Here is a 144,179-nt window from a genome sequence, read left to right as displayed (position 1 = left end):
CAGTGACAATCTAAATAATAAATTTAACTGAAGTTACATTTAAATAAGATGCTGAGATTTTCGCATAGGTATTACATGCTAGTAGGTAAATGTATTGAAAATAACATAGAATTTAGCACAAAAATTTGATTATTTATAAGAGTACAAAAAAGTAGCAGATGGGAAGAATTCACCTACTATGTCACAAAGTGTATATGTGTACTAGATGTGCAGATGAAGAGATGGAAAGAACATATGATGAGGAAAAATAACTTTTTCAGGTAGTTAAGATACAAAAAACTGTAATGGGGAGACTGGAATTTGATGGTAGGAAATGAAAGAGTAGGGAACTTGGTAGGACAACATGGAATGAGGGGAAAGGAATGAAAAGGGAAGCAGGCTTACAGAATCTTGCACAGAGAACAATTTTTTGATAATTGTTACACTGTAACACTTTTGCTGATGTAGGCTTGTATACATGTCCTGTTATGCCTTTCCCCATGTGTTGTTGACATGAGTTTGCGTGCTGCTTGGATTTTTGACAGAGTTATGGATGTATAAAAGCATCTTGAGCTGTCTGCCTCTCACTGGTGCAGATGAGTTACATCCATATCTTGGTAAATAAGAGTTCAGGGTATTTATCATATAATGTGCCATGTGCATGCTGTCATTTACAAAAAACCTCGATATTTTGAATTGTTTGAGATACGGCAATTGTTATGACACACGATTCACAATGTGAAAGGATGTAAATGGGTGCATCATGCATGACCATCCATCGAATATAAAACCCAATAACTTGAGAATAAAATGAGATATCCTTCTTCCCTCAATTTTAAATAAAATTTCAATATCTTATATACATTACATTCACTACAATGTATGATCTAAAATCAAATACGAACAAAGTTCATGCAGTGCGTTTTTACCACTGCAAAATCTTTAAAATTTCATGCTGTGTTTTAGTTAATTTGATGCAACACAGGTAATGTGGCATATAAAGAGAAGAAATTCAGTTCTTTATTGATTGAAGGTATCAGAATGTAAGATGTCTAAAAGCCCAATTTTTGTCACATAATTGTTTTTGAAAATCAGATAAGAATTTCATATGGGCTAGAGCACTGTCTCAGCACAGGCACTAGCATTTGGCAAGCAGCATAGCTGTAACAAAAGCCACATTGGCATGGAATGCAAAGAGCATATCTGTAGTAGTGAAAGGGTTAAGAATCACAAAAGGTTTTATACATGGAAGAGACCTTGAGAAACAGGGAGGTTTCACATAAATTACATAATGCTAAGACACAGATTTAGAAATCAATTTTTAAACTACAAACCATTTCCAGAAGCAAATGTGGACTCTGATTATAATTTATAGGTTATGGACTGCAGAAAGGTAAGACTAAAAGGAAATGGGACCTCAGTAAGTTGAATGAACCAGAGGCTGAAAGTTTTAGAGGAAGCATTAGGCAATGTTTGACTGAAGTGGGGGAAAGGAATACAGAAGATGAATCAGTTGCTTTGAGAGGTGATACAGTGAAGGCAGCAGAGCATAAAATAGGTAGAAAGACAGGGCCTTATAGAAACCTTGGCTAATGCAGGAGATATCAAATTCAACTGATGAAAGAAGAAAAATAAAAATGCATCAAATGAGGCAGGGGAAAGGGAATACGGCTGGCAAAAAATGACTGACAAGTGCAAAAGTGCTAGAGGAGATATTTTAAAACTGTAGAAGTATACATAACAGTGAGAAAGATAGATGCTGCCTATAGGGTAACTACAAAGGGCTTTGAAGAAAACGGCTTACGTATGAGTTCTAAGAGCTGAAATGGCTAGCCACTATTCTGAAAAGGCTGAAAGGTGGCAGGTGCGGACTTTCCAATAAAAATAAAAAGGAATGGTGTGGGTGTGGTCCTCGACTACATACCCTCTGTTTTTGGCCGATTTCATTGTCTAGGGGCTGGCATATATAGTTACCGCATTACAAGCCAAATACTGCTAAGTCTACAATGTACAATATGAATATACACAAGAGTCGGATGGTCAAAGGTTCATATCACTCAGCAATTGCAAATGTAATGTAGAAATTTATAAATGAAAGATTGCAATTAAACAAAATCTGCAGCACTTCAATAATTTCAACATTTCGCAGTCCTGTCAGCAACTGTATAAATATTAATTTTAATGTCCAGTATGGACACACGGTAGTTACTTTTATTCTGAAGGAGGTTGGGTTATCCCGACTGAAACCTAGGTAAATCTAGGTAAACTTTGCAACTGAGGCTGTTGGTTTTTAAAATTAAAATTGCAGGTACTATCTTAACTTTTAAATGATGAGTACGATAGAAGAAGTACTTTTGAGAACGTGGTATATTTCTGCAAAACACTTGTTGGTGTCGATCGTCCAGCAATTAAATAAGATATAAGTTGAATAACAGGGAAACAATCGATTCCTACTGCACATAATTAGTTATGAACAACAACATAGCTCACGAGATATTCACTTCTAAATGCACACTACGCCTTCACTGTAGAAGCTACGGAAATCTCGCTAGTCGGCACTCCGAAGTATTTCTATCTTTCGCGACCACGCGCCAAACTGCTCCACTCCAAGTCTTTCCTGCGAATGTGCATCCGTCACACTGTCACGTCCAACACTCCCCGTGTCCTGTGCCATCCTGCCCAGAACTCTTCTCCCGCTTCCGTCCAGTCTCCTCATTCATAAGCAATGTGATTGGCTAGAGCACTCGTGCCATGTCTTCAAATCAACACACCCACACAAACGTAATGAAACACATTCGAAATACTGGATTTACATTTAAATAACTTGAAATTAAATAAATATTCCTACGGCTGGATGAGAATTATGCTCTAACACACATTATTAGATACTTAACCAAATTAAATAAACATATATCAAAGGTATAGAACGAAAGGTAGGCCACTAGCCTAATGTCTCTGTGCTTTCTAAAACACAGTAAATATTTACCCAATTTCTTCATGAATAATATGTATCAGATATAAACAAAGACACAGACGAATAAATATATTTATAAGCATGCTGCTACCGTTTTTTCGTGTCACTGTGGAGTACTTATGGCCTGACGCGATTAGTAGTAATCGGCCACTTTGGCCTCCAATAACTTGTCTACTATTGAAGTTACATGACTGTAATTCGTAGCAATTTAGGTTTACACTAATAGCTTTCTAAAGACACACCGATCGACGAAAGCGGATGAACCATTTAGATTATGGAAATTCGGTGCTGGGTGTTACTTGTAAAATTTAGTCAGATACGAAACTTTAAACTAATAAAGATATTGAAAATCTGATTACACCATCAGAATCATTGTGCAAATAATGGTAATGTACATGTTTCTTTTTGAGATATCATTATTCATTTGACTACTATTGATTTCTCTACGAACTGTGAAATGTCTGCCATGAAGGTTTCACAAAGTCCACCATCTTTGGCACTCCCGGCGTACAAGTCTCTTTCATCAACACAGCATCACCAAGGAATTCCCAGCCACAAGGTCCGGCTGTTGTGCAGCATCACGCAGTTGCTAAGCTAACATTTGACATCACGTGGTTTCTACCAGGCCGCGACCCGCTAAGAGGCCTCAGCTCGGCCATGCCAAGTCTGAACTTGGAATATTTTCAAGGCGCCATGACTCGCCCATTACCTCACAAAGAAATATATAGATGAGCCATATAATTGAAATGGACTTGGAGGTAATATTAATATATCAAATCAATTTGCATTTGCAATTAAGGACTACCATCAGGTGGGAAATCCAGGTTTGAGTCCCAGTCCAGCTCAAATTTTCCTTGGCATTCCATTCTACTTCTGATGGTAGTCCTTAACCACAATTGCAAATTCATTTTATGTGTTTTGTAAAGGCTGTGTCGTTGCAGAATAACATGGGCATTGCAGTATCGTAATATTAATATTACAGAAAGTGAAAAGGAAGTAGATGAAAATGAGAGAAGACGTAGGTTATTGTGGAAAGAATTTGACAGAGCACTGAAAGATGCATCAAAACAAGGCATTCCTTCAGAATAGTAGAGATCCTTCAGAGAACATATTATGACAAAATTATTCTACTTTGTCATATATGAGATGTGGATACCCTCATTTTTTAAGCAAAATGTAATAATCCCAATCTGAAGAAGGCAGGTGCTGACTGGTGTGAATATTGCAAAACAGTTAATGTAATAATAAAAATAAACAGTTATTGATGATATAAAGTAAATGAACAGATAAAAAAAATCTTCTTACCAAGAAGTGGCAGGGGAACACTCTCACAATAACAAATAAATAAAAAATAAAAAACAAAAGGATTTATCTTTCGCAAGCTTTTTGAGCCAGTGGCTCCTTCTTCTGGCAGAAGAGTTTAAGGGGAAGGAAAAGAAGGGGTGATGGAGACGGAAAAGATAAATCTTTTCGTGTGAGTGTTCCCTTGCCACTGCTTGGTGAGTAGACTTGTCTGTCCATGTACATTATAGTTAATGTAATAAGTGACGCTTGCAAAATATGAACACAAATTATTTACAGAGGGATGGAAAAGTGGTAAAGTGGAAACGTTGACTGAAATACTTTCTTAAAATAATATAGTAAGCCTACCGTACAGCAGGGGCGACAAACCTCTTAGCTTACCTGGGCCTCTGTGGAAGAAAAGTACTTCTGGGCTGCACATAATATACCCCCCCCCCCCTCCCCCCATAAACCATGGACCTTGCCGTTGGTGGGGAGGCTTGCGTGCCTCAGCGATACAGATGGCCGTACCGTAGGTGCAACCACAACGGAGGGGTATCTGTTGAGAGGCCAGACAAACGTGTGGTTCCTGAAGAGGAGCAGCAGCCTTTTCAGTAGTTGCAGGGGCAACAGCGTGGATGACTGACTGATCTAGCCTTGTAACATTAACCAAAACGGCCTTGCTGTGCTGGTACTGCGAACGGCTGAAAGCAAGGGGAAACTACAGCTGTAATTAAATGATGATGGCGTCCTCTTGGGTAAAATATTCCGGAGGTAAAATAGTCCCCCATTCTGATCTCCGGGCGGGGACTACTCAAGAGGACGTCGTTATCAGGAGAAAGAAAACTGACGTTCTACAGATCGGAGCGTGGAATGTCAGATCCCTTAATCGGGCAGGTAGGTTAGAAAATTTAAAAAGGGAAATGGATAGGTTAAAGTTAGATTTAGTGGGAATTAGTGAAGTTCGGTGGCAGGAGGAACAAGACTTTTGGTCAGGTGAATACAGGGTTATAAATACAAAATCAAATAGGGATAATGCAGGAGTAGGTTTAATAATGAATTAAAAAATGGGAGTGCGGGTAAGCTACTACAAACAGCATAGTGAACGCATTATTGTGGCCAAGATAGACACGAAGCCCATGCCTACTACAGTAGTACAAGTTTGTATGCCAACTAGCTCTGCAGATGATGAAGAAATTGATGAAATGTATGATGAGATAAAAGAAATTATTCAGGTAGTGAAGGGAGACGAAAATTTAATAGTCATGGGTGACTAGAATTCGTCAGTAGGAAAAGGGAGAGAAGGAATCATAGTAGGTGAATATGGATTGGGGGGAAGAAATGAAAGAGGAAGCCGTCTGGTAGAATTTTGCACAGAGCATAACTTAATCATAGCTAATACTTGGTTCAAGAATCATAAAAGAAGGTTGTATATATGGAAGAATCCTGGAGATACTAAAAGGTATCAGATAGATTATATAATGGTAAGACAGAGATTTAGGAATCAGGTTTTAAATTGTAAGACATTTCCAGGGGCAGATGTGGACTCTGACCACAGTCTATTGGTTATGAACTGTAGATTAAAACTGAAGAAACTACAAAAAGGTGCTAATTTAAGGAGATGGGAGCTGGATAAACTGAAAGAACCAGAGGTTGTAGAGAGCTTCAGGGAGACCATTATGGAACGATTGACAAGAATGGGGGAAAGAAATACAATAGAAGAAGAATGGGTAGCTCTGAGAGATGAAGTAGTGAAGGCAGCAGACGATCAAGTAGGTAAAAAGACGAGGGCTAATAGAAATCCTTGGGTAACAGAAGAAATACTGAATTTAACTGATGAAAGGTGAAAATATAAAAATGCAGTAAATGAAGCAGGCAAAAAGGAATACAAACGTCGCAAAAATGAGATCGACAGGAAGTGCAAAATGGCTAAGCAGGGATGGCTAGAGGACAAATGTAAGGAAGTAGAGGCTTATCTCACTAGGGGTAAGAGAGATAATGCCTACAGGAAAATTAAGCGACCTTTGGAGAGAAGAGAACCACTTGTATGAATATCAAGAGCTCAGGTGGAAACCCAGTTCTAAGCAAAGAAGGGAAGGCAGAAAGGTGGAAGGAGTATATAGAGGGTTTATACAAGGGCGATGTACTTGAGGACATTATTATGGAAATGGAAGAGGATGTAGATGAAGACGAAATGGGAGATAAGATACGGCGTGAAGAGTTTGACAGAGCACTGAAAGACCTGAGTAGAAACAAGGCGCCGGGAGTTGACAACATTCCATTAGAACTACTGACGGCCTTGGGAGAGCCAGTCATAAAAAAAACTCTACCATCTGGTGAGCAAGGTGTATGAGACAGGCGAAATACCCTCAGACTTCAAGAAGAATATCATAATTCTAATCCCAAAGAAAGCAGGTGTTGACAGATGTGAAAATTACCGAACTATCAGTTTAATAAGTCACAGCTGCAAAATACTAATGCGAATTCTTTACAGACGAACGGAAAAACTGGTAGAAGCGGACCTCGGGGAAGATCAGTTTGGATTCCGTAGAAAAGTTGGAACACGTGAGGCAATACTTACCTTACGACTTATCTTAGAAGAAAGATTAAGAAAAGGCAAACCTACGTTTCTAGCATTTGTAGACTTAGAGAAAGCTTTTGACAATGTTAACTGGAATACTCTCTTTCAAATTCTGAAGGTGGCAGGGGTAAAATACAGGGAGCGTAAGGCTATTTACAATTTGTACAGAAACCAGATGGCAGTTATAAGAGTCGAGGGACATGAAAGGGAAGCAGTGGTTGGGAAGGGAGTGAGACAGGGTTGTAGCCTCTCCCCGATGTTATTCAATCTGTATATTGAGCATGCAGTAAAGGAAACAAAAGAAAAATTCAGAGTAGGTATTAAAATTCATGGAGAAGAAATAAAAACTTTGAGGTTCGCTGATGACATTGTAATTCTGTCAGAGACAGCAAAGGACTTCGAAGAGCAGTTGAACGGAACGGACAGTGTCGTGAAAGGAGGATATAAGATGAACATCAACAAAAGCAAAACGAGGATAATGGAATGTAGTCAAATTAAATCGGGTGATGCTGAGGGAATTAGATTAGGAAATGAGACGCTTAAAGTAGTAAAGGAGTTTTGCTATTTGGGGAGCAAAATAACTGATGATGGTCGAAGTAGAGAGGATATAAAATGTAGACTGGAAATGGCAAGGAAAGCGTTTCTGAAGAAGAGAAATTTGTTAACATCGAGTATAGATTTAAGTGTCAGGAAGTCGTTTCTGAAAGTATTTGTATGTAGTGTAGCCATGTATGGAAGTGAAACATGGACGATAAATAGTTTGGACAAGAAGAGAATAGAAGCTTTCGAAATGTAGTGCTACAGAAGAATGCTGAAGATTAGATGGGTAGATCACATAACTAATGAGGAGGTATTGAATAGAATTGGGGAGAAGAGGAGTTTGTGTCACAACTCGACAAAAAGAAGGGACCGGTTGCTAGGACATGTTCTGAGGCATCAAGGGATCACAAATTTAGCATTGTAGGGCAGCGTGGAGGGTAAAAATCGTAGAGGGAGACCAAGAGATGAATACACTAAGCAGATTCAGAAGGATGTAGGTTGCAGTAAGTACTGGGAGATGAAGAAGCTTGCACAGGATAGAGTAGCATGGAGAGCTGCATCAAACCAGTCTCAGGACTGAAGACCACAACAACAAACAACACATAATATACATAACACCAACAAAATAAACTACTGAGCAAAGAGTGTGAGTGAGTGAGTTTCGAATTGAAGATATCTAACTTTACATTTATGGAATTAATTAATTTTTAATTTTTTTCCATTGTGTGATAAATGTTCACTTCTTGGGCCCCACTGACACTTGCTTTTGGCTCCATGTGGTGTGCAGATGGGACACCGCTGCTATACAGGGTGCAAAAGGTTATTACCATTTGGAGACTGTTGTTGAGACAAGCCGATAGCTGTCCACATTTTATTCAATTTGTACACTGAGCAAAGAAAATAAAGAAGACATTTAGTTAGTTAAAGTTGAGAGAGAAGGAACAAAAATTTTGAAGTTTTGCTGATGGCACTGTAATTGTCAGATATGGCAAAGGACTAGGAACATCAGTTGAATGGAATGGATAGTGCCTTGAAGAGATTATAAGACAAATATGAGCAAAAATAAAACAAGGACAGAGCTTTGCTGAATTAAATCAGGTGGTGCTGGGAAATTAGATCAGAAAACGACACTAAAACCAGTCGAGGAGATTTGCTTTTTGGGCAGCAAAATAACTGGTGACTACCGAAGTAGATGGAGAGCTGCATCAAACCAGTCTCAGGACTGATGACCACAACAACAACAACCGAAGTAGATGGTATAAAATCCAGACTGGCAATAGCAAGAAAGGCAATGCTGAAAAAAAAGAGGACTATGTTAACATCTAGTATAAATGTAAATGTTAGAAGTGTTGTTTGAAACTGTTTGGAGGGTAGCCTTGTTTGCACAGAATTGAAGTGCAGATGAGAAGCAATTCAGAATAAGAAGAGAACAGAAGCTTTTGAAAACTGATGTTGTAGGTGAATGCTGAATATTAAGTGGGTAGTTTGGGTAATGGAAGTGAAATTGAAAGAAAAGTAACTTTTGGCATGGCCTGACTAAAAGAAGGGATCTGTTCCTAGGACACATTCTAAGGCATTAAGGGATGTCAATTTGGTAATAGAGGGAAGTGTGGGGACTAAAAATTTTAAAGTGAGACAGAAAATTGATATCAGTTAGCAGGTTCAAGTGCATGTAGGTTTTAGTGCTTCTGCAGAGATGAAGAGCCACGCACAGAATATACTAACTTGGGGAGTTGGAGAAAAAAAAACCACTCCTCAGACTAAAGAAGAAGAAGGAGAAGGAGAAGGAGGAGAAGATGGAGATGGAGAAGGAGAGAAGGGGAGATGGAGATGTGACCTTCATGAACAATTACTCAGCTGTCTTTAGTTATTTAAAAATGTAAGAGGAGTAATAATACTCATTTGTGTGTGGGGGAGGGGGCTTTTAGTAATGTAATGTGAGTTTTGCACATGCATTTTTCTGATCTATGAATAATGATCACCACTAGAAAAAGTTTATTTTCATAATGAATTAGGTAATCTATTGTTTGGCTGTATGTTTCATTTATGCATATGTATCATGAGTTGTAATTCTGTCAGAGACAGCAAATGACTTAGAAGAGCAGCTGAACGGAATGGATAGTGTCTTGAAAGGAGAATATAAGATGAACATCAACAAAAGCAAAACGAGGATAATGGAATGTAGTCGAATTAAATCGGGTGATGCTGAGGGAATTAGATTAGGAAATGAGACACTTAAAGTGGTAAAGGAGTTTTGCTATTTGGGGAGCAAAATAACTGATGATGGTCAAAGTAGAGAGGATATAAAATGTAGACTGGCAATGGCAAGGAAAGCGTTTCTGAAGAAGAGAAATTTGTTAACATCGAGTATAGATTTAAGTGTCAGGAAGTCGTTTCTGAAAGTATTTGTATGGAGTGTAGCCATGTATGGAAGTGAAACGTGGATGATAACTAGTTTGGACAAGAAGAGAATAGAAGCTTTCGAAATGTGGTGCTACAGAAGAATGCTGAAGATTAGATGGGTAGATCACATAACTAATGAGGAGATATTGAATAGTATTGGGGAGAAGAGAAGTTTGTGGCACAACTTGACTAGAAGAAGGGCATGTTCTGAGGCATCAAGGGTTCACCAATTTAGTATTGGAGGGCAGCGTGGAGGGTAAAAATCGTAGAGGGAGACCAAGAGATGAATGCACTAAACAGATTCAGAAGGATGCGGGTTGCAGTAGGTACTGGGAGATGAAGAAACTTGCACAGGATAGAGTAGCATGGGGAGCTGTATCAAACCAGTCTCAGGACTGAAGACCACAACAACAACATGTAACATGAAACAAATGGACGTAGTGCATCTGCAAGCCAGAAAGATGATAAACATTATACCACGTTTGCAGTACTTGCTGTTCAGTCAGTTTATTCTGTATCAACGGCTCTGCCTTCGAGATATGGTGTGAGCCATAGTGGAAGAGCAGCCGTGACCATGCCTATGACATCATGGTGACAGGAGAAAACTTGTTATACATTCTCTTTCGCTTTGACCTTCACCCCTGCACCCAAATTTAACCATGTTGGATTTGTCAAATGCCTACTGTCCTTCTCCCCATACCTGCAATGGAATCACTTATTTGCCACCAATACCTCCAGCCAAAACCACCCTAATGACAACATTAAACCCTACCTTTCCATGTTCGTGCCACCATTCAATAGTGATCCTCCCCCCTCCCACCTAAACAGCCCCTGGTCACCTTCCACAAACTCCTTACCTCCAGTTTGGCCTCACCATCTTTCCTCAGGACCCTTCCTAAGAACAACAATCTTCCAGCAGAAGAAAGGTCAGCCATACACAGCCTCAAAAACACATGCTGACATAATCATCCTACCTCCAGACAATGGACTCATCACTGTTGGTATAAATTGCAGTGACTGCCTGGTAGAGGCCTCTGAAAATTGTCTGACTGCTCCACCTATAAACTCTGCCAGAATTATCCAATCCGTGCTTAAAGCCTCTCAGAATTATCCCATCACAGAAGTCCAATCCCTGCTTAAAGCCTCTCACCCGAATCCATTTCTCTTCTCATCCCTGAGTCACCCTACACATTCACCTGTACATACTCCCCAATATCCATGAACCTAGAAATTGTGGATGTCCATTGTAGGTGGTTATTGTGCCTCCACTGAAAGAATTTCAGTCCTTATTGATCAGTAACATAACAAAACTTGCCTCCCATCTCAAAGATACCAACCACTTCCTTCACTGACTATCCACCATCCCTACCCCTTTACTTTGTGGATCCCTACTCATTATTGTTGATGCCACTCCCATATACATCAACATCCCTCGTGCCCATGATCTTACCACTATTGAACACTATCTCTTCCAATGTCCTCTAGACTCCAAACCCAAAACCTCATCCATCAAACACTTTGCCAACTTGATGCTAACACACAACTACTTCTCCTTTGAAGGGAAAGTACACAAACAAATCCGCAGTGCAGCCATGGGCACCAGCATGACTCCCTCCTACGCCAGGCTATTTATAGGCCATCTAGGGGAAACCTTGCTAGCCTGACAAAACCCCAAACCTCTGGACTGGTTCACTTACAATATCTTCATAATCTGGACACAGGGTCAAGACACTCTATCTTCATTCTGTCACAATGTCAACAGCTACTCTGCCAAGTGCTGGTCTTCTTACAACCTAGCACACCATCTTTCTGGATGTTGACTTTATCCTATCTGTTGGCTCCACCCACATATCTGTCCTCATGGAAACCACCAACCACCAAAAGTGCCTGCATTTCGACAACTGCCATCCCTTCCACACCGAAAAATTCTTTCCAAACAATCTGGCCACCTGGGAATGTTGTATCTGCAGTGACAAGAACTCTCTTTCCCAGTATGCTAACAGTCTCACAAAGGCCTTCACAGACAGGTACTAGCCCCCAAGATCTAGTCTACAAACAGATTTCCTGTGCTGTATCGCCGCACACCACCAATCCTCCCACCATCCTGAAGAACCAGAGCTCAAAGGAGTGCCCCTTTCATCACTCAGTACCAACCAGAACTGGAAATCTGAACCACATCCCTTGACAGGGCTTTGATTATCTACCATAATGCACTGAAATGAGGGACATCCTATCCAAGACCCTTCCCTCACCTCCTAAAGTGCTGTTCTGTTGCCCACCCAACCTCTCCAACATCTTAGTCTATTCCGATGCCATTCCCAGTTGCAACACCTATCCGTAAGGATCATATCCCTATGGAAGACTACAGGTGCAAGACCTAGCCAATCCACCCACCCAGAACTTTCTAGTCCAATGATGTCACCAGCTTATCGTTCCCTCTGATGAGGCCAGGCCCCCTGTGAAAACAGCCATGTCAGATATGAGATCTGCTGCAACAATTGCACAACTTTTTATATTGGCATGATTACCAACCAGATGTCCACCAGGATGAATGGCAAACTGTGGCCAAGAGAAAAGTGGACCACCCTGTGGCACAACATGCAGCTGAATGTAACATTCTTGATTTCATGACTACTGCATAACGCGGGCCATCTGGAACCTTCCCTCTACCACCAGCTTTTCTGAACTTATCCGTACAACACATTCTCAACTCCCAAAATTATCTTAGCCTCTACCTACGGTAACCCACTGTCCACACACCCTCCACTGAACAGTTTCCATCCCCTCTCTCCCATCACCTACTCGCAGTTCACATCTCCTGACCCTCATTGTGTGCAGCTCTCTTCCATGGAACCCAGCAGTCTTTTCCCCATCTTTACTCCTCACCTTTCCCACCCCACCCCACACCCCCCTCTCCCTCAGCCTCCCAATGCTGACCCTGGCAGCCTTCTCCTGCTACCATCCAATCCTTGCATGCTCTGCCAGGCAATGCTGACACTACTCTCTCCCCACACATGCCTTGCTATCCCTCCCCCTTCCATTTACCTGCCCCACTCCAGATTACTGTCTTCACTCAACATGACAGTGTGGGATGGCTGGAGCTAGTGGTCATTTTTGAATGAGATCTGCTTGCTTGTGTGAATGTGCATATTTTCTTATTTGAAGTAGGCTTTGGCTGAAATCTCATAACAGTTTTTCCACAGTGCCTGTCTTCAATCCACACGTCACTTTACAGTGAGTAGCAATCTATCTGCTCCTCAATATTAAGTTTGTGATTTTCATGGTGAATGGAGTGTATATTCCTATGTACAGAATAAACATAATTGTGGTGTGAGTCAAACAATGAGAGCATGTCCAACACAGATGTCACTCGTTTATTTTCAAACCATGGACTGATTATTTTGAGCAATATGTGGCTACTTATAGATGGGCATAAGACCCAATTGTCATTCTTTAAATTGCATATTGCTTTGAAATATGGCTAGGTTGGAATTTATTATCTTTGATGATGTACCAGAAATAAAAGAATTTTGAATTACAAAAAATGTTGCTGGTTACAAATTTATAAAAATACATAGACACCGTTTTTCTTCTATGTCATGATTCTCTACATTTACATAAGTAGACACCATATTGCAAATCAAAGTGAATTACATGAAGTTATTAATTAGTGAATTAATTCATTAACTGTGTATGTCTTTTGTACAGAAAAATTAAAGTAACAAAAGTATGTGGTGAGTTCAGAATTTAACAGTAGATTTGAGAAAATTTACAGTAAAATAGGCGATAGTCAGAAACTTTGATGTTAATTATTGCGTAAGATAGTGAATTTTAGGTAATTTAAATATGTTACAGCAGAGTTGGAACACTTAACTTTCAAATGGTGTAGATCACTTTCCTCAAATCTGCTGATTAGCTCACAAAGTTATACATGTCTTTAGTTCAGTTAACTGTAACTTTTTAACAAATTATTTACGAATAAAGAGATTACTCACCAAAAGGCATAAGCGATGTGTCGTCAACACACACACAAAAGGTACAGAGCTTTGCTTTGCTAGCTTTCGGGATGAAATTCTCTCTCTCTCTCTCTCTCTCTCTCTCTCTCTCTCTCTCTCTCTCTCTCTCACACACACACACACACACACACACACACACACACACACACACACAGAGAGAGAGAGAGAGAGAGAGAGAGAGAGAGAGAGAGAGTGAGTCACCTTAAGTTTAGGCCAGGGAGGTTACGAAAGCGAAGACTGCATTGTAAGGATGGCTCCAAACTGCGCACCTCATAAAAGTTGATGGTGGTGAGGAGCATCCAGATGACACAGGTTGTGAAGCAGCCACTGAAATCTCACATGTGCTCTGCTGCATGTTGTGACAATGTGCAGTCCACCTTGTTTTTGGCGACAGTTTGACAGTAGCCATTCATTCTGGTTGACAATTGGTTTGTTGTCATACCAATGTAAAACACTCCACACTGGTTGCAGCAGAGCTGGTTTATAACTTGGCTGCTTTCACCGGTGGCATGGCCTCTGATGGTGTAGGATAAGCCTGTGATGGGACTGGAGTACAAGGTTTGTGCTGGGTGGGTGGAGAGGGCAGGTCATGCGTCTGGTTTTTCTGTAAGATCCCTGTGGCAGGGGATTCGGGCTGGGAGTGGCATAGGGATGGACTATGAAGTTGTGGAGGTTTGGTAGGTGGTGGAACACCACTTTGTGAAGGGATGGAAATATCTTGGGTAGGATGTCCCTCATTTCATGACATTATGATAATCAAAGCCCAGACGAAGAACATGGTTTAGCTGTTCCAGTCCCGGGTGGTATTGAGCGACAAGGGGGCCTTCTTTGTGGTTGGTTCTTGGGAGTGATGTGAGGATCAGGTGTGTGTGTGTGTGGGGGGGGGGGATATGGCACAGGATATCTGTTTGTGTATTAGGTCTGGGGGTATTGCCTGTCTGTGAAGGCCTTTGTGTGGCCTTTAGAATTCTGGGTAAGGGAGTTCTCATCACTGAAAATGCATCTGACACTGGTTACCAGGCTGCATCAGAGGGATTTTTTTGTGTGGAAGGGGCGGCAGCTGTCACAGTGCAGGTACTGTTGGTCTGATGTCGACTTAGGTGTGAATGGAGCCATCTGAGAGGAGGAGATCAACGTCTATAAAGGTGGTGCAATGAGAGGATGAGGGCCATGTGAAGTGGATGGGAGATAATGTGCTAAGATTGTGAAGAAATGAGGATAAGCTATCTAGGACTTGGGTCCAGATTATAAAGATGTCATTAATAAATGTGAACCAGTCGAGGGGTTTGGGAGTTCGAGAAGCTAGGAGTGTTTTCTCTAGGTGGTCCATGAATAGGTTGGCATAGGAGGGTGCCATGTGGGTTCCCATGGCTGTGCCACAAATTTGTTTGTATACCTTCCCTTCAAAGGTGAATTATGGGTTAGGATGTAGTTGGTTGGATGTATGAAGTGATGAGTTTGGAATCTGCAGGACGTTGGAAGAGGCCATTGGCATGAGGGCTGTTGGTGTATAAGGAGGTTGCATCTACAGTGATGAATAGGGACCCAGGAGGTAGGGGTGTGAGGATGGTGGAGAGCTGGTGCAGGAAGTAGTTGGTATCTCTAATGTGGGAGGCTAGGTTTTGGACAACTGGTTGCAGATGTTGTTCAACAAGGACCCAGATTCTTTCGGTGGAAGCACTGTAACCAGCCACAATGGGGCACCCAGGTTTGTTAGGTTTGTGGATTTGGGGGAACATGTAAGAGATGGTGTGCGGGCTGTTGTTGGGGTGAGCAGGGAGATGGATTCAGGGGAGAGGTTCTGTGAAGCACCTAAGGATTTCAGCGGGGATTGGAGGTTATGTTGGACTTCTGGAATGGGATCACTTTGGCAGAGCTTGCAGATGGAGGTTTCAGACAGCTGGCAGAGGCCCTCCACCAGGTAGACACTTCGGTTCATCACAACAATGATGCAACCTTTGTCTGCCTGGAGGATGATCAGGTTTGGATCCATTTTTAGGTTGTGTAGGGTAGTTCTTTCTTCTGCTGAAAGGTTGTTCTTAGGAAGGGACTTGGGAAAGGATGGTGAGGCCATGTTGGAAGTTAGAAATTCTTGGAAGATGATGATGAAGATGATGATGATGATGATGATGATGATTGGTTTGTGGGGCACTCAACTGCATGGTTACCAGTGCTCATACAAAGACCCAATTTTTACACAGTCCATTTTCTTTTCTCATTCCAATCTAGTCACTCTCACAAATGATGGTGATGATAATGATGATGAAATGATGAGGACAACACAAACACACAGTCCCCGGGCAGAGAAAATCCCCAACCTGGCCGGGAATAGAACCTGGGACCCCGTGATCCAGAGGCAGCAATGCTAGCCCCTAGACCAAGAGTTGTAGACTTCCTGGAAGATGACTAGGGGATGGTTATGCAGAAATGTGGGAAGGTCACAGTTGGATGGTTGCCTGCAGCTCATGGTCTAGTGGCTAGCATTGTTGCCTCTGGATCATGGGGTCCCGGGCTCAATTTCCGGCCAAGTTGGAGATTTTCTCTACCTGGGGACGGGGTGTTTGTGTTGTCCTCATCATTTCATGTAATCATCATCATCATCATTCATTACAGTGGCTAAGTTGGACTGTGTAAAAATTTGATTTTGTAAAAATTGGGACTTTGTACGGGTGTTGATAACCGCACAGTTGAGCACCCCACAAACCAATCATCATCATCACAGTTGGATGGTGGTACAAACTGGGACAGGCAGGGTTTGATTTTAGGTTTGGACTGGCTGTAGTTGGATGGGTTGGTGGCAAAGAAGTGTTTCCACTGTAGGGAGCGAGAGAAGGAGCGTAGATCTTTCACAAGTTCAACATAGTTAGACCTGGGAGTAGGACTGAATGTGACGCCTTTGGATAGGTCTGAAATTTCTGTGGGTCTGAGGATTTTGGTGGAGAGGTTAAAAACAGTGTTCTGGGATTGTTTCCATTCTGGATTTCGTGGAGTGCTGGTAGGAGGTTTTGGAGGATGTGATAGGTTGAAAAGGTCAGCTAGGCAGGGTCTGGTTGCTATGAGGGGTTTGATGAGGAGGAACACTGGAATTTGGGTTGGGTTGGATAGTGGTGCTCCGAGGCGGGAGCAGGATTTCAGCAGGCTGGAGTTTGGAAATCTTCTTCTAGGTGTTTGAGTGGCAGGATATCAGTTTGGGTGATGAGGTGTAGGTAGTGGCGATTGCGAACTAGCAGTACTTTTTTGGGTGCCTGTGCCATGGAGACATGTTTTTGTAGAACCAGGTTTGTGAGGGAAAGCAACTAGTGGAACCTGAAAAGATGAAGGTCATTGTGGAAGAAGGGTTGGCATCCAGAAATAGGAATATTTATGGTTAGGCTATTGTGGGGAATTCCATGGCTTAGGCAGCTTTTAAGGAACACCTGCAACCTTTAACCACCACTTCCAAAACAAACTTCCCTCCCCAGTGCCCCCCACCCACCAACACAATTTACCCCTGCTCTGTTTATCTGCAACACTTCAGAAAAGTTTCCCTATCCCTAGCCAAAACCATGTCCCTTATCCTGATCCTTAAATGCACTGGCATGACACCTGATGTGTTGGCAAATGTGCCAACACCTTGTAGATAGAGGAGGCCTAAATGCACGCTATCTAACGCAGACGGACGTGAATTCTGGAACAGGATAAGTATTGAATGCTAATAAGAAAAGTATGCAGCTCCTCGAATACTTAACTTTTATTTATCCTTGTTGTGAATACAGCATTCCGGATGAGACATTTCATACTATAACTATCAAACTATCACTTGCTATGTAAGGCTAATGGCGCCTTGCTAGGTCGTAGCCCTGGACTTAGCTGAAGGCTATTCTAACTGTCTCTCGGCAAATGAGAGAAAGGCTTCGTCAGTGTTGTCGCTAGCAAAGTCGTCGTACAACTGGGGCGAGTGCTATTCCGCATCTCGAGACCTGCCTTGTGGTGGCGCTCGGTCTGCGATCACACAGTGGCGACAAGCGGGTCCGACATGTACTAAATGGACCGCGGCCGATTTAAGCTACCACCTAGCAAGTGTGGTGTCTGGCGGTGACACCACATTCCTCCCCCACAAATCGGCGAACGGTCGTGTTATAAGGCTTCCGCCTGCCGTGGGGAGGACCCCATGTTGACGTATGCGATGAGGTGGGGAGCCTAACAACAGGCGAGGCTGTGCCACCCGCACCCGGCCATTCGGTCTGAGGGGAGCTAGGAAACGCCTGAAAACCTAGTCCAGGGTGCACGTCAACATGCAGTGTATGCGCCCGTAAAGAGACAGGAGGGGCCGAAGGGTCGACCTCCATTGCGTCGGGGTACCTGACGTGTGAAGACATCATGTGGTCCGGAGCGGGCAAGAGTTCCATGGCGGAGGACGGCTGGTCACGGGAAGCGATCGGCGGCGCGTGACCCAGGGAGGTGCTTGGCGGCTGCCACAAAGCGTCGAATGCGGGCGGCACCGACGGGAGAACAGGCGGCGGCGGCGGCTGCGGCGGCGCGTCGCCATGGGGCAAAATGGAAGGCATCGTCGGTAACACCTGGGGATGAGGCGAGCCAATAGATGGGTCCCCAGGGCGCTGACCGGACGGCACCGTCGCTGAAAGCAGACGGGGAGGGGCAGAACCCGTGCGACAACAGAGGCGCAGCTGATTGAGATGCCGACGCACCTCACCAGAGGCCCCCAAAACCAAATACATCGCCCGGCCGATGCAGCGAAGAATGCGCCCTGCAAGCCAACGCCGTGAACCTCGATAGTTGCGATAAAATACAACGTCGCCTGGAGCAAAAGCAGAAGTCTGCCGCTGCACTGGAACCTGATGCAGCGGATGCAGCAAAGACATCAAGGTTTGATGAGGACGACCGTGGAGCAACTCAGCCGGCGAGTGACCATCTCGGGGCTGAGAGCGATACGAGGACAAAAAGAGCAACAACGCGTCCTTCCAAGAATGCGCCTCTTTCAAATTCAACATCTGTGACTTGAAAGTCCGGACCAATCGTTCAGCGGCACCGTTTGACTGAGGCGAAAACGGCGCGGATGTCAGATGTTGAATACCATTGGCCTGGCAGAATGACTGAAATTCAGCGGACATGAATTGTGGGCCATTGTCGGAAACAATAGTCTGCGGAAGACCTTCAATGCAAAAGATAGCAGACAACGCTTGGATGGTGGCAGAGGACGTCGTGGAAGACATCCGGACAACAAAAGGAAAATTACTGAAGGCATCTACCAGAACCAACCATCGAGCATTCCAGAATGGACCAGCAAAATCGATGTGCAAGCGTTGCCAAGGGGAAGTGGCTTTTGGCCATGCAAAGACTTTCCGTGGCGGTGCGGATTGTTGTTCGGCACATGCCATGCAAGAAGAACACATATTCGTAATCGCAGCATCGATTCCGAACCAAGTACAGTGCTGACGAGCAAGTTGTTTCGTTTGCACTATACCCCAATGTCCTCAGTGAAGAAGCCGTAAAACAGAGGACTGTAACGAACGTGGGACCACAACTCTGGACTGATCATTATCAGAACGCAACAACAAAACACCACGCCGAACAAAAAGTCTCTCCTTGTGAGCAAAAAATCGGCGAACCAACGGATCCTCGATCCGAGACTTTGACAAAGGCCATTGCGTAGCAACAAAACGCAAAACGGTAGCAAGGACAGGGTCAGCAGCTGTGGCTGTAGCTACACGACGAAAATCAATCGGAAACGATTCGACCACGTCATCGGTTTCCGAATCAATGAACATGCAAGCAAGTTCGGAAGAATCGAATGCTTTATCCTCAGCAACAGGCAAACGGGACAACGCATCGGCGTTTCCGTGCTTAGCAGTGGACCGATACAAGATATCGTAGCGGTACTGCGAGAGGAAAATAGACCAGCGAATGAATTTCTGCGCTGTACATGGAGATACAGGCTTGTTCGGATGAAAAAGCGATGTCAAAGGCTTGTGGTCTGTGATGATGGTAAAGTGACGACTATACAAGAAATCATGGAACTTAGTAACACCAAAGACGAGAGCCAAAGCGTCTTTCTCTATCTGTGAGTAATTTCTTTGCGCAGACGAGAGCAATTTTGACGCAAAGGCAATAGGGCGATCATGCGAGCCAACTTTGTGCGCAAGCACAGCACCGATCCCGAAATCCGATGCATCTACCATCAACAAAAGGGGTTTCTGGGGATCGAATGGCGTAAGGCAAGTATTAGAAAACAACGCCGATTTCAACTGGCGAAAGGCGCGTTCGCATTCCGTCGTCCAGACGAACGGAACACCCTTACGGCGTAAGCTATGAAGCGGAGCTGAAATAGAAGAGGCATTGCGCACAGTCACTCACACCGTGTGATGCTAAATCGTGTAATGTTCTTGCGACCTCAACACGCAATGCGTGGGGAACCTTGCACGCTCTGAAAAATTTCGGTTGCGCGTTGACTTTCAGTTCCAAATGTGCTTCATAGTTCTGAGCGCAACCAAGGCCCGGTGCAAAATTGTCTGCAAATTCTTCACATAGCCGAGAAACACTGTCTGAAGGCACAGTCTGATTCACGGATAGGACCTGATTTACTATAGACATGTTAAACAACTGAAATAAATCTAAACCAAACAAGTTCACTGCAGTAGAAGAACGAAGAATGTAAAATGACACAAGTTTTGTTTGTCCGTTGTATGTTGCAAGAAGGCTGCACTGTCCTAACACAGGAATTTTCTGTCCTGAATATGTACTGAGCTGAACATTTGCGGCACGCAACGGAGGTTTGCCCAGTTGTTTGTACGTGTCGTGATTGAGCAATGAAACAGCAGCTCCGGTATCGAGCTGGAATGGAATGACCTTGCCATTAAAGTCCAAGTCTACAAAAAGTTTATTGTCCCGCTGACGACAAGAGCGACTGTCTCGTGCAATTTGAACTGATACAGGTACAGCAGCACTTGCTAAATGACGTGATTTCCGGCGACGTCGACGCACAGTATTTGTGGGACGAACACAGTCACTGTTAGAGAAAGTGGCACTGGGCGGAGTGGAATTAACTACATGAATGTCCATGGGCGAAGGTCCACGAGCCTGAGTGTCCTTGGTTCGAGTCCGGCACGAAGCAAAGGGCCTGGAACGATTAAGAGTGTCTGATCTGAGCTTTTACTGGCAAACACTTTGAACATGTCCTTTCTTATTACAGAAAAAGCAAATAGCTTGGCGTGACGGGCAATTTTCACGCGAATGTCTAGTAGCACACTGCGGGCATGATTTCACTGCATTTGTGTGCTGGCGCGGCACACCTGGTTTATAGCGTGGCAGCAGCTGTGCGGACGTGTGCGAGGGCAGTTTACCGGGCCGTGCTGCGCGCTGTTACACATGGCTGGCGAAGTTTCAAATGATTCCTGAGCAAAGTCAAGTGTGTCTTGTCTATCCAATATGTCTATCACTTGTTGAAGGGAGGGATTGACTAGTTTCAATATCTGTTCCTGTATACGAACATCAGAAACGTTCTGTGCAATTGCATCACGCACCATAGTATCTGAATAAGGAAGGCCACAGTCACATTCAAACGCACAATCCCTAGTAAGGCCTTGCAAAGTTGCAACCCACTCCCGATTAGTTTGACCGGCTGTACGTTTCGTACGAAAGAAAGTATACCTCTTTGCAACTACATTGACTGTTTCTTTGAAATAGGCATCCAATGCCGACAAAATTTCTTCGTAGGACAGAGTTGCTACGTCGCGTCGGGGAAACAATTTCACTATCACACGGTACGTTTGCACCCCTACACACACCAATAAATGAGGTTGCCGCTCGTTACCTTGAATTCTGTAGGCGGCAAGATGAAATCCAAACTGGCGTGACCATTCCGTCCATGTCTCTTCGTTTGGGTCAAAACTGCAAAACGGCGGTGCAACTGCACGTCGTGGCTGCGGTAGCGGTGAAGCGGCGGCTGCCGCATCGTGTTGCAGTGCACGTTGACCCTGGACGAGCTGTCCAAGGGCATCCAATAACGCCTGCGTCTGCTGATTCTGCAAGCGATAAAATTCGGACAGTACATCTGGAGATTGTGGTGAAGCCATGACACAAGTAAATGTAAGCAATCAGAAAGAACAAGACCCTTTCTGTTGCCTCGTCGCCAATGATGTGTTGGCAAATGTGCCAACACCTTGTAGATAGAGGAGGCCTAAATGCACGCTATCTAACGCAGACGGGCGTGAATTCTGGAACAGGATAAGTATTGAATGCTAATAAGAAAAGTATGCAGCTCCTCGAATACTTAACTTTTATTTATCCTTGTTGTGAATACAGCATTCCGGATGAGACATTTCATACTATAACTATCAAACTATCACTTGCTATGTAAGGCTAATGGCGCCTTGCTAGGTCGTAGCCCTGGACTTAGCTGAAGGCTATTCTAACTGTCTCTCGGCAAATGAGAGAAAGGCTTCGTCAGTGTAGTCGCTAGCAAAGTCGTCGTACAACTGGGGCGAGTGCTATTCCGTATCTCGAGACCTGCCTTGTGGTGGCGCTCGGTCTGCGATCACACAGTGGCGACACGCGGGTCCGACATGTACTAAATGGACCGCGGCCGATTTAAGCTACCACCTAGCAAGTGTGGTGTCTGGCGGTGACACCACAACACCTTCCTATGCCACCCTCTTATGCCATCCTCTTCATGAGCCACCTAGAAAAAACATTCCTAGCTTCCCAAAATACCAATCCCCTCATCTGGTTCAGTTTTATTGGTGACATCCTTATAATCTGGACCCAAGGCCAGGACACCTTATCCTCATACCCTCACAATCTCAACAACTTCTCTCCCATCCACTTCACCTGGTCCTCCTCCACCCATCATGCCACCTTCCTAGATGTTGATCTCCTTCTCTCAGATAGCTTCATCCACACCTCAGTCCTCATCAAACCCATCAATCACCAATAGTACCTGCACTTTGACAGCTGCCACCCCTTCCACACCAAAAAATCGCTCCCATACAGCCTGGCCACTGGTGGCAGATGCATCTGAAGTGATGAGAGTTCCCTTGCCCAGTATGCCAAAGGCCTTCACAGACAGGCAATACCCCTCTGACCTAATATACAAACAGATATCCTGTGCCATATCCCCCTCTCCCCCCCCCCCCTCCCCCCACAAACACACACTCGATCCTCACTTCACTCCCAAGAACCAACGACAAAGAAATGTCCCCCCTTGTCACCCAATACCACCCAGGACTGGAACAGCTGACCCATGTCCTTCATCAGGGCTCTATCATCATTCCCTGAAATTAGGGACATCTTACCCAAGATACTTCCATCCCCTCCCAAAGTGTTGTTCTGCCACCCACCTAACCTCCACAACTTCATAGTCCATCACTATGCCACTCCCAGCTGGAATCCCCTGCCACAGGGATCATGTCCTTGTGGAAGACCCTGATGCAAATTTGCCCTATCCACCCACCCAGCACCTCCTACTCCAGTCCCGTCACAGGCTCATCCTACCCCATCAGCTGTGAAAGCTGCCATGTTGTATACCAGCTCTGCTGCAACCAGTGTAGAGTGTTTTACATTTGTATGACAGCAAACCAGCTGTCAACCAGAATGAATGGCCACCATGAAACTGTTGCCAAAAAAAAGGTAGAGCACTCTATGACACAACATGCAGCAGAGCACAACTTGTGAGGTTTCAGTGGCTGCTTCACAACCCGTGTCATCTGGATCCTCCCCACCACCACCGTGTATGTGTACGTGTGTGTGTGTGTGTGTGTGTGTGTGTGTGTGTGTGACATTCTCAGCCCTCTGCCACTAGCTCCCTCCACCTGCACCCCCAGCTACTCCACGGACGGCTCCCCACTCTCCCCTGAGTTGCCCCCCTCCCCCAACCCCTTTCCTGCCTCCTGCCTCTCTCCATCCCTCACACCACACCACCCTGCATTCCAACGTCACCCCAGTACACTCACCATGGGCCGGGTAAGAGCTTGCAGACGAATGAGATTAAGGTAGGGAGACAGCCATGTGTATGTGAGTGTGAGTTTGTGTGCATGTTTCTCCTACAACTTGAGATAGGAATTTCATTCCAAAAGCTATCAAAGCAAAGCTCTGTACCTTTTGCTTGTGTATCTGTCGACAATGCAGCACTTCTGCCCTTTGGTGAGTTGTGTCTTTATTCCTAAATAATTCGTTGTTCTGAACAAGAACTTTCCATGCATTATTATAATTATAACTTTTAATTAACAGTGCCCTAAAGAAAATTAATTATAAAATAGAAATCAGAGTGCATGAAATAAACCCCTGTAAAATTTGGACTAAATAATAACTTGGTTTTCAAGTAGGTGCTACACATTGCTAGTTAAACATATTGTAAATAAACAGAAATTTAGCAGGAAAAAACTTCAGCAATTTTTGGGAGTGCTGCTTTGTCACAAAGTTATCAAGCAGTTGTGGAACACACATGTTGTACGGAAAACATTAGAGGCCAAGTTTTTGGATCTCCTGTCTTTCAGATTAGGCAGGACTGTCACATATTTTCTGTTTTTGAATTATATTGGACCATAGTTTTACATGTGAAATGATAAATCCACTGCTCTGCCTTCCCCCACCCCCACCCCCTCCCCCACCTCACAATTTCACTTACATATCATGCTAAATTTCCATTTCTTCACTTTGAACAATCACTTGTAGGAATTAGACAGAACTCAGTTGTCTGTGGTTTATTGTTGGTGTTCCTGGTAAAAAAGTTTATTTTGCCTCAATGCTATAAGATAGTTTTAAATGAGAAGAAATTGCAGAGTAAAAATGATTTGAGAGTTAAAAGCCAAATAAATTGACGGCTCACTTCACTTCTCTAGAAATAGTCTAGATAATTCTATCAATGCATAAAATAACTGATTTCTCAGGTTTCAGGGCATGTTAAAACAATATGTAGACTATTATTAGGGTAGACAATTTTTGGTAAAAAATTAATTACAAATTAATTGTAATTACAGTTGTAATTACAAATTAATTACAACAATGAAAATATAGACAAAACTTACAAGTCACTTGATAGATAATATACACATTTTCACATCTCAGTAAACTGAAGTGTGGTGATGGGGAATCAACTGTGTTCATTTGGGGGAGCCTAACAATGTGAATAACTTCACACAGTAGCAAAAGGAAGAAGAGAGTGTGGCAGTATTTGCATGGGACAAGCTGTTGCTTAAAGTTGAAAAGCAATGTATAGCGAAAATCACAGTTCATAAATGTTACTTGCATTGATGGGACGGATTTGTTACTGTAATATGTTTACCTTGCAGCACTGAAAAGTCTATATGTTGGGGTTGTTCTTTTTGAAACAATTATATCTACATGCAAAGTTTTATTAATATAGGCAGGTATCCCAAGAAAGTTAGTACATCAGTCAAAGAGACAAATATTAATTCAATGAAGAACAAAAATTCACACATCCAGGGTTTGATCGCTAGTTGTTCCTTGGATTTATTCTGTTACTGATTGTTTCTTTCATTCCTGGCAATGACTTGTTCACATGAAAAAATATGACTTTTTTCCTTGTGTTTTGAGTCCACATTAAAATGTAGATCAGCCTATAATGAGCTAGGTAAGGCAGTTTTGAAGGTTAGAGGGAGGTAATGGCAGACCATGTCAAACTGCACCGTACGTAGGAAAACACTGGAGTTCAAATCAACTTTCAGCTTGAGGACTGCTTTACATTTAAGAAGAGGAGGTAGAAGACATGTATAAGGAATTCCAGAAAAATGAAAAGGCACCAGATATCACCACTAGATACAGATTTTTATGTTGAAACAGGGCAAAAAGTAATTAGAGGTTAATTGACAAACTCTGAGTATGATAACAGAACTGACAGATGTCATACATTAATGGAAATTTCAAAGACCAAAAACTTGTGTGATCTTAACTTTATCTTCCAATGGCAAAAAGATAAAAAAGTGGACAAGGATCTACAGAACTAAAAACAAAATTTACTGTCTGTAGTCAAAGAATAAGACAACTGTACAGGTCAAGTCAATTCCCAAACCATTTTAGAATTGCAAGTGATCACTGACTAGTTATACACAGAGTAAATGTAGATATAAAGTTAAGAAGAAATAAACTGTCTGGAAATGTAGATTACAAGAAGTTATCTGAAATGGAGGTATACCTGACTAAACTAAGTAACAGGTACAGCATCTTAGAATTTGAGGGTTACATGGACACAGACAAAAAGGGGCCAATCATTTAATGAGCATAAGGTACTTCTGCAAACAGCAGAGGATGATATAGGTACAAAGAAAATAGAAGAAATGGTAAAAGGAAAAACAAAACTGTACAGGTATTTGAAGTCTGTAATCGATGTATAGTTCAATAGATGAACTAGAAATACAGACAGTTAATGACAGAAATGACATCCAAAAACTAACAACAGTTGAGGTATTGTAGTTTTATTTATACAGGTTGTTACAAAAAGGTATGGCCAAACTTTCAGGAAATATTCCTCACACACAAATAAAGAAAAGATGTTATGTGGACATGTGTCCAGAAACGCTTAATTTCCGTGTTACAGCTCATTTTAGTTTCGTCGTCCACCTACGCTCAATGGAGCATGTTATCATGATTTCATACGGGATACTCTACTTGTGCTGCTAGAAGATGTGCCTTTACAAGTACGACACAACATGTGGTTCATGCATGATGGAGCTCCTGCTCATTTCAGTCGAAGTATTCGTACGCTTCTCAACAACAAATTCGGTGACCGATGGATTGGTAGAGGCGGACCAATTACATGGCCTCCACGCTCTCCTGACCTCAACCCTCTTGACTTTCATTTATGGGGGCATTTGAAAGCTCTTGTCTACGCAACCCCGGTACCAAATGTAGACTCTCTTCATGCTCGTATTGTGGACGGCTGTGATACAATATGCCATTCTCCAGGGCTGCATCAGCGTATCAGGGATTCCATGCGACGGAGGGTGGATGCATGTATCCTCGCTAACGGAGGACATTTTGAACATTTCCTGTAACAAAGTGTTTGAAGTCACGCTGGTACATTCTGTTGCTGTGTGTTTCCATTCCATGATTAATGGGATTTGGAGAGAAGTAATAAAATGAGCTCTAACATGGAAAGTAAGCATTTCCGGACACATGTCCACATAACATATTTTCTTTCTTTATGTGTGAGGAATGTTTCCTGAAAGTTTGGCCATACCTTTTTGTAACACCCTGTATACTAGTCTTCTGACTCTAGCTTGTAAAAGATATGGACATGGTGGAGTACAAAAAGGTACATTATCAAGGACCTAAACAATAAAATGTTGCAGAGGCAGAAATAATGATTTGCTAATGTTTAGTCAGATAAGCAAATGAAGCAAATTTTATGTGATTTCAGCCAATGTTTAACTGAACTTTCTGATAGACACAAAAAGAACTTTTTTCACTTTCTTGGTAGGAGTGACTGCAATTCTGTATCCTGGAGATGATGATTTTTCCATAAAAATGGTTAGAACCTCAGCAAGAGCAATACAAAAAACACTTGAAAAATGTAGATGAGAGTGCCCAAAACTGGGCCAGTATTATAATGGTTCAACTTCACAGGAAAGAAAACAAGACTTGGAAAAACTATGGAATAAAAAGCTTAATGTACTTGTGCAAGCAATGATGATGCAAAACCCAACTCAATTTCTTACAAAGCCTTGGGTTAAGACAATCAGGTGGGTGCAGCATTTGTGAATCAGTATGACACCGGTGTTCATTACCTGAAGTGGGATCATATGTGATATCAAAATCTGTGACTAAATTGAGGATTTATTAGTTGGGAGGATTCAGCATATTAGCTCGAATGAAGAGGCAATGACAGTAGTAGAAGTAACTTCAGGCATGCTCGATGGAAGTGTGTTGGAGTCCTCATATTCAAGCTGAATATTAATGGCATTGCAGATAATATTGCATGTAATACTGTCATCTGTAATGAATTACTCTCTGAAAAAAATCCACACGAATATCCCGGTAGATCTTGCAAAGATTGCAAAGTTGTGCAAAGATTGGAAACTTGCTTTATATGTTTAGAAATGAGGTATAAACAAATGGTCATAGGTTTGTCTGACTCTCTCACAGGAGGTACCATATAATTCTTTTTTGCCAACTTCAATTTAATACCTCATTAGTTCTCTTGTTAACAATCTCATCTTCAGCATTCTGTTGTAGCATCACATTTCAAAACCTCCAATTCTCTTCTTGTCTAGACTGTTTATCATCCACGTTTCACTTCAGTACGAGTCTACACTTCATACAAATACCATCAGAAAAGAATTCCCAATATTTGAATTTATATTTTATGTTAACAAATTTGTTTTCCAGAAATGCTTTTCTTGCTATTGACAGTCTGCATTTTATGCCCTCTCTGCTTGGGCCGTAGTCCTTTCGGTGCCCAAATAACAACTCATCTCGTAAGCTTATATGATTGAAAATTGATCGAGTTGCAATTAGCTTGTAAACACCAAATGTCTGTGCAAAATTACCTTGCACAGGTCCAAAGTGGATGGCCATGAATGCTTGTCAAGTTGACAGTCATAAACATACAAAAGGTGACAGGGGTGCAACATTGGCTCATCTGTCACACTATTGTGATAAATCAAGGAAACAGTGGAGAACTGACTGAAGCCTGGAAATTTTAATGGAAACAGCAGTTTTCCTTTCAATTGCAGCCTGAAACAGGGCTCTGGCACTCTATATGGCGCTGTTTTGCTGCAACTTAGTCATCCACACTTATCTGTCTACAAGGAGTAAGGCTGACAGGTAGGCAGTTTTCATGTCACTACACCTGTCCTATAAATTATGCTTGTGCTGACAGTACCTAACAGCCTGCTGTAACAATAGCATGTCAGATGTTCAAACTTGTACACATATTGACACAGAATTAAGAAAGTGCATCGCAATAAATAACTAGCATGGATGGTTTGATGTAGACATCTGAAGAAGAAATAAGAGAGAACATGAGAAGAGTTGATGTTAGGACATTCTTTATGCTTCTAAGAGGTCTTGAGAAATGATGCATAATTTATTCAATTCTTTTGGAATACGTGTAAAAACTTTTCAGTGTCTAAATGTAAACAATAAAGGATTCAATACAATGACACACACATTCTTCAAAGAATTTCTCCAGCCTATGTTGGCAGTTACAATCAAAAGAGCTAAGGAATGGAATATTTTAAATTTTTTTGTAACTTTTATCATGATTCAAAGGGTTTTAATAATATTATGTATTAGAGATTTAAGAGCCAAACACATAAGTATTAAAATACTGTACCTGCACTGTAAAACACAAGAATCTCAAATGAAAAATGATGTTATTCTTAAACATTCAAATATTTAATTTAGAAACTATATGAATCAACTGATGAAGTTTCGAAGTGATGCGGGAGCTGTACAAAATGTGCTTCTCAAGCCTTGGAATGTAGGGTATGGTGCTGGTTATCCATCCTCTGATGGGTGGAATCATCCCACTGAAAAATGTCCCCCCCCCCCCCCCCCCCCCCCAGTAATATCACTTCCCTACCACAGCAATAACAACTGTAACTTTGCCAGATCAGTTCTCTGTAGTACACACCCTGTGCTACATTCATTGTGTATGTGCTGTGAGAATAGAAGTATTCATAGTAAGTGACACGAGTGCAAAGTGATTATTTACTATCATAATTACCACATCCATTCCCCACTACCTCCAGTGGTGAACCCATTATTTTCTGTTCAACTGCACAATACTGAGTTATACTCATGCTGGCACACCGCTGATCACTGTGGGGTACAAATATCATGCCACGAAGAATTTGTGCTTCATCACCTGGCAACAATACAGGTGATTTATTTGTGCATCTATTTGGTGTTCTCACCAATTCCCAGATAATATAACCAGTGCAACAGTGGTTCTTGAACGGTCAACAATGTTCGCATTGTTTCAACAACTGCCGAACCAGGGTATCATTACCTCTCGCCAAATGAGTGAACACACTAAATCACAAATCGAGTAGTGAGTGCCACCGGTTCCATATGACAGTCTACCATCCTCAATCCAACGGACTTGTGGGACGATGGCACCACATCCTCAAGACAGCACTCATATACCATGACTAGGAGTGGACAGAGGCCCTCCTCTGGATGCTGCTGGGCATACAAGCTGCCTACAAAGAAGATCTGCACACCCTGCTGGTGGAGGTACTCTATGGGCAACCGATCACCCTGCCACAGAGTTTGTATCACAAACCATCAACCCCATGGATGTCAACCTGCCGGACCAAGTAAAACGTGTCAGGGACCACAAACGTCTGCATCCCACCGCCATCCCACCACCCCCAAACTGACCATCTTTGTGCACAAGGACCTCCAATCATGTACACACATCATGCTCAGGACTGATGCTGCCAAACCCACCCTTCACCCTGTGTACAGTGGCCCGTACAAGGTGCTGAAACAAGGGCCAAACACTTCTGATATTTTGCAAGCTGGAAAAATGACAACAATGTCAGTGAACCGCTTAAAACCAGCATGGACTTTAGCGGATACACCCGGTGTTTACCCTCCACCAGCCCCAGCTCCAGGCCCCGCAAGCGAATTTACAGTCTGCTTAGGCATGTGAGACTACCTCCAAGAAGACATTTCCGTAACACTGCAGGACTGCCTAATCGTGGTTAAGGCCAAATTCGACAATACACTGTCAGGCTACAGCATGGGCTCGAAGTGATTAGAGCACTCCATGTCCCTACCGCCTACAATCGACACAGCAGGTCTGAAATCCACTCTTTCTTCGTCTCGGCCCCGGAGCACTTCACAACGAAGACTGACACCCCGGACAACCGTTGCTGGTGGACTGACAGACTCACCGGAAGACGCATCACCAGCCACCAGCACCTCAACAGACACCGCCACTGTCCCAATGGCACTGCTGCTGACGTCACGGGCCATCCGTCCTTTACGGCTGCCCAGGAACCTGGCGGACTACAATATGTCGGCCCTCGCCATTGCCAGCAGGACAACGCATCACGATGAACATCAGTCACCGTGCTCCACAGTCATGGGGCGGGGGGCTCTGTGGGGACGTTAGAACCACTGGCTCTAACCCCCCCCCCTCCCAATAATATCGCTGCCCTACTGAAGCATGAAAAACTGTATCTTTGCCAAATCAGTTCTCTATGATACATGTATTGCGTATATGCTGCGAAAATAAAAGTATTCGTAGTAAGTGACGGGAGTGCGAGTGATTATTTATCGTCATAATTACCACACTCGCTCCCCACTACATACCTTTGCTTCCATTTTATCCGTTTTAAGTAGTGTTGGGTTTTTATTGTAAATAGTAGGCCTACATCCAGGTCTGCTTCCGCTGTGATGAAACAGGTAAGAACTGTTCACATATATGTCGATAGCAGCAGACCTATCGGCTGGTAAACTTTTGCATAGACCTGTTCTTATGTTTAGGAATCAGACGTCACGCTAGAGAGAACAAATTTACTAGGCTCAGAGTTAAAGTCGCCTTGAAACTGTTTGATGATACAGCTCTGTTTTCTCACTACAGCAAATAATTCAGACAGCAAAAAATTTGAACAACCTTATACGGCAAGCGGATTAAAAGAATAACTAGGGAAAGGTAATTTCACGGACTGTACACATCAAGGGAAGGAATATTTTAAACAGAGAGTAAAACAGACTGCATGGAGAAATTAACGCAATTCCCATGGCGGCGGGACGCGGAATTGTTTGACAATCATGATGCACTGTTATACGACGCTCCACATCCGCACACAACATCGTACAATCGCACCGTAAAGGTATATCCAAACAATGCCTCTTTCCTCGTGCGTAATCGCTGCCTCACGATAACAAAGGGACACGTACAAAATTTGCGGAGAGAACGCGTGGGCATTCTTGTGTCGCTATGTTACCTCACTGCGCAAGCAGCCTACTATGGATCCCCTTCTTTGCTTGGGAGCTTGTGCCGCGTTTATTGTGATGAAAAGGCGACTGTGAGTAAAGAAGAACGTAAGTAACGAAGGTACGAGAAATACAAAGTGACGACAACGTCTTGTTTGCATATTTCAAAAAGAGGTCTTAGATTTTTCGCTTGGGAAGCTGCTGTGATGAGGCTGACAATAACATTTCGTTAGCTCGCAACCGGCGACATATATAACAGTAAATGTAAATATAAATGTCGTGTGACTAGTGTCTCCCGTCGGGTTGACCGCCGGTTTCATGTCTTTCGATTTGACGCCACTTCGGCGACTGGCGCGTCGATGGGGATGAAATGATGATGATAAGGACAACACAACATCCAGTCCCTGAGCGGAGAAAATCTCCGACCCAGCTAGGAATCGAAGAACCCGGGCCCTTAGGATTGACATTCTGTCGCGCTGACCACTCAGCTACCAGTGGCGAACATATATAACACTTATAACTAATTATTTCGCATTCCAAAACAAATCATTTCAGTGATCACTCCTGAAACAGAAATACTTAAAGGAGGTTCTTGGTCGTTTTGTGAAGGTTAGTGAGCTTTCAATGCGTCATTCGTATTTTATTTTATATAAAAAAGTTGTTTACAAAGTTTTAATTTTGAAAGATGATACATTCGAACTCGGCGAATTTGCAAATTGCATAGACGCCAGACTCCACTAGGACGGAGATTGTGTTTTCTCGTTTTTTTTTTTTTTTTTTTTTTTTCAATGTCCTTCATTTCTATTTCTAGTTGTTTGCTAAAGAGCAACAAATAATCCATCATTTGTTTTGTTCAGATGTCAGACGCCTCATCTATGCCATTGAGTTGCCCTAACATGAATATTCATCCACAGTTGCCATACACGCTTTTCTTAAACTAATTGCTAATTCTTCCCTGTTTTCCTGCTTCGAATTTTACGATGTCTTATTCTTTAAAGCAATATAATCGGAGACTTTTTGTCTAATACTGGACGCTCTGGGCATCACATCTCAAATTTTTATCCAAATAACCATTTAGAAGCGGCATTGCATACGACTTTTTTTTGGTCTGTAATCAACTATAAATTTGGAAGTGGTTCCATTAGGGGCCACAAATATCACTGCTTGTAAATCGGTTCACAGCACAACCTCACATTGGCCCCAGCTGCTTGTCGTCTGTTAAAAAGTGCAGAGATCCCGCCGAAGCCGGGAAGCAAGGCGCTATACGCGCGGCCGCCGTTTCCAGGAAATTGTTATGTGCAAATGTGCGTGGCTAGTTGCGCTATTGGAAATTTAAGCGCGTGCACAAAGTTGAACATAAAAAAGGCATCGTGTGGACGCACCATAAGACTGCTGCCCGTGACGACTGCAGTTGACATCGTGGCAGACGCTCTGATTTCAGACGAAAGAACAATAAGAATGATGACTTAAATGGCAGACATTGACTATCGCCAGATGTAATTGCTAACAATACCCCGCAGACAGGGGCGCCCACAAGTTTTCATGTGGGGAGGGGATAAACATTTTCCCCATACGCGTGAGTTACAAATTTTGAGGACATTATTGTCCGCTCATTATTTTGTCCTAGTGGTTACTACAGTGCACTCTTAAGACCTGGCCAATGTTATAAATGTACAGAAACAAACAGTATAATTTATAGTAAAACCTGTTTTATGTTACCAGATTTTACATTTTCCTACCATTTAATTATTTCCTGTTGGTTCCATTGTAAACTCTAATTTTTCCATTGATAGTTTTCTGACCATTAAAAGTTAGGCATGGATATTATTTCCCACATTTTGTACTTTAGAACCACCTACCACAAGCGTCGACATCGGTTTTCTAACCGATTTATGTGGAAGTTAGAACGTGTTCCCTCTCATACAAAACCTGTGGGATAATGCACAACATTAAACTGTACACTTTGTTTCAAAATATAAATCTTTTTCGGTTCTGTGAGAAATATAGGTGTCATCTTTGTCATCTTTATCGATACTTTCCAAATGTTTGTGCAATGCTTTATCACCTGAATGTACTCTAAACTGCTATAAACCAGCTAAAAAACAGCACTGTAATTTGTTTTTCCTCATAAATGTAAGTCATGCAACACACAAAACAATGCACTAGAAACAACTGATTTCAGTTTAGCATGATTACTTTCAAAGGGGTACCCAGCGAGACGGCAGTAGAGTGCAGCTCACCCCCCCCCCTCCCCCTCTCGCCGTAGGAAAAAATCTTCTCATACCCAGCTTGTGCCATACCTTCACCAGTACCCATTGTATTTTCTAGCTTTCTTCAAAATGGCATTTTGAAGAAAGCCAGAATGCATCTATGTGTTTGTCAAGGCAGGGTGAAAATTCGGTTTGAGAAGGTTTTTATCCAAAGACGAGGGGGGAGGGGGGGCGGCGGCCGGAAGCTGCCCTCCAGCCCCCCCCCCCCCCCCCGCCCCGACCTCTCTCCCCCTGCACTAATTTCACAAGATTCTCACTGAAGAGTTCCTCTACACTATTAGTTTTGTTTCTCATAACGTTAACAAAATTACTGGACTTTTTAACAGCATCTTTATGCCATCTGGAATTCATAAGCGTTGTTTGCACATTCGTACAACTTTTAGAAACTGATGAATGGATGGCTTATACATCAGCCATGATTAATGCTGTGCGCTATACATTGCCAGAAAAAATACTGCACTTGAAAAGGAGATGTCAGTTTTGATTCTATGACGGCATAAGCCACCTGGGGAACAGTACTGATAATAATTTCAGCGTCGTTCGCCAACAGTTTGTATAGTGGCACAGCTCCCAGAGCGCCATCTGTGTTTACGCTTTAGTAGGGAATGCTCAGAGCCAGAGGGCTCAGCGGGGTGAAGATGTGTGAAGCAAGTAGGCAACCATCCAATGGAGATGAACTAGTGCTTCCTATGACCAAAAGAGCGAGTTTGAAAGGGGTCAAATTGCAGCCTTCCTAGTTGCAGGGTGGTCCTTTTGGAAAATTGCCACACAAGTTGAACACACTGAGTCAGCTGTGTAATGATGCTGGTATCAGTGATCACATGAACATTCTCACACCCGTGGACAAGTTCTGGACATCCACGTAGTACACACGCCAGCCAGCATTGTCGTATTGTAAGGCAGCAGTGGCAGATCATACAGCTAGATAAGAGGGCTTACGAGCCCAGACTTGTCAACAAGCACTGGTGCGAACTGGTTATTAGCAGTGGGACTATGGCCACTTCTACCTGTGTTCCACGCACGCCACAGCGTCGATGTGCACGGCTCGACTGGTGTCCTCAGAGGATCACTTGGAAGGTGAAAGCAGATTCTGCATGCACGAAAATGATGGTCAGTTGCGTACACGTCGTAGGCCTGGTGAGTGCTGTCTCACAGAGGGCATTCTTCCAAGACACCCTACCCCTACCCCAGGGTTATGGTCTGGGTTCCTATAAACTACAACTCTTGTTCTCTTTTGATATTTGTGGGTGGGGGGGTGGTGGGGGGGTGGGAGGCGCTAACCAGCGTCCATTAAGTGCAGGATGTTATTAGACCTGTTCTCTTACTGTTCTTGCAACAGGAAGGTAGTGCATTTTTCCAGCAGGATAATGCTCCCCCACGCACTGCCCATGAAACTCAATGTGCTCTGCAAGACATGCAGCAGCTTCCCTGGCCAGCACAGCCTCCAGACTTGGCTCAAATTTTTATTTTTTTTTGTTTTATTCATTTATTTATCCATCTGTAGACAATAAATATTTTATGGATGTCGTCCAAAGGTACGTGTAAATTTATAGGAAACAATCTATGCAAAAGGCACATACAAAATTTTACGTTAAGTTGTACAAAGAATAATATACACAAAATTGCACCAAAATATGTTCAAATAATGATTTGGTTATACAAGACACAGTAATATAACTTTTTATACATGTATGCTAACAGTATTGTAACTGCACAGTCTGTTTGCCCCAAGGCTTTGCTTTTGTCATCCCTAAACAGGAACCCCTTATATTCACGACAATAATTCAGTAAAGATTTTACCATTCTCAACAGCTGTCCATCAGATTTAAAAAATTAACAGAAACCTTAGGGGATGAAAGTGTTTTCAGTTTTGCCTTAATATAAACATTTTCAGAATTATTTATTGGCCTAAATAGTCATTTAATGAGTAAAAACATTGTTCAAGTAGAAATTCTTTAAATTCCACTTTAAATCTATTTTCATTTTCTAACTTTCTGATGTTGGCTGGCAGTATGTTGTAGAGCTTTGTACCCCACATGGCTCACATGCCATTGTGTGTGTGTTCTTCTTGTTCGCTGAGTATGGAGTGCTGTACTATTTCGAGTATTGTAGTTATGCAAGTCAGCATTTGTTTGAAAATCTGCAAGGTGGCTCCTAACATATAAAACACGTTTGTATCTATCTAAGGAAGGTATTTTTAGAACATTGAGCTTGTTGAATAAGGGTGTGCATTATGTCTGTGGATGACTGTGTGTTATTATTCACCGGCCTCGGTGGCCGAGCGATTCTAGGCGCTTCAGTCTGGAACCGCGTAACTGCTACGGTCACAGGTTCGAATCCTGCCTCGGGCATGGATGTGTGTAATGTCCTTAGGTTAGTTAGGTTTAAGTAATTCTAAGTTCTAGGGAATTGATGACCTTAGATGTTAAGTCCCATAGGGCTCAGAGCCATTTGAACCATTTTTTTGTTATTATTCGAATAGCACTCTTCTGTAACAGAAAGATTTGTTTTAGATGGCAAGTGGTGGAACCTCAAAATATTATTCTGTATGTTGCAAGATACTGAAAATAGCCAAAATATGCCATCCTGGCACCCTCTGCAGCACAAACATTTTCAATAATTCTAAGAGCAAAAAAAGCTGAGTTAAGTTTCTGCACAAGTTTCATTACATGATCACTAAAATTAAGATTTTCATCTACATGAATACCCAGCAATTTTGTTGATGGCACTCTGTCTATGGCCCTGTCGCCCAACGACAGATCAAGATTTACATTTTGACATATTTTTCCCAATCTGCATATAATTTTGTTTTATTTGCATTTAATGTCAATCGGTTTGCACTGAACCAAGTGTGGACATTCTTTATTACCTGATTGGAAGTTGTTTGCAGCATTTGTTTTGGTGCTCCTATTATCACACTAGTGTCATCTGCGAATAGTATGGCCTTTGCTGCTCCTTCTGAGGTGTAAAAGTCATTTATATAGACAAGGAACAACAAGGGACCTAGAATACTGCCTTGTGGCACTCATATTTCCATTATTATTATTATCATTATTATTATTATTATTATTATTGCATCTGATACCAAATTTATTTTGTGGTTGGAGTATCCGACATCAGTCCTACAATCTGTGTTCTGTTTTGTAGGTATGATTCAAACCGCTTTTTCCCTGTCCCATGAATACCTAATGTTTCCAGTTTTTCTAAAAGAATGCCATGATTGACATTGTCAAATGCTTTAGAGCATGTGTGGGATAGGATGAGACGAGAAGTGACTCATGTCACTTGTTAACCAACAACTCTTATACAACTACGTGAAGAAGTCGAGCAGGTGTGGCGTAACATAACCCAGAATAGTATTCGCCATCTGTGTGATCAACTGTCTGCTAGAGTCGGTGTCGGCATTGCTGCTCATTGTAGGAACTACCCTTCTCAAATGTGTTGCTTATTTGCAGTAGTGAAATTAATTAAATGAAGGCTGTGATACAACAATTACTGCCTACCGACAACCAACAGTCAGGGACCACACAGTGAAAATGAACATCTCTTCAGCAAATGAAAAGAATCATAACACAATGCGCTATTTCAAATTAGCGCCTGACAGTTGCTAACCATTGTTTGAATTTTGAAGGAGTAGGTTTTCGTTGAATGTGTTGTGTCATGTTTTGTTACACAAATAATCATTTGAGGTTAATGAAGATGTGTGCACTTAGTGATGTGGGAAATGGGAGGGTGACTTTTGTGTTCACTAGGAAGGCAATTTTTTCAAGTTAGAACTCTCAGCATCGATATCCTTCTTAACGGGACAGTGTACACATGTAGTAGTTTCGTCATTTAGTAAATCCGTAGCTTCATTTCATTTTATTCTACAGGGGATAGGAAAAATGATGTGAACAGTGGTATAGTGAGAAGGTTGTATTTGACTGCCAACAATACATGTAACACGCGTGTCGCGCTGGTCTGTGCCTGTTCACTAGATTGGTTGGCTTGTGGGATTAAAGGGACCAGACTGCGACGGTCATCGGTCCCCTTGTTCACTAGAGACTTGCCATCAGTGCAGGTTGTTTACGAGTAGGGCACACTTCGTATCTGCATTCACAGGCCGAGGTCGACGTGCAACGAAAGACCTAACAGAGTTCCAAAGAGTGCAGATTGTGGGGGCTCGATTAGTTGGAGCATCAGTAACCAAGACAGACAACTTATTTAACGTTTCAAGAACAACTGTTTCAACAGTCATGACAGCCTACACAAACCGTGGAAAAACATCATAGTATAAACGTAATAGTGGGCGCAAATTAGAACTAAATGACAGAGATCGTCGTACGCTAACACGAACTGTGTCAAAACAATACAAAACTTCGCCGGCTAAAGTGACTGCAAAGCTCAATAGCCATCTATGAGACCCCGTATCTATCGAGACAGTCCGCCGAGAACTCCATAAAGTGAATATTCATGGACGAGCTGCTATACCGAAACTATTAGTGACGACAATCAACACAAAGAAGCATAAAACATGGTGTCAGGAGCGGCTAATCATTGGAAACACGTCATATGGTCCGATGAGTCAACATTTTCGTTATTTCCATAATCGGGCCGGGTTTACGTATGGAGAACGCCAAAAGAAGCCTACAATCCTGATTGCTTGATTCCAACAGTTAATCATGGAGGCAGAAATATGATGGTATAGGCAGCCGTATTATGGTATTCTGTTGGTCCCAACATTACTCTCACAGGCCATGTTACGGCCAACGATTATGTGAACATGTTAGGTGATCAGGTGCACCCCATGATTCAAATGTTGTTCCCCGACAACGATACCATATTTCGTGACGATAATGCACCCATTCACACAGCCAGGACAGTAAAATCGTCGTATGAGGACCATACAACTGAACTGCAACGTCTTCGCTGGTCAACACAGTCCCCAGACTTGAACATTATCGAACCCTTGTGGGTGGTATTGGAGCACAGACTCTGGAGCAGATTTCCACCACCCTCGTCACTACAGGAGTTAGAAGAGGTTCTGATCGAAGAGTGGCGTAAGGAGATATACAATTATTATATGCCATTATTCCAAGAAGAATCGCAGCTGAATTACGGGCAAATGAGGGTCCAACCCATATTAGTAAACCACTCCCATGTAAGTACAGGTTTTCTCATTATTTTGCATATCCCCTGTAGCTTATTAGCAATGCTCAGACTTTTTGACATGTAATCTTTCTTTCCTTATGAGCAACACACTGTTCTGAAGCACTAAAATGCCGAATATTCTGGCTGTAAAAATGTAAATTTAATTTTACGTTTTTCGGCATATAGGTATCGTACTGCAAAGTTTTCAAGGTTGCTGTCATTTTAAGGAATTTAATTCATTTTTTACATGTTTGTGCTTAACATCGATTTACAACACAACAGCTCAAACTTTTAATGTTGGCAAGAATGAAGAATGCATGTGCCTCTAGAAAAAACAGAACGATATTGCCTGAAACTGTATTTCTGATACTTCGCTCATTATCGAATGCTGCTCAACTGAGAATGGGATCGTAACATTTAATTGTAAATATAATGATAAAAGATATATGTGACTGGTTTTCTGGAATAATTGTGTGTATGCATGGCTTATGATGGGAATGATTCACGTTTACCGTTAACTGCAGCAGGTGTCCGAATGCAGAGGCATGTTGGATTGTAGGAATGTATCTGAGTTAACTTTGCCCTCATCTAGACGGCCGAATAGCGAACTAAACTCAGTATGTGTTGGGCGGCTTTCGTGATCAAGGGGAAATTTGAGAAGATTGTGTATGGAGGTGCATTTGCACTGGACCGTTATTCGCTCCCACGTAAATTTGTCGGGTGACTGCTTCTGGATATTTCGTGCTTTTATTTAGTTGAGAGAAGATCGATTGTGGAGTGTGGAAGACATGTTTGCCTGATCTCTAGACACCGAAAAGACCTTAGTTGGCTTGTAAATTATAGAGGTGATTTGGAATCTGTTATATCACCTATTTCGGTATTCGGGAGTGGAAATATAGTTTCCTTTATTTGTTTCTAGCTACTCAGTGGTTTACAGCACGCTGCACTTCGCTAAAGTTTGGAGTTTGTAGAGAAATAATTTCCAGTCTATATGTTGGGAATTATGTTGCGCTAGCGATCGGTAGGATGGCGCCTAGTGCTTGATATCGAGATGCACAGCGAAAACGGTATAATATTATGGGGAAAATACGTGTGTGCTTGTAATCCCAGAGTCTGGAGATGTGCATAGAAAAGGGAGCAGAAATAGTAACGCGTTTGTGCCGAGGGGAAACGAGTGCACGTTAGTACACGTTACAGAGAAGGCTGACGGTGGCTCCCTAGGACTGAGGAGCATCGTGACACATAGCCGGTGTGAGTGTAGGCAAATGATAATTTTTTCAGGTGCTGTACAGATATAAGAGATAACTGCGCCGTTTGTGTAAAACGTGTATATATTGTATTGTAAAGTTACTGTGGCTTATGTTGTGTAAAACTTGTATATATTGCACTGTAAAGTTGGTATGTTTTATTTTATGGCGTGATTAGAGAGGATGACTGTGGGTCCTATCGTGGGGGACGTTTAGATTCAGCACATCGATAATGGCGAGGGTATGAGAGAGATTTTTTATGTGGAAAATTATGTGTGCTATAGGTAGTGAGTTTCGTTCCAGAAGCACAGTCGTCAAGAGGAGGAATCACCTGCACATCGATTGGTGTCAGACTGTAGCAGCAATAGTAACATTTAATTGTAGTTACACTGGTAAATATATTCCTGGCTTCCAATATTCATGTGAGTCTCGTATGTATTTGATGGTCTGTAGATAACTTGGCGGGTTTAAGTGTTAATGCAATTTAGGGATCTGTGCAAAATAATTTTACGGCTGAAAGTCCGGTCTACAGAGAGAAAGAAAAGGCAGATTGTGCTTCAATACTGGCGGCATGAGTAATTCGGCAGGTAAACTCGATAAGAGCGAATCATAATGATCGATTCATTCACACCCTTTGTTCTGTGATATAGGAGCCTCTACATAGCAGTGGGAACATTTACGTATGTTGAGAGCAGGGAGGCTATCACGTTAGGTCTGAGAGGAAGATGCCGACCGGTGTGGCCGAGCGGTTCTAGGCGCTACAGTCTGGAACCGCGCGACCGCTACAGTCACAGGTTCGAATCCTGCCTCGAGCATGAATGTGTGTGCTGTGCTTAGGCTAGTTAGGTTTATGTAGTTCTAAGTTCTAGGGGACTGATGACCTCAGAAGTTAAATCCCATAGTGCTCAGAGCCATTTTTTTTTGCGAGGAAGACTGCATTCAGTGTTACTTTCGTAAACAGGTTCTGTTAGAGCAAGAATTTCCGTACGTGCAACTGAGACATCAAGAAAGCGAGCGTTAACTATTGCTGTGACACTATAAATTCCTGAGAGGTCGACTTGGCTGTTATTTTTTACAAAGCCATGTGACATAAGATGGCAGGTCGCCATGCGGACGTTTCGCGGTGACATATGTCAGTGACGCTGGGTGTGCTGACACTGCTGAACACATCGCGCGTGGTCCATTACAAATGCTTGGGAGAAAGCAGTTTGTGATATTCTGGAATGGATTTCTGCAGTGTCGCTCGGCAACTAGCTCTTCGCCGGATCGCATATAGGGGGAAGATTCATGTCGGCAGCATGGACCACATGCGCGAGCTGCCCTTCTTGGAGCGTCTGCACTCTGCACATAAGTCTTCGCTCCTGTCCGATTGCGTCCTCAACGGCGTCAAGGAGATCACGTATTTAGAGAGAAATTTCTCAGGTACAAAGTATGAAAGGGATGTCACCGCCTCATGCTTGAGGGCAGCTGTGCGTGGTTTGACAGCAGACGGGTGCGTCACTTTGCGGAGGGACTGGGGGTGGCTGAAGGTGCTTGCACATGTCTGTTGCATTATTTTGCGAGCAGATCTGTAGGCTGTGCTATGTGTTATTTGGGCAGTTTACATGTACTGAGCGTGTCTAAACATCACTGTGCTGCATTATTTAGGAGTAGTCTGCAAGTGTGTACTGAAATTATTTGCTTAATGTAGGAAATGTTTGCGTGTCTGGAGAGCTTTATTTAGAAGTAATTTGCAGGTCTGTGGGCTGTTTGAGATGGCCCCAAGCATGTGAGGGTCTTTGTTTTGTATCAGTAAGATAAATGTACTCCATCCCTAAATAAAATGTTCCAAAAATGAATAGAGAACATTCCTTCCTTACTCTATCCAGCAGCCCAGCGCAGTCTGAGTCATTTTGGCGTCATTTTTCCCCTACAGACCACCATCTTGGATTATGTAACAGGGATGACAGTACCCCCTGGTGGTAGTGATGTGTACTAGGTCAGTTGGAGTCTAGATCTCGTGGTGGAGACATTGCATGCAAAATAAAAACTTATGTCCATAATAGAGAGAGTCGTTTTCCCGCCATTTCACCCCACCATCTTGAATTACATCATGCACCATGCACATTAGTACATGTTCGTGCATGTTAGCCCGACAACATCAGCTGGTATGGGGATGTGGCGATCGGTTGAGGATCGTGGTGGAGGCTTTAACTATTTCATTCCAAATCCAGGTGGTGTGGCATTCACGAAAATTGATTCCAAGTCCTAGGTCCTATAATGTCAAATCACATGACTAATGCAGTAGTCAATAGAGAGTAGCATTCTAGGGATGGGTGGTGCTATGTCATGAAAGAACACTGAGCTCGTAGTGGGAAAATGTGGAAGTTCTCATTTGATGTTTGAATATAGAAATGGTACATTCAGTTATTGAATATGATTAAAATTGAATTGGAATTAAATACTTATGTACTTCATACATTAGATGAGCGATTTGGGTGTCACATGTGTTCAGTTACATTCGTTAGGATATTTCCAGAAGACTACCGGTGGCGCGAGTATGAACGTGCGGGCTGGAGGCTGTGACATCAGCATTCGCATGCTCGCTGGCTGTACACACGCCACGTATCCTGCTATAAACACGTGAAAGAGAAAGCAGACGATATTGGATTACATAATGGAATCATGCAGTGCCTGTGTCCTAGAGCACATGGTGAACAAAATGTATGGACCCATCTTGAATAACGGTACTTGCATTGTCACCTGATGTCATGGTAGCCCCCTCTGGCAGTGACGAAATGTACTAAGTCAGTTGGGCTCTGGACCTCGTGGTGAACACATTGGGTGCCGCCATCTTGGATTATGTCACAGATGAGAGCACCCTCTGCTGGTGGCGATGTGTACTAAGGCAGTTGGGGGTCTGGACCTCGTGGCAAGCAGATCTGCATGAAATTGGTTAAATAATAAAGATTTATCTCGTATACGTTTTTTCCCACAAATCCTTCGTAGGAGGTGGCAGTTGGGCGACTGAGGTTAGTATAAGTGTGCTTTCTTTCGTGCCCTTTTCTTAGCTTAACAATGAAACCACAAGTGACCTTTGTTTACTGCCGAAAATAAAACTTGGCGAGTGTACATAGGAGGAAGTGGTGGTCGGGTGACTCAGGTTAGTGGAGGTAGCCCAAGTGGCCTATGTTCCCGCGATTTTCTTTGCTTAGTAGAGGTAAACGGGGTGTGATCCGTTATCCTGTTGGAATTCAAACTTGGCGCCAGTTCTTAGGAGGAAGTGGCGATCTGGTGACTTAGTTTAGTACAAGTGATCTATGTTCCTGCAATTTTCTTAGGTTGGTAGCGAAACCCCAAGTGAGGTTTCTTACGGCTAAAATTCAAACTGGCACCAGTTGATAGGAGGAAGTGAAGGTCAGTTGACTTAGGTTAGTGGAGGTAGCCCAAGTCAGCTATCTTCCTGCGATTTCCTTTGCTTAGGCAATTGGGGTGTGGTGCATTATACTATTGGAATTTGAACTTCCAGCCACTTTTCTGGAGGAGGGGGGCCGTTGCACTTTCCCACCAAAATTTAAACCTTGCCCCAATATCAGCCATCTTGAATGACGTCATTGCCGCCATCTTGTATGATGTCATGCGCTGTTGCCAAGTCTACACAACGCCATCTTGGATGACGCCATCGCCACCATCTTGGATACATCTGGCAACCATGTAGAGTGGCCCAGAATCACCCTTATCCCAGTACTGCGGTATACGTCAGCATATTGGAAAAATTCGCCACAGGTGGTGCATTTGGGGTCAGACGACTGCAAAGTGAGAGACTGGAAGAAGATCGGCACTGACGCAATCAAAGCTCCTGGATCCTGGCACTTCCAGTTTCAAAAGTCGAAGAGAATTATCATCACGAAGACAGCAAACAAAAAATTATGTCTGATGTAAGGACAAGCATTCTTCAATTTTGAAAGTGGAGAGTCGAAATCTATTCTTAAAAGAGGCAAACGTATCACGAAAGAAACTCTTCCTGAGGAGATTCCAAGAGGCGTCACACTGAAAGAAGCTAAAATTATGGACGTCAAGCGTCTCTTATAACTACACGGAGAAGAGACATGGGCCGATGAGGAAAAGTTAAAATTCTACACTGATATTTTAGAGCAGCTGAAGGTCATGAAAACAGACGAATGTCCAAACGGCGAGGATGAAGGACTCGATTTTGAGCTCTTAGATGACGACGATTCCCCAAACATAGCTTAAACACTGTTTACTTCATTTTACCTTGTGATTGTTTCTTTGCAATATTTCATTTTCTCAAGATTTGTTTCCAAAGATTTCTCACTTTTATGACAGGTGTTAACACTGAATTCAGGGATGAAATCTGAGTAATATTGATTTTGCACTTTGTAGTAGTTCATGTTTAGTTTTTTTTGTGTAAAGGTTTCAGCCTTTTTAAATATTTCAGCACTTTGTTCATTCAATTTTCTTTCTTTCACATTATTTTAGTATCCTACTGTAGTCTACCATTCTTACCGGCATAGCCAGATAAACACCGGAATTAATTTTTCCGCCGGTTTTGCAACCGACTGCATTTCATCATGACCGCCGATCTGGTATCGATATCTGCCCGTCCAGGCGATAGCAGCGTCACCTGGCAAGGAATGACTGCTAGTAAGACACATGCCTGGTGCATGTAGTATCAGCGAGCACGCTATCTGCGTGTCGAATGGTGAAGGCGCGCTATCCATCTGAGTCTGGCCAAGGGCAAATTGTGATGGCCCAGAGGCTTGGCATGAACATTTCGGAAACAGCAGAACCTGTCGGGCGTTCGAGAAGTTCTGTGGTGAACGTCTTCAACTCGTGGCAAAACCAAGGTGAAACCATGTCCAGATGTCATGGGGTTGGACGGCCACCCCTCATTACAGATGCCAAATTTTGCTGAACTAACATCAGACTTTGATGCTGGGCGAGTAAGGTGTGTCTGAACACACAGTGCACCGAACACTCCTAGTGATGGGCCTCAACAGCAGACGACCCAAGCATGTGCCAATGTTAACACCTTGACATCAGCGGCTACAACTGAAATGGGCATGCGACCATAGGTACTGGACTTGCAGTGGCAGAGCGTTGCATGGTCTAATGAACCCCAGTACCTTCTTCATCATGCTGATGGGAGAGCGTGAATCTGTTGTCTTCCAGGGGAACAGCTCCTTGACACCCATACTTTGGGATGGAAACATGCTGCCAGTCGCTCCATTATGCTCTATGGAACATTCACATGGGCATCCATGGGTCCAGTAGAGCTCATACAAGGCACCATGAGAGCCAAGGAGTATCATACAGTAGTTGCAGACTAAGCACACGCTTTCATGGCGACCATGTTTCCCGACAGCAGTGGCATGTTTCAACAAGATAATGCGCTAATTCACAAGGCCAGGAGTGTGATGGAGTGGTCTGAGGAACACAGGGACGAGTTCCAATTGATGTGCTGGTCCCCTAACTCGCCAAATCTGAACCCAATCGAACACATACGGAATGTGATTTAATGTGGCATCAGATGTCACAACCATGCCTCGGAATTTACAGCAATTATGTTACTTTTGGATGCGGATTTGGTGCAAACTCCCTCCAGCGACCCACCAAAGCCTAACTATGACTATGATGAATCGCCACTCTTATCCATGTTAAAGATGGACATACCAGTTATTAAGTAGACGGTCATGATCTTCTAACTGATTACTGTATTTTGATTGCAGTTACTTTTGTGGAAGCTGGTTGTTGTTATTGTTCATGCTACACTGCTCATGCTTATATAGTGTGTCGAAGTACAGGTATACATGATACATGATGGGCACAAACGTACTTCCCATTTCCAAAAATTCTTACAGACGTTACGTTACATCTAATTGCAATCTAATGTGATCCTGTAAATACAGTATATTTGGAAGTATTTTTTACGAATTACAGGGATCACTATATGCTCCTCGAGTCATACAGCACACATCAGATCAATAGTCATACTCTCTCCACATCTGTGGCAATGGATTATAACACAGACATGATTCACTGTCGCAACTGTGGCAAGGAATGCGGCAGGAGTGGGACAAACATCCTGTCTTTCACATAACCCCATAAAAATATCAAAGCGGGTTGAGTCTGGTGACTGTGCCGGTTATCTGCACCACTCGCCATCACGGAATCTACACAGCTGAGCTGTTGTCCATGCAGAGGTGTGTTTAGGTGTTACCATACAGCCAAGTGGAATTGAGGAGGTGCATCATCTTGTTGCAAGATGCGGGTGTTGAAGTCTTCTTGCAAATGAGGCGGAAGCCACTAAGAAAGCGTATTGAGGTAGCAAATGACTCTGATGGTTTTCCTCATGAATGAGAATGGGATCTACATTTTCTCCCTACACACTGCGAAGAACATATTGACCTTTGTCGAATTTCGTTCATGTTCGATGGAGAAATATGGGTTTTCTGTTTTCCAAAAATGAACGTTGCCCTGGTTAACTTTATCATTAATGTGAAACGTTGCTCCACCACCTTCCATCATTGTCCAGCCTTGCCAACATCTCAGTGCAAAAGTCAGGCCATACAGCACAGTCCTCTGCAGCAAGTGCAGTTTCCTTTGCAAATGTTTATGCAGGATTTTAGAAACGGTTGTTTGTGAGGTCTGAAGCTCATGACTTGCTCAACGTTCTGTGGGCTTTGCTGGAATGTGCTGCTCAAGCTCGATCGGCATATTGCTCTGACACATGAGGCTGACCAGGATTTTTTATCTTTCCAAACGGAGCCCTCCTCTTCAAACTGTTTTTACCAGGTGTAAATGGAAACTCAGCTGGGTGGTTCTTGGCGAAATTATGTGCGAAATACTCGTTGAACAGCAATCACCAGCTCCCTTTTACCAACTGAAGGACAAACTAGCTCTCTTGTTGTGGTGTATTATTTGCCATTTCCTGCTTACAGTACTCTTTGATGGCAGAATACTGCAAGTTAAAAACTGTAATATACGTCCATACATGAAAAGCTTCCACAGTTTAAGAGGTTAAGGCTTGAAGGGAACAAGACGATTGAATGAGTTTTTGAAAGTGTAAACTTCTCTTGACCTAACTCTGTATTTCGATTCAGACTGACGTAAAAGAAATTGCAGCACCAAAAAATAATTAATGCGGAGAAATGAAATTTAGGGACTACATTTGTCTAGGTAACATATGTAAGTGATTAACATCGCAAGATCAGAGGTTAAAGTAAGTGCGAGATGAGCCATTGGAAATGTGAAATCCTGGTACATTAATAACCAGTGTAATTGCCGAAAAGTTGAATGCAAGCATGCAATCGCGCAAGAATTGTGTTGTACAGGTATCGGATGTCAGTTTCTGGGATAGAGTTCCATGCCTGTTGCCCTTGGTCAGTCAATACAGGGATGTTGATGCTGTTTGTGAATAACGCTGGAGTCGTCTTCCGATGATGTCTCATTGTGCTTAATCAGAGTCCGATCCAGTGATCAAGCAGGCCAAGGCAATGTGTCGACGCGCTGTAGAGCGTGATTGTTTACAATAGATGTATCTGGGCGAGCGTTATCATGTTGGGAAACAACCCCTGGAATGCTGTTCCTGAATGGCAGCACAACAGGTCGAATCACCAGGCTGACATACAATAGCCATAACTCTAGGTGTAGAGCGAGTGCATCTCGCTTGCTGACAGGTTGGTTGGCGGCCCTCAACTGACCTCCTCCTGACCATCACAAAGCCATCACTGGCACCGAGGCAGTACCGGTTTTCATCAAAACACAACAGACCTCCACCCTGCCCTCCAATAAGCTCTCGCTTGACTCCACTGAAGTACCAAATGGCGCATTTTTGGGGTCAGCGAAATGCATACTACAGGGCGTCATGCTTCGAGCTGCCCTTGAAGTATCTGATTTGTAACAGTTCGTTGTGTCACTGCGGTGCCAACTGTTGCTCAACTTGCTGGAGGAGATACAGTACGATGCACCACATTCATACCCTGAACACGATAGTCTTCCCTCTCGGTAGTGCCACGTTCCCGTCTGGTGCTCGATCTTCTTGCGACTGTATATGCTCGTGACTACTACTGCCAGCAATCATTAATGCCAGCTGCCTTCCTGCCAAGTCTCTCTGTAATATCACAGAAGGAACATCAAGTTTCTCGTAGCCCTATCACATGACGTCTTCCAAATTCGTGAGGTGTCGATGATGGCGTCTTTGTCGCCTTAAAAGCATTCTTGACTAACAACTCACCACGTCGAATCTCAAAGGTAACTAAATCTCACAACCATTACAGCGCATATTTAAAGCAGACCTGATTTGCATCCTCCTAGTGGCGCTACTAGCGCCACTCGTACACGACTGGAACCAAACTTGAGTAGGCATCATCTTTCAGAAGTAGAAACACGCCTATCAACTTTTGTATATGTCGTGGAAATCCTTGTCAGTGTATTTTATTCAGAGGTGTATCTTAGAACCAGAGTCGTACTAAGGTGATGCTGTTCAGGGCTGTCAAAGCTTCTCTCCCTTCCCACAAAATGCACCTTTTTCCCATGCAGGTTTAGCGAATTTTATAATTTTGTAAGTTTTAATAAAAATGAACTACTATTGAAAAATGTTGCTTAAATGAACTATATTGATGAAAAATATTGTATACAACAAATTGAATATATCATTGTAGCAAATAAGTTTCAAACAGTGTAACTTACATAAAAAATCTGAAAATTATCTCCTATTGTTTACGCTAGCTACTGTATACTGACCTTAATATAATGTAAAATAAAGAACAGATTATATTTGCTCCTCGTAAGTTGTTGATACAACATAGATTATTAATTAAAAATACAAGCAATATTGTTATAATTAAGAGTATAGAAAATATTCCTTTCCAGAACTTGTGATTTTAGTATGCTTTTCATTTCCTTGCTTCGAGGAGAGCAAACTCATTGAAGTCACTTTTAGCATATGTGTCGTATTCTGTCGATAAAATAAGCTACACTTGACTGTCTGTAAACCCGTACTTGACCTTAAGTAGATTTTTACTATCTGAAGTTTGCTGTAACTGTGTTCACAAGATGCTGCAGTCACTGGCATATCATAAATATCCTGAAAGCCATTTAGGTTTGAGAATTAGCCACTGGAGTTATGTGAGTTTTCTGCCCCAGATGTTCCTGTCTTATGCATATGAGATGAATCTTCCTCTCAGTCAGTGTCTGTATATGCACACTATGATCAAAGTGTCATTTCTACATTGTTTTCTCTTCCAAGTGGCATCATAAAGAAACGATTTCATGCCGAACAGACGTTTACAGCTAACTTGGTTATTTGGCAACAATGCTCTTGGTTCACACAGCTGTTGCATACAAAACAGTAGATGTTGGTGCCTGAACCATTGCTCTCACAAAGAGGAGTTTATTTCCACTGATAATCTTTGCTGTACTCATGTCTTCAACAACTTTGGAGACGCCATGACAATGAAGAACACAATTTTTATTGCTGTTCGTTTTACATGCAATAGTTTAAGCTCTGCTCTCAGGTCCCTGCCTCACCATACACTCGGAAATCGCCACACGTTCGGATACAAGTAGCCAAATATCTATTTCGTCTTTTGTTTCCTAATCAAACTTAAAAGTAAATAACATTCAATACTGCAGAACATACTTGTATAACATTCATAAAAAAGTGCCAGAAAGTTTTGGAAACGCTAAGACAAGAAAAATTTGCATGTTGTGCGACACAAGCCTATTGTCTTCGAATCTGTAATCGACATCCTTATCCACGCTACCACACTGAAGAAAGACCTGTGTTTTGCGTCTTTTGAGTTGGCTATCATAGTATCTTATGAAGTTTTACAATTGTTGTTGCTGTGGTCTTCATTCCATAGACTGGTGTGATGCAGCTCTCCATGCTACTCTATCCTGTACAAGCTTCTTAATCTCTGAGAAACTACTGCAACCTACATAATTTTGAATCTGCTTAGTGTATTTTCCTCTTGGTCTACCTCTACTATTTTTACCCAACACGATAGCCTCCAATACTAAACTGGTGATCCCTTGATGCCCCAGACCATGTCCTACCAACTGGTCCCTTCTTTTAGTGAGGATGTGCCACAAGTTCCTCTTCTCCCCATTTCTATTCAGTACTTCCTCATTAGTTACATGATATGCCCATCTAAGCTTCTGTTCTTGTCTAAGCTATTTGTTGTCCATGTTTCACTTCCATACTTGGCTACACTCCATTCAGATATTTTCAGAAAATACTACGGGACACATAAATCTATACTCGATGTTAACGAATTTCTCTTATTCAGAAACGATTTCCTTGCCATAGCCAGTAGATACTTTATATATTCTCTACTTCGATCATCATCAGTTATTTTGCTCCCCAAATAGCAAAACTCCTTTACTACTTTAAGTCTCTCATTTCCTAATCTAATCCCCTCAGCATCACCTGACTTTATTCGACTATATTCCATTATCCTCGTTTAGCTTTTCTTGATGTTCATCTTATATCCTCCTTTCAAGACACTGTCCATTCCGTTCAACTGCTCTTCCAGGACCTTTGCTGTCTCTGACAGAATTACAATGTCATCGGCAAACCTCAAAGTCTTTATTTCTTCTGCATGGATTTTAATTCCTGCTCCAAATTTTTTTTTTTTTGTTTCCTTTACTACTTGCTCAGTATACAGGTTGAATAACATCGGGGATAGGCTAGAATCCTGTCCCACTCCCTTCTCAACCACTGCTTTCCTTTTATGCTCCTCTACTCTTATAACTGCCATCTGGTTTCTGTACAAATTGTAAACGAACTTTCACTCCCTGTACTTTGCACCTACCACTTTCAGAATTTTAAACAGATCGTTTCAGTCAACAATGTCAAAAGCTTTCTCTAAGTCTAAAAATGCTAGAAACATATGTTTGCCCTTTCTTAACCTATCTTCTAAGATAGCTGTAGGGTCAGTGTTGCCTTGCGCATTCCGACATTTCTACAGAATCCAAACTGCTCTTTGCCAAGGTTGGCTTCTACCAGTTTTTCCATTCGTTTGTAAAGAATTCGTGTTAGTATTTTGCAACCATGACTTATTAAACTGATAGTTTGGTAATTTTCACACCTATCAACACCTGCTTTCTTTGGGATTGGAATTGTTATATTCTTCTTGAAGTCTGAGGGTATATCGCCTGTCTCATACATCTTGCTCATCAGATGGTAGAGTTTTGTCATGTCTGGCTCTAACAAGGCTATCAGTAGCTGTAATGGAATGTTGACTATTCCTGGGGCCTTTTCTTGACTTGGGTCTTTTAGTGCTTTGTCAAGTTCTTCATGCAGTTTCATATCTCCCATTTCATCTTCATCTACATCCTCTTCCATTTCCCTAATATTTCTGTCAAGGTCATCGCTTTGTCTAGACCCTCTATATACTCCTTACATCTTTCTGCTTTCCCATCTTTGCTTAGGACTGGTTTTCAGTCTGAGCTCTTGACATTCATACAAGTGATTATCTTTTCTCCAAAGGTCTCTTTAATTTCCCTGTAGCGAATATCTATCTTACCGCTTGTGATATATGCCTGTACCTCCTTACATTTGTCCTCTAGCCATCCATGCTTAGCCATTTTGCACTTCCTGTAAATCTCATTTTTATGACGTTTGTATTCCTTTTCGCCTGTTTCATTTATTGCATTTTTATATTTTCTCCGTTAATCTATTAAATTCAATATCTCTTCTGTTGCCCAAGGATTACTAATTGCCCTCGTCTTTTTACTTACTTGATCCTCTGCGGCCTTCACTATTTCATCTCTCAAAGCTACCCGTTCTTCTTCTACTGTATTTCTTCCCCCTGCATTTGTCAATCGTTCCTTAATGTTCTCTCTGAAACTTTCTACAGTCTCTGGTTCTTTCAGTTTATCCAGGTCTCATCTCTTTAAATTCTTACCTTTTGCAGTTTCTTCAGTTTTAATCTACAGATCATAACCAATAAATTGTGGTCTGAGTCCACATCTGCCTCTGGAATTGTCCCACAATTTAAAACCTGGTTCCTAAATCTCTGTCTTAGCATCATATAATCTATCTGAAACCTGTCAGTATCTCCAGGTTTCTTCTTTTATAATTCTTGAACCAAGTGTTAACTATGATTGAGTTATGCTCTGTGCAAAATTCTACTAGGCGGCTTCCTCTTTCATTCCTTATCACCAGTCCATATTCACCTACTATTTTTCCTTCTCTTCCTTTCTCTACTATGGAATTCCAGTCGCCCATGGCTATTAAATTTTCATTTCCCTTAACTATCTGAATAATTTCTTTATTCACATCATCTATTTCTTCAATATCTTCATCATTTGTGGAGCTTGTTGGCATATAAACTTGTACTACTGTGGTAGGCATGGGCTTCGTGTCTATCATGGCTACAATAATGCATTCACTATGCTGTACATAGTAGCTTACCCATGGTCCTATTTTTCATTCATTATTAGACCTAATCCAGCATTAACCCTATTTGATTTTGTATTTATAACCCTGTATTCACCTGACCAAAAGTCTTGTTCCTCCTGCCACTGAACTTCACTAATTCCCACTATATTTAGCTTTATCCTATCCATTTCCCTTTTTAAATTTTCTAACCTACCTGCCCGATTAAGGGATCTGACATTCCACCCTCTGATCCATAGAATGCCAGTTTTCTATCTCCTGATAACGATGTCCTCCTGAGTAGTCCCCACCTGGTGATCCGAATGCGGGACTATTTTACCACCAGAATATTTTACCCAAGAGGATGCCATCATCATTTAACTGTAAAGCTGCATGCCCTCAGGAAAAATTATGGCTGCAGTTTCCTCTTCCTTTCAGCCATTTTGAAGTAACTGACATGTAATTAATTATAAGGGTGACATATTTTTGATAAATCTTCGATGTTCTGTTGCCTTTAAACAGCATACTAGTAGACGTTAGGACGTTTGAAACAGCATAACGACGTAACATGCAAGTAAATATGGCGTCTCCAAAGTTGTCAAAGCTACGAGTACAGCAAAGATCATCAGCGGAAATTACACCTCTATGTGGGAGGATTGCTTCAGGGCACGACGTCTACTGCTTTGTAGGCGGCAGCTGTGTGAACCAAGTCCACTGTTGCTGCATAAACCATGTTAGCGGTAGACGTCTCTTCGGCAAAAGTCCTTTATAATGCTACTTGGACGAAAAAACACTGTAGAAATGAGATGGTAATAAGAGCGTGTGTTTACAGAAGCGGACCGAAAGGACAGATTCCTTTTGTAGGCATAAGACAGGGTCACGAGAGGTAGAAAACTCAAGTAACTGTCCTGATTAATTCTTACGTCTCCTTCTTTTCTTGTTTCTTTTTCCTGTTGGTGATTGCGCCCCCTCTGTGCCTGCACCCAAGGGTTGGGCAACCCCTTGGTACACCCCTGTATAAAAGTCTTTATTCTTGTACACACTTGCATGCTGTCTGAGAGAACACAGTGACGATCTTATAACAAATTGTTGTTTATTTTTATTTTTCAGCCTCAGTTCCTACATCGGAGACCATATATGTTCAAATTGCTTATTTTTGATAAAATTGTGGTTAGATTTAAGAAATTTGTTGTCTAAATGATTAGTGCAGAAGGTTACTCTGTACTTCCGTGAACATTGGACATTGAAGAAGAGAGAAAGAGACAAAGTTGAAGCATTCAAGATGCGAATTTAGAGGAGAATGGATGAAATAAAATAAGTGGATAACGTGAGGGACGGTGAAGTGAAAATATTAAAGGAATAAAGAGCTACCATAAACCTGGTTAAGAAAGCAAAAGAAGATTGTGACCGATATACACTGTGAGAAAAAGGAACTCTGACAACAGCTAGCGAAGGCACACTGTTAGGACAGAAGAAAATAGCAAGGAGAAAAACAACAATTCTGAATGAAGTAAAAAGAGGAAAGTAGGAGCTTCAAAGTAGCTGTCCTGGAACAAGAGCAAACGGAATCTGCCAATAGGCAGAACACCTGATATTGATATGATGATGTGAGCATTTGTCCTGACCTGTTGAGGTGATAAGTTACTGTGTAACGAATTCAGATCACCTGATGATGACTTGCGAAGAAGTTGGAACAGGTTGTGATGCTGTAGCCATTAGTGATAGGTCCTTATTTCTATTTTTCTGTCATTTCTCTTTACTTTATTAAGTAAGTATTCATATCTTTGATAGTGTGGCGTAGCAATGTCTGGTAACAACGTTGAAACGTGACTGCAGTTTATTTATTTATTTTTTTTCTCTCATGGATAAGCATGTTTCCTTATTATTACTTGATTATGGGAAGACTTTAAATTTTTCTGTTTACTTGATCTGCATTTGTAATATTAACTGTGATGTGAAGAACTGCTACATAAATCGTAGGCATGAAAGCACAGAGAATGATATCGAGAGCGACAATGGAACAGCAGTATACAGTAAGGGAGTGTTGGTCGGAGTGACTGTGCATGCGACAATATAGTGGGCCGCGCGTTGTTGATTTGAGATGCAAAAGCCTGCCGACACAATGAATCGTGGAACTTAATAACTGATGGTGGGGATTACCGTCGCAATGCGGAACGAATGGTGAAGGCTCATTATGAGCAGAAAGATACTGTGGTTTGAGTATTACTAAATGAACTGTGTCACAACCTGCACTGACAATGCTTGCATTAGTGAGACTGTTTTTACATCGCAAGAGCCAAGGCTACATAAAACTGTTTATTGCATTTGTCTTCTTAATGAACAGTCGAGTGTCTGAAGCCGTAATTGTCACTCTGAACATAATTACAGTTGTGGATCAGGTGCAAGAATGGTTTAACTAATTTGAATTTGCGATTGCGATAGTCATATGCAAATGTGACAAACAGTTATATCGCGGTCGGAAGTTAACAGTAGTACTGAACTGAGAACTAGGCGTGTATAACAAGGAATAAATGTGTACATGCTAAACCTACGGATCATCACCAACAATTACGTCTATTCAGCCAGTGGCCTGTTAAACGCCACTGCGGGTGACTTTGCAGGCTAACCAAGGAAAGATTTCATCAGCATGCTTCGCCATGGAAATCAGCGAACGGCGTTGCTGTAATAATTTCATCAGAAACGGCACAAGTAGCCAGCAAACACGTCGCCAATCCTCTCCAACAACGAACGGATAAGCTGCATTGCTGTGTGCTCTCCCCAGGTAAAGACTAATATAATTTAGCAGTTCAGACAGTAGATCGTTTTGTTTTTTTTGTTTTTTTTTTTTTTTGTTATAAAACTATTTTCTCTCCATCTCTTTCTGTAAATTTTGCTACGTGAATAAAAATGCTTGAAGCTTCCAAAGTAGCTTCAAGAGTAACTTTCAAAGTAGCTTAAACTACAGTAACTTAAACTAAAGTACGTTAAATCATTAGCTATTGGCTTTTTTTCTTTTACTTAAACTATCTCTTTCTTTTAAATTAATGTGGTCGCAGTTGCATGTATTTTGTGTGCCTTTGAGAGGGAAATGTTATAAATGGGTGAACAGTATTATTTTCAAAGTGACTTTGCATACTTAATGTTTGATATGGTCGTGCGCGTAAATCGCGATGGAGTCCACAATGAAAAATCAGCTATTAAGTTATTTTCAAGGAAATAACCACTTTTATGATACACAGCATGCCTTTCAGAAGGGCAAGTACTTGACCTAGTTACAAATGTAAGTCAGGGTTTTGAAGAAAAAGTGTCTATTCAGTAAAAGGAGCAGACTCAGGTAAAATGAAGTTAAACATCATGTGCCACAGTGATCCATAATTAGTAGTAGTAGTAGTAGCTTTATTCATCTGCAGATCTCTTTTTACAAGGATATAGGACTTGTCAAAGTATTTACAAATTTAGATCAATTTAAAATAAGCTAATTCGTATACACATATATTTACAGACTTCTAGTTAGAGACAATCATTAGATTTACTCCTGGTATACAATACATTTTTTACAAGTAACTTATTAAACAATGTAATGCCACATTGTTCACTCATATCTCAGTATCAGTCACTGCACACACTATACAAACATTGTTTCATAACACTACACACACATACACACACACACACACACACACACACACACACACACACACACACACACACACACACCGGTAATCTCTGGGCCATTTTTGTACCACAACTTTCCATTTACTATCCTGAAATACTGAGTCACTATCCCTCCATAATGAGTGAGACGTTGAGCTCAGAAAGACGAAGAGGTGTTAGTATTGTGCCATGCATAGCTTGGGGGTAAGTGTTTCTAGAAAGGAAAAAAAGAAGGAAAAAACATTAAATGAAGGTGTTATGTGGAATGTTGAATATTTTATAATCATTATTATTATTATTATTTATTTGTTTAACTTTTTTATCAACCCCCTACTCTGTTTTAGCTAAGTAATCCTTCACTGTATAAAATGTATTGCATAACAGGTAGTTTTTAGCTGTCGTTTTAAATAAGTGTATTTTTGCAATTTCTTTAATCTCTTTTGGTAATTTATTGTGCAGTTTTATTTCTTGTTAGAAAATGCTGTTTTGAGTTTTATGTTTATTTTATTTTTTTGGTAAATGTATGTTGAGTCTATCTCTTGTTGCATGGTCATGGACAGAGCTGTTTGTGCAGTAATTAGCAAAGTTATTTTTGATGTGTGCGACTGACTGGTAAATGTATTCACATGGAGCAGTTAAAAATCCCCAGTGTTATGAACAGAACTTTACAATGAACTCGACTAGTATTTTTGGTTATTAAGCTTATGGCTCTTTTCTGGAGTTCGAAAACTGTGTTCATATTTTGTGCATTTGTTCCCCAAAAAATAATGCCATAGCTAAGAATTGAGTGTACATATGAACAATATGTAACTAAAAGACACTGCATATAACACACTGATGATAGGATTCTAAGGGCATAACATGCCAATGACATTCTGTTTGCAAGTACCTTTGTGTGTTCACACCACTTCAACTGAGAATCAATATTCATTCCTAGAAATCTTTTTGTTACCCAATCTATAGAGGTGGCATCTACATTTAATTTAACATGGTCATTTTTCCTCTTCAAACTGAAATTCATGGCATTAGTTCTCTTTATGTTCAATGTCACTTGATTACTTATTGACCAATCATAAACTTCCTTGAGAGTTTCATTTGCTTTCTTGGCAAGGAGTTCTCTTGTTTTCTCAGTGACTATAACATTGTTGTCATCAGCGAAGAGGATTTCTTCACCATGAGTAACACTATTGGGAAAGTCATTGATGTATATCAGGAACAGTATTGGTCCTAATATGCTACCTTGCAGAACCCCTATATTAATGCAGTTTGGTTCTGATAAGTGTTTTACTAAATTTTTAGATCTATTTGAAGTATGTGTTATCTCTATTCTTTGTACCCTATCTCTTAGGTATGATCGAAACCAGTCATTCACTACCCCTCTTATTCCTAATGCTTCTAATTTATTTAATATTAACTTGTGGTCGACTGTATCAGGCACCTTAGAAATATCCAAAAATATGCCTGAGACACACTCATCTTTATCAAGAGCATCAAGTACAACTTTGGTGAATTCTACTATGACTGACTGTATTTTTTTCACTTCAGAAACCAAGAGTGATTCGCTTAAATGATTGTACTTATTCGGGTATTTCATTAATCTGTCTTTCATAATTGCTTCTATTATTTTTTAGAATGCTGACAGCAGGGAAATGGGCCGGTAATTTTCTATGTCTTCTGCATTACCTTTCTTAAGCAAAGGTACAACTCTTGCCTGTTTTAACTGCTCTGGAAATGTCCCTGATGTGAAGGATTCATTTATTATACACTCCTGGAAATGGAAAATAGAACACATTGACACCGGTGTGTCAGACCCACCATACTTGCTCCGGACACCGCGAGAGGGCTGTACAAGCAATGATCACACGCACGGCACAGCGGACACACCAGGAACCGCGGTGTTGGCCGTCGAATGGCGCTGGTTGCGCAGCATTTGTGCACCGCCGCCGTCAGTGTCAGCCAGTTTGCCGTGGCATACGGAGCTCCATCGCAGTCTTTAACACTGGTAGCATGCCGCGACAGCGTGGACGTGAACCGTATGTGCAGTTGACGGACTTTGAGCGAGGGCGTATTGTGGGCATGCGGGAGGCCGGGTGGACGTACCGCCGAATTGCTCAACACATGGGGCGTGAGGTCTCCACAGTACATCGATGTTGTCGCCAGTGGTCGGCGGAAGGTGCACGTGCCCGTCGACCAGGGACCGGACCGCAGCGACGCACGGATGCACGCCAAGACCGTAGGATCCTACGCAGTGCCGTAGGGGACCGCACCGCCACTTCCCAGCAAATTAGGGACACTGTTGCTCCTGGGGTATCGGCGAGGACCATTCGCAACCGTCTCCATGAAGCTGGGCTACGGTCCCGCACACCGTTAGGCCTTCTTCCGCTCACGCCCCAACATCGTGCAGCCCGCCACCAGTGGTGTCGCGACAGGCGTGAATGGAGGGACGAATGGAGACGTGTCGTCTTCAGCGATGAGAGTCGCTTCTGCCTTGGTGCCAATGATGGTCGTATGCGTGTTTGGCGCCGTGCAGGTGAGCGCCACAATCAGGACTGCATACGACCGAGGCACACAGGGCCAACACCCGGCATCATGGTGTGGGGAGCGATCTCCTACACTGGCCGTACACCACTGGTGATCGTCGAGGGGACACTGAATAGTGCACGGTACATCCAAACCATCATCGAACCCATCGTTCTACCATTCCTAGACCGGCAAGGGAACTTGCTGTTCCAACAGGACAATGCACGTCCGCATGTATCCCGTGCCACCCAACATGCTCTAGAAGGTGTAAGTCAACTACCCTGGCCAGCAAGATCTCCGGATCTGTCCTCCATTGAGCATGTTTGGGACTGGATGAAGCGTCGTCTCACGCAGTCTGCACGTGCAGCACGAACGCTTGTCCAACTGAGGCGCCAGGTGGAAATGGCATGGCAAGCCGTTCCACAGGACTACATCCAGCATCTCTACGATCGTCTCCATGGGAGAATAGCAGCCTGCATTGCTGCGAAAGGTGGATATACACTGTACTAGTGCCGACATTGTGCATGCTCTGTTGCCTGTGTCTATGTGCCTGTGGTTCTGTCAGTGTGATCATGTGATGTATCTGACCCCAGGAATGTGTCAATAAAGTTTCCCCTTCCTGGGACAATGAATTCACGGTGTTCTTATTTCAATTTCCAGGAGTGTATTTGTAAGGGGTCTTGTATAATCCCTATGCATTGTTTCAGTACACACATTGGTACTTCATCTAAGCCTACTGACTTTTTTCTTTTTAGTTTTTGAATTTTTTACTGGCTTCATTTTCTGTGGTTGGAACTAACATCATTGTATTTAATGCACCATTATTTACAGCTGTTACATTTGTTATGGGGAATTTTTGCTGTAACTTCTCTGAAATACTTGAAAAATGCTCATTTACATAGTTTACTAAGTGTTGTGGATCATTTATTACCCTATCCCCCTCCCTTAGCAGTATGTTATTCTGCATTTGTTTGCTCCTTCCCTTTCCTTTTTCATAACATCACAGACTGCTTTGCTTTTATTTTCTGCATTGCATATTATTTTCTCATTAAATGACTTTTTGCAGCTATCAACACTTTCCTAAAGATATTTTTGTATCCACGATAGAAATTTAAGAATTCAGGATCATTGCGACTCTTTTTAATGGAACTGTTATATTTAAGTGTTTGGGAGGACTTCTTAATACCTCCTGTTATCCATCTGTTTTTGTGTGATGTTGATACAGACATGCATACTTTTTGAAATGACCTTTCAAAGTTCAATTTAAATACTGTGGAGTTTTTAGAGAATTTCTTATTCACTTTGGTTTCCTTATGAACTTTATCCCAGCTTTGTTTTGCTAGTTGTTTTGAAAAATCTTTTATTTTAATTTCTGATAGATCCATCTGTTTTTGTGTGATGTTGATACAGACATGCATACTTTTTGAAATGACCTTTCAAAGTTCAATTTAAATACTGTGGAGTTTTTAGAGAATTTCTTATTCACTTTGGTTTCCTTATGAACTTTATCCCAGCTTTGTTTTGCTAGTTGTTTTGAAAAATCTTTTATTTTAATTTCTGATAGATGTCTTTTGTAGGCTTATAGTTTAAGGAATGATTCGATTCCCGTTTTTACTGTTGTCATTTGACAGAGATGGTCTGATAGCCTGAGATCTTTTACAGCTACATCATATTTTTCCCTGTCTATATTTGTGGCCATGTGGTCAATTACTGAAGAAGCCATTGTAGTAACCCTTGTTGCACTATTGACCAATAGGGACATGGTAAAACTCTGAAGGATATTTATGAGGGTGCTGCTGGATTCATTTATGATATTAGTGTTGATGTTAATGTCCCCACACAGAATTCTGCTGACCTTTGTGCTTGAGACTTTATCTAGACCTTCTGTTAATTTATTGAAACAAGTGTCCACACTAGCACTGAGAGATCTATGTGAACACAAAATGATTAATTTCTTCGTGATATCAGGCCTTGTTAATTCAATAGGTGATATTTCAAATTGTTGGTTTTCACTTACAGTATTGAGGTCATGTCTTAATTTGAACTGTGTTCCTTTTCTGATATAAATGCATGATCCTCCACCCCTTGAAGTAGTTCTGCAGTAAGAGTTTGCCTTTTCATACAATATGTTGCATTTCTGTGTCTCTACACCAGTGCTCAGTAATACAAACTACTGTGCAGTTCAAAGATTGGGGCTCAACTTCTAATAGTTGTATTTTATTTTTTATTGATTGCATGTTTTGATGGAGGATTGTTAAGTCTGTGAAATGCCCCATGGTACTCTTTCCAATGGTTTGTTTTTCTTTGTGGCATCTGGTATATGTGATATTTGAGGTGTTAAAATCTGTCTTGTGAGTGATTATTTCCATATTTTTTAAAGTGCTGGAGATACTCTTTAGGCAGGGGAACCTGTTGTCTAGATTTATCCTAAAAAGACCTACTTTTCCTACCTGAGACAACAGGTATTTGACCATGTGTGGCCCGAGATCCACCCCCTATACTTTCATGAATAAGCTGTACCAATCTTCCCTTCCCAGTCCTCTTTAGGTAGGCAATGCCTAGTGAAACCCCATCTGTTGATAGTCCTGATGGGCACCAGAGAAACATGAGCAAAGTTAGCTGTCCTCAGTGCCATCCCTAACCCCATATTGATTCGCCTCAAAGCTCCATCAAGGTGTGCTCGATAACGACGCCGCAATAGCTCAACAAAGTGTATGTTGGTGCCATGAGTCAGGGAAACTTCTTGTCCAGGTCACCCCATATGTCATATGCCCCATCCCTGTCCAAACTGTTTCCCACCGCACTGACTGTCACTACATGGTTTTCTTTTGTATAGTCCTTACATAAAGACCCTAGGTCCTCTATCACCTGACTTAGCCATACATTTGGCTTGAAGATACTTGTGGCCTGGTACCCTGCCCCTAAACTTTTCTGTAGCTGAGGGCAGGTAGATTAGAAAATTTAAAAAGGGAAATGGATAGGTTAAAGTTAGATATAGTGGGAATTAGCGAAGTTCGGTGGCAGGAGGAACAAGACTTTTGGTCAGGTGAATGCAGGGTTATAAATACAAAATCAAATAGAGGTAATGCAGGAGTAGATTTAATAAGGAATAAAAAAATAGGAGTGCAAGTAAGCTACTACAAACAGCGTATGCAGGTTTAATAATGAATAGAAAAATAGGAGTTCGGGTAAGCTACCACAAACAAAATAGTCAACGCATTATTGTGGCCAAGATAGACACGAAGCCCACGCCTACCACAGTAGTATAAGCGTATATGCCAACTAGCTCTGCAGGTGACGAAGAAATTGAAGAAATGTATGATGAGATAAAAGAAATTATTCAGGTAGTGAAGGGAGACGAAAATTTAATTGTCATGGGTGACTGGAATTCGATAGTAGGAAAAGGGAGAGAAGGAAATATAGTAGGTGAATATGGATTTGGGGAAAGAAATGAAAGAGGAAGCTGCCTGATAGAATTTTGCACAGAGCATAACTTAATCATAGCTAACACTTGGTTCAAGAATCATAAAAGAAGGTTGTATACATGGAAGAAGCCTGGAGATACTGACAGGTTTCAGATAGATTATATAATGGTAAGACAGAGATTTAGGAACCTGGTTTTAAATTGTAGGACATTTCCTGGGGCAGATGTGGACTCTGACCACAATTTATTGTTTATGAACTGTAGATTAAAACTGAAGAAACTGCAAAAAGGTGAGAATTTAAGGAGATGGGACCTGGATAAAGTGACTAAACCAGAGGTTGTACAGAGTTTCAGTGAGAGCATAAGGGAACAATTGGCAGGAATGGGGGAAAGTAATACAGTAGAAGAAGAAGGGGTAGCTTTGAGGGATGAAATAGTGAAGGCAGCAGAGGATGAAGCATGTAAAAAGGCGAGGGCTAGTAGAAATCCTTGGGTAACAGAAGAAATATTGAATTTAACTGACGAAAGGAGAAAATATAAAAATGCAGTAATGAAGCAGGCACAAAAAGGAATACAAACGTCTCAAAAATGAGATCGAGAGGAAGTGCAAAATGGGTAAGCAGGGATGGCTAGAGGACAAATGTAAGGATGTAGAGGCTTATCTCACTAGGGGTAAGGTCGATACTGCCTACAGGAAAATTAAAGAGATCTTTAGAGAAAACAGAGCCACTTGTATGAATATCAAGAGCTCAGATGGAAACCCAGTTCTAAGCAAAGAAGGGAAAGCAGAAAGGTGGCAGGAGTATATAGAGGGTCTATAAAAGGGCAATGTACTTGAGGACAATATTATGGAAATGGAAGAGGATGTAGATGAAGATGAAATGAGAGATATGATATTGCTTGAAGAGTTTGACAGAGCACTGAAAGACCTGAGTCGAAACAAGGCCCCGGGAGTAGACAACATTGGATTGGAACTACTGACGGCCTTGGGAGAGCCAGTCCTGACAAAACTCTACCATCTGGTGAGCAAAATGTATGAGACAGGCGAAATACCCTCAGACTTCAAGAAGAATATAATAATTCCAATCCCAAAGAAAGCAGGCGTTGACAGATGTGAAAATTACCAAACTATCAGTTTAATAAGTGACGGCTGCAAAATACTAATGCGAATTCTTTACAGACGAATGGAAAAACTGGTAGAAGCTGACCTCGGGGAAGATCAGTTTAGATTCCGTAGTAATATGGGAACACGTGAGGCAATAACTGACCCTATGACTTATCATAGAAGCTAGACTAAGAAAAGGCAAACCTACGTTTCTAGCATTTGTAGATTTGGGGAAAGCTTTTGACAATGTTGACTGGAATGCTCTCTTTCAAATTCTGAAGGTGGCAGGGGTAAAATACAGGGAGCGAATGGCTATTTACAATTTGTACAGAAACCAGATGGCAGTTATAAGGGTCGTGGGAAGCAGTGGTTGGGGAGGGAGTGAGACAGGGTTGTAGCCTCTCCTCGATGTTATTCAATCTGTATATTGACCCAGCAGTAAAGGAAACAAAAGAAAAGTTCGGAGTAGGTATTAAAATCCACGGAGAAGAAATAAAAACTTTAAGGTTCGCCGATGACATTGTAATTCTGTCAGAGACAGTGAAGGACTTGGAAGAGCAGTTGAACGGAATGGACAGCGTCTTGAAGGGAGGATATAAGATGAACATCAACAAAATCAAAACGAGGTTAATGGAATGTAGTCAAATTAAGTCGGGTGATGCTGAGGGAATGAGACACTTAAAGTAGTAAAGGAGTATTGCTATTTGGGGAGCAAAATAACTGATGATGGTCGAAGTAGAGAGGATATAAAATGTAGACTGGCAATGGGAAGGAAAGCATTTCTGAAGAAGAGAAATTTGTTAACATCGAGTATAGATTTAAGTGTCAGGAAGTCGTTTATGAAAGTATTCGTATGGAGGGTAGCCATGTATGGAAGTGAAACATGGACGATAAACAGTTTGGACAAGAAGTGAATAGAAGCTTTCGAAATGTGGTGCCACAGAAGAATGCTGAAGAGTAGATGGGTAGATCACATAACTAATGAGGAGGTATTGAATAGGATTGGGGAGAAGAGGAGTATGTGGTACAACTTGACAAAAAGAAGGGATCGGTTGGTAGGACACGTTCTGAGGCATCAAGGGATCACCATGTAAGTAGGCTGTTTATGTTTTCTTATTGGCAACGTTACGTAGCGCTCTGTATGAAAATCACTGGCTGTGCTGTGTGCAGTCTGTGGCTAGTTTGCATTGTTGTCTGTCATTGTAGTGTTGGGCTGTTGGCTGTTAACAGCGCGTAGCGTTGCGCAGTTGGAGGTGAGCCGCCAGCAGTGGTGGATGAGGGGAGAGAGATGGCGGAGTTTTGAAATTTGTAAGACTGGATGTCATGAACTGCTATATATATTATGACTATTAAGGTAAATACATTGTTTGTTCTCTATTAAAATCTTTCAATTGCTAACTATGCCTATCAGTAGTTAGTGCCTTCCGTAGTTCGAATCTTTTATTTAGCCGGCAGTAGTGGCGCTCGCTGTATTGCAGTAGTTCGAGTAAGGAAGATTTTTGTGAGGTAAGTGATTTGTGAAAGGTATAGGTTAATGTTAGTCAGGGCCATTCTTTTGTAGGGATTATTGAAAGTCAGATTGCGTTGCGCTAAAAAAATATTGTTTGTCAGTTTAAGCACAGTCTTGTATAATTTTTCTAAGGGGACGTTTCATTTGTCGACCCTTAGCCGAGGATACCTCACTGGAATCTTCTGATTTTTTTCTTGTAGTTTGCGTAATTAGTGTAGCTATTGTTTATTGCTAGCGCGTAATTGTAGAGATAATCTCCTTTGTAGTTGCAGTCTTTCATTGTTGTTGTGGCGTGCATGTAGATTTGCACCTAGTATTTCGCAGCTCCGCTTGCAATTAACTAGATATTATTTTCAGTGCTATGTTAATGTGTTTTCTTATTTTGCTCTTCAAAATGTGCTTTTCTGTGTTGTCGTGTGAAATATTCTGATAATAATGGCGTGTGAAAAACGTAATACTAGGCTCCAAAGTAAACTGAGAAATGACAGTGAAGACGAAAGCAGTGTGTTAGCGCCGCCGAGTAATGAATTAACTAATGTTCAAAGTAGTAATTTGGTAATTGTGCATAGGGAAATGGAGCGGGCTGCAAATAATGGTGTAGGCAGTGAAACAATTAGTGAACAGGGAAGTATTATCGATCGATCGGTCGGCAACAGCTCGCCCCAGGAATCCGAAATGACAGGACACAATCTTGCAAATACTGTAGATTCAGGTTTTGCGTCCTCACCGTTTTCTCAAATAAGTCAAGACACATTTTCTGCTTGTCAAAATGTGAATGTTGCCGGTGCAAATTCACTGCCGAAAAGCACTGAGGAACATGTTTCAGACACCAGTGCATTGTTATTACAATTAATACAACAAATGGGACAAACACAGCTAAAGCTTCAAAAGTTAGACACAATGGAACAAAATCTTCGAAAGTTAGACACAGTGGAACAAAATTAGAGACAAACACAGCAAAAGCTTCAAAAGTTAGACACAGTGGAACGACACCAGAGACAAACACAGCAACAGTTAGACACAATGGAACAAAATCTTCGGAAGTTAGACACCACACTTGAACAAACACGTGAAGATTTAACTACTGAGTTACATAACATTGAATCGAAATGTAAAAAAGTCTGTAATGATGTAAAAACACAAATTTGTGAGCATTTCCAACCTATTTTTTCGCGTCATGAAAATGCATTACAGATTAGATTAGATTAGATTACTACTAGTTCCATGGATCATGAATACGATATTTCGTAATGATGTGGAACGAGTCAAATTTTCCAATACATGACATAATTAGGTTAATTTAACAACATACTTAAGTTAATATAACAACTTTATTTTTTTGTGTTTTTTTATTTTTATTTTTTTTATTTTTTTAAATATTTTTTTTTCTTAATTTATATCTAAAAATTCCAGAATCACGAAGCAGCCATAAAAGAACTGCAAACCATTGTTCATGAAAATCATGAGACCTTGTGGGCTAAAATTGACTCAGTTGCATCTACCGATTCGGTTATGCAACCTGCAAAAACTCAGAAAAACTTAAAGGACACAGTAGATACGATTTCAACACAAATGGACACTCTGAAACTTGGTTCAGAAAAACACACAGAGGAAATAATTTCACTATCGGATAAAGTAGCCGAACTTTCAGATCAGTTCACCAACTTATCTACAAAGGTAGATGATGATCTGAATGACACAAGACCTGTAGCCTTCACCGACACTGAAGAGTATGAGCAAGTTAGAAAATTCAGACAAAGTCAAAATCAAATCAATACACAGTACAAAAGAGAAATCCGGGAAGTACAAGATCAGTTGGCACAAGTAACACAAGAATTACATATTTCAGAGGACACTTGCGCTCCAGTACGGGAAGAGGGACATAGAAATACGGAACAACCACAAAATAATAACACAGGACATTTCGGAAATTATGAAAGAAATTGGCAAGTTGCACCGAATTTTGAAATGAACCGCCGAAACGACGTAACAATGACCGATATGCGACTCGCCGACATGATGATTTTGACTATAAGCTGTTCATTACTACACGTAAATTTAAAACATTTAAGAATTCTGACAACAACATTCATCCACAAGCGTGGCTCCATCAATTCTCTCATTGTTTTCCTCCCAACTGGTCATTAGAGCACAGATTAGAATTTATGTGTGGCTATTTAGAGAACGAACCAGCTGTAAGAATGCGATCGCTCATTCACGATTGTCACAGTGAAGGAGAATTTTATCATCCCTTCCTCTCAGCGTATTGGTCTCAAGCTACACAAGACCGAGTAAAACATAGCATCATAATGATGAAACGTTTCGAACAATCTGAATTTTCCAGTCTTATCAAATATTTAGAAGACATGTTGCATAAGAATCAGTATCTTTCAAACCCATACAGCCCCTCAGAACCCATCCGCATTTGCTTAATCAAACTGCCTGAACGTTTACGACATATTATTTTAGCAGGACGTTGCAAAGACGACATTGAAGCTTTTCGGGGACTCTTACAAGAATTAGAAATTGACACTGACAATCGCGGAACGCGAAAACAGGAACACAACAATTACAGGTCACATCCGTCACAATTCCGCGATGTCATAAATAATTAATGGACACGACAAGGCTATTCTTACAACGCAAATCGTGAACAAAACAGACACCACCCATATGACAATCACTGGCAGGGTAATAGTTACAGAGAATGATCGCATTTCTGTAGTAATGAATATGGCAGAGATTACCATAGAAACAGACAATATGGGAACCAAAACAATTATTATCAAAGGAGACAGAGTAATTTCAGACGCAACAGTTCAGCGGGCAGTTACGATTCAGGGAGAAATCTCTCCCCCACGTGACCGACAAGAAAGAAACTGTGGAATCTACCGACATGACGACAGACGATATAATCATAACGACAGACCTGAATTTCATCGTAACTGGCGGGATTCAAACAGGGCAGTGCCCTCTCGACAAATTGAATTTGTAGAAGTTAGGTCTCCTAATCCCAATAACGAAGCGCGCCAACAAAGAGACAGAAAATGACTCGCACCGCAGGCAGCCACGTGCGCCGGCTGGCTCAGAGAAAAATAACAGACGCTAACCTTGAGAAAAAATTTAGCTTTCCTTACCGACGTATACAACATGATAATTACTTTTGAAGCTGAAACTCTGTGCTCTAGAAAGGGTAAAGGATTGCACCACATTTGACATGAAAAAACATTTATAATGCTTTTTAACTTTGTCTCTGCCATACAACTTATCACTTCACGTTGCTAGTATGCTTTGTCAGACTTAGAAACTGTTAACATGCAACAATGTTTGACGTTAAATATCCAGTCAAGAACCAAGAGAACTTATTTAAACAGAAATTAAGAATGCATTGTTATTGTGAACAGATGACACAGTGTTATTGTGTGTGTACATTCTTGCTTGTTAGTTGCACGATTACGTAACGACTATAAGGCTTACATACTTAGAACATATACCAGTACTGCTAATGAGATTTTACTGCAACATTTTGGTTTACTTGAAAATACATTATGGATTTAAAGTGCTTTCTGAGAGATACCAGATGACACAGTGGTTAGTTTATTTGACATCTACACGACTATTTCACGACGCTACTAATGTGTGACACAATTTACATTGTTGCTTTTGCGGTGTATCTGTTTTATATCTGCACTGTTTTTCTGAATTCTTCTGGAAAGTAAAACATGTTTTAGTAGTAACTTTCGTGGTATAGCTACAATGAGACAGTTGCAAAAAAATGGCTCTGAGCACTATGGGACTCAACTGCTGAGGTCATTAGTCCCCTAGAACTTAGAACTAGTTAAACCTAACTAACCTAAGGACATCACAAACATCCATGCCCGAGGCAAGATTCGAACCTGCGACCGTAGCGGTCTTGCTGTTCCAGACTGCAGCGCCTTTAACCGCACGGCCACTTCGGCCGGCGAGACAGTTGCAGTGTAGTGCTTTCTTGATCACGGAATTGTACGTAATAACTACGATATCTGTACGCATAGCATTTTGCTTTTGTTTATTACGAGGTTGTACATTGACTTCCACAGATCTTTGCTTACGGACGACGATAATTACGACACTTGGCACATTTTTAACGCTTCAGTAATGACAGAGATTATGTTACAACAAGACGCACAGTTTAGCGCTACAGGACACGCATTTGAATGATTAATTTTGTACTTAAAACATTTATTTTTAAAGATTTTTGAATTACAAAGAAAGTTTTCCGTGATACATTTAATTCCATTGCTGTAATCTGTAACACCTGAGGGTATAATTACATTAATCCTCAGGGGGGTACATGCTTACTTTGTGTACCATGTGTTTGGCAAGCACAAGGAGCCCTAGCTAATGTTGTATTTGCTTATACAACTTTACACATCGGTACCATATTTCTCTAACGCAGAATTACACAGCTATCTGATTATTTAACAGAGAAACAAACATTTTTTTTACTATGTCAGTGACAGATATTTACCCAATTACACAGTTGGATAACTTCACAGTCATGAAATTGTATTTTGTCTGTACTGTGTGAACCCTTCATATTTTTCGGAACCACGTTTGAGGTAGGTGAGACTATTGAAATGAGCAGAGATTTTTTTTAGGTTTTGACATTATAGCTGAAAGCTACGACGTTTTTGAGATTTGGCTGAGTTTTTATGATGTTATTATTATGATGACAATGTGTATTATGCTGTTGAGGTATGTTTATGATCAATAAGATGATGCTACCGTAAATGAGGAATTTGATTATGCTACATATTTCTTATGATGAAATATTGAAGAAGTGTCAACGAATATGTATATGTATAATAAGGTAGGGAATAATGAGTAGTGGTTAGGGACTCTGCTTTGTGGAAAAGGATGTTGGAAACCAAGAATTGTATTTTAGAATTATGAAATGTATGTAAATGCGTGAATGTATTACAATGCCGACAAAATTTTTTTTGGACACTGTTATATCAATAGGATTTTGTTTCTACAGATTTGTAATGCAAATTCTTGATCTGTGAAATTTTTTATATGAGACTGCCACTGTAGCGGAAACTGCTGTCGTAAATATTTCAGTAAGAAAGGTAAGTGACCTTCACGTAATGCGTTTTGGGCGCCCAGCTGAGAGGTAGTCGTCTGACAAAAGAAAGCCATTAGGTGGAGAAAAAAAAGAGACCATTATCCTCGCTATTGACATTCCTTTGTAGAAACCATCACAAATACGACACGCTCATTACTTGGAAAGATACTAACATCTGCACACCTGGTTATGACAAGCGTCTTTCCACGAGAATTGAGAGAATTTCCACTAACTTATGAAATGCCACATGACTATTGAATGATATTTTTATGCTTTGTACATAGTTGCTTATTTCATTTGATATCTGTTTTACAGCTGTGTTGAAGCATTGGTTTTATAAAATAAAATTAAATGCATTTGCTAATGTGAAAACTTTCTGTCAACAGATCTATTAAATAATAATTTTATTATCCACGTTCTTCAAAAAAGGAGCACTTGGAAAGGAAAGAACAATAAGAAGGGATTAATAAGAGTAACTGTATATATAATTTTGTTTTCAATTACTTGGTCATTTCTTTTGTAGAATAAATTGTGATGCATCACTTTAGTATTAAGATGTGACATAGGTATTGAACATGGCCATTTTAGTGTACTATTTTTTCTGCTTGAGCTTTGTCATGTTTAGATATAAGTTATTGCATTTGCTGCTGCTGTTTGCCAGGCATAGTGCTACTAAATTTCACTTTGTATTACTCTGTTAAGCTAGTTTTACTACTGATTTATTTTTCTTGTTGCTGCACATTGGCTCATATTAGTTGTAATGTTGCATTTGCTTGGTAATTTAGATTTACTGTAGCTTGCTTTGCCAATTTCTATTTTTTTGTCACTGCTGTTTGTGTTAATTGTTTTGTGCTACTGCATTGCCTCGTCCCTTAGTTTAGCATCTGAGCTCAGACGATTCAAGTTAGCTTAAGATGGGGTAGGCCATAAAAGAGAACAAGTTGTGATGAATTGGAAGAAATGCATTGAGAAACTATAAGAAAATGGTTTGGCCAAAAAAGTATTTTGAAAGAGGATATGAACCAAAAAAGTAGGGTTTAGGGACAATAGGTTTAGGTAGGATTTTCTTGGAAATAAATGATGAGGTAAGATAATGGAAAATAAATAATGAGGAGGTAAGATATGTGTGAACATATAAATACAGAAAGCATGCTTGGATAGAATTTTTTTGGTGGAAACAAATGTTGAAATAAGAGGAAAGATATATGGAATGAAGTTTTGGGGTAGACTGCAGTACCAAATGTCACACTGAAAACAAATCCTGTCCTGTATTTTTGTGTTATTACACTATGTGAATTTGTGTTTTTCATGTCTTAATGTGTTTAGCTAATAAGAGTTATGTTGTAGAATTTTTCTGATAATATGTTACTTTCTTTGTAAAGATGTTTAGACATTATTTATTCTGTTCTGTTTTAATGCTCATGTGTGAAGTTGATGTTTCGAAAGTTATTCTGATTTTTTATGTATGTACTCATGTCATAATTCCTGTAACACTGATGTATATGTTCATTTCTATTCTTTTCTAAAGCCTGTGTTATCTGTATTGTTATGCTCTTTAATGATGTATTTTGTACTTTTGTAATTGTATTCTTATGTTATAAAATTGTAATTGACACCAGTTCATCATATTATTAACTTGTAAGTTCCATTTCACTGCACACGTTTCTGTTGGTCATAGTATATGGACAATGTGTGAGAAGTAGGGACTGTTAGTGTTTGCAAATGTGTTAACAATTCAGCAAGGGACTGGTTAACAGCATTGCTGGTTCTAAGGACAATTCCAAAAAACTTTGTGAGTGCACAAATGTTGGTTTATGGACTTGCTATATTGTCCACAAGACTCTTTGATGGTGATTGTGCACCTGCACAGTTGCAACAGATGGCTGCTGGCCGTCTCTACAAGGACTACAGTGGGTCTGCATCATTGATGACCCACCAATACCATTATTTCTACAAGGACTGCAGTGGGTCTGCACCTCTGGAGGCCCACCAATACCGTAATCTCTACCAGGACTACAGTATGTCTGTTCTGTGATGACCTACCTACCAACATTCTTCAAAATGTCGAATGACTCTGCTGTGGGTTTGCTCTGTTGTGGCCCATTACCTGTCAGCATGTCAAGAGTCAGCACTGTCTTTCCATTGGAAGGACAACACTACTTCTTCAAGACTGCATGGAAATCCTCTACTTCCATGTGCATTTTCTTTTACTGCTCAGACTTTGAGAAAAACACTGCAATTTTACTGTGATGAATGATCAGGACTGTCTTTATGGACTGTGAGAAAATTTTAGCTTTTGACCAACATTGTATCAATAAGTGTGTGCATTTGATATCTTTGTTATTGTAATTATGAAAAATTTTATCAAATCATTATTGGCCACTGCCCAAAACAATTTGTAAAATTTTTTTGTGGGGGGCATGGGGACTATGCAAGTAGGCTGTTTATGTTTTCTTATTGGCAACGCTACGTAGCGCTCTGTATGAAAATCACTGGCTGTGCTGTGTGCAGTCTGTGGCTAGTTTGCATTGTTGTCTGCCATTGTAGTGTTGGGCAGCTGGATGTTAACAGCGTGTAGCGTTGTGCAGTTGGAGGTGAGCCGCCAGCAGTTGTGGATGTGCGGAGAGAAATGGCGGAGTTTTGAAATTTGTAAGACTGGATGTCATGAACTGCTATGTATATTACGATTTTTCAACACTATTAAGGTAAATATATTGTTTGTTCTCTATTAAAATCTTTCATTTGCTAACTATGCCTATCAGTAGTTAGTGCCTTCCGTAGTTTGAATCTTTTATTTAGCCGGCAGTAGTGGCACTCGCTGTATTGCAGTAGTTCGAGTAACGAAGATTTTTGTGAGGTAAGTGATTTGTGAAAGGTATAGGTTAATGTTAGTCAGGGCCATTCTTTTGTAGGGATTATTGAAAGTCAAATTGCGTTGCGCTAAAAAAATATTGTTTGTCAGTTTAAGCACAGCCTTGCATAATTTTTCTAAGGGGACGTTTCAACCAATTTAGTATAGGAGGACAGCGTGGTGGGTAAAAATCGTAGAGGGAGACCAAGAAATGAATACACTAAGCAGATTCAGAAGGATGTAGGCTGCAGTACGTACTGGGAGATGAAGAAGCTTGCACAGGATAGAGTATCATGGAAAGCTGCATCAAACCAGTCTCAGGACTGAAGACCACAACAACAACAACATAATTATTTTAACTATTTCTACTACTAATAGCTAATTTGTTGCTTTAATGTTTTATGTATGATGTACAACAATTTTATGTCAAAATCTATGGTTTTGTATGGCTGGTAGGGCATTTCTACATTTAAAAGTTGGCTACCCTGCTCTGGTGTATAAAATCCACCAGCATAATGTCGTTATTTTATACAGGTGCTAAGTAAATTAATTGCTATGCAACTATAGGATCTCAAATATCCTACCCTGTTAAATTTGGTAACCTGCTCGATTTTGTTACTGTAAACTAGGATATCTAAACAAACTGAACATTGCATTCAGATTTATTTGAGAATATTGTGTACTTATATTTCTTTAGAATTTTCTGAATTTACATAGCCAAAAATCCGAAGTGTGCAGAACCTCAGAATCGTCTTGTTGTTATATTTCTATCAAATTAAATAGTGGATGCTGAGAAAATAAGGTTAGGAAATGAGACACCAAAAGTATTTGACGAGCTTCGCTGTTTTGGCATCAAAATAACTGATGTTGGCCGAATTACAGAAGCTGGCGATAACATGGAAAGGATTTCTAAACTGAGGAATTCGTTGTTGGCGAACATAAATTTAAATGTTAGAAATACTTTTCTGAAGACACTGTATTTGTCTGGAGTGTAGCCCTGCACGGAAGTGAAACTTAGTCGATAAGCAGTTCAGACAAGAAGAGAATAGGAGCTTTTGAAATGTGCTACAGAAAAGAACGCTGAAGATTAGATGGACAGACCGAGTACAGTAACTAATTAGAAGGTACTTATTCGATTTCGGGACAAAAAAATTTATGGTACAATTTGACTACTAGAAGGGATCAGTTGCTTTGACACGTTGTGAAGCATCAAGGAATCGTCAGTTTGCTAAAAGGGAAACGTGAGGGGGTAAAAATTGTTTAGGGAGACGAAAGGATGAGTACAGTAAGCAGGTTCAAACGTGTAGGTTGCAGTAGTTATGCAGAAATGTAGAAATTAGCATAGGATAGACTAGCATGGAGAGCTGCATCAAATCCGATTTCAACAACAACAACGTTCACGTATTGCATAGAAGTAATATAAAACATTTTAAAAACATATAGTTACTGCTGGATAGAGGCCTCGCAGTTCATCCATTGCTGCCATGCGCCTCGCCCGACCTTGAATCGCCCCTTGCTACAATCTGTAACTGCAAGGTCACCATAATACATAACATTACGTCTTTATCAAGAAAAGATTTATTGATAACGTTCTTATCCCAAAAAGTTACGCAATTTGGTACTCTACAAGTCAAACTTACCGTGTACCTGCAATCCTGATACTGACCATTAAAATATTAGAAATATCACAGAAAACTACGAAAGCGTGTGAATTTTGGCCACTAATTAACTTTTGGCGCCAATATACTTCTCTCGCCGCTGGCTTACGACTGTCAAGTGCTAGCTGCTATCTGAATCGAGCAGCTGTTAAATTCGCGTCGGCCTTGGCGTTAAGAGGAGTGTGTCTTCTGTGCAAGACGAAACTGTTATGAAGTAGTGTCTCGTCTGCGCAAGGCGAATCTGTTACCATGTCAGGTACGTACGGGTACCGTATTTGTTTCTGTAATAATAATAATAATAATAATAATAATAATAACAGCAGTATACGGGATGTAGTACATACATCGCAAATGACTTGCCCATGGGTATTATTTCGTAACACACACAGAACTGCAGCATATTACTTTACTCCTGACTGTATTGTAGTGGTGGGTAGGAAATCGCGTATCTGTTAGAAATCACATTGATTGATAAGCCACAGATATCACAATAACTTTACTCTAACTGCAATTTCAATGACAATTAGCAGTCGCAAGTAGCATTTCACATTCAACGTCGTGAGCCATCTGTTGGCCGAATTTCGTACTGCTTTGTGCGATTTCAGTGAGAAGTCGCGGCTAGAAGTCGCAAGTAGCAACTAAAAAGTGCAGGTAACAGTGCCATCTTTTGACCAAACTTCGTCCTACGTTCCTTCCCTGCGATTCGCTATTGAGTCCAACTGCGATTTCCGTGACAAGTCACAACTAAGAGTCGCAAGTAGCAACTAAAAAGCGGTTTTAACATCGCCATCTGTTGGCCAAAGTTCGTACTACGCTTTTTCTCTGTGATTCGCTGTTTAGTCCAATTGCGATTTCTGTGAGCGCTGTTAACATTGCCATCTGTTGGCCAAAGTTCGTACTACACTTTTTCTCTGCAATTCGCTGTTTAGTCCAACTGCTATTTCGTGACAAATGGCAACTAGAAGTCGCAAGTAGCAATTAAAAAGCGCAGTTAACATTCTTTGCTGAGTGCCATCTGTTGACCGACGTTCGTACTTCGTTATAAGAAACACAGCTTTACCTCTGCCAGTATCTCGTCTCCTACCTTCCAAACTTTACAGAAGCTCTTCTGCGAACCTTACAGAACTAGCACTCCTGAAAGAAAGGATACTGCGGAGACATGGCTTAGCCAGGACCGGGCGTGAGTCGTGCTTCAGTGGCTCAGATGGTGGAGCACTTGCCCGCGAAGGGCAAAGGTCCCGAGTTCGAGTCTCGGTCGGGCACACAGTTTTAATCTGCCAGGAAGTTTCATATCAGCGCACACTCCGCTGCAGAGTGAAAATCTCATTCTGGAAACAGCCCCCAGGCTGTGGCTAAGCCATGTCTCTGCAGTATCCTTTCTTTCAGGAGTGCTAGTTCTGCAAGGTTCGCAGAAGAGCTTCTGTAAAGTTTGGAAGGTAGGAGACGAGATACTGGCAGAGGTAAAGCTGTGAGGACCGGGCGTGAGTCGTGCTTCGGTGGCTCAGATGGTGGAGCACTTACCCGCGAAGGGCAAAGGTCCCGAGTTCGAGTCTCGGTCGGGCACACAGTTTTAATCTCCCAGGAAGTTTCAAAGATCATGCTTTACGTGGTCAATGTGACCTATCGACGCCACACAGCTTCCGCCCCCCGCCCCCCACAGTACAGATTGCAGCATATGAGGTCTGAGGGGAGGTCGTGTGGGCATCCGAGTTGGAGTGAGTAGTGCGAAGCGATAGGTGCATGACTGGAAGCTCCATCTCAGTCAGCATGTCATGTGAAGGGGCAGTGATGGGCTGCAGGTCCATATCATAACCAGAGAGTCAGCGAGGGTGGATGATGTGTCGGCCGGCCCGGGAGTAGAGGTGTGGGGAGGGATGCAGTGTGTGAGCGTGCCTGCCCATATTGCAGATCAAGCCGTCTGATGAGATGAATGCACGAACTCTTGATGGATCACACTCTCGGGGGAGGGACAGGCTATGCACTATCTTGACATCTAGTTCCTCATTGAGTGTCGAGTCTGCAGTGTCTGTAAGGAGCACGAGCACATGGTCGCCAAAAGCGACAATCACGTCATTGACACAGTTAGGAGGTACATTGCAGTGTAAGTTGAAAGTCGGGGAGTAAGTCTCTCCAGTAGATGAAACATCATCAAAACCTGCACATGGGGTTGATGATGACATACTCGGGAAACCAGCTAACTACAGTGACGAATCATCCAAAGGAGAAGACCCTACCATGGGATGAGCTAACTCATCATCGGGCTCTTCAATAGAAAATTCGTCTGGATGGTCCCACTGGGATGGTGGAGGGGCGTCAGAGTCCATGAAAGCAGGCTTGAGCCTGTGTAGCGAAACGGCCTGCTGGCGATCTGTAACCATAATGTTGAATGTCGTCTTTCCCCTCCGGAGTACTTCAAATGGGCCGAAGTATGGGGGTTGCAGGGCTTGTCTAGCAGAATCGTCCCTGAGCATAACGTGGGAGCATGTGTTGAGTGCGGTTGGTAAATATGTGTCCGGCGGGGAATGACTAAAAGGCGAGTGTAGCTGCACATGTCTAAAGTGAGTGCTCATTCTATTAATAGTCTGGGGAGGTGGGGAAATCCTCGGGTGCTTGAGGCAAGATAAGTTCCCCTGGTAGAACCGGGTTCTCACCAAAAACGAATTCAGAGATGGTGCCCTGTAAGTCAGGTTTAAAGATCAAATGGAGACTGAGTAACACCCAAGGAAGCGACTCAAACCAGAGGCAGTCATGGCACCTGTGTGTTGTGGTGCCATCGTTCCACTAAACCATTGCTTTGCGGGTGGTAGGCTGTTGTATGAACTTTCTAATACCGCAAAGGTTACATAGAATCGTGAAAAGTGCAGACTCGAACTGTTGACTCTGGTCGGTGGTGATGGAGTACGGGCAACCAAACCTAGTGATCCATGATGAGACGAATCCCTTGGCCATGGTTTCTGCTGTAATGTTGGGTACAGGAACAGCTTCCACCCAACGAGACATGCAGTTAATTGTGGAGAGGATATATCTGTGGCCCTCTGATGGTACCATAAGGCCGATAAGGTCGATATGTACATGGCGAAAACGTCCATGTGGAATCTCAAACTTACCAAGGGGGGAGAGGTGTGGCATCTGATTTTGTTGCATTGCTAGGAAATGCAGCTTCGTGCCCAGATTCGACAGTCCTGCTTAACATTTTTCCGAACAATACGCTCGGTGATGAGGCATGTGGTGGCGTGAATGCCAGGGTGGCCGAGGTTATGCAAGGTGTCGAAGACTTGTTGGCGCAATGTGGGAGGGAGCAATGGCCGTTGAGTGCCGGTAGAAGAGACACACCACACTTTGTCCATAACGCCAGGGAACTTGGTTTTGGTAAACACAAGCAATGTCTGAGGGTGCGTGAGGAGAGCTTGAGATTCCTCATCAGAGGCCTGCAGAGCGGCGAGGTAGGATAAATAGATGATGCGTGAGACAGTATTGATCCGCGAAAAGAAATCAGTGGGGATGTTTCCCATGCCTCTGATGTAGCATATGTCCATAGTAAATTGAGAGACCAGGTCGAAGTGGTGGAAACGCCGGTGGGGTGTGTCCTTGGGAGGTTTGCAGAATGCGTCCGCCAGTGGTTTGTGGTCAGTAAGGATGAAGAAGGAATGGCCCTCGATGTCAGGGCGAAAGTGTTTGATGGCTTCATAGACCACCAGAAGTCCTCTATCAAAACTGGAATATTCTTCCGTGCTGTAGACAGTTTTTAGAGAATAAATGAAGGGGTGAAACCGTGTCACCTTTGCGTTGCTGTAATACTGCCCTGGCCGCGATGTCACTGGCGTTTGTGGTGATGAACAATTCGGCAGACGGATCGGGGTGGGCGAGTACGATGGCATGAGCTAACGCTGTCTTTAGAGCCCTGAAGGCCTCTAGCATAGGTTCAGTCTAATGGACTAGCTTAAGGCCCGAAGTCCGTTTGCCAGACAGCGAGTCCATCAGTAGGGCCTGCATGGAAGTGGCAGAAGGTAGATGTCAGCAGTAGTAATTTATAGTACCCAGGGAATGTCAGAGTTCTTTGTACATAGCCGTGGGTGGCAATGACATGATAGCCTGCATGCTGGATTTTGGAGGCTGTATTCCATCTGCAGAGACAGTGTAACCCAAAAATGTCAGAGAAGAATGGAACAATTGGAATTTATCTTTGTTGACCTTGACACCGTTGGAGTTCAAGATCTGGAGGACCTGGGATAAATGATCTTCGTGGTCCTCAGTCAACTTGCTGGAAATGAGGATGTCATCCAGGTATGCAAAGCAGAACTCGAACTGTTGTAAGATTGAGTCAATGAAACGTTGCCACACCTGTGCCACATTCTTTAAGCTGAATAGCATGAAGTTGTATTAGAACAAACCAAGTGGCATGATGATAGCAGTCGTTGGAATGTCTTCCAGCGCTACGGGAATCTGGTGATAGGCACATTTACAGTCAATTACACTGAAGGTTGTGGCACCCGATAACATATGGGTGAAATAGTTTATGTTCATCACTGGGTAATGATGATACGAGCTTTTAAGCATCTGTAATCACCACACATTCGAAAAGAACCGTTGTGTCTGGTGGCGAGGTGAATTGGTGAAGACCAATTGTTGTCCGATGGCTGTAGAATGCCTGCATCCAGGTGTTCATTAATTTGGTGCCGGGCCACGCGCAATGTAATGGTGTTGAGGTGTCTAACCTTGTGCCAAATAGGAGCACACGCAATGTAATGGTGTTGAGGTGTCTAACCTTGTGCCAAATAGGAGAGCCGGCAGTGGTAATTATTTTGTGTGTCATTCTGTCAGTGACGGAAGAGACTGAGAACTGCACATGAGGCTGAGTAACGTCCTGACGTGAAGTTTTGGGATGAGTGAGGCGTGATGAGGTGTAGCCGTTAGCACGAGTGGGAAAAGGCAGCATGAGAGTCACATGCCTTTTATGTGAGCGCAGCGTGTACTTGTTTGGAGAGGTCGGCTGCATGCGCAGCACACAGTTGAAGGGGCGCACAGTTACTGTCTGTTGTTAGCTTTGCCTTGAGTAACCGGCACCGGCGAGAGAGGCATTGGCGTCGCTCAGGGAACTGCGATGGCCGCTGAATCACGTGGTTGGTGCGTGAGAGAGGGTGAATGTTTACCAACACGCGGGGTGGCTGCCTGTGTGGTGCGCGTGTTTGCATCGTGCACGTGACTGGAAGCACTGTTTGAAACACTTGTGGGCGTGTGGTATGTGGAGAGATCACTGAACACGAATCATCACACGCAATGAATGTTTTTGAACTAACCTGACGAGTGTACATACTGGTGTCTGCTGATGAAGGTCGATCAGGCAAAGGAACTGTGGATTGCAGTTGCAGCAGTAAGGTATGAGCCACAGTGAGCTCATCGAAATGGTGAGCAATGCGTTGTTTCAACACGTCGTTTAGCCAATGAAGTTGCGCCACTAAGTCATACTCTGACAGTAGATTAGTGATGCAGGTCACAATTTTGTCCGCGAGAGTGGAGCACTTAACAAATCAAATCACATGTCGCGACCAAAATGGAATGATGAGCATAAGTGCCTGAGTATGGTATCTAAGTGTCAGAAGGGTAGTGTAGCACTGAACCTTGGACTGTGTTCAGGGAGAGTTCATAATGGGACAAGAAATCCATACCAATAATTGGTTCATCAATGTCAGTGATGTAAAATGTCCATGGGAAATGTAGGACATAGATGTGTGTATAAGTGACTTCGTTGGTGAAAAAAAAGGGAGGAGCCAATGATGTAGGTGTGATGGATATGTCAGCACCTGTGTCGACTAGGAAAACAAGCAGTGACGAAATGTCAGTCACATATGAACAACCGCTCAGCTGAGTGAACAGATGCAATGATTGAGGATGCCTTTGAAGTTCCCCACAGGACTCGGCGTCTTTTAGATCCTGCAGTCGGCGTTTGGGTGCTGGCAAGGTAATCTGCACTTATTGACCTCATCCCCGAAAATCTTGTGGTACCAACAGTATGTATGAGCTGGATGTGGCGGTGACCGTGATTGTGACAGCGGAAGAGGTTTGTCCTTGTTGATCTGTTCCAGAATGTAAACCAGGAAGTGTGGTGTGTGTGTGATTCTTGAGTGCTCGGAAAGAGGAGAGAGCGTACGAGTACTACCCGGTGGTGTAGATGGCATAGAGGCAGAATGAGCTCTGTCTCTGCCCACAGACGAACAGTAAATAGGTGGAATAGTGCCAACCAGCAGTGAGAGGTGTCATGGTTGTTTTTGTCACAGTAGTGCATACAGCTGATCTGCAATGTGAAGGTGAGAGCTGATAGACTTGAAGGAGTGCGGTAGCAGGTGTATCTGCAGGTCGGTAGGTAACTTGGCTGACCATACCGCCCACAGGGTAACGTCGGGCATCGTGTGTTCACTCACAAGAAGCTGAATGCGGCGCCAGAGTTGTGACGGCGTGCAGTCCCCCAGCTGTTCCTCATACAGGATCTTGATTATTAATTCCTGTGGTGAGCAGGTGGGTCAGTCTAATATTGTCTTCTTGGCGAACTCATATTTTGTCGGTGGCGGTGGCAAAAGGAGGAGGTCACAAGTTAAATGGTCATGGAGGTGTGTGACAAGACATAGAAATTGAGATTTGTTGTCAGTCACCTGATGTAACCCGAAAAGGTGCTCCACAAGTGCGAACCATGAAATGGGGTTGTCCTCGTATGAAGGCGGTAGCTTCTGCAGATGGCCAGGTGGGTGGGGGGGGGGGGGTGGCTTCGGCGTATTTTGGAAGGCCTGCTGTCCCATAGTAGGATAGGCTGTCCTGTAACCCAGCACTAATGGCGTGGGGGTGTTACTAGCAAACATGTCCCAAACAACAGCTGGTTGCAATGTTCCTGATGAGTCACGTAAGCATGATGTGGCAGGCACGGTTGGTACCGTGTAAACGAATGGATGAGCGGTACGTGAGGTAGGCCTGTAAACTGGACTGGAGGTTAAAGGCACAGTACTTAAATTGTCCACCTCAGAAATGACATAGAAGGCCGGTGCGACAGGCGCAGATGGTACTGGGGAAGTAGCGAGCGGCTGTACGGTCGGAATTGGGGCCCCCCGTGAGTGAGAGGGGGGGTAGTGGGGGATGGTTTGGTACTTGGTGTGGCAACAGAGAGAGTTTTCTGTGCACATCGGAAACGCACTGCATGTGGTAGGAACATAAGTCACTGGTGACACCTGCTGGCGGTCATATTGTCGTGGTACAATGTTTCTGGATGGCTTAGTGCAGTCTGGTGTGCTCGAACCCACGTGGTCGAGAAACTGGGCGACAGATCTGGTGGTTGAACCTGACGAACTTGATGTATAAAAACGTCCGTTATTAAATTGTGAGGAAGACAAAACTGGCATAGCATGATAGCAGTTGACCACGTGTGCGTTTTGCACAAATGGCGGCATTGCACACGGCACCACTGTATCCAACATTGCGACACATAGAGGATCAAAGCACATGTGCGAATTTGGGTCCCTTTCAACACTATACGATCGATCGTTACACGATTCTGGAAATCGTCCACTTCACATTCCACATGTTGGCGTGCACAATCCGACAACACGAAACCTGAGTGCATTGTTTGAGGTAACAACCTAACACTCGGCCATCGTAGAGCTGCAAAGTTTGAGGTTAACTTCATTGGAGATCGTGAATCACTGTCTGTTAGTGGCAAAACAACCGTTGGCAGGTGATTGGAGTGGCCTGGTAGTAGTGGGTGAGCCTCCAGATTCTTGTATAAAACGTTGGGTGAGGCAGCCATGGCGTCAAACGTAAAACCTGTTGATTCCACACAGCCGGCGCGGAAGTCATGGAAGACATAGAAAATTCGGGGTCACCAATATGGGAAATGGGAATACGGATAACTGTATACACAGCAAACTGTTCCCATAAATGTTTATACACACATATTTTTCAGCACAAAGGAAGGTACACATGTATACTGTACAAGGTACAAAGGCTGACTGGACATTAACATGGCGGCTCGTCAGAGCAGTTAGAGTTCAAAGATCATGCTTTACGTGGTCGATGTGAGCTATCACCGTCACAGTGCTTTTAAACTGCAAATCCTCTAAGAGCTGTCTTGAATCTTCACAATTCTGTCCCAAGAGCCTTGATGTGGAAAGATAAGTACAGCAACCAGTAATCAGAGATGGAACTGTGTCTGCAAAACCACAAGGATTATTGAAAATTTTTGCTGCCACTAATTACAAGCAATGTAACTGATAGAGTAGTTTTACTAATATTTTCTGTGATGAAAGCCACTCTATGGGGGGTGTTTCACATTTGTGAGAACGATCTCATTTAAGTAATTAAGTTCATCGAAACACTTAGAAACTAATTTCTCATCTGATGAAGACAGTCTAACAACGCAGTGGCAATTCCTCCAGATCTGTTGACAACGATGTTTTGAATTATCGCTTTACTGAGTGACTGAAATGTAATTCGGGTTCCTGTGAAGATAACAATATGTTAAAATTCGTTTTCTAAACACAAACTATTATGGTACTGTGTGGCTATTTACATATTAATTACACTATTAATATTTACGCAATCGTTTCTTTAATACAAAAGTAAAGCCAACTGAAGAACAAATGTAAAACGTATTTACTAATGACAGTTTTGTTGAGATTCAAATTTCTGTGAGAACAAGAGTAACTTTTTCATACGGTTATAAGTCGCAGAAATCGCAGAGGTAGCATAAATGGCAGAAGTCGCAGAAATAGCAGTGGTAGAGTGCGGAAGGATACAGACCTGGATTCCTTAACTGCGATTCTTAACTTTGACAAATCGCAGTTAAGAATAACAAAGACTGAAAAGTAGCGTTCACAGAAGTCACTGATATCTGAAAATCACAGTTTAGCCCATCACTACTGTAATGTTATAATAACACTGTTACTATCCCTTTCTGTGTTTACTCGTAAAGGAACTGAGATGCATAGTGGGTCAAGTTCACAATTGAAACCATTAGTGTCCACAGCCTGCTTATTTGATGTATAATGAATGACGAATGAAGCTACTGTAACGTTATTTATTATATACAGTGCGTCCCTTGGCAAGCGTTATACTGCACATACTATACCAGCCTACATTATACTATAGAACAAGTTTCAACAGATGAAAAGAGTGATCTCGGATAAAAACCAACAGATGAGCATCAAGGACTTTTTTTTTTTAAAAAAAAGAAAACCATAAACCAATTTTTTTTCCCGACCATCTCTGTGGGTATGGGATTAGTTGACTTGGCCTACATTCGATAAATAAAATTACTAATTGCATATAGTTGCTTACAACTGATGCAGAAGTCTGGAGTTCGATTCCGAGTGAAAAACTTACAGTTTTACTGAGTTGAAAAGCCCTGCGACAGAGTCCACTCAACCTCGTGAGGCCAGATGAGGCGCTACTTGAATAAATAAGCAATTAACACGCACCCACCAAATTGATGTGAAGTTTTCTCCAGGCTGGGAGGCATGGTATGGTTGCTTCTTAAGGCGAAATGGGGCAATGGTGGTAGCAAGACACTCAACACTATGTTGCGCTCAGGGAAAGTAGGTGGAGCATCTTACAGGATGATGTTTCAGTAATGAATATTGTTCAGCGACGAAGTATTGTTTAAGAAATATAGAATTGCGAAACGATAAGTTATAAATGTACTTATGCAACCTTGTAAGATGGAAGAAGGAAAGTCATACTTCAACTATGGGTCAAGTATTGAAGGATATGGCGCAGACCGCGAGTCAAGCGTTATAAACGAATAAAAAGTTCCAGGAGGGGCCACAGATTGGGTAACTTCTGTCTGAACTTCCACAATACCTTCAGTTCTTTCAAGAGAGTTCACAAATGTGTACAGCAAATGCAAGTGAAACACACAATTTTTACTAATGGTACACTCAAAAAATTAAACGCCAGGAAACAATAACAGTTGAATCATTGCTACATATGACAGAAATAAAACTGCGATGAATGAAATTTACACCCAGACCTTAGACCTGGTAAGCGCTCAACAACTGATAAAACACTGCTAAGCTCTACACGCAGTGCATTTACTACAGCAAACACTGTTTTACATAAAGCAAGAAATTAAAATCTTGTACTGGGTGGATAGGACCATACCAGAGCAATCTTTGTTATTAGTCTATAGGTATAGGGTGTCCAGACTAAAAGATGTAGCATGATGTAACTAGTGAGAAAAGGAAAAGCAAAGAAAATTAGGGTTTAACATCCCATTGATACTGAGGTCACTAGAGATGGATCACAACCTTGGATTGGACGAAGAGTGGGGGAGGCAATGGACCATGTCGTTTTGAGAGGAATCAGACCAACATTAGACTTAATGATTTGAAATCACTTTGAGATAGAATTACTGTAAAATGGACTCGACAGTTTGTCAATTGTTGAAAAGTGACTCCATGTATAAAGTTACAGGGAATTCAGACGTGTAATAAATTTAGGAGGCATCAGCATGTTGCCAACCATAAAGTTCAGTCAGGCCCACTTTGCACTCAAGAGTCTTTTTAAAGTTAGTAGGCCTTAAAGGTAATATGTCTAAATGAACATATGTCGAAAACTGAAAATATCAGTCTCTTCAATAAGTTTACAGACTACAAACTGGCTGTGAGCCTAGAGCTAGTGGATATAGAGCCTCTTGCATACGAGTTAATTCCTCCATAGACTCTGAAATAAGAGACACTTTATGCCATATAAATGAAGAACTTAAATTTCAAAGTTGCAGTATAGCACTCAAAGAGTATCAAAAGTTAATCATCATTATATGTCACACCCCTGGGTACCGTATACACACTGTATTCCAAGGTAAATGAAATATTATTATATACATTAAAAACTGTTATATATGTTAACTTCAACATAGCTTCAAGAACTGACGACAAAATTGCTCCATATTTAAAGAGCTGGAAAACTACAAATGGACTAAATCTAAATTTTGACCAGTGCACAAGGGTGACATATACTGTTTCAGCATGTATTGAGAATACTGTAAGTGGCTATAATTACATCGTAAAAGAAACATTTATTCCAGATTTTGGGGTCTCAAACCATGCAGCACTATCAAAATTAAATACTGGCTACACAACAAAAATATGTAGGAACTTCAGTCAAGAAAATGAGGAAGTATTTATTAAAAAGCAAAGCCTAACCATGTGGTGAGCCAGCAAACATACTTCAACAAATGAAGGATATAATAACTTTTCAACAAAATTCATGGATGTTTTCAATGAATGCTTCCCTTTGCAACAGTATGAACAAAGCCTGATAAAAGTAGAGTATGGATGCCAAAATGAATTAAAGTATCTAGTGTTAAGAGGAGTAAACTGTATATGGATGCAAAGGTTAATCAAAACCCTGAATTACTTAAAGATGTAAACACATAAAAAAATTGACGGAGTAGTTTAGGATACAGGGTATTTTTCCAGCTCAATATTATGTACAAATCAACACCTATTTCTTTCAGGCACTGTTTATAGCGTATATGATGTACAGATTTTTTGTTGATATCAGGTAATGCAGCACACTTTCTAAACAAATTAGAAGTATTTTCAATATATTTCGATCTGCTTAGGGTTATTTAAAAAATTACAAAGAAACTGATGCAATGTTTTTTCCAAAATGCTTCCTCAAATTGAGGTACCATTTAATCCAATGTTATACATATGAGGGAGACCAAACTTTTACCAGATATGCATGACACTATGGCTGAGGTACTAGAACTATTTAATTCCACATATTATGCATATTATAAGGATAAAAAATATCACATCTCATGCTTTAATTTTTGTATTTTTTCCTAATAAAAATGTAATTTTTTCTGTAATTCAGTTGATTCAGCAATAAAGCTTAGGTCTACTATATAAGTCTGGACTATTACAAGTTACAGAAAAAAATTAGAGCAATGTTTCATAAACTTTAGAAAATATTTGTACCTGAATTTTGAAAAATACAACTTGTGGGAAATTATGAAGGAAGGTATGAGTCCAATTAAACTGGGCCTCAGAACATTCCTAAACCATAGTCTTAATCCTGCAGCATTTCGTCATCTTCAGCTTCCTCTTGGTATTCTTTTTAGCACTTCTTGCTTCTTTAGTAACTTGAAGAGCGAATCTTTCAGTTTCATGCATCTGTTGTCTGTCTCATGCAAGCATTTGATCTTCCATATTAGATCAACATTTTATGCATAAATTTCTCAGGACTTCCAACTTTTCTATTATTCTATCATTGAAACGTATCACTGCATCTAGTACACCAACTTTTAATGTATTTTGTCCTACAAAAACATTCTTGGGTAATCTTTCCCATATGCAATGGTTGAAACTTTCATTTGTATTCTGAGTGCCCCCATGAAGACATTTACTAAGCAAAACAGGGTCACTCAGGTATCTAAAAATTGGTTTTATTTCATTCATAACAGGCTCAGGAACAGAATGCTTATGATGGTGTATTTGACCACTTTCTTTTGCTTTTTGGTAACAACACCAAGAATCTGCTCCTTTAGGGCAAAGTCTGTGAACAGGGTGGTCATCTGTGGACAACTTATGAAAGTAGGTGACCCATACAGCTTTTCTCATTGCTGTAACACCATTCAGAGATGCAGTTCGTCTAATGGTCAGTCCATAATAACTCTGAAGAAGGTCTGTTTCAGTTTCTGTTAGTCTGCCTCAGCCAGACAGAGATTTTCCAACAAATAACAACTTCCCTTTCATTTCTCTTGATAACTTCCTCAATCTAGCACCCATACTCTTTTGCACATGTCCACAACACTCTAGTTTTGTTACCAAGGTATCACCATAATTATTGCACTGATTAACTTTATTGAAAGCTTTAGAGTCCATATTGCCTAGGTACTTCGTATATCTAATGTTATAAAAGGACACCGACCTCTGAAATATTTTTAGAGCTCAATCACACCCCATACCTCCACTGTAACCATCATAATTCTTAGGACACTGATGTTCAATATGTCCTTCAGTGTTACCATGGCAGGTGTGGCAGTACTTAGATAAGCACTCAACATCAACAAGTTTTCCATTCTCCAGAGAAGTAGCACTTACAACACCATTCAAGGAACGATGTCCTCAAAGTTGCTGTGTCCCATCAAGTGCAACAGGAATGTCTCTGGTTCCACTAATATTTACAGTTTCTTCTACTGCACGTTTCATAGAGGCTTTGGACACAACTGTCAAGGCACCTAAAAGTACTTTTATGTACCTACTGAACCTACTGGGAGGAGGAGGAAGGTCCATAAAACCACAAAACGAGTGAGCAGCATTTTTTCCTTTTCCTATTGCACACATTGTTTATACTAACTTCAAATTCACATAATATTTATTATGCACAATGTTCTAAGTCATTTTCGAGGTATATTTATTGCAGGATCTACACAGAATAACTAATTTTGACGCTAAACTCTTCTTGTTACTTTGTTGTTCAGTTATTTCCAGACAGCCTACACCATCCCACTGTTTGTATTTCGCCACTTCCTTTATCAAAGAAGATAAGATGCGCACATCAAGAACAACAAATCCACTACAAACAGCATCAACGTTAACACAAAAATTTTAATCACCAGGAAGCATGCCATGTGGGAGTTTCTTCCCTGAAGAACTGATTCATAGGTTACTTTAAATAGTGTGAACTGGTTACCGCAGAATTTGCTTTTATTGAATTTCTTGATGTGTGGCATAGTTTTTATTTATTGCACACTGAAGGATATGTATTTCCACAAATATATGGAGCACTTAAACAAGGCATTCAGTAACACATGAACAAACTGCCTCAATGAAACAAACATAAATACTAGCAAAGACAATCATTTACAGAAACTAGAAAACTACACCGTTACCAACATACACAATGTATCATATGTATAAATGCTGGAAACAGAAAGTTCACAGCTCTTTTTGAAATAATACTGGTATCTGTAACAGAAATAAAGGGGGGTATGGTGGCATACATGACCATAACTTTAAAATTTGATATATATAAGTCATTTTTCATTTTAAACCCTATAATGTATATATCAATTTAAACAGAAAAGGCTATAGAATTCAATAATGTCATAAAAAATTTCAGGTTTGCCACCATTTATAAGTACACTGTATCCTTAAACTAGCAAAGTGTACTGCAAACAACAGATTCATTTCAAATACTAAAATCGTATCAACATCTGTGTGGTCTGTTATAAAAAGTGAAGTTGGCAGTGAAATGGAGAGAAAATGCCCTTCCAAATGCCATTGTGGATACTTCAATGATTTCTTCATTAGTTGTAATTAAATTTGTGACTGCTCACCATCAAATATAGATCCTAGTATGACAGAGAGAAAATATCTCAAGTCTTAAGTTTTAACAGGTTTCAAGCTCTGATGTTATGAAACTCATAATGACTCTAAAAAATGTAAACCCATTGGGTTGGTATGAGGTTCCCCCTAGAATAATGAAAATAGTCTGTCATAGTATGAGACAACCACTATCCATCATTATCATCCAGTATTTTGATGTAGCATGTTTCGCTTGGTCTCTTTTCTATTTTTCTTTTTTTTTTTGCTTTGTTTTATTATTACTCGCGTAGCAACTAATATATGAAATAAAATATGTTACTACGAAAAGAGCCCCGAAATACCTTTTAGTGATGCTGTGCTGTGACTTTCTTTGGATCATTAATTTTCAACAAAACAAAATATATTATGTTCTTATTGTTCTGAATCTGGCTTTCTATTAAAGGAACATTTTTTCGTTACTGTAACTCGCCATAAAGTTCAACATATCTTCCTTACTTTATAGTTATTGAAAAGGGTAATGAAAAGTACTTCGTTATCAATACTGTTGTTACAGCACGCAATGATTGTTCAACATCAAAATTTTGCAGTGGATTTTTGTTAACAGTAAAACAACAATAAGTACCATGACTAACACGAGAGCATGAGACTATTGTCATAGAAAAAGATGTTTTTACTATGAAGTTGGCCAGACCAGAACTACGCACAGCAAGATTTCTTTTATATTATGAAGGTAAATTATCTTTTTGCACTGTTAAGAATGTATTATCAGCAGCCCGTGTCAACCTGTAAAACACATCATAAAATCTGCTGCTCTGCTCCACAATTCCGAAAGCTGAAAGAAATAATTTTACTTCACTATTACCTGCCCGCTTCTTTGCGGTATGATAGATTTAATTTAATGCAATTTGAATGCGCCGCGGCAGCGGCTCGTTCGTTCGTAGTGCAGCTCTGCACCACGAATAATATTTAAATAACTGAAAATTTCTTAAAGAGATGGGATAAAATACCAGGCAAGCTTATTACAAATCATAATGCAAGGTTTCACTAAGTAACTCTATTCAAAACATTTAAACAATTCAATTAATTACACACCTTTCCAAGGCTATGTCTAATGGCGTTCCTCTTACAATCTTGACAAAAGAATGCTACGCTAGCGTACAATATAACGCCACAGGCTATCCTACTCACGTAACTCCAAGTAGACGACAGAGAAATCAATGTTCGTTCTGTACTATTTATACTAGTCACATATTCTCATCTTTGTTTGATATTTAATAAGTATCGCCTGTGGCGGTTTCAGTACTCGCCGACACAGATATTATCTAAATAAATAAAAAAAAACAGTACATAATTCTATACAAGAACAAAACATGACACATAATGCTTTCTCTTTATTACATAATATGTCTTTTCTAAGAGACGTTACAATACCCCCTGGTAGCAATTGACTAATGTTAAGAATGTTCGGCAATATGCTGCCACTAACGTCCATTTTGTCATTGTTTGCCACATTATTTGGAATATTCACTATTCACTTGTTTGCTATTTTACACTATAGTTTTAATCACACTCTTTATGGTTTTCTCACACTTTGCGAGGTGACCGTAAACCTAGTACCAGGGTCATTACAGTTTTCTGGCTCGCCCATTCGGGCTATGTGCGGTCAGAAAACCTGGGAAAACTGCGCCGGAGCCATGGTCATCTCGCCTGGTTTGTCGTAATACGCAGTCTGATTGTTCACCAAAAAAAGGTTGGCATTTATCAAATGTTCACAGATAATAAAGGTTATTTATGATAAAATGTTATACTTTTAGTCCCCTTGTTGAAAATGTACCTTCTACACTCTTTCACATTCGTGGTAATATTTGTGTTTTGTGTCACACTGAAAGTCAATCATTAAATAGTTTTACAGTAGTGTAATGGACTGTCTCTACACTTACTCACAACAAATGTTCTACCATGGCATGGCATTCGTGTCAGTTTGCTTCACTAATATGACGAAAACATATAACATATATCATCGAACAAATGAATATTCTGAGTTTATACCCAGTAAACTAAAGAAAAAATGTTTGTCACGTAATTTCGTGTCCAATAAATCATTTTCATATTAGTACATTAACAGCGTAGTTGGTAATGTTCGGTTGAATGTCGACAATGTCGTACGGAACGGGCGGCGCGAAGCAATTGTTGCGTAGCGTCGTCTGGAACGCGGCGTGCCAACGACCGCTGGGGTCGACGACCAGCTCGCCGTAACAGCGACGGCGTGTTGGGGTGGCGCCCGCGCAGTCGCGAACCGCACCGAACCATTCACCAATGTTGGCGTGTTGCAGTTGTTTCCCGCGACCGGCTGGCTGGCGGCACGGCACCCGTCTCTGCTTCTCCGCATGGCTCCCCGTCACAACGCATGAAACAAATATTCCACAACGGTGTACTGTCTTTAAGGATACAGATTATTAGCTGTGGAAGAAAATGCAACTTGGTTAAAAGCGTTTATTGTTCAGTAAGCCGTCGTTTCGCTGGTATGCACAGGATGTTTTGGCGTGATAACGGGTTTCTTGTGGCTTCACAAGCGAATCGCATTGTGACATTGGTATTTAGGGTTCGTCACACGCACGTTGTACTACACACTTTCAATTGTTCTCACGGTCGATACGCTGCCAGAGCGTCTCTCAACACGCGAAAATGTTTCGGTTCACACTAGAGATGGGCAAACTGAAACACGTAACTGTTTCGAAACAAATGAAATAGTACAATGTAATGTTTCGATACGCTGTTCCGAAACAGTGAAACAGTTTGTGTTTTGTAATCTAATAAACCTAGACATTTTATCATCTTGAATGTCTACTGTATAGGTATGTCCATATAAACACAAATGAGGTGCGAGAGCGCTAATCATATCGCAGAAAGTATGAAACTATCACTTAGGCGTCTTGGCAGTTTCGTATTTCATGCAGCAAATGCGCTGCTTTCGTGTCGTGTGACTTTCATACTTTTCAATTGGCTGAGGACAGCCATAGCTGAAGACAGAAGAACCACCACGAACGGAACTGGAGGTGGGAGCGAACTGCAGAAACAACGGATATGGTACTGGAATTCCCACATTCCGCTAGTATTGGAATATACCCATCCTGCTAATTCCCATGCACACAAAGGGAATCATTGTGGATAATAGGCACAGTGACTATAGACTCACAAATAATGCCAAATAAATCGAATAAATAACAAAATATAACAGAAAATTTTTTGTCTTTCAAGGTGTTTCGAACCGTAACTATAAATTCACCATGCTTCCCAGCCCTTCCCGTTCACCATTACACTATCAGTGATATGTCAAACAGATTGCTTGCAATTATACCTACATTAAATTTATGTATATGTATAATAACTGTCACTCTACGCCTTTTTTTTATATAAAATGTTCTAGGCTTACTTTCGTTTCTTAATATGATTACTGTACTTGAACAGAGAAACGTATGTTATAAAAAAAATGTAATTTAACTGAATGATTTTCACATATTTATTATTTTGAATGTGAATAGTATGCGTTGTTTTATTGTTTGGTTAATGTTTATAAAGCAAATGTTACGCCATTTCGAAATAGGACAGTCATCTAGAAACGAAGCTTTATTTTCGGATATCTTAAGCTTCATGCTACTGCTTGTCAAAACGATTTCGACACTCTTGAAAGTGTTTCACGAAGTGGTATGTTGTGTTTCAGTACCTGTGCCGAGCCCGAATCTCGTCCGACATAGAGCGGAATGAAACATCACTGTTTCGATACAATCAGTCCGTTCCAAGCACAGGTGCACTGAAACAGCTTTATTTTGAAACAACGATACAGTTTCTGTGTCTGGCTCGAGATCGAATCTGGTCCGCATATCCGAGACAGGGGCGGAATGAAACACCACTGTTTCGAAACAGTGAACCACAGCCGTTCCAAAACACTGAAACAGTTCCACGTATCGATACACTGTATCGAAACATAGAAACAGTGGCCAAGTCTAGTTCACACACAGTAAATGTTTCCGTCGAGCGATGTTTGTTTGAATCGACTCCGAACGGATCACTAACTACCGTTTTTACACACAGTAAATTTATTGTTCGTTGAGCACTGCACTATGACAGTTAGTCACTCAACACTTGACTTATTCCGACGTATATATTGGTGCAGATACAACAGTCATTTTCTGTCCCTGCTACACACAACATTCAGTCCTTTCCTAGATTGTTTATGCACACAGTTTATTTTTAATGCATATCAACTGTTCTTAGCATAATCACTCTCATTTACATTGAGTCCATTGTGTTTACCATGTCATTACACACTTTTAGTATTGTTACTAGGCATATATGGCTTTTTTGTAATTATTTAAAGGTGTGAGATTTTTGGTACATAGTTTTCTTTACCTTTTTCGGTGTAGCTTGCCAGGTTATCATCCATCTAGCAAACAGATTTTACCATGTGCATGACAGCTGGACTTGGGCATATTGCTCAATAAATACTTCATTTAGTATTAGTTTTTATTTTTTTTAATATTTGTCCTACAGGACTACAGTGTAGTTTCCGCGTAGATTGACTTGATTCGCGTACCGCGTAATTAATACTGAAGGACGTGTACCAAGTACACAGGCTTCAATTGAAGCATCGATACATACAAAGCGTAGGTTACACGGAACGGGTTTGTCTTTGATTGAATTCTGCTCCAGTGTCGTTCTCGGATCACTATTGGTAGTAACGATACATCACAAAATTGTTTCGTACTACAGTTATTTTTTATCCAGTAGAGACTCTCTCTCAGGGTTCCTTAATTCTAACACAATTACACCTGTTACATTACTATATGAAATCTCATCATTAATTGTACTTACTTACTACAAATGAAAAATGATTCAAGAAATTATTCATTACTTTGTCAACAAAAAGATTGTTCATTGCTTGATGAGCTTATAGTATTTTAATGATACTAATTGTCTGTAAACAAAGTCTTCAATTTGCATGCTATTGCTCAGTTTACTGATTCTACTTTCATGCTATGCTTACTTATTTATGTCTTGCTTTCTCAAGATTTTAAATACACACAAATTCTTTCTTAAAGCTAACATATTTATACTCTAAAACACAACTTAAATATTCTTACTGCTACTATTTACATCTGATAGGTCATTGAAAAAATAATTTTACTATTACATTCTAACATCTTTCGAATCTCTTTAGCCACTACTTCCCTCCTCGACCAAGGGATGGAGTAAGATGCGCGACAGTACGTTTTGTGGGGCATCACCTCTATGTGATAGTGGTACCCCCTGATTATTCCTGGTCGGTCGGTAAATACCGTGGTATATTCCGATAGCAGCTGCGTCAACTGTTGCTTTTGTATGTTGCTTAAACTTTCAGATTCCTGTACTTTGGTTTGAAATGCATTTGTTTCAAAATTTCTATCTTCCATACTAGGATAATAGAGATCTGCCACTTGCGAATAATCCTTGCGGTGTAGTACCCAGGGGTTCCTACATTTGATATTTATTCGGTTGCAACATGGCACAAGTACCTCCTTCGATTTCATCATACACAACTCAATCCTTCTACCTTTATTAACTATGCTTAGCTTTCCCGAGGAGAGGTCGATCACTGCGTCCCTCTCACGGAGAAAATCTACTCCCAGAATGCAGGCCACCTTTATCCCTTTAACAATGAGGAACGAGCTCACTATGGCTTCGCCCTCCTTACAAATCTCCACCTGCACCTGGTGCTTAACTAATTGGCTCTGTGCACTTATAGCTCCAGACACCTTGCAATTATTAACCGGGAAAGTCGGTATGCTACGTCCCTTCCCCAGCGCTTTAAACAATTCTGTACTCATTACAGTCACTGAGGCACCTGTGTCGATGATTATATTCACTGCAACATCATTGATTTTCGCTTCTATTATGGCTTGCACGTTTTCGTTGCTATCTTTCTTAGATTCATGCGTTTCGGTCAGTAGATCTTTATCCATACTGATACCGTCGTTGTATCGCAGCATATGTATTCCAGGCATATTATTGTCATTCGTGTTGCTCTCACTCCACCCCTCGGCCAGCGATGGAGAGCATATCGTGGGCGATTCTAGTTTGTTAGATGGCTTGCTTGCGAGGTACTTGGACGGCTATTGTCCGCGACCTCTACTATGTGTACGTTTTGATTTGTAGGCCGCCACGACTGTGCAATAGGCGCGTTTTGCAGTGGTGGTCTGTTGTTATCGTGCCGGTCATTACCTTGCCGTTCTGGGCTTGGTCGCTGATTCTGATTCCAATTGCGATTACTGTGGCTGTAATTGGTATGCCACTGACCTCGCGCATTTCCAGTCCGGAATCGTACCGGTCGTCAAATGGACGCTTTTTACTATGGGACGGCTGCCCATACCCGTTCTGACTTCTACCATTATTACCATTTTGCGAGTGCTCTTGCCGCTTGTTGCCGCCCCCCACCATTTCCATGGTTGTGGTTTTGTGCACTATTATTTCTGTCATGTTTACACCCTGATCCATTGTTCCGCGAGTGATCACACGCTGCTTTTGCATCTTCCTGGATTAAGTCTATTGAATCTAGAACAGACAGGAAATGTTTCATGTCGCTCTCTGGTACGTGTATTAATTTCTCTTTGATATGAACGGGTAAATGTGATTTTAGGAGTCTTATTACGTCTCTTGGTGAGATAGGATCATCGCAGTAGCGCGTCTTGTTTATATACTTCTCGAAATACCGTCTCAGATTCCCAAGACGGGGTGAGTACGGTTCGGGATTGTATACTTCTTTTCTTAGCCGCTCTTGTATACAAGGCGACCAGTATTTCGACAAAAACGCCCTTTCGAACTGTTCATACGTCATGCAGCTGTCTGCTACTTTCGTAGCCCACAACGCTGCATCACCCTGAATGTATGACATTACGTATTGAATTTTCTGTGCTTCGTTCCACACACTAGGCAAGATATTTTTAAAGCTTTTTATGAATACTACTGGGTGTACTGACTTCCGTTCAGTAGCAAACGTTTGAAACTGCCTATTTTTGATCAAACTTTCTTCAACCAATATTTTTGGACTATACTGGTTTGCTCCTGGGACATAGGCTGTGTGCTCCGAACCGAAGCTACGGCTCTTCGCATTATCGCCTAAAGATTCACCATTGTTGCGTCGCGTATAAGTTTGTGCGTTGCTAAAAACATTGGCTGTTGGCGACATAGTTTCACGTTCAAGGTGTTTGCTGCTCTGTGCTAAACCCTTTTCCAATTCGGATATCCGTTTGGTAATATTCACTTGCCACTGCGGAATATCCTCATTGAGTATTTGTTAGATGGTTTGCACGTCGTTCTGTACTTGACTATTTACTGCGGTACTGAACGATTCGGGATCTCTATCTGCCATGGCAGCTTGTACCTTACAATTAATATTTTTGTCGATCTCGCTCTCCTTCGCTTCTAGCCATGAGTTGAATTCGGTTTCAATTTTAGTCGCTTGTTCGTTCCACTTCTGCTCTACAAGCTGTGTGGAATCTATTTCTAGCTTTTCTAATCGGTTGGCCAAGACACCTATCTCGTCTACAATGTTAGTGTTTGCTACTTGCAGGTTGTTGACCTGTATAGTTAACTGCTGCACGGCCTTAGGTATTGACTCATAATTCTGTTTCATACAGGCAATCTCTTTCTTCATAATTTCTAACGATTGCACAAGTTGCTGATCCCGCTCAGCTAGTTGGCGATCTCGCTCAGCTTGCTGTGCGAGAAAGATCTCAAATTTTTCGTCCTCTTCAGCTTGTTGTTGCGCAAATTTTGACTGGTAATCCAGCACGCGCTCTAATATCGCCTGAAGTGAATACCCACCAGGCAGATTACCACTCTCTGGTTCCTGCTTTTCTGGGGGTGGTGCAATTTCTTTATCTACATCTCCTTGAGCACTGGTGGGCGGTGGCACCACTTCCTGTGCCCCTGCCCCAACATTCTCGCATGGTATATCCTCAAAGAGAGTACTTGTACTGCTTAATGCACCCGTTTCTACACTTCCTGCACTAACTAATAGCTCTTCCTCAGTATCCATATTGCTCGGATGTTGACTACGCAATTTAACCATATTCATAAACTACCTACTCGAACACAGACTCTCACAGTTTTACCACATGCACATAAAATATGGTAATTTATCTACAATACGCTGCACACTAAAAATTACTATCTACACTAAATTTTGCCCTGTCATAAATACTAACGTCAAACTACGCACACCACTAGCCATGTGAGATCACTTCACTGGAGTTAAGCTTCTACAAACAGGACAACTACACTGTAGTCTTAGTTTATCTGATTTCGGGGTTCGGCTCCCCCCGGGTTATGTAGCTGTTACAATTTCTCAGTACTATCAGGATCGTTTCCTCTGACTCGCTTGCAGTCTCTCGTCTCGCAAAAATCACGGACATCCTCTGTCCGGAGATGGTGGAGGCTAAGCAGCGGTGCTGCTATTCCTCCTTTGACAGCTCTGTTGTCGTATGAGTGGCCTCTCGTTCGAATGGGCCTCTGGCTACTTCGCTAGATTTAGACTAGCGAAGTAGTTGATTGCTGGTAGGTCTTCTGGGGCAGGCTGCCGCCTGCCGGAGCGCCACTCTTCCTTCACCCACTTCTCTGTGACCTCATAGATGTGGTCCCAGTCCGAAGGGGTGAAGATGGGGCGGCTGTTCAGCAGTACGAGCTCCTTCCTTGTTACCGCCTCGCGCAACATGCCACGCGTGTGGCGAAGGTCGCACGGTACGTGAGGAAGTGGTGGTCTCACGTGCGCCGGCGTGAAGGGGTACGGGTTGTCCCCGTGAGGGTACGTCCCGTCCTTCAGCGACGCCGCGATCTTCTTCAGGAAGGGCTGCACACTCCGCTCTCTAGCCGGCCGGAGTGGCCGTGCGGTTATAGGCGCTTCAGTCTGGAACCGCGGGACCGCTACGGTCGCAGGTTCGAATCCTGCCTCGGGCATGGATGTGTGTGATGTCCTTAGGTTAGTTAGGTTTAAGTAGTTCTAAGTTCTAGGGGACTTATGACCTCAGCAGTTGAGTCCCATAGTGCTCAGAGCCATTTGAACCATTTGAACTCCGCTCTCTGGGAGCGGGAGGGGCCGTCCTTCGTCGGTTTCCGCTTCTTCATCGTGCGAAGAAGCGGTCGGCAACTCTTCCTCGGATGATTCTTCTTCTGCATCTGTCTCCAGGCGAGAAGACAGTGCAGGCGTCCCGACGTCGAGTTCCATGCGAGACGCCGCCTGCATTGCTGCAGGAGGCGAGTCGGTGGACGTCTGGGTGGCGGCGTCTACCCCCACTGGCCGCCTCACAGGGGCGGCGGGAGCAGGGACAGGCGGCGCCTTCTTGAGAAGCCGCAGCTCCTCCCGCAGCTGTTGAAGCTGTCGGTGGACAGCCACGAGTTCGTCCCTCGTTGCGGTCCTTTCGGCCGCAAGGGCTGCATGTAAAGGCCGGTTCCCACTAGGGCTGCCGCGCGTCAAAACCGCGCGTCAGCGGCGTGGTTGCCATGGAAATGGCGTCAGCGGCAAGGCGCGGCGGGCTCTGCGTCGCGATTTGACCATGTCGAACCGCTACCGCTGCCGCGTGACGCGCTCCAGGTGCGCGCCGCCAATCACAGAACGCGCAGAGCGTGGCGTCAGGGGAAAAACAGAAGCGTCCGATCTTACCCGTCGGCTTTGACCCATGACGTCACAAATGTAGCGGAAACGACTATAAACGACAATTCCAATATGGCGGATATAAAAACATCGCATACGTATTATCCAATATGGCGGATATAAAAACATCGCATACGTATTATAAACACTGAAATACACAAGTTTCACAAAAAGCCTAATGACTCTAACGGGACAAGCGTGGGAAATTGGGGGTTTTTGGGTGGGGACAAACTAAATATACACAAATGTAGCCACCGACCGCCATACAAAACCACGCAAAACAACGAAATAAATCAACATCACAAGACTGACCAAATACCAAAAAACACATTCCTATCCAGAATCGGACACTTCCCTTGACCTATGTAGCTCAACAGAACCTACCGATCACATCCTCCAATACAAAAAAAAAAAAAAACGAATACTTCCCTTACACCTACATACATCTACAACAGCTCCCAATCACATAAATTACGATCGAACACTTCCGTTGACCTATATAGCTCAACAGAACCTACCGATCACATCCCCCAACACCAACCTAAAAAACCAACACTTCCCTTACACCTACATACATCTACAACAGCTCCCAATCACATAAATTACGATCGAACAAAGATAATAATAAACAAGTGGTACTCGAGGCCAGGCAGGGGGGGGCTGCGCCCCCCCCCCTGACCCCCCCCCGCCAAAAAAAACCTCCCAACCTAACCTCATATTCAGGGCTACGCTACAGATCAATGTGTAGGTCCCTAACGTCACGGGTCAAAGCCGACGCGTGAGATCGGATGTTTCTGTTGACACAAAACACACATCAAAAGCAAAAAAAAAACGGAACTTACCTCAAAAAAGTTCCAGCCCCATAAACTAGATTGGCCACCACTATCACACACAAATGCACCCTAACTAACCACTTTTGGCCTATACATTTTACCCACAGCCCTTAAAAAAACCCGAAAAATGTAATAGGCCTCTGGGACACTCTTCCGCCAACAGTACTCATCTAAATGAGACTGAAGGTTGGAAGAGCGCCTCTTCCCCCTCCCAAGAACTGACTTAACCGCCCCTCACATCCCCTCAATTGTGTTAGTGCAAGCCCCAGTACCATAATTCTTAAATTCTAGACTGTGATTCACTACTAAATGATTAAATCCCCTGTCACCCAACCCCCTATAAGAAGAAAAAGCATCAGAAACTATTGTGGACCCGGGCTCTACATACTCCTCAATTAACCCCACTAATTCAGCCTTCGACCTCCCCTCCACAACCCTAAAAACACATTCAGTACCCCCACCCCCGTGAACAACAGCCCCCCACACCCAAAGACCAGCCACAGACTTCCCCCTCCCATACTTCCTTTTACCAAACTGCGATTCGTCCACCTCCACAAGCACCCCATGCCCACCCAACTTACCCCTGTACTTAATAAATTCCGAACACACTTCACGACAAAAGGAATACCAGTCTAAAACAGTCCTCTCACTCACACCAGTCTCAAACGCGCAAAAACTCTGTGGGCATCTATAACAAAAATAATATGTAATAAGCACAATCTCACGCATGCCCAATCTAGACTTCTCGAACCAGGTACCATGCCTTATAGAACGCCATACGCCATCTTTCCGGCAACACCACATGTATCCGTCGCTGGTCCGAGAGGCCGGAACTTTAACCAACTTAGGCGCTCTGCAACTTCTATGTACCTATTTTATTTGTTTGACAAACCCTGTTGTCAGGGCTATATTTTATATGATTAATGTAACTATGCAGATGTTTGCCTAAACGATAAGGACATATCACTTCATGTTGTTATAATACTGCCGTCTTCTTAAGAAGATAGATTTATATCTATTGAAACCTAGGTAAAGATTACTTTATCCTTTGCAACTGGTCGGCTGTTCTTAGTCTGATTAACCAATTTCATCGCCTCAAGGCAAAGAGAACACTTAACAACTTCGGCGATTAAACCGAATAGTTGTAAGAACTTGATAAGTTCTAACGCTGTCTCGCCCATCATCGCCCTCAACCGAACACTATTAAGGCGGTCTTTCATATCCATTCCTAAACAAGAAACCACAACCAAATACACTCAATAACAAACTCACCCGACATACAGCAATGAGCATTAAATTAAAACAAACGAAAACCATGAACACACCACCAGAGAGCACCACAAACAAAAACAAGACTGACTAAACTCCGCGCCGTAATGACGTCACACACCACAACACGCTTACGTCACGGGTCAAAGCAGACGAGTAAGATCGGAGGTTTCTGTTGACCCGCGTCAGGTACGGAACCCCGGGGCCACATGAACTTTCGCCGAACCGCTGGCACGGCCGCGGCGGCAGCTATGAAATACTTATCATCCGATTCCTGGGAAACTATTCGGTAGAAAAATTTGATTCTTGGTCATGTTACAGCCTGATATCTTCTCTCGATAAAGGACCGAATTTCTTTTCGTTATTCGTCGTGGTTACTTGCTGTATCGCATTTACGTAAACCTTTACACGAAATTTGAATGAGTGTGCAGAGGTAAAAACGCATTGCGTGGACTTTGCGTACAGTTCATTTTAGGTAATACATTATTGCGAATGAAATTTAGTCAACATATCGAAATTGTTTTTAAAGGTGAGATCAGATCGATAGCTATCACCGTTCTCGAGATATTGAATGATATGTCGGCGGACGGGCTGTGCCGTCGGCGCGCACAGGTTGCTCGCGGCGCGACCGGTACTTCGTCCTGCTCGTCGTAAACCGTGTGGTTGTATCAACCGCAAATTTCGCAAACGGTTCAAGAAATCGAAACGTGTTTTTTTTTTTTTTTTTTTGCAAGTGATAACTTGTGAAAAGTCATGTATTTCGTCGCATGATAAATATCCTAAATCTGTTTATCTACCGAGATATGAAAGTAACTACAGTTTTTCAGAAGGGATAGATGAATTGTTTTAAACAGCATTTAATAGCATGTGGAATGAGAAGTTTCGCTTTTTACTTTAAGGCATCTTCGGTGGAATCTAGAATGATTCAGTTTTGTTTTGGTATGTGATACTTGCAGATTATAAAACAGTTCACATCTTTTTTTACGTGAATGACTGATTACTTACAGTGAATCGAGTTTTTGGCGGACATATACGTTTCGCCTCACCTGGTCACATGCTGGAGGTTGAACTAAAACTTAGATTATGGAACATAAGCACATTTTCATGTTCGCTCTTTTTTCTTCTGTCACTAGCTGTAGACGTTTTACCGAAAACTCTGATTTGAAGTCGTAACTACAGTGTGTTCACCTCATGTCCCTTCCTGTCTGGTTTGTTTATGTACATGTTGCCAATCTGCAGAATTATATGCTGAAAACTAATGTTTGTTTATTTTTGTTTTCTTTATATCTGTATGTATGTGTGGCTAGCCAGTGATAATTATAGAAAGTTGAAAGTAAATCCAGTAGTTGTCAGACAGTGATTGAAAAATTTGGTGTTCAGCTGATTTCAGTTTTGGTTTAAATGTTTTGTGGAGGAGTGCATGGAAGAGTAAATTCACTGCTTACAGTAATAGATAAAATAGTACAATAGCATTTCAACAGATGATTATTATCAGAATACTATCACCCAACCCCTTTGTCCTCACTCTTTGACGCCCCATAATACGTCCTGTCAACTAACCCCTATTGTTGTCAAGGTTGTGCCGTAATTTCCTCTTCCTCCTCTATTTAATTCCGTACTTCTTCTTTAGTCACACGATCCTCGTATCTAATCTTCAGCATTCTTATTGATCACCACGTTTTGAAAGCGTCCATTGTCTTCTTGACAGAACTGTTTATCGTCCACATTTCACTTACATACAAGGCTGCATTCCACACAAATACCTTTGTAAAATAGTATCCAACCATTAGAATTTATATTCGATGTGAACAAATTTTCTTTTTCAGAACGCTTTTTTTGCTATTGACAGTCTTCAGTCAGGTTTGCGTCTGCACCAGGAAATACCCTACAATTTAAAATCTGGTTTCGAAAGCTCTGTTTCAAATTTATATTATTCTTTCGTGATTCTTAAGCAAGGTGCTGGCGCTGATTACATTATGCTGTGTGGAAAATTCTATCAGGTGGCTTCCACTTTCATCCCTTCCACCTAGCCTTTGTGTTCTTACTGTTTTCGTGTACCTGCTACCGTATCACATTTTAAATTTTTGTCTTGCTTAACTATCTGAATAATCTCTTTTATCGTACATTGTTTCAATGTGTTAGGGGATAGTGAACAATCATGAACGGTAGTCATGACATCTGTTTATGTTGAAATGAGAAAACATGAATAATGAAATACGTGAAAGAGTACATAGTACAGAAAATGAAAAATTGGTATGTCTTCACCCAACTTCGTCTTTCCTTCATGTAGGTGTAAGATATAGTTATTTAAACACACCGGTCGTTTCGGTGGGTCCCAGCCCGTACCTCAGTGGCTGTCCGTCATTGGCTACCGCTAGCGTCTGCCGCTTCCAGATGGGAACGCCAATTCCGCGAGGCGCCGCGTCAAAGCGGAAAACGCTTGCTGCTGCCGTTGCCGCACGCCGCGCTGCCGCGCTCTAGTGGGAACCGGCCTTAAGTCGGCCAGCGCTTGGTCAGTGGCCGCTTCGACGCGGCACGACGCGCGCCCCTCGCCGGAGCGGGGAGGCAGTGCGACCGACTTGGCGGCAGGCACCACAGAACTTGGTGTGGTGTACTGCCGACGGTAGCTACAGCTACGCGAGTTGGCGGCGTGAGGACCGCCGCAGTTCGCGCATCTGCTGGCTGCTCCACGTGGTTTGGGGCAGTTACGGGTGTCGTGTGCCGCCGCGCATTTCAAACACGCGACTGCGTTCCGGCAGACACCCGCCACATGCCCCAACTGCTGGCACTTGTAGCACTGCACACGTCGCCGTGATCGCTGCTTGTGCTTCATCTTCTGTTGTCGTCGCCTGCGGCCGCGGGAGCTCCCCAAGGCAGTGATGAGGTGATCCAGCGCGACTGCCAACTTGTTGCCTTTGCGTCCTGCCATAACTTGTGGTTGGAACAAAGGCGTGCGCGAGCGACGGTGTAAACGGTGCGAGCCGCAGCGAGTCGAGCAGCTCGTGCGTCCGTGCGTGCGTTCGCTTGCAGTGGTCCGTTTTTTCATGAAAGAACGTTTGTACATTCATTAATACATGGCATTAATCATGAGACACATACATACATTTATCACTAAATACCTACATGTATATAACAATACACAAAGAAAGAAAACACATAAAACAGTTATTATTTTCGTGGCCACTGCAAATTCTGGCCCCACGTTTTAGGGCGCCAGTTTCGCTTGGTCTCTTTTCTATTTTTTTTTTTTTTTGCTTTGTTTTATTATTACTCGCGTAACAACTAATATATGAAATAAAATATGTTACTACGAAAAGAGCCCCGAAATACCTTTTAGTGATGCTGTGCTGTGACTTTCTTTGGATCATTAATTTTCAACAAAACAAAATATATTATGTTCTTATTGTTCTGGATCTGGCTTTCTATTAAAGGAACATTTTTTCGTTACTGTAGCTCGCCATAAAGTTCAACATATCTTCCTTACTTTATAGTTATTGAAAAGGTTAATGAAAATTACTTCGTTATCAATACTGTTGTTACAGCACGCAATGATTGTTCAACATCAAAATTTTGCTGTGGATTTTTGTTAACAGTAAAACAACAATAAGTACCACGACTAACACGAGAGCATGAGACTATTGTCATAGAAAAAGATGTTTTTACTATGAAGTTGGCCAGACCTGAACTACGCACAGCAAGATTTCTTTTATATTATGAAGGTAAATTATCTTTTTGCACTGTTAAGAATATATTATCAGCAGCCCGTGTCAACCTGTAAAACACATCATAAAATCTGCTGCTCTGCTCTACAATTCCGAAAGCTGAAATAAATAATTTTACTTCACTATTACCTGCCCGCTTCTTTGCGGTATGATAGATTTCATTTAATGCAATTTGAATGTGCCGCAGCAGTAGCTCGTTCGTTCGTAGCGCAGCTCTGCACCACGAATAATATTTAAATAACTGAAAATTTCTTAAAGGGATGGGATAAAATACCAGACAAGCTTATTACAAATCATAATGCAAGGTTTCACTAAGTAACTCTATTCAAAACATTTAAACAATTCAATTAATTACACACCTTTCCAAGGCTATGTCTAATGGTGTCCCTCTTACAATCTTGACAAAAGAATGCTACGCTAGCATACAATATAACGTCACAGGCTATCCTACTCACGTAACTCCAAGAAGACGACAGAGAAATTAATGTTCGTTCTGTACTATTTATGCTAGTCACATATTCTCATCTTTGTTTGATATTTAATAAGTATCGCCTGTGGCGGTTTCAGTACTCGCCGACACAGATATTATCTAAATAAATAAAAAAAACCAGTACATAATTCCATACAAGAACAAAACATGACACATAATGCTTTCTCTTTATTACATAATATGTCTTTTACTAAGAGACGTTACACATGTTTTGCAGACCAATTAAAATATGTTGAACTTCTGCCAACTCATAAAAAGGGATGAAAAGGGACCATCTCTTTGTTATCGTTTTTTTTTCAGAAATATTTGAAAAGATGCTCGTGATAAAATAGCAAATTGTAATTCATCCCACAACATCATTTTACACCACATTATTTTACATAATTTACTATGATTTCCGGAAGGGGTGCAGTCAAACCCATACAATAAATGAAATGGTCTCAAAAGTTAGCAGATGTCTCTATAATACAATGTATGTACGAGGCACCTTTGTGACCTCACCAAAGCCTTTGATAATGTAAATCGTGACAATATTAGGCCACTAAAAGTTTTGTATTATGTCAATGATATGACATGCCAGGATCAGTCTGATACCATTCTTCATGCAAATCACTCAACATTGATAGTATCCTGTAAAACTGATGAAGACTTAATCCACCATACTGAGCAGACATTTGGGGAAGTAGGGGGGCTGGGTCAAAAATAATAATTTGAAATTAAGCTTTGCAAGGGCAGAAATTGTTCATTCCACCACGAAACAATTACAACAATGTATAAGTGACTTAAGCTATATGGACAAGAAATTGGACACGGCAAAATGTGTCAAATTCCTTGGTGAATTAACAAATAAAAATGTGTTTTGGAGTTATCATATGGACAACGTAGTGAGTTGACTGAACAGTCTCATATACTATATTGGTGTCTTAAAACAATAATGGAAATTCCTGTATGGAGCAATATGTAAAATAAGGGAAAGGCAACAACTTGTCTATAGTGGATCAGTGTGTGGAGGATAGTAACACACAACAGAAAACAACATTCATACTCTCTTTCGAGCATTGGCTCTTATTCCAGTAGTAGTACACACAATCACACACACTCCTGTGGCCATGCCAAGATGGCAACACTAATTGCTCAAAAGCTAGTGTGCGCACTATTTTCTGCTATGTGTTACTGCACTTGACACACTAATGCACTACAGATGAGTTATTGTTATTTCCTTACTTTGCATCATGAATGTCGTACATAGTATTACCGATTTAAGTGGGAAAGAAAAACAAAAATATACCTAACTATGTTACGCATATTGTGTTTCAGTAGGTAGGTGTAGTTTAATTTTCTAGAAGGATCTGAGAAAAATAACCCATTGAAAGCTTTTAGACTAAGAAAAGAAGATCATCTGAGCCATGGTGAGAACTAAGAAGAAAGAACACGCAAACATTTGTTTGAAAAGCTAGATCTAATGACCACTCCAAGCATATATATGAGATTCTGTTTTTCACAAAGAGAAACCCACGACTTTTTGAGGGCAACTCCTTCTGGCATCAGTATGAGACTAGACACAGAGCAAGTTACATGTTATTTACCCACAGACTAAAACTATATTAAAAAACTCCACATTATAAGAGCATGGAATTTACAAATAAAACCTGGAGGGGGCAGTGATTCAGATTCTTTACTAGTCATTCAGCATTTGTACATGCATTAGACCTTGTCAGTATATTTACTTATTTATATTACAAAATGTATATTTACATTATTGCATTTGACATTTCTAAAAAATCTTCTAAAAATAAAACTGGTTTGCTAACAAGAAGCTGTGGAGCTTTTCTGTAAATTATTTGATTGTCATGCTTGTGACATTTTTACACAGTTTGTTTCACATTAATATTGCCATGTAGGTATGATTATTGTTTGTTTTTGCTGGTCTGTATTGTGTTAAGAGCAGAGTAGTATTCATTCTTGTATTATAATCATGTCTTTGAATTGTTACACTTAAATTTGGTAGCTCAATCAGTTTGTAATAAAAACTTTCTAGAATATATAAGTTAATTACAGCTAAATGATACAGTTGGTGAAGAAAGGCTTGCTATGAGTTCTGCTATCTGTATATGTCATTACTCTAATTGCTTTCTTCTGAATTATTAGAATTTCATGTAGTTTTTTGCTGTTTCCCCAGACTGCTATCCCATATTTTAAAATACATTAAAAAGGCCAAAAATGCTGTCCTTACACATTCAGAGATGACACGTGACATCAGTCTATTCAACAAATATATTATTCTTGATAATCTAACTACTACTTGTTTCTGCATGGGTGTTCCAGTTAGTTTGTTGTCAAATGTAATGCCAAAAAATTTTACATTTTATTTTTCTATTTTGGCAGTCTTTGGTTGACTGAACCACATATTCTGCATCTTATTTACATTTAAAAGTAAACCATTTACTTTCAATCAGGATGCTGCACTTTCTTTCACCAAATTCATTCTTTTGACAAGATCTTCAAATACATGGCGTACGGACAGAAAAGTAGTAACATCTGCATACATATATATCTTTACATTTGTCTTATACAGTAAATCTTTTGTACCAGGAATAGAAGAGGTACTAATTTTGATCCCTGGGGCACTCCATGTTGAACCTCAGTTATGTCTGACAACTGACCTCCAGATCTCACCACCTGATAGCTTTTATTGAAGTTTCATTTCATTAGTTTTAGACATTTACCACAAATTATATAGTATTCTAGTTTGGAGAACAAAATATGGTGGTCAACACAATTAAAGACCTTGCTCAGATCACAAAAAGTTACCCTTGTATGAGCATGGTTCTTGAATACTGATAAAATGTCTCTAAGTAAGAGTTCTACAGCTTGTGCATGTGATCTTTCTTTTCTGTAACCAACCTCTGATGTACTTAACATTCTGTTCAGTTCTATGTACTCACATTTTGTTTATACATGATGTTTTTAAAGACTTTGGCTGGTAGTACGATTGGTGAAATTGACCTGTAGTTTGCAGGTTCAGATTTGCTTCCCTTATTAAAGACTGGAATCACTTTGGATAATTTGAGGGCATCAGGAAACACACCTTCTGTAAGACACAAGTTTATAGAATGTTTTAATGGAGCTACAGTCTAATTTGTTATTTCTCTCAGTAGATTGGTTGAAATATTAAAAATTTCTGCACTGAATGTACCTAAATGTAACAAATACTGAAGGACATGTGGAAGAATATGTGGAAAGTTAATGTACAAGATAGTGTAGAAGGCAAATAGTATAGTAACACCATATGTATTATACCACAACCACATAAAATAATACCTGTCTGAAGAACTAACAACAAATGTGTTATAAACTTAGATTACATTTATCATATGAAGTGTTAAAATTGGAGTCACATATTCAGATCTACGAGTCTATGAGGTATGTTATGTGATAAAAATTTGATTTGATTTCCCTGTCTTCATCCATAGACAGGATTGATAGCATATTTCCATACAATTCTGTTTTGTGCTGCAACCAAGTGAGGCATTGTAGCCAAGGTAAGAAAAAGCGTCCATAGAAGTGTGCAATAAGAATGTTGCATAAAGTTAATAACCAAAAATTTGCATAGGCCTTTTTGTTGACCTATGGATTCTTGCACTTACACACCAATACCGATACTCCCTACTGGTATTTATGATTGATAATAAGAGTGAATTTAGGATGAACTCAGAAAGTCACAATAGAAATAATTTCCAAACAGGCCCCACGTCCCTTTCTAGGGTTCAGAATGAATTATAGGGTTGTTATGCATGTCTGTATCTATAGGGCATCAGGTAGGAAATTGAAAATTCACAAATATTTAAGTACAGACTAAAAGAATATACCACTCATCACTACTCGTACAATGTATGTCAATACTTGGACTGAAGTGTGTAAATTGTGCCTCTTTCTAATAATTGTATGAGATAGATTCTGATTTTTCAAGTATATAGACAGCTAATCCTGATCAGCGTAGAGTTAAAATGCTTTGTTTCCTTGTATTTAAAGATGATCATGGTGTGTTACTTAGAAATGGTACTCTAATAAATTACATAAATGACTATTTCATAAACATTCCAGTTAATCTGAGTAAAAATTTTGTTAATAATAGTATACCACAGTTCAAAGAGAGCAAAGTGCTAATGCAATATTGCTATGTCCCTCAAATAAATTAGAAATTCTTAAGATAATAAACACAATGAAGAATAAAATGTCCTCTGGAATTGACGAGGTACCAGGTTCAGTCATAAATGTGCTAGTGTTACAGCAGAACCACTCTCACTTATCATAAACATATCATTAACGGAAGGGGCGTTCCCACAAGGATTGTTAATTTCAAAAATAAAACCATAATATATATGAAGTGCAAAACTATAGACCTATAGCTTTGAAATCTGTATTTTCAAAAATAATAGAAACTGTCATGATAAATATAACTACAAATTAACTCGAAAAATTCAATCTCTTGTCTGTAAACCAACATCGTTTTCGCAAAGGTATGATTACAGAAACAGCAATTACCCAATTCATAGAAAACATTGTAATGGGACTTGACAGAAATAATAGTACAGTAGGAATAAACTTGGACTTATCGAAGGCATTCAATACTGTTGATCATGATATCTTGCTAGACAAACTAGAAGCTATAGCTATACGAGGAGTTGCTTTAAAATGGTGTCAGTCATATCTCCACAATAGAAAACAGTTAGTAGAAATTACCTCAGCAAACAATAGAAACCAAAGGATTGTGTACAGATCGGACATGCAGAGTGTACCAGTTTGAGTACCTCAGGGCAGCATTCTAGGACCCCTCTTATTTTTTTAGATTTATTAATGATATCAAGATCCCTATCAGTGGTATGCACGTAACTTTGTTTGCTGATGACACAAACATTGTTGTAACAGACGTAAATAGGGTATTGCCAATATCTGCAACCAGAATATTGGTAATACATACAAAACTGGTTTGAACTGAACAGGCTAACCTTAAATAAATCAAAAACTAATTATATACATTACAGGAAAACAAAGTATAATCATGATGTGAACCACAAAATTCAATATAAACAAATTGAAAGGGTATGCAAATTCTTAGGTGTGCAAATTGATGAAAATTTAGACAGGAAAGCCCACATTCTCTACCACACTAACAAGTTAAGCTCTGCTTGCTTTGCATTGTGCATAATTAGTACTGTGTGTAGTAGAGACAGTAGCAGAACTGTCTACTTTGCTTTCATCCATTTTGAAATGAATATCTGCAGTAACCTTATAGCAAGTAACTACATTCATTTACTATCTGTTAATAGTACCATAAGTCATATGCTTGCCACAGCCTCAATGTTAATTTTTCTGAACAAAATCGTTAAATCAATTATTTACTTGTAATGTATTTTATGTAAAAGATCCTTCTCATACTTTTATGTTATTGCAGTAATCAAAGTTGTATTGCCCAAAAATACTGTGATGGGTACAATGAACCATTTTATTAAGTAGGAAACTGTACATCCTTATCTTATTTTTGTTATACTATGTTGTTTGACGAAATCCATACAATGTACATTGTTGCTGGATGAATAAACCACCACTACTACTGCTTGTACTACTACCACTATTATTATTAGATAAATTGCAAAGTAGTAGCAGTTGATGAACACAATGTGTGAATGAATCCTCTTGTTATTTCATTTTCTATGGCCATCAGTTAGGCTCTTATGTCAATGTTATTTTACTAGTAGCACTCAGTTTTTAAATAAGGCTTAGCTCAAAGTAATATATTGTATAATTTATTTAGAGACAAAAAACAGTAGAACTCTAGAATCCAAAATAAGTTTGTAGATTGGTGAGAGAAGCGAAGTATTATTATTATCATTATTATTATTATTACCACATGTCGATCATTCACCTATCATTACTGGACAAGTGTAGGATCTTGTTGACATACAAACAGTACAGAAAAAAAGAAAAGACCAAATATAATAAAAATCTGGCCATGTATTTTACTACAACGCAACAGAGCAGAGAGGAAATTCAAATGTAGTCTTTATTGTAAACAAGAAAATTAATAACACTGTTACATTGTTCAAGGTATTAATGTCAGATGTGACAGGAAATGTTGTTGAAAAGATAAACAATAGATTTCCCATGAAAATCATTTATTTCTGTGCACCATTCCTTTTTCTTTCCTTTTTCTGTTCACTCATCATATGCTATTATCCATATGATATGGGTAAGCCTCCAGAGATCTGAAACAATTCAGGTTATACTTTAACAGGCATAAACAGCCACTAAACAGTAATTGTGTAGTATATAATTACAACTAATTCTGAGTGGGAACTGTTTCTAGCTTGTATTAGGAGGGAAAATCGGTTACTTTGACAGAAGTAGTACTCCTAATCTTATTACTCTAAAGTTGTTTCTTTCCACTACCTCATGCTCTGCATTTATGTGCCTGAACTGATTTTGGAGAACTTCATGAGCTGTATATATCCTTACCTGATTGATTGATTTCTTGATTCTTTATTTGTCCCACACATCATTTAAGTACATAACTGCAAAGTTGATACGAGATAAGTCAGCCATGGTACAACAATGGTAAACATACATTGTTGTTCACAGACTGAACAAGCATTACATGATAACAAATTTCAGTAACTGAAAGTGAAAACATAACAAGTCATCTGGTATTGCAACATACATATCCTTAGTAGTTACATGTCAGTTTTACAGACAGAATGTATTGACTTGAAGCATTAGAGCTTCATTTCCGGAAATTCCTAAACAGGGTAAAAACAATGAGGTAATAATACCTGTGATTCTTCAGTTTCTCCAGGCATAATTCATGATGAAATAGTTCACACGTAAATGACCAGATATCTGTGTCCGATGTGTGCAATATTTTGGCAGTTGGGCACATTGCCATCATCAGGGTCTAAGTCAGGAAGCAGTAGCCGACCGAGACAGACGCAGCAACAGATAAACAAACCGCTTTTGTGTCATTTACGAGTTCCTAACCAGGAGGGAATTTTATTGTATCATCTGTGTGCTTTAATAGTTCAGTTTCTTGAGTTTCTGCATGTAAATTTAATATCTAATAGCCACAGTTGTCGCGTTTTCGTTTGCGTCGAAAAGTAAACCAATTTTGTGACATACTACAAGTTCCTAATCAGGGGCAAATTATTTAGTTTCACCTGAGTGCTTCGGTAATTAGGTTTTCGAATATCTGCGTATTACTAGACACAGTGCGTTTCAATCAGGGTCTAGAGTAGAGTTGCACTGCACATGTCAATAGTCCATTTATCTGCATAGTTTATTTTTCCGTGGTCTTTAGTTTGGTCAGGGACTGCGACTGTTGTGCGCAGTTGTGAGCCGAGTTGGTGACACTTCGCTATCAGCTTCAGGCTGTGATGGCTTCGGTTACACAGCTTGAGGCTGCAGTGGATGGGCACCACTGATGTGGGCTGGCCATGAGGATCCAACAGACGTCCAGCACATCAGAGTCCTCTGATCGGTCCTCAGCGGTGGCCAACCCAGTCACTGCTCACGCTGAAGCTGACCCTTCATCTGTGGTCGAGTAGGAGGTCGTGCTGGGGTGAAGCAGGTGGCGAAAGACTTCCCAGGCGGCTGCACATAAGGCCTCCCCTGTTTGTCTGACAAACAGGTTCCAGGTGCTGTCTGTGGCTGACACTGTCGCTGAGCCAGATGCTGTAGCCTGTCCTGTTTCAGAGGAAACCACTCAGCCTGGAAGATCCGGGCAATCGCAGAGGGTGGGATTATTGGTGGTTGGGAGCTCCAACGTTAGGCTCGTTATGGGGTCCCTTAGGGACTTGGCTGACAAGGAGGGTAAGAAAACCTATGTGCACTCCGTCTGCAGACCAAGTGGGGTCATTCCAGATGTGGAAAGGGTCCTCCCGGCTGCCATGAAGAGCACAGGGTGCAGCCAACTGCAGATGGTTGCTCACGTCGGTACCAATAATGTGTGTCACTTTGGGTCAGAAGAGATTCTCTCTGGTTTCGAGCAGCTAACAGAAGTGGTAAAGGCTGCCAGTCTTGCTTGCAAGATAAAAGCAGAGCTGACTATTTGCAGCATAGTCGACAGGACATCTGGTACAGAGCCGAGTGGAGGGTCTGAATCAGAGGCTCAGACGGTTCTGCGACTGTGTAGGCTGCAGATGCCTCGACTTGCACCAAAGGGTGGTTGGTTTCGGGTTTCGCTGAATAGGTCAGGTGTCTACTATACACAAGTAGCAAGGGCTGTGTGGCGTGGACTGGGCGGTTTTTTAGGTTAGAGGGTCTCAGGAAAACACAAGAAGGGCTTCAGTCACAAAGGGTGCAGACTGAACACAGGAAGAATGTAGATACAGGAACCATTGGTGTAACAGATGTAAATTGTCATAGCTGTATTGGGAAAGTACCAGAGCTCCAAGCGCTAATCGAAAGCACTGATGCTCAAATCGTTATACACACTGAAAGCTGGCTAAAGCCAGATGTAAGCTCAGCCGAAATTTTTGCGAAGAACCTAACAGTGTTCCGAAAGGATAGGCTAAACACGGCTGGTGGTGGCGTGTTTGTTGCTGTAAGAAGTAGTTTATCTTGTCGGGAAATTGGAGTAGATACTTCCTGTGAGTTTTTATGGGCGGAGGTCATTGTTGGCAACCGGAATAAAATAATAATTGGATCCTTTTACCGACCTCCCAATTCAGATGATACAGTTGCTGGAAGGTTCAAAGAAAACGAGTTTGATTTCATACACGTACCCGACTCATACGATAATAGTTGGTGGTGACTTTAATTTACCCTCGATATGTTGGCGAATATACTCGTTCAATTCTGGAGGTACGCATAAAATATCATCCGAAATTGTGCTAAACGCATTCTCTGAAAATTATTTCGAGCAGTTAGTTCATCAGTCCACACGAATAGAAAACGGTTGTGAAAACACACTTGACCTCGTTAACAACGAGCCTCAAAACCGATTCAGGGATTAGTGAACACAGGGTTGTAGTTGCGAGATTGAATATTGTGGTCCCCAAATCCTCAAGAAATAAGCGAAAAATATACCTATTCAATAAAGCAGATAAAAATTCACTTGACACCTTCCTAAGAGACAATCTCCACTCATTCCAAATTAATGATATAAGTGTAGACCAGATGCGTCTTAAATTGAAAGAAATAGTATCGGCAGCAATTGAGAGATTTATACCAAATAAATTAACACACGACGGATCCGATCCCCCTTGGTACACAAAACGGGTTAGAACACTGTTGCAGGAACAAAGAAACAAACATGCCAAATTTAAACAGACGCAAAATCCCCAAGATTGGCGATCTTTTACAGAAGCTCGAAATTTAGCGCAGACGTCAATGCAAGATGCCTATAATAGTTTCCGCAACGAAACTTTGTCTCGAAACCTTGCAGAAAATCAAATTGTTTCTTGCCAATCGTATAGCGGCAAGAAACTATCAAAGCCTTCTCTGCGCGATAGCAATGGAGATACTATCGAAGACAGTGCTGCCAAAGCAGAGTTACTAAACACAACCCTCCGAAATGCCTGCACAAAAGAAGACGAAGTAAATATTCCAGAATTCGAATCGAGAACAGCTGCCAAAATGGGTAACGTAGAAGTAAATATCTTCGGAGTGGTGAAGCAGCTTAAATCACTTTATGGCGAGTGTTATACCTATAACACAGAAAACACCATTTACTTCCACTACGTAATATTTTATTGGCACACGATAAATCAAAACACAAAGAAATAGCTTTCGACAATCACGGTAACAGTCATGACGAATGTCTCACACCCACTAGTCAACAACCAAAGTAAGTAAAACGAAGTACACAATAGCAAAGATATTAATATTTTCTGGCAGTTCTGCCACAGAGTCCCCCCAGAGGAGCGCGGAGCGCATAGGATTAGTGATGAGGAGTAAGTGATAAAGGGAAGGTAAACATTTAAGGCATGACGTAATCTTGAAGTCTGAGAGGTGGCCGTACGGTGCGGCCAGCACGGGTGATGGCAATAGGGGTAGGAGGATTTGGGGAAGATGAAGGAGAAGGGGGAGTTACTCTTATAAATAAAACGTTATTGGAGTCTACATAGGCTGAAATTTCATTTTGTGAAGTACCAGAAGCCACATCGAAGCACTGTAATAGCTTAATGCCTTTCTGGTCAGATGGCACAGAATTGTTTTGAATTTCAAATAAAAAAAGAAAAGTGTCCACAAGTTGCATTTTTATAGAGTCCACATCACAGTCACTCAAGTTCACTTGAAACACTAGTTCATTATTGTTGGCACTCGGAGGCGTGAAGTACAGAAGAGGGGGGCCTTGACTTGCAGAGAGTGTTTGATTAGCTTGTGGAGAAGGGTTAGGACAGGCCTCTGAAGTTTCTTGCAAAACAAATTCATTATCGTGTATGTCGGTGTCGTTAAGGATCCATGCTGGTTTCAATCGCTCAATGGACACGACAGATGGTTTGTTCTTAAAGAGGATCGTATAAGTATTTTCAGAGCGTGACAGGACCCGGTATGGGCCAGTGTAGGGTGGAGCAAGGGGTGGACGCACGGCGTCTTCTCTAAGCATCACATAGTTACAAGAACTGAGGTGTGGGCGAATCAAAACCGGAGGGGTAGCATGCGATCGAGGTTGCGGAAAACGTAACTTGGTGATATGCTGTCGAACCTGTCGTACCACCTCGGGAAGTTGATCCTCGGGAAGTAGAGGAGGATCATCAAGAAAATCCGCCGGAAGTGCGAGGGTTTCTCCGTATACCATCTCAGCAACTGACGCTTTAAGGTCTTCTTTGAAAACCGTCCTCAACCCTAAAAGGACCCAAGGGAGTGCCTCAGTCCAAGAGGAAGAATGATACATGAGAGCGACCTTCAGGGTATGGTGCCATCGTTCTATTAGGCCGTTAGATTGCGGGTGATAGGCTGTAGTTCTGAATTTGTTGATACCACACAGTTGACAGAGGCGATTAAACAGATTAGATTCAAATTGTCTCCCCTGGCCTGTTGTAAGTGAAGTAGGGCAACCAAAACGAGAAAGCCAATGGCGGACAAAAGCGTTGGCTACAGTGTCGGCCGTAATGTCCGCGATGGGGATAGCCTCGGCCCAACGTGTGGTACGATCTATCATGGTCAGTAAGTAACGGAAATTGTTAGATATCGGTAACGGACCGACAATGTCCAAGTGGACATGACGGAATCTACCTGAGGGCACAGTAAATTTGCCTAATGGGGCCTTAGTATGTTTGTGTATTTTGGCTCTCTGGCAAGGTATGCATGCTCTCGCCCACCGATTACAATCTCTTTTTACATTAGGCCAAACGTATCTCTCTGTAATGAGGCGCGTAGTCGCGCGAATGCTCGGGTGAGCGAGATTGTGGATTGTGTCGAAAACGTCTTTCCTAAGAGCTTTAGGGACTATAGGACGAGGATGACCTGTTTTAATGTCACAATACAAAGAGCAATCATCATTAGGGAAGGGTAGTAGAGCAATTTGTAAGGAAGTATCAGAGTCAGAGATAAGGTGCTGTATCTCTGGGTCGGATAGCTGGAGCTCGTGTAAGCGGTGAGGATCAATAGCTGTCTTCAGGGAGGACAGGCGTAACAGGTAGTCTGCTGCAACATTGTCATTACCCCTGATATATTGAAAGTCTGAAACATATTGTATTACTAAATCCATATGGCGGAACCTTCTGGGTAGTACATCTAATGCTGGTTTGCGGAGAGCCTCGACAAGGGGCTTGTGATCTGTGTGAACTGTCACAAGTCGGGCTTCAATATCTGTACGAAAGTACTTTACGGCCACATAAATGGCGTAAAGTTCACGATCAAATGCGTACCACTTTCTTTGCGTTTCGGTGAGCTTTTTCGAAAAGAAACGCAGGGGTGTAGTACCTGTTGGTAGGGTCTGTTGCAAAACTGCGCTAGCGTCTGTGGTTATTGTCAGGGAGGCGTCAGGGTGAGGGTGAGACAGGGTAATAGCGTTCACTAAGGCGTACTTAAGCGAGTCGAAGGCTCGCTGCATGGTCTGATCCCATTCTATGTGTCTGACGCCTGTGGTATTCTTTCCCTTTAAGGCCTCAGTGAGAGGGGCTTGAAGAGATGCCGCATGTGGAATGTGCAGTCTAAAAAAACTTACCATTCTGGGGTATCTACGTAACTCTTTATAGGTTTGAGGGAGGGGAAGGTCAAGTATTTGTTGTACTCTATCTGAGGTGGGACGAATGCCCTCATTATTGACCAAATGTCCCAGGAAAATAACCGCCGGCTTCTCCAGTTGGGATTTGTCATAATTAATCTCAACTCCGTGTTGTGCCAATCTATCAAAAACCTGTTGGAGGTGTTGTTTGTGTTCCTCTGCAGTTGTGGAGAAAATAATAATGTCGTCTAGGTAGGCATAGCAAACATTAAGGCCACGTAGAATGGTCTCAATGAATCTTTGCCAGATCTGAGCGGCATTCTTCAATCCATAAGGCATAAACAAATATTTATATAGCCCAAATGGGGTGATGATAGCGGTTTTGGGGATATCTTCTGGGTGCATCGGAATCTGATGGTATGCCTTTTTGCAATCTAACACAGAGAAAAAGTTGGCACCAAACATGGATTGTGGAAAGTCGTGGAGGTGTGGGACAGGGTAGTTATCAAGTATTTTTCTGGCGTTCAAACGCCTGTAGTCTCCACAGAGTCGAAAGGAATTGTCCTTTTTGGGAACGACATGTATTGGGGAAGACCACGCACTGTCCGAGGGGCGGACTATACCCAAGCGTAAAAGTTCATTAATACATTCTTTGGCAGTGGTAAGTTTTTTTGCATTGAGGCGACGGGGGCGAGAACGGACAGGCGGTCCCTCAGTTGTGTTAAGCCGGTGACAGACGCCCGTAGTAATGGCCTTGATTTTGTGAATAGGTGTGGCCGAAATACGTGGAGGGACGCAGGTAGGCGCGACGTTATCGTCGGTGCGCGGTAAGTATGAAAGAGAACTAACCTGAAACACGTTATCATTGAACGGTAGTTCAGTGAAAGCTGCACTGTTGTCCGCGGAGCTGCGCTGTGCAACAGCCGGCGGGGTTTCATTGACTGTGGTGTCACTGCACGAAGGAATCGTTGCGCGCGCATGCGCGGCGTCGCCTGTAACAGCTGTCGCCTCTGTGTTTGGATGAGAGGCGGACGGTGAAGCGCAGGGTGGCGGGTTGCTGGGCGGGTTGCCGTCTTCGCTGTCCGGGTCGTGGCAGGCGCTGCCGTGGCTGCGTATAAACAGCGGTGCGGTATGCAGGTCCCGTGTAGTTTCGTGCGTGTTATTACTTTTAATCTTGATCTCCTCTCTAAACCCGCGCAATTCATCAGTCAGGGCATCACAACGTTGACGTAGCCTTGCATTGTCTTCAGACAGTTGGTCGATTTCAAGGCGTTGCGTAACTAAGTTCACTACGGCAGCTTTGACCTCCTCAGATAGGATAGAAACTGTCTCTTTGTCTTTTTGACAGGACGTATTCGAGCTGCATTCTGTCGGCGTGGATGGGGAAAATCTCGCCGAAAATCTATGTTTAAAATCCACTGAGCAGAAGGCAGGTGTAATTAAGTCCAAAGAAAAGTTATGAACAGTTAAGAAGTCCAATCCTAATACTGGCTCGTCGATTTCTACTACCGAAAATGTCCATTCATAATTATGTGTATCATCGAAGTAAATGCGAAATTGCGTTACACCACAAACCTTTAATGAGGAATTGTTGGCTGCTCTGATTTGGTGAGGCGAAGGCTTGATTGTAGAAGTGACCATTGAACGTGGAATGACGCTCACATCGGCACCAGTGTCCACTAAAAACCATTTCTGAGAAGCTATATCCTGGATATACAAACGTCCGAGAGAATAATTCGGAAGTATTAGCCTGTGATCTGTTAGGCCATTTGACGTCACAGTGCGGACCGGTGCGCCTATAGCGGCCCGCCGTGCGTGTTTGGGCGCATTGCACAAGGTGAGCGGCAATTCCTGGCTGTATTACCGTAAACGGAGTGATACCAGCAGAGAGGATAAACTTGCTGATCCTGTGTTGTTACCGGGTGAAGGACGTCACTTGAAGCTGTGGTATGGGATGGTGAAGGACGGTGTGGAATCTGGTGCTCAGCCAGTGTACTCTGTCTGTTGTTTTGGAAACATCGGCCTCTGCCACGCGGGGGGGGGGGGGGGGGGGGGGCGTAATATCGAGGGGGACACACGTAGATAACTTTCTTCTGTTGATTATCTTATATGCGGCGTCGGCCAGCAATAATTTCGCTTGTAGAGGTTCCTGGTCGTGTGATAGGAGCTGCAGTTGGATAGCTTGCGGCAGCTTTGCAACCCAGAAAGAAAGTAAAGCTTCATCTGGCATAGTTTTGCTATCGAAGACTGCTCTGATACGTCGCCACAGTTGTGAAGGAGTCGAGTCTTTGAGATGTACATCTCGCAGTAAGTATAAAACAGACTCTTGCGTAGTCTTAGCTAGACGTTCGCAGATCTGTTGTTTTGCCAGTGCGTAACGATTTGCGGGGGCCGCCGACAGCACTAAGTCCTGTACCCACACAGCGTGGTCCTCTAGGGCATTAATAAGCGCAATAAATTTAGCACTGTCTGAATCAATGTTTAGGGCGGTGAATATAGTCTCTGCCAAAATAAACCACGTATGCGGATTGTCCATCGTGAACCTTGGTAATTTAGAAATTTTCTCACTCTTGTGTTGTGGATGTAACAGATTTGATAGCACAGCCGACGGGAGTGGCGGAGTGTTTATGAAGCTGTCACTCGCGGCGGCTGGTTTAAACACGGCTGGCGCGGCAGGCGCAGCCGGGGCTGCGGAAACAATCGGGGCGGGACGACTGTCCAACCAGTAATTGTTGTCACAGAAATTTGTACCCATCTGTTCTTGTAGTGAGAATGTGTCCAAAACCGATTTATCAGCAATATATGGGGAGCTCCAAGTAATCTGTGGGCTCGAAAAGTCTGTGAGATTCATAGTGTTGGGGCACTGTTGCACACTACATGTCACAGGAGGTTGTAAATACGACGCACTGTGAGTCACAAATTTAGGCACAGCACTCATGATTGGTTTGTTATAGACGAACGTAGAAAAAGATTTCGTAGCAGGTGACATCACTGACGATGTTGAACGAGTCCACAACGGCATTGTTTATGACGGAGAAAACTCCAGCCGGCCGAAGTGGCCGTGCGGTTAAAGGCGCTGCAGTCTGGAACCGCAAGACCGCTACGGCCGCAGGTTCGAATCCTGCCTCGGGCATGGATGTTTGTGATGTCCTTAGGTTAGTTAGGTTTAGCTAGTTCTAAGTTCTAGGGGACTAATGACCTCAGCAGTTGAGTCCCATAGTGCTCAGAGTCATTAGAACCATTAGAGAAAACTCCACGGCGTTGTACTTATCTTCCAATTTTATCCCAGTTGTTGCTGGCGTTGTGCGTAGGAAACCGTGGAAAGGCAGTGTAGAGGCACCATTAGTATCATGTTGTAGTCCGAAAGGAGCGGAAGGTGAGCGATGTGGAGATGTCGAAGTAAACGGCCACATTGTCGAATCGGACGTATGTTGCGCGTCGGAGGTCACCAGTATGACGTGTGTTATACTTTTAACCCAGAAAACACCATTTACTTTCACTACGTAATATTTTATTGGCACACGATAAATCAAAACACAAAGAAATAGTTTTCGACAATCACGGTAACAGTCATGACGAATGTCTCACACCAACTAGTCAACAACCAAAGTAAGTAAAACGAAGTACACAAAAGCAAAGATATTAATATTTTCTGGCAGTTTTGCCCCAAGTTTTTCACCCATTTCGGTATTTGATATCATACCTCCTGAACTGTGTTGTGCAATGATATATTTCTGTTGGCATATTCAGCGGCATATGTTGATATCGGCTGCATAAAGTGTTGTGAACAGAGTTAGCAGCAACAAAGTAATGAATTTAAATGTCATGCATGATGCAGCAGTTTTTCATGCATCTCATTGTTGATGACATAATATCTCCTGTACTGCGAATCGTACAATGATATAATTTTGATGGTACAACCAGTGGTATATATAAATACTGTCTGCAAAATGTGTTGTGAATACAGGTCGTAGTAAAGAAGTAATAAACTAAAAGTCATGCTTCAGTTTTACTGCATGAAAAGCAAACATTTTGGAAGTGATAATCTTTCTTCTTTTCATCATTGTGTGGGGACTGTCAGTGAGAAAAAGTTTCATAAAGATTTGAAATTATGTGTAAAGTTCGTCGCAAGTCACTAAGAGTTCTCATTGTTGAATACTGGATGACTAATGTATGGGTATTCGCATGTTTTGGGCTGTACTTCTTTTACACCCCCACTCCTTTGATAGATGAGTGGTTCTTACCCCCACATTGATTCTTTCCAGACAGTAATATAATGTGGTTTATTTGTAAAGGAAACCACATTCAAGCTGCTAGTGGCACCAATTCTAGGGAACCAGAGCAGAATTTGGAGTCCTTGTGAAGTAGGCATGACAGCAGTTATCAAATAAATTCAAACACACTTCTACGAAATAATAGCATAGCCTGTAGAAAAGTATAATAGAATACTAAGGGAACTTGAACCCTGATTTTTTGGAGGAAAGATAATTTTGTTCACTTGGACTATGCAGGGTAACATCACGAGAGAGATAGTCTGGCTACAGAGGTATACAGACAGTTACGTTTCTTTTGCTCTACATGTGAAACGAACAGTACAGGAAGTATCTGAAATTAAACAAAGTACCCTCCTCCATGCAGTTCACAGTTGGTTGGGAAATATGTATCAGAATGAATACGCATCTGTAAAAAAGAGGAGAGATGGACAATGGCAACAAGAGGTATGGACTATCACAGATGCTGCAGGAATACTGTTCCAAAAAGATCTGATACCCACCGAAAGCATAGCAGTGAGTTGTGAAAGGCAAAATACAGGCTGGAACTTGGGTGGTGGTCAGGATGGAATAGCGGAGAGGATGTCATCTGAAAGAACAAGTGTTGATGAATGTCCACAATACTATGGACTGAAGTAAAGTGAGAGGGAAAGAGTCCCCTTGTGTCAATCTCTGTGTGTCTCCTTGCATCATGGTCAGTTCTATTTGATTCAATATTCCTGTCCCATTTCCTTTTTGTCCGTCTTTCTCCTAGACCCCGCTACTCCTGCCTGTCTTTGTTCTTCATGAGAGCTGCTCTACTTAACACAATTCTTCATACTAGTGTGTGTGTGTGTGTGTGTGTGTGTGTGTGTGTGTGTGTGTGTGTGTGCGTGCGTGCGTGCGTGCGTATGTGTGTGTGTGTGTTTGTGTGTTTATAAGTTGATTTACTGTGTTACAGTGTTCTTGTTTACATTCAAATATACCCTTCAATGCAGCCACTGTATGGTGAATAATTATTGTTTGATGTAAATTTATTTATTTTGATAATAATAACTGTATGGTTCCTAATTTCTTGTTATTAACAAAGGATAATAATTAGAGAATATGAAAAATTAAGGTTGGCCACGAAATATTTTACTATTAACATAACATTGTGGTGTTTTGGAGAATCACAGAGGAGCTAAGTCCACATCAGTGCTTTGAATCAGCCCATGGGATGTGCCAAAAGGAATCAAGAGGAAGTAAAAAAACAGGATGAATGTCCAGACTGAAATTGTCGTTCAGCGCAGTTTTAATTAAAAAATAAATGTTCATCCAATTAATTGTCTAGTCACATCTGATTCATGCCATCATCTTATGCGTTAATAGTATCTATCCAATGTCCTTCAGTTATATAATTACAGTTTTAAGTGTTCGTCAGTTTAGTGAGAATTTAAATGAGTCAAGTGACTGAGAAATGCTCTCTGTTTACGAGATGAAAAAATGAAAAACACTGGCTCTTTTTTTTATTGGCACAAAGACAGAACAGAGTTACAGTTTGACAAAATAAAAAGTTTGCTCAGCTCTCTAGCTTCTCAGGTAAAATTACCTCAGGTAGCACACTGGCCATGCAAGACAGGAATTGTCATTTTGAGTCCCACTCCAGCATGCAACTTAGCCTGTCACAATTTTTTATGTGTTTGTCAGATTTTGTACATATTTTCTCAGGCTTTTGTGGCATGGTTGAATGGATTTTCTTGATAAACACATTGTTTTATCTCACACACAGAAGACTTTAGAGAAAACCTCAGTTCACTAGTACACATGTTTCCCAGTCATTGTGGTATCTGAAGAAGACATTAACCACTGTAGAATCAGCTGGAAAAATTACAATGGTGGATGTGTCGAGACATCTTGCCAAACATTCCTTAATTGCCTATTCTGGAAACTACCTAGAACAGATAGTTTAGGAGTCCAGTCATTATGGAAATATACCGGATCTCAACCTACATCACTTACTATCACCTACATGTAGCAACAGAAGTTAAAAGAGCAACAAATAAGATGTTCTACTATTAATATTTTGTTAAGTTTGTAGAAATGGTTTTTGTAATCGGTTAAATACATTTTTAGGGGCCACTCCTTCCGAAGAATATATTTTTTAGAAATTCGAAACCTAGGTCAAGGGCTAATGAACCTTTGTTTTGCAACTGGTTGGCTGATTTTTAACATCTTCTGATTCCGTATTTCCAGATTTCGAAAAGGCTTTTGACACAGCAACACACAAGAAGCTTGTAGTGAAATTGCATTCTTATTGAATATCGTCTCAATTTTGTGACTGGATTCGTGATTTCCTGTGACAGAGGTCACAGTTCGTAGTAATTGACATAACGTCATCGAATAAAGCAGGAGTGATTTCTGGCGTTCCCCTTGATAGTGTTATGGGCCCTTTGCTGTTCCTTACGATTCAGGAGACAATCTGAGCAGCCATCATAGATTGTTTGCAAATGAGACTGTCGTTTATCGTCTAATAAAGCCATCAGACGATCAAAACAAATTGCACAACGATTTAGAAAAGTTATCTGTATGGTGCGAAAGTTGCCAATTGACCCTAAATAACGAAAAGTGCCAGGTCATCCACATGAGTGCTAAAAAGAATCCGTTAAACTTCGTTTCCACGATAAATCAATCAAATCTAAAGGCCGTAAATTCAGTTCCAATTACTAACAACATAAAATGGAAAGAGCGCATAGAACATGTTTTGGGGAAGGCAAAGCAGAGACTGTGTTTCATTGACAGAACACTTATAAAATGTAACAGATGTACTAAAGAGACTGCCTACACTACGCTCGTCCGTCTTCGTTCAGAGCAGTGCTGCGCGATCTGGGATCCTTACCAGATAGGATTAACGGAATACATCGAGAAACAGAATTTGGAGCGGACATCATTAAAACAAAGGCATTTTTCACTGCACATAATCTTCTCACGAAATTTGAATCGCCAACGTTGTCCTCAAAATGCGAAAATATTTTTTTGGCGCCACTCTGTATAGGAATCAACCATCACCATAATAAAATGAGGGAAAGCAGAGCTCGTACGGAAGGAAATAGATGTTGGCTTTTGCCATGCGCTGCTCGAGATTGCAATAATAGAGAGTTATTGCCAAGGTGGTTCGATGAACCCTCCGCACCGCACTCAAGTGTGATTTGCAGAATATCCATGTAGATGTAAATGTAGATGGAAACTACGTAAATTGCTCGATAGTCGGCATGTAACGGGACATCCCTCAACGAGTCAAGCACAAGATGGCGGCCAAGTTGAAAGTGTATCATGTGTCTCCACGAAAAAACGTAAATTTCGGTGGTAAAAAGGAAAATCTGTGTATGTTGTACGAATGAAATACTTAAGCTGAACGAACGAATATCCAGTCTACAGTTTACAATCGACGCTCAAAAGGTGGAAATAGGAAAACTACAATTAGAAAAACGTGAGACGCTAATGAAGAAAGAAGACTCGGTCTCGAGAAAATGGAAGATAATGACTGAAGGAAGTTGTACTCAGAAGGCAAAAAAACTCTTGAAGTGCTATCTGCCGTGGATTCAGTGAACACGTCGGAAAGGGTTGAAAAGTTAGAAAACAAAGTAGGCAAACCGTTGTTCGTTATAAGTAGGTCAAAAAGTGAAAATACTGCGTCAGGAGATATTCTAAAAACTCCGAAAATAAGTGCGCACACCTACACTACCACAGACTACAATGAAACAAAGGAAACTACGTTAAAAACGTATCTCCAGTGAAACTGCAAACTGAAGAACATTTAGAATACGTGCGGCAAAAAAACAACACGTCATGTGAGAAGAAGAACTTTAAATCCTCTGGTTACAAAAAGTGTGAAACAAAACAATCTGTGTGGTAGGTGATAGTCACGGGTGTGGAATTTGCGCAATGTTGATGAGAACACGTAGTTTCAAGGCATCTGGTTTCATAAAGCCAGGGCCTCCATTGAGTTGAATAACGGACCTAACAACGTCAACTGACATATCTAGTTTGAATAAAGACGATTTCGCTGTGTTAATAGGAGGATCAAACGACGTCTATAGAAACGAGACATACAAGATTATTACAGAAACGAGGAAATGTTTAAATAATTTAACCCACACAAATGTAGTCATTGTGAGCATCCCACATCGTCATGATTTACAACCCTGGTCGTGTGTGAACCGCGAAATTAATGTTGCAAACGAGTGTTTCACTGAAATATGCACTAACTTTAAGAATGTCGATATTGTAGATAGAAATACACTCCTGGAAATCGAAAAAAGAACACATTGACACCGGTGTGTCAGACCCACCATACTTGCTCCGGACACTGCGAGAGGGCTGTACAAGCAATGATCACACGCACGACACAGCGGACACACCAGGAACCGCGGTGTCGGCCGTCGAATGGCGCTAGCTGCGCAGCATTTGTGCACCGCCGCCGTCAGTGTCAGCCAGTTTGCCGTGGCATACGGAGCTCCATCGCAGTCTTTAACACTGGTAGCATGCCGCGACAGCGTGGACGTGAACCGTATGTGCAGTTGACGGACTTTGAGCGAGGGCGTATAGTGGGCATGCGGGAGGCCGGGTGGACGTACCGCCGAATTGCTCAACACGTGGGGCGTGAGGTCTCCACAGTACATCGATGTTGTCGCCAGTGGTCGGCGGAAGGTGCACGTGCCCGTCGACCTGGGACCGGACCGCAGCGACGCACGGATGCACGCCAAGACCGTAGGATCCTACGCAGTGCCGTAGGGGACCGGACCGCCACTTCCCAGCAAATTAGGGACACTGTTGCTCCTGGGGTATCGGCGAGGACCATTCGCAACCGTCTCCATGAAGCTGGGCTACGGTCCCGCACACCGTTAGGCCGTCTTCCGCTCACGGCCCAACATCGTGCAGCCCGCCTCCAGTGGTGTCGCGACAGGCGTGAATGGAGGGACGAATGGAGACGTGTCGTCTTCAGCGATGAGAGTCGCTTCTGCCTTGGTGCCAATGATGGTCGTATGCGTGTTTGGCGCCGTGCAGGTGAGCGCCACAATCAGGACTGCATGCGACCGAGGCACACAGGGCCAACACCCGGCATCATGGTGTGGGGAGCGATCTCCTACACTGGCCGTACACCACTGGTGATCGTCGAGGGGACACTGAATAGTGCACGGTACATCCAAACCGTCATCGAACCCATCGTTCTACCATTCCTAGACCGGCAAGGGAACTTGCTGTTCCAACAGGACAATGCACGTCCGCATGTATCCCGTGCCACCCAACGTGCTCTAGAAGGTGTAAGTCAACTACCCTGGCCAGCAAGATCTCCGGATCTGTCCCCCATTGAGCATGTTTGGGACTGGATGAAGCGTCGTCTCATGCGGTCTGCACGTCCAGCACGAACGCAGGTCCAACTGAGGCGCCAGGTGGAAATGGCATGGCAAGCCGTTCCACAGGACTACATCCAGCATCTCTACGATCGTCTCCATGGGAGAATAGCAGCCTGCATTGCTGCGAAAGGTGGATATACACTGTACTAGTGCCGACATTGTGCATGCTCTGTTGCCTGTGTCTATGTGCCTGTGGTTCTGTCAGTGTGATCATGTGATGTATCTGACCCCAGGAATGTGTCAATAAAGTTTCCCCTTCCTGGGACAATGAATTCACGGTGTTCTTATTTCAATTTCCAGGAGTGTAGATTGGAGCGAAGGTTCCATACAGTCCACGAACTTCATTTAAAAACGCCAGGAAAGAAATTACTAGCTGAAAAAATATGTACTCGCATTTCGAAGAAAAGTGCAGAAAAAAGTATAAGTGAGAAACAAACAGAGATTAAGAAGTGCTTTATACGAGTTACAAGCTGTGCCATCGACCAAGTGGTTTAAACCGATTAGGCAAGAAACAAACAATCAAGTCGTCAGCCAAACTAAAATTACGAAATGGTTTAAACTGAAGAGGACAGATGTGGATGAAGCAAAACTTATACAAGCTCCAGAAGTTAACTCACCTGCTGATTGCCACCAGCAAACAGAAGATACACATAAGAAAGATACCGAAAATTTTTTAGGGTAAGTGCTGGATTAGAAATGCCATTAGATAAAGAATCAGAAACCGTTTCAACTAAAGTTACTAAATACCCAGATTTTGATATACTACACCATAACGTTCAGTCACTCACAAATAAAGTTTCCATGTTGGAAGCACTACTATAGTATGCACTAAATGTAGACATAATTTGGATTACCGAACATTGGCTACGAAATGACGAAGTATAATAAACCTCAACCTCAGGATACAGATTAACAAGCCATTTTAGTCGAGAGTTTTTCAAACATGGTGGCTCTGCTATCTTTGTAAAAGAACAAATCAAGTTGTGTGATGTCAGTAAAAGTTATATTGACTCAATTGAAAAAGACTTTGAACTTTCCATTACTAAACTGCCAGAGCTTAATTTCATAGTTATTAACATACATAAAGCACCAAGTGGAAAACTGCCAGTCTTCATGACTAAAGGTTCTGCTGAACAGGATCATTGCACAAAATATGAAGATAGTGCTTTGTGGGGATTTCAATACTGATTTTTCAAAAGACAGCAGCACCAGAGATGTTTTGATAAATATGACCAATACATTCAATATGATCCCCATGATACTATTTTGCTAATACTATGTATTATTGTAACTTATCTTTAGCCTGTCCAATAGCAATTGTACAATTTGTGCTGAACAACAAAACTAGACCAATAAAAAAATCAAATCAAATCGATCATTAGTTTTCCACAACATTAGCTGTCGATGCCAGTATTATTTTTCGAATTTTGAACAGGTAAGTATTATTTCAGTCACTTTTCTGAAAACTTTTATAAAATTTTACACAGTCCATTACATTTCAAGTTAAAATTTATGAGAAGCAATTACCTTACAAAATATTTTAGTTTCGATGTTGTAATCGATAAGTACTGTACTGCATGCACAGTTAAAATTATTTTTTTTAGAAACATTTGAAATTGCGAATTATTTGCACACTTAACATTTCTATTATTAATTATGCAATCTTGTACTGTTTACTGTGTTTATTTCTGGATCCATTTATGAAATAATAATCGAAATTAAAATTTAACGAAAACTAGCCGGAATTCATTTGCTAAGAAAAATTGTAAGCCCCTTAGAATATTGTTATATTCCACAGAGTGTGAGAGCCGTAAGCTTTCCTCTGATGTGATCTGATGTATTTTTGTATAATAGGTGCGAACAATGTAATTTCGGCTTTAGTGAAATATCAAAATACTGTTTGATATGCTAAAATGTAAGAAGATCAGTGGAAAATATATTTATGTAGAAAATTCTGTGACAACAATCTTCCAATTTACTTATTTTAAATCAATCATGAGGACCTGATGTTAGATTTTCAGCATCAAGAATCAGACGCTTAGACAAGAAAAACTAGAGCCATCTCCACATGACAAGCTACGAGCGTGTTCGAAAAGTTCTCAGAACAGAATAGAAAAAAAGTACTTACATCACTGAAACTTCTTTTTAGTTTTCATTGTAGTCTCTTTGTATATTAATGCACTTGGTTCAGCGATGTTCTAGTGGCTTGATACCATCTCGAAAATGAGTTTCCTCCATGCCTGCAAAATAGTTGTCAACTCCGGCTATCAATTCTTCGTTTGAAGTGAATCTTCGTCCACCAAGAAAAATTTTCAGTTTTAGGAAGAGATGGAAGTCTGACTGAGCCATATCAGGTGAATAAGAGGACGGGGTGCCAACAATTCATACCTTAGTTTGTGTTATTTTGCCATGGCGACGGCACATGCGTGCGAGCGCGCATTGTCTTGATGGAAGATGACTTTCTTCCTTGCTAAACCTGGCTTTTTTTCGCGAGTCTTTTGTTGCAAATTGTCTAGGAGGTTAGCACAGTATTCTCCAGTAATTGTTTGCCCAGTGGGGAGATAATCTACAAACAGAATCCCATTTGCACACCATGACCTTTCTCGCCGAAGGAATTGTCTTTGCTTTCTATGGTGGCAGAGAATAAGCATGTTTCCACTGCTTTAACTGTTTTTTTGTCTCTGGGGTGTAGTAGTACACCGAAGTTTCATCTGTGTTCATAAACCGGTGCAAAAGATCTTGTTTGTTTCTCCTAAAACAGGGCAAATATTGTTCCAATGTGTCCATTCTCATTCGTTTTTGATCCAGCGTCAAGAGTCGTGGCACCCATCTTGCAGATAATTTTTTTCATTTCCAATTCTTCAGTTAAAATATGATTTACCCTTTCAGATGACATCTGGTAAGTGTGAGCAATTTCACACACTTTCAATCGGCGATCCTCAATGACAATTTTGTGCACTTTTGCAATGATTTCTGGAGCAGTGACACGTCTTGGCCGACCACTGTTCCGATCACCATCGAAGCTCTCCCGACCGAATTAAAATTCATTTGTCCAATTGGCAATAGTTGAATATGAAAGAGCAGAGTCCGCCAGTGTATTCTGGTAATTGGCATGAATGTCCTTTGGTTTAAAACGTTTCTTTACGAAGTACTTAATCACTGTTTCAGTCTCGAATTTTTCCATCTTCGCAAATCACTACGCGCCATGTTTAAGATTTTGAAATACGGAATCAATCTGAAATCCCTTGTCAATAGAAGATATTTTTAGAAATATCGAAACCTAAGTCAAGACTAATAAAGCTTTGTTTGGCAACTGATTGGCTGATTTTTTTCACTCTCTTCAGATTTATACAGTTCCTGATCCGTACCCATGTTTAAGATTTTAAAATACGGAATCAATCTGAAATCCCTTGTCAGTAGCACTCAACACTTTATGTGAGTAAAGAGCTAGTTGTGTTTCACAAGAACGATGTTTTCTAAATCCGTGTTGACTGTGTATCCCTAGACCGCTCTCTTCGAGGTAATAAGTAATGTTCGAACACAATATATGTTGCAGAATCCTGGTGCATATCGACGTTAATGATTTGGGCCTGAGATTTAGTGGATTACTCCCACTACCTATCTTGAATATTGGTGTGACCTGTGCAACTTTCCAGTCTTTGGATACGGATCTTTCGCCGAGTGAGCGGTTACATACGATTGTTAAATATAGAGCTACTGCATCAGCATACTCTGAAAGGAACCTAATTGGTATACAGTCTAGACCGAAAGACTTGCTTTTATTAAGTGATTTAAGTTGCTTCAGTACTCTGAGGATACCTACTTCTAAGTTCCTCACGTTGGCAGCTGTTTTACACTCAAATTCTCAAATATTTACTTCGTCTTTTTGGTGAAGGAATTTTGGGAAGGCTGTGTTTCGTAACTCTGCTTTGGCAGCTCTGACGTCGACAGTATTTCCATTGCTATCGCGCAGAGAAGGCATTGATTGTGTCTTGCCGCTAGCATACTTCACATACGATCAAAATCTCTTTGGATTTTCTACCAGGTTTCGAGACAAAGTTTCGTTGTGGAAACTATTGTAAGCAACTCGCATTGAAGTCCGCACTAAATTTCGAGCTTCTTTAAAAGATCACCAATCTTGGAGTTTCTGCGTCCGTTTAAATTTGGCATCGTTTTCTTCGTTGTTTCGGCAGCTGTGTTCCGACCCGTTTTGTGTACCAAGAGGGATTAGGTCCAGGATTGCCACATGTTCTGGAAATTAGGGAATTTCAAACATGTCAGGGATATCAGGGAAATTTGGAAAAAAAAACACTGAAAAAATCTCGTTTTTTGTCTCAGTAGATGAAATGGTTTTTTTACTGAGATGCCACGTGTTGTCACTGGCTGGGCGCAACTGAGTTTGCCGGCCGTTGTGGCCGCACGGTTCTAGGTGCTTCAGTCCGGAACTGCGCTGTTGCTACAGTCGCAGGTTCGAATTCGGCCTCGGGCGTGGGTGTGTATGATGTCCTTAGGTTAGTTAGGTTTAAGTAGTTCTAAGTCTAGGGGACTGATGACCTCAGATGTTAAGTCCCATAGTGCTTAGAGCCATTTTGAACTGCAGTGTACCACTTCTCTACTCCCTCATTCTTACTACTTTTCTTCTTCCTACCACTCTCCTCAGCTTGCAGTCAATGCTGCCACCACCTCTTACCATTAGCCTAGTAGCTGTCGATGAGAGGCAGGGACGTGGGAGGAGTGGTTTGTTTGGATCTGATTCTCAGAGATTGTTGACCCAGCGGCCAGAGATGGTGGTTATGTATGCATGAGTTGTGTCTGGGGACTGCGTGAATGTGTTTATGCTCTTGTTTTCTGGCAAAGGCTATGTCCGAAAATTTAGTTGTGAGAGTGTGATTGTCTTTTGTAAGTGCCTGTCTGTGACTCAGCGATCACCTATGCGGTGAGTTGCTACCTAACCTCATTAGTACTGATTCTCAGAGCATTTGAGCAAGTTATCTGTTGCATGGGTTGGTCAACGCAATCTCGTTTCATCAATATGGTGTCTGTGACATGTAAACAGCTGGCCACACGAGTGGACTTCCATGACAAGCCAAACCCGCAGACCATTTCTGTGGGTATCTCTAACGGACCAGGCTTGCTGATCTGAAGCCCATCACTTCCCACTAATGTGCAAGCCCTGACCATCAGATCTAGTCTCACCAATCTGCCTGCAGTCCAGGTCTGCTTGTGTGTCGCATAATGTTTCTGATTTGCATGGTTTATCCAAGGACCCAGGACTGCAGTGCTCCTCAGCAGACCAGAGGCCACGGGCGATGGATTTCACGAATTGCCACTGTCTCACTGCAAGTACATTGTACAGTGCAGCGTTTTGTAGACATTTTATTTATTCCAATACATTTCCGCACTTCGAAAATAATTTATGTATTAGAAAGTATGAACATTGTGGCAGTCGCTATGGGTTTGTATGCTATGTACTCATAGATTTATCAAAAGAAAAATTACACAAAACCTGCAAAGTAATAGACATAACATAGTGACTAATAACCGACAATAAGAACATAGTAGAACCAACATTTTATTGGTGGTCATCTATAGTTTTGGTTTACAGAACTCTTCCCTGCCTTATACACTTCATTCAAGAGGCCTACTTTTTTCTGAGGTTATTTCTGAAATCAGTGAAGGTATTTCAAATCCGTCTAGCGGTTTCAAGGAAATGCGTATTTTTGTCACAAATGTATTTCAAATGGTTCAAATGGCTCTGAGCACTATGGGACTCAACTGCTGAGGTCATTAGTCCCCTAGAACTTAGAACTAGTTAAACCTAACTAACCTAAGGACATCACACACATCCATGCCCAAGGCAGGATTCGAACCTGCGACCGTAGCGGTCTCGCGGTTCCAGACCAGCGCCTAGAACCACACGGCCACTTAGGCCGACAAATGTATTTCGCTTTATTGAAATAAAATAACAACAGTGGTCTTAATGAAACATATATACCATTTGCCATGCTTTTTCCATCTGAAAACAGTACAGTACAAATGATGTTGTGTTAATACTCATCAGTTTTGCTCACACGGGAGAGAAATCTACCAAGGGGTCCCATCCTTAACAGCATCTTTACCCTTCTGTGCTGCAAGTCAACCCTCTTGCTATTCTTTTTCCCCTCCCTTGTGGAGCATGTCTGGGGTGTTTTTGGGAATGTTCCCCACTGTCCGTAGCTGACACAAGAACAGTCTCATCACTTTGTTCCTTTTTACTTTCTTCGTTTATCTTCTCCTATCCTCCCTCTGCTTCGGCATTTGAGGCTCCTCTTTTTTCTTTTTCGTCGCTGTGCGCTCCTGAAGACCGGCCTATGCGTCTGGCGCACAACAGACGACCGTGTAACGCGTAATTCCCAGCCCTGGGTCGACAGGTAGAGTTCGCATGTACCCCCTGGTACAGGCCAGGTCCAGGGTGGTGTGATCGCCTGAGCTGCTACCTTCACAAGTTACTGATTGGTCCCTCTGTCAAGTGTTTGGGAAATGTGACCTGATGTGTAAACAATCATCTAAGGCGGGTGTGGCTCCTTGTGAAGGGGGAAGCCCAGTTGGAAGGAGCGCGCCATCGGAGATGCTGACAATCAGGAAGGGAATTTTCTCACAATGAGCCCATCATCTTAACAATCAACGTCTACAGAACGTAAACGGAATGACGCTAACGATTCAAAGACCCTCCCAGCTGCACCACGGTTCCTCATGGTTTTACGTACTGAAAACAGTCAGTCATTCACAATGGTAAATCCGTTTGTTATTCAGAAAGGTATTGATGGATTTGCGGCCCTGTGAAATCCTGCTCTCGTTTACATAATGGCACTTTGCTTTTGGAGACTATTTATGATTCTCAAGCACAACAACTGCTTGCTGCTTTGCTTCTCCATGGCTATCCCGTTCGTGCGGAGGTCCTTAGAACTCTGAATTCTTCCCGTGGTGTTATTTGCAATAAGCTGCTCGACTGTCTGACCCCGGACCAAAATCCAAACATACCTCTGTGATCAGGGTGTCATTGCCATCCAATGGGTGACGGAAAAGGCATATGCCTCCTTAGTGCCCACACGCACTCTTTTTCTCATCTTTGATAGAGTGGTGCTTTTGTCCAAAATCAAAGCTGGCTATGAGGTTCTCACAGTCCGACTATACATTACAAACCCAATGCGCTGCTACCAGTGTCATTGTTTCAGCCACACTACAATGTCTTGTCGACACCTGGTTAAATGTGTAACCTGTGGTTAGGATGCACACGAGGTCGATTGTCTGCCTCCTCCTCCCTGCTGTATCAACTGCAATGGCGACCATGCCAGCCTCCTCTCGAGACTGTCCTATGTATCTCGATGGGCGAGCTGTCCAGCAGACCTGGGTGAAGGAAAAGGTTCCTTACTTGGTCACTCGCAAGTTATTGGCTAGTCGCAAAACCTGCATTCTACCATCTGGAACTTATATGGTCATGCCGACATGCGACCTTAAAACAGCTCTGAGTTTGTGAAATCGCCCAGTGTCATAGTAGCATTGCAGTCCCCTCGTCCAGCTGCGCAACAAGCCATCAAACTCTCGCCTCGTGGGGCGAAGTCACCAGCTACATAACCAGCAGGCCAGAAAGGACAGAAGGAATAATCCTGTTAAGACTTCCTACGTCCCTCCAGCCAACCAACACTTGAGTCTTCCCCTACTAACCAGAAAGGTTCGAAGAAGTCCAACGAAGGCAATTGGTCTTCTTCTTCGCTGAAGCAAAGATCTTCTTCAACAGTGTCGCCATGTGATACATTTGCCCGACCAGCCTCCGTGTCGCCAGTGTGCACCACCAACCGTTTTTCTGTGTTGGACTCTGCAGGCCGACAGTAGAAGAAAGCCAATGCTTCTGTGGACCTCATGGAGCAGAATCCTCCTGTCTTTGTGCCCTGTAACAGCGAGTCTTCACAGGGTGGCACTTGGCAGCAACTCAAGAGACGTCCCTTCATTTTTTCCTCATCATGACTCTCCTCCAGTGGAACGTTCATGGCCTTTGAGCCAACCAACAGGATTTATGGCTGCTTTTAGAATCTCAGCGTCCACTTCAACTCTGCCTTCAGGAAACAACATTTCATCCTCATGGCCGTTTTGAGCTTTGACATTTTTTCCTGTATCGTTTTGACTATCCGCCAGAGGTTGGCATTCCATTTCATGGGGGAATCATGTTGCTCATATGGGATGAGGTTCATAGTCAACCCATCTCACTGACTACCCATCTTCAAGCTGTTGCAGTTCGCCTTTTCCTTCCTTGCTTGACCTTTTACCTTTGTAACATCTGCTTCCCTATGTCACCAGGGCTGACTTCCTCCAGCTTATTGGGCAAATACCTCACCCATTTCTGCTGCTTGGTGACTCTAATGTGCACCATCCCATCTGGGGTTCTCCCGTAACCTTTCTGAGAGGTGCCCTCTTAGCTGACCTTCTTAATCAACTTAACCTTTTCTGCCTTAACAGGAGCACCAATGAAACTTCCTGGCAGATTAAAACTGTGTGCCGGACCGAGACTCGAACGCGAGACCTTTGTCTTATGCAGGCAAGTGCTCTACCAACTGAGCTTCACAAGCACGACTCACGACCCGTCCTCACAGCCTTAATTCCTCCAGGTTTAATCTGCTACGAAGTTTCATGTCAGCGCACACTCCGCTGCAGAGTGAAAATCTCATTCAGGAGCACCCATGTTCCTTTCAGACTGCTCGCCATTTGGACCTATCCTGCACTGCCCATCTTGCCCATCGTCTCGAGTGGTCCGTTCTTTCTGGCTCTAGCGACCATTTCCCGTGTGCTATCCGTTTGCTGACGCCTACCCCACCTATGTGCACACCAAATTGGCAGCGGACTAAGCTTGACTGGAGATTTTACTCCTTCCTGACGACCTTCGACGAACACGATTTCCCCAATATCTCACAAACGTTATTCTCACTGCCGCTGGATGTTCCATTCCTCGCATTTCCTCTTTACCACGCTGTGTCCCGATACCTTGGTGGCCTGAGGCATGCCGTGACGCAATTCGCTTGCAGAGACGTTCTCTCTGCGTTTTTAACCGTCATCCTACTATGGCAAACTGCATTCATTACAAACAGATGCTTGAAAAGTGTTGTCGCGTTCTTCGGGATAACAAAAAAGCTAACTGAACTTCATTCCCTAGTTCTTTTAATAGTTACACCCCCTCTTCCATCGTCTGGACCAACTTCCGATGGCTCTCTGGGACCAAGATCCATTCCCAAATTTCCGGCTTGACTGTAGCAGACGATGTTATCGTGTACTCAACACCTTGGGCCGCCATTTTGCGGAAATTTCGAGCTTCTCCCACTATCACCCTGCCTTCCTCCATTGGAAACGAATGGAGGCAGCTCGGGCGATACCCATCCCTTCTCAGAATCGTGAGTGTTACAATGCCGCCTTTACTATGAGGCAGCTAGATCATGCTCTCACTTTATCCTGATCCTCTGCCCCAGGGCCAGACGATGTTCACATTCAGATGTTGCAGCACTTTCTCTTGTGGGCAAGCTCTTTCTCCTTCATAAGTTCAACCACATCTGGGCAGAGGGCACTTTTTTCAGACGCTGGTGTGAAGCCATTGTCATACCCATACATAACCCCGGTAAGGACACACGTCTTCCTTTTAGCTACCATCCTATCTCTCTCACCAGCTGTGTTCGCAAGGTGATGGAACATATGATTTACGCCTGGCTGACATAGTGGCGCGGGTCTTGAATTTTGCTAACGACTGCACAGTGTGGATTTCGAGCGCACTGCTGTGCAATTCACCCTATTGTTACTTTGTCCACCCATGTCATGAATGGTTTTCTGTGGAAATCCCAGACTGCAGCCTTGTTTTTCGAGATCGAGAAAGTATACAACACCTGCTGGACGACTGATATCTTCTAAACTCTCTACACGTGGGGCTTCCATGGCTGCCTGCTCTGTTTCCTTGAGGAATTTTGAAAAGACCGAGTTTTCAAGGTATGTGTGGGTTCTGCCTTATTGGACACCTTTATCCAGGAAAACGGTGTGCCTCAGGGTTCTTTCCTGAGCGACGTCCACTTTGCTATCACCACTAACCCTATAATGGCTCATTTCCCACCTGCCATCTTCGGCACCCTTTTTGTTGACGATTTTGCCATCTATTGCAGTTCTTCACGGACCTGTCTCATTGAGCGGCGTCTTCAGCGATGTCTTTACTCGTGGAGCATCGACAATGGCTTTCGTTTTTCCATTGATGAAACAATTTTTATGAATTTCTGGGGGTCGATTGGTTTCTGCCACCATCTTTACATCTTGGGCCTGTTGCTCTTTAGTTCATTGAAACTATGAATTTCCTGGGGTTCTTGCTCGATAGGAAATTCTCTTAATCCTCTCACATGTCTTACTTGGCAGCCCACTGTAAGCAGTCCCTTAATGTCCTACGTGTCCTCAATGGTACTTCCTGGGTTACAGATTGAACCACTCTTCTTCGATTGTACCGGTTCCTTGTTTCCCCGAACCAGACTATGCGTGCTTTGTTTTTGCATCTGCACATCCGTCCCTCTTACGTCATCTCAATATTATACACCATTGTGGCATCTGTTTGGTCACTGGCGCCTTTTACATTAGCCCAGTTGAGAGTCTGTCAGCAGAAGCTGCTGAACTACCGCTATCCTACCATCATGACTTTCTCCTCAGCAGATATGTGTGCCATTTGTCTGCCGTGTGTGGCCACCCATCCTATGCCTCCTTCATCGATGACTCCTTTGATCACCAGTATGGGTCATGTCCGTCTTCTCTGTTACCTCTTGCTCCAGCAGATTAACTTCACTTTCCCTGAAACTTTCCCGGTGAGTATGAACCCTGCATGACCTTGGCTTCGTGCAGCGGCCCGTGTTCACCTTGGCGTTCATACGCTTCGACACTACGCCAGCCTTGCTCTATCGCCTTCACTTTCATGACATTCACATGGAATTGCATGATATTACCTTTGTGTACACTGATGACTCTCAGACTTACCATGGTGTCGGGTGTGCCTTCGTCTATGGCGCCGACGTTTCTCAGTGTTAGCTTCCAACACACGGCTCAGTATTTATAGCAGAGTTCTTCGCCTGGAGTACATCCAGCAACACAGTGTTTTCAATTGTGTCATCTGCTCAGACTCTCTCAGTGCCCTTCAAAGCCTCTGTGCACTGTACACCGTCCATCCCTTAGTGAAACAGGTCCAAGAAAGTTTTCAATTACTTACTCTTGATGGAGCCATTGTGATGTTTTGTGTGGGTTCCTGGTCATGTCGATCTGACAGGAAATGAAGCTGCTGACAGTGCTGCCAAGGCCGCTGTCCTCGTACCTCAGCCCACTGGTCCTTACATTGTCTCTGATGATCTTTGTGTTGTCAGGAGGTGGTATCACTTTGGCATCGCCGCTGGTCCTCCCTTCATGGGAATAAGATCTGTGTTATTAAGCTTCTCCCAGTGGCTTGGATGACCTCCTCTCGGCCATCCTGCCACGAGGAGGTCATTTTACCTAGGCTGCGTATTGGGCACTGCCTTTTTAGCCATTGCCATTTGGTAAGTGGCGCTCCCCCACCACTTTGTGCACATTGCGCCCAACTTTTAACTCTCCACCATTTCCTGACGGAATGCCCTTTTTTCAACCGTTTACGTTCCCGTTTGGGTTTTCCGTCTAAGTAATCGGCCGTTTTAGCGAATGGCGCAAGGGATGTCGACCGCGTTTTGCTTTTCATCCTTTGTAGCAATGTAGTTCTTGACCTCCACTTCTCTATTGCGTATTTTATAGACCTTTCTTCACGTCCCTGTTTTTACCTGTCTTCTCTTCCATCGTTGGGGATTGACATGTAGTTGTTTATAACTCCTCTCTTTGGCTACGTGTTTTCACAGTTTTCACATGGGCGCATATGACCCTAGTTGTTTTTGCGCCCTAAAACAAAACAAAACAGGGGAGGAATAAGAAAGTTCTTACATTTTTTTGTCAACTTATGTGTTTACTTACACTTGAGAACTCAAAATTTGTCAGTGAAAAATGCTAAATCTTGTCTGGAAATCAGGGAAATATCAGGGAGTTTCACTTGGGGAAATTTGTGGCAACCCTGAGCTTCATCGTTCGTTAATTTGTTTGATATAAATTTCTCAGTTGCTGTCGATAATATTTCTTTGAAGTCAAGCCACGTCTGGTCAACACTTAAACCTAGTTTACACGACGACACTAGGTTGCAGGCAACTTCGCTGCTGGCCAATGACCATGAGCGCCGCGCGTTTGCGCATCTCGTGGGGGAAACTAAACACTTTCGGCGTGTTCCAGCTTTGACGACACTAGTTGAATGAGTTTTGAGGTTATGTGTGTTCGTAGAGCATAGAGAAACTGAAATATGAAGTGGAGAACGGCTGTAGTAATGTTCAACCCTTTTTTTCCATAATGTGGGAAGAATAAAACACTCGGAAACTGCCATTGAAGGGCGTAACAAAATTGCTTCAGGCTTAACATGTAACCGCAGTATCGAACATTGCATAAATTAGATTTCATCTTCTGCAAAATTAGTTGTGAGTAAACGCACGGCGCGTAACAGGCTGGCACTCCACTAATAATAATACTGACATGTACGGCTGTACGCCAGACTGCTTCCCCCTCTCTGTTCCTCCGGCGTAAGCACGACGGTGCTGCCACATGTGGCGAGGAAGAAATTAGTCCACCTCCGTCCCCTTGTTCAACAGGGGCGGCCGGCAGGTAGTCAAGGCGCCATGCCACAGTTCCCGAAGCCGCTCCCTCAGAGGTTTGGTTTCGAACCCCCTCTTGGGCATGAATGTTGAGTTTGTCCTAAATAAAAAAAGGGGGGATGGGGGGCGGCAAACTTGCCGCCCCTCGGAAAGTGCCGCCCCGTGCGGCCGCACGTTTTGCACGTACCTTGCGCCGGCCCTGTGGCCAACTCTTTGTTAAGGAATGTTGTTGACAGGAGGGATGGCTATACAAATTCAAGAAACTGCATTCCTTATTCAATAATCATTTATTTAAAACGTGCTGTAGTGCTCGCCATTCATATATGTTAGAATTATGAAATATTGCCACTGTACAGATCTATCTTCAAGAGAGTAGTTTGCATAACATTCTCTTCTTACTGCGGCCTACTTCGATTCATCATTGTTGCTAATGTTAATAATTATTACTGCGAATGTTAATAATTATTGGTGTTAATGTGGCCGTGCGGTTTCTAACAACCCTTCCACAATAAAAGTCAGCATTTAATAACGATTGTGGTGTTGCTCACGCTGCTAAATACTGCATTTTCGGGCAACAACAGTCATATTATGTGGCAGGTGTCATTAGAGCACAGTTAATAAAGTCATTTAATGTAATAATCAAAAAGCTAGGCACTCATCTTTTTCTGTTTCCCACGCTGGTCTCGTTGTAAAATCATGGCTCAATCATTGAAAATCTAGGTGGTTATGATTCCAAGCTCGGATGCAAAAAGGCCTAGGTTTTATCCTGTTATATTCAAAAGTTTTGTAGATGCGCTTCACAAACCATTCTTGATGATTACACTTTAGTTGAAAACATCTTCCTCACAGTCACTGTTCAAGTTCACATTTTATAAGCGGACTACAATATGTGTCTTTCCCACATGACGTCCAAGACATGACTTTCTCAAGGTCCGACTCTCTAAAAAGTTAACAACGAACTAACTATCGCTTACGCGCCCAAAAATAAGAGTTACAAGTACGTCAAAGATCATAGTGACAAAAGAAAGAATACACATGAGAATAATATCATTGCAATATAAACATATCGATGTATCACAAATGAAATCAAATCTGAATGTTGTCTCAGAAATATGTCAACTACTTTGCAGAAACACAGTAGAATATTACTGGTATCGAGAGGTTCAGGTGAGGTACCATAATAGTTACGTAATTCAAGTACCATTGCAATAGCCCCCCCCCCTCTCCACACACACACACACACACACACACACACACACACAATTCTGTGCACAAACTGCATGGGATTGGGTGTCCCAAACAGCAAGATAATAAGGTAGTAAGTTACAGTAATCATTATACAGAATAATAGTATCTTTGAAACAGTACATAGAGATTATTGACCTTCGGGGTATAATATTAAAGAAATGAAATGTAATAGATTAAAAATTGCTTTATCCATATCTTTTCAAACTTGTAAAAATTACTATATTTTACACCAGGCTTCCCTTCATCTCTTTTCAACAGTACACATAAATATCAAAATGTAATCTGTTAATCTGTAACATATTGTATGCAAAGAAAAACTCATAAAAGTTTTGAATCTTAGTTACAACTATGTACATGACCACTGAATATGTCTCCTGGCAATATAATAAGAAAAGTATTACTTTTTTTTTTCAAAGAAGAGTCCAATTGTTATTTTCAGTCCATCATTTACATATAACTCACTGTCCATTTCACCACTGTAGTTCCTGTTCTCCTAGCTAAGTTTTTCCTCTAACAACAGGTCCATAGGTATTCCCTTTACATAGTTCCTTTTAGCTGGTGGGTTCTTTATCTGAAATTATTACATAGGCTTTATTCTTCAGTTCAGTAAAAGTCCCTACACAAATATTCCGTGTTATATTGTGTTACCAAGAATGATCAAACACTAGTAGAATGACATAAAAGAAACAATATGAAAGATGATAATACTCTAACAATTATGATTCATATTCAATAAAAATTCTATATATTACAATACATATTAAATTTCTCATTCTCTAACATTACTTTTAAAAAAAGATCTTGTTTGTGACATGTCATTAGCAAGCTTTTTATCATCCATAGGCCTTCAACATTCTGATGTGAAAGAAATTGGAGTTTTTACTCCACTATAATATGATATGATAGTATATAAATAAATTTGGAAATTAATTTCAAAGTTATTCAATTAGATACAGTTACATGGAAATTTGTGACAAAGAAAAGTATTACCAGATAGCATTTAAGAAAACAATTGTTTGTTGATCTGTATTGAGGAGCATGAGGACATGGTACAATTACAGACACTGCAACAAGGGAGGAGCGATATCTCAAAAATGTGGATGGAAAAGAAAGATAGAAATAGGTACTACTGGAGAGTTCAGCCTAGCCCCTTCTCATCAGCAGAAGAAGAAAAATAGAATAGAATCAGTGACAGGCACTAGGGGAGGGCTCAAAAAATATAACTGAGAGCAGAGTATCAACAGCCGCCAACCAATATAAAATACAATGCAGACATGGCAGAATGGACGACTGTGATAATCTCCCTACAGTAGCTTAAGAAACCCATCACTGATATATATGTTGTCTATCCCAATATTCACCCCCCCCCCCCAATACAGATCCAATCTAACTGTAGCATAAAAATCCTACAACTTGACATGTACAAAGGAAGAAAAGTGCTCAGGGCTACAATGAGTCTTATAAAAACAGAAGAAATATTATCAAAATGACAAAAGTAGAGGTTGGATTTTACAACAAGCATCCTCTTAATTTCATCAACATAATATGCAAAATATCAAAAGGTATCACACTAACCCTAAAAATGTTATATAGAAAGACAAAATTAAGAAAAATGACAATTGTTAGTATCTGTGTGTTGCCTCCATAGGTAGACAGAATGGTTCACCAACAATGCACAAAAGAATGATTTAATTCCACAGTGTGGAAAGTTCTCAATTTCACACATGCTAACTGTCAAGTGGGCAAATAAGCAGGCATAGCCTGTTCATAATATTCCAATTTCAGTCTTTTCCAACATATAGGCTCAGAAAATGTAATAATAGCAATAAAGTGTTTTCAGCATTAATGACATCAGCACATGAAGAAAATAGTAGTAAGCACAAAATATGAATGTCAAAATGTTCACCAAAATGTCTAATAACTAACATTAGTAAACTACAACTAAAACAGCACATGTCCTACCACACACAGAAAATAAAATGCAGAAGCAACCATCAAAATATTTTCTTACATATTCAATTAAGAGTATGTATATTACATGTGTACCTGGTTCATCAAGCAAAATCATTTTATACTTCCTTTCAGCAATAAGTAAGCTTCAGTGCCATATATAGTTTCCATATCACATGATAGGAAACAAATTTTATAAACAATATAAAAAGTGAAAAATTTTCCTTGTACCCAGGTTACTGAGATTTGCACATTTCATTCTAGGTATCAGTCTTATAAGGTTTCAATTCACTTATATTCCTCAAACCAAATAATTTCCTCGACTTTGGATAGATCAATCTGTAAGCATTTGGGTGAGGATTTTCTTTCACCTCAAATGGTCCTATATAAATGTCAAAAAATTTCTTTAATTCTGATGTCATAAGTTTAGATTTTTCTTTCATTTTAACCAAAACCAAATCACCAAATTAAAGTGTGAAAACCTGCCTTTTGCATCGTGTCTTTTCTTTCTGTAATCTGCTTCTTTCTTCATGGTGTCTTTTACAATTTGTTCTCTCTCCTGAGGTCACAAAATTTGACAAACTGGAAAGTCTGTGTGTTCAGTAATAAAGATAGTGGGTCTTTTGTTAAACATAATTTCGAATGGTGAAAAGCCAGTGGATGTATGTTGCAAAGTGTTCATTATATCTTCGAAATCATTTACATATTCAATCCAATTTACATGGTTATTACTACAATATGTTCTGCACAACCTCCCTACCTCTCTCATGTACCTCTCTGCTGGATTACTGGACGGGTGATAAACTGAAATCAAAGTATGTTTTATGTTTGCATTTTCAACAAAATCTTTCCATACTTTTGATGTAAATTGTGAGCCATTGTCTGACAAGATTGCCTGGGGAGTACCTACCTTTTTGAAATAATCACTAGTTAATTTAGATGTAATCTGTTTACTTGTGGCTTTCCTTAATAGATACAATTTGATGAATTTTGGGAATATGTCAACAATCACAAAGATAAAACTGTAACCTCCTTTTGACTTGGGGAGGGGCCCTAAATGTCGCAAGCTGTCAGCTCTAAATTTTTGCTGGGCAATATATTTTTCATCATCCCTCTGCATGTTTGATTACTCACCTTTACTCTTTGGCATCGGTCACAGGCTGCCAATTTCTTCTTCACTCTTCTGGCAATATTATAAAAGTAGACATTTTCCTAGATCTTTTGTATGCATTTGACAGAACCACAATGTCCAAAGCTCTCATGTATATACTTAACTAATGTGTCTATGTCCTGCTCAGGCCAACATAATTTCCAGTCATCCAAATCAGGTCTTAATCTTCTGAACAGAATCCCTTCATGTACCTTATAATAATCATCTACCTTTTGCTTCACTCCCAAATAACTTTTTACCAATTTCCAATTTTCATCATGATTTTGGTGTCTCATAATGTCATTGCAAATTTTTAAAATTTCTCCTTCCTCTTTTATCCCCTTCAAATACATAATTTTGAAATTTTTGTCATCAATGCATGTTTCATTATCAAAATTTAGCCCAATAGGTAACCTAGAAAGT

Source organism: Schistocerca americana, chromosome 7 (genome assembly GCF_021461395.2).
Source record: "Schistocerca americana isolate TAMUIC-IGC-003095 chromosome 7, iqSchAmer2.1, whole genome shotgun sequence".
In the NCBI taxonomy this organism is placed as follows: domain Eukaryota; kingdom Metazoa; phylum Arthropoda; class Insecta; order Orthoptera; family Acrididae; genus Schistocerca; species Schistocerca americana.
The sequence above is the reverse complement of the archived record's forward strand: the minus strand, read 5'-3'. Positions refer to the sequence as shown.